This window comes from Prinia subflava, chromosome 1 (genome assembly GCF_021018805.1).
Source record: "Prinia subflava isolate CZ2003 ecotype Zambia chromosome 1, Cam_Psub_1.2, whole genome shotgun sequence".
Lineage (NCBI taxonomy): Eukaryota > Metazoa > Chordata > Aves > Passeriformes > Cisticolidae > Prinia > Prinia subflava.
The window spans coordinates 86,577,043-86,687,726 of record NC_086247.1 but is presented as its reverse complement, the minus strand read 5'-3'; the positions used below and the strand labels follow the sequence as shown (position 1 = coordinate 86,687,726).

Genomic DNA, 110,684 nt, shown 5'->3' with positions numbered 1-110,684 from the left:
GCTGGGACCAGCTGCAGGGGCTGTGGAGGATGGAGTGTGGTTGCAGGAGGCTACAAGAACAGCTCGGGTGTCTTTTCCAGGAAGTTGGGTGCACACTCCCTGCTTCTTCTTTCTCTGTCTTTTGGAGTTCAGCTTAAATCTGATCTGAAAATCAGCATCCTGCTGCAGAAGAGCCAATGGTCCTAGAAACAGACTCCTACTACACAAACTCTTACGGGAGCCAGATGCCCCCGGCCCTGACAGAGATTGATCGAGTGGCTGGTGGTATCACCTTTCACTTTGCTTTGGCAAGGGGGGAAGCACGGGATGATGGAAAGTTTTCAGGTGGTACATTCAGAAAGTTTTTAAGGGTTGTTGTTTTGTTGTTGTTTTTTGTTTAAGTGCTGCAAACAGGAAAGGGTCATGCTGCATCACACAGTGCAAGCACAGGGGCAGAAAGAGAGGAGGACGGCGGGCGGCAGGGAGCAGTCAGTCCTGAGGAGCAGCCCTTCCTGGCTGCAGCGCGCTGCAGATGTGTGCTTTGTCAGAGGCCGGGTAAGTTCATCGCCATGACAAGGAAATCTATTAAACGTGCCTCCTGGGGGTATGGGAGGCTCTTCGACAAGCCTCCCGCCACAGGGGGAATTTTTGGCCAGAGAACCCCTTTGGAGAAAGGAGAGAGAGATGCTCGGGTGTGCCACCCCCAGCCTTTGCAGAGGCGGTGCCGAAGCCTTCCCGCGGGGTGTTTCTGCGGCGGCGGAGGCGTCCCGCCCGTCGGTAAGCGAGGGACTGTCCCCGGGAGCGAGGCGCGGGCGCGGATCCGCGGCCGGGCCTGGCCGGGCGCTCCCGGCAGGTGCCGCCCGTGCCGCCCCCGCGCGCCGCCAGAGGGCGCTGCGCCGTGCGCGCCCCCGCGCGGGCGGGGCCGCGCCCGGGCCGCCCCCGCGCCGCGGGCTGCGAGCGGCGGGAGGGGCCGGGGACACGGCGGGGACACCGAGCATCACCGCGGGCACCCGCGGCTGCGCGCCCTGGGCGTGCCCGCTGTGCCGTCCTGCGCCGAGCATCCCTTTTAAAGACATCGCCGGGCACCAAGGCGGTCCCCGAGAGCAGGATCCTAGGTTGAAACGAAACTTTCTTAGAATAAGGAAACAGCAAGGGTTTTTAGCCTGCTATGCTAGCAGAGCGTTTGCTCATTTTGCTGCAGTTTGCAGTCTGTGACCAGATACGGGGTGGATGCTTCTTGTCTTCCTTCCTCTTTATATTTCCAGTCTGGGAAAGAGCAAAAACTTAGAAAAGAGTAACAGCATCAGAGAGACAGTGAGAGGAAAAAAAACCGATGAGGCGGGCCGGCCCAGCAGCCAGCCTCAGGAGAGGGTGAGACAGAAGAGCTATTCATTCTGAGAGCCAGTTGCTCTTCGCCCTGCTAGATTATAAATTGGACACCTTATTAAGAGCTGATCCTCCAGCAGCCCCACCCAGGGCTGTGCTCATGCGCTTAACCAGTGGAACATAATCCCATTTCACTGGTGATGCCTGTTACTGGATAAGCACATGTGCAAGTGTGGCAGAGGATACAAGGCAGAAAGAAGCAGCACTCTGGCTGCTTTCTGAATTGTCAGTTTAAGAAAAGATAGGAGTTTTGGGAGACAATGGGGAGGAGGATGGTTTGCACCAAAATTTGGATACTCGCATGATAATGCTACCTGTGTTACCAAATGATTAAACTGGCATAAGTTTTGTTTTTATTTTTTTGCTTTTTTTCTCAGTTGTAACTCAAAAATGCTGTCTCTCTGGCATGATGAGCCAGCCCAAATGTTACTGCTGGAATCAGGCACTGGAACAGCCTGACAAGATACAACCCCAGCAAGGCAGAGGCTTGGCATGGGCCTTTTTGGTGATTCCAAGTTTCAGTTCTGATGGTTTGCTTGGCCACTTACTTCTTGTCAGATTAGCCCAAAGATCTGAACAAATTTGGGCAGATTTCAAGTTGAGTGGTCATTGCAGTGAAAATTCCGTGGAAACTTTTGTTTAACATTTCAGAGAAGCTTTATCAGCTTTGGCAAGACTTCCAAGCTGTTCAACCTTTTCAACACACCTTTTAACCATTTGTCTGCCCTGGCATTTGAAATGCACAAAGTTACTGCCAGTTGTTGTCAGGAAAAAATGCCTGATATGGGCTTATTTTTGTACTGAAGAAAACAGGATGACATATTATGAACCTGTTCTAGTGTCTCTGAATGGTATCCCTGCTCACACATGCACATTTTTTCCTCCCAGGCGAGACCAGCTGGAGGATTCATGGAATGCTAGATGCATCGCGAAAATTCTGCATTGTCAGGGCATTTATTCTGAACAGTGTATAGATACATGTGTGGTTGGCTCCCCTATTGGGACACCTCCACTTTGCTCTCCTTGGCAGGCAATTTGAACGTAGTTAGATGCATTGCAACTGAGCAGTGGTCAGGAAATGAAAAAGTAACATGGAAGTGCAACCTTAAAACAATGTCTCCTCTCTGTGCAGTGGTGAGTCGTGGACATAGATTCAGGTGTATTTCAGTGATATATCAATTTTTTTGCCTTGTTTTGCATCTCATATAATTGAAAAGCAGTCTTTGGATTTGTTCTAGGAGGAAATAAATTTCTGTCAGATCTAATTATCATTAATGACTCATTTGTCATTTAGAAATGTTTGTGTGATTCTCTCCAGGTCCTGAGTTTCTGGCTGTTACTGATGTGTTGGAAAGCAATGACTCCTCAGATGTTCCTGTATACCTTTATCTATCTGCCTCCAGTCATTTTGTGAGCTCATGAGAATGAACACAAGACATCTTTGACATTCCTCTTTTTCATTTCCTCTCCTGTTTTTTACATAGGGTGCTTTTGCCAATAACTTTTTCCTGGTAAAACAAGCATCTGAATTCATGCTGTGTGTGCAAGTCTGTCTGTATATGTGATTCCATGTGCCTCCCCTTCTCATCTCCCCAAAAGTTTGAGCCTGTTGACAAAAGAATACAAGATCTGAAAGTGAAGTTCCTGTGAGTTTGAAAGAGAGGGGCGGATGGGTACATGAAAGAGCCTGTTTGTGCTGAAGCATCAACATGCTACCAGCTCAGGTCACCTTTCATCAGACACCAGGGAACTCCCAGTGGAGTCGCCTGGAAGTCAGACTTCCTCCAGTCTCTCAGTAATGGACTCCTTGTTCATGCTGATGGTTTTGGTACAAACCTTGTTCATGCTGATGGTTGGAACAAAGAAAGGAAGGCTGGGTTGAAAACCTGGAGTTTCTGCCTTGTTCTGCACTTCCGAGATTTATGGGTGTCTCTTGCAGGTTGTGCCCTAGGCAGCAGGGAATCTCTGTCCCTGGTGCACACACCCTCCAGAGTGGGTATTCATTTTGTTACAGAGCAATATAACTCAGGTTTCAACAGTGTCATGTTTTGCAGGTGTGGATACCCTCAAATCAATTTTTGTTGAAGTCATGAAGGCTTTGAAAATAAGAGCAAAGCCTTGAGTTTAAGCTGGGACTGAGAAGCCAGCAGAGCAAAGAACAGAGTTTAAGCTTGTTTAGTGGCCTTGTGCTGCTGAGTAAATTGTCAGAAGCATTCTTGCATAGGTTGTCGTTTCTAAATCCATTAGATTGTGGAAATCAGGCATAAGGGCCGAGTCCAATCTTTTCAGTTATCTGATTGGAAATTGTGCTGAAGGATTGAGGCGTTTGCCACAACAGTTACGGGGTTTTCAGGATTAGGGAATTCAGGCTAACACTAAATCTTCAGTTAGTCTCAATGCCAGCAGTGGACATTATCAAAGTGTAAAATACTTTCTGATACCATCGTCAGCCCAGGCTCTTGCAACAATTCAGCTTCTGCTAACTTCATTCATTTGCTGATCTTAGTCAAGCCCTTGAAGAGTTGAGTAATGGTGCTATTTGCATGGGAGGTGAAGATAATGTAGAGATGGGTGTCATATGTGTACTGCTGACAAGTCAGTCTGTGGTGCCACCGAATCTTCTCCAGAGGCTTTATATAGATATTGAACAGGCTGGGTGAGAGGAAAGACTCTTGAGTTATTCAGCAGGTGGAAAAGGTTTTGGAGGTTAAGGAAAGAGCAAGTGTTTATCATAAATCTCTTGAGTGTACAAGAGATTTATGCAAGGGATGTCTGAAGATGTACCAGCTCAGTTCATAAGGCTGTGGACAGCATTTATTTTCGAACAGCTGAGCTGGTTGGAAATTTTACAGCCATTGCAGATGCTTGCTACCAGTCCTCTGCTGATAGCACCTATATCCCTTGCTCTGCTCTTAGAAAAGGTTGTCCAAGGTCTTCCTAATCTGTCAGGTGAAGACTTTCAGATAGTTCTAAGTGCAGCCAAAGGTGGTGCTTGTTAACCCAGCTGACATTCCTTATGTTTAAGACAGAGCATTTTTACCAGCACTGCTTTACCCTGAATTTTAGAAAAGAGGGAGAGAAGGCGGCTCAATTCTTTCCCACAAAACACATACAGTTCCTGCATTGCCTCCTTTGTGTGGGATTGGATGCATCTCTGGAACAGACTATATCACTCCAGTTTCATGTGCATGTGCACTTCTACATTTTGTGTCAAGCATGTGTGTTAAATACATGTGAAGTACTTATTTGTTACATGAGCAACTAAATGGTGTATTTGGAACTGTGTCAGCCTCCTGTGTAAGCAAAGGCTCTAGGATGTGTACACAGAGGGGTAAAAGCCCAGGCAACCAAGAGATCATTATTTTCCAGATTTACTAACAGAGCATTTACAAGAAATTGATATTAATTATTACATTACTACCACTGGGGTTAAAGCTGAACTAGCAAGTTATAATAAAATCTTTAAGAATATGCAGTTGAGGCAGTGAAGAAAACTCAAGGGATCATTGATAAATGGGAGGAAGAAAATAGGCAGGTGGTTTTTAAGAGATCCTGTCGTTCCTACAAGGTTTCCACATCCCAAAATATAGAAAACTGTCAAAGAATCCTTGGTGTATGCACAGACAAAACAGAGCAAGCTAAATGCTGTGCGCGGCCTAATGTTAAATGTGTGTGTGTGCTGATAGTGCTTTAACACAAAGAGAGCTGTTAGTACTCACCACTACAATTTTCAGCTAGTGAAACCTGCTCCCCTTTATCAAATGGTAACCTCTGAGGACTGGTGAGACTCAGAAGTCTTCCCAGCACCCACCAAACAACCTGCAGCCTTCTGAAATGTGGCAATAGGGACACAGTTTCTAAATTCGTTGCTCCTTAAGGAAAATCCCCCTATTTTTCATGTAAAACTGCTCATTTATTGTATCACACAAACCTGTAAAAATGGACCACGCCTAATGTCTGAGCCTGATCCTAACGAGATCCCTGACTTACTGGTCATCCGGTTTCAGAACTGGGCCAGAATGGAGCATCCTACCTTAACAACAGCCTGAAACTCTAGCGGAATTTGGACTCTGATCCAAACTCAAGGCACAGGCTCTTCTATGAATAAAAATAACTAGATCACAAGCTATTCTGGGGTGGTGACTTTTAGACAAGAAACGTAGGGCTTACATAGGTTTTTACTCCTGTCAAATACATCTGGATGCTGCCCTCCTTTCAGCCGATACTCCCAAAGTGCTTTCATTAGCTCAGAGCCAAATAACCCTAACTGAAAGCTGGAAACTCTAGAACAACTGACATTATTCATGGTAAACACTGGTGGTTTTTTTGGTTGTTTTTTTTTTCTTGCAGAATATTCTGCTACTCCGGTTGCTGCTGATGCTGATATCATTTCTGTCATGGCCTGTGATGAATAGCACGTACAATGCTGGGCTGAGGAGAGCCAACAGTGTGTTGGAAAGCCTCCTCTAAATATGAATCTCTGTGGTTCTGACTTTCTCAACAGAGAGGTGGTTAAATTGCCGTGCTTGGTACCATTTACACGGCTGCCAAAGCTGCTGATCACCATCGCCTGCTCCCCTCCCATAGCACCTGCTGGCAAATCTTCTGGGTTTTTTCCTGTTTACTTGGCTATTTCTAGTATAGTGATATGAATAGTTTCCATTCATGAAGAATGTGGTGGGATAGAGATGGTTATGAGGGATAGGAAGCAGTGTACTGGGACTAAGTAGCAAGCACTAAAATATGTTTTACATCAATGGAAGCTGGCTGTGTGTGGTACCCCACCGAGAGCATTCCCACTGTGCACAGCAGATGGACGATGGGAGGGTTTTGTTGCTGTGTTTTAAGGTAAGAGCACTTCTCTCCTTGGGAGCTGCAAGCAGTCTGTGCACTTCAGTTAGTGGAAAGCTCTGAACTGTGTAAATTATTATCCTGTTGGGCTGAGAAGCAAACTAGTTTGCTTAAGATGTCACAGGAAGATTTCAGCTTTGTCAAGAGTATAAACTAAATCTTCTGACTTGTAGATCTGGACTATAATTGAAGCACTTTTCTTCCTCTTAACATAACTGGCCTACCTTCTCTTTGATATTATCCCAACTTCCCCTGATCACTAGATGACATCTGATCTCAGTGACTTTTGTACAGAATCCAAGATCTATTGTATTTGGTCCAAGATCTCACCTTTCATTTCTGGTTCGTCTAATTTTGTTTCGGGCCCTGGCAAATCTGAGAGGCTCATCCCAAGTCCAGCTGCTGAGCCCTTGGAAAGCAGGGATGCATCTTGGCAGTGTATCTCACCACAGCATGGATATTTTCCTGGACCAGCCACAGGAATGGTCAGTGTCCTCCACTAAACTCTGGTGTGGAGGATGGCTATTGTCACCCACACACTTCCTGCAATTTCTGCTTAAACACAGTGATCTTTACTTGCTGCCTGCAGTTGGTATGTAAAGCTGCTCTCTGTAGGCTTGAAGCTGCTGCCCCCTCCAAACTGGATTTTATTTAAGTGTTCAGTCCAGTGATTTCAACAGAGAACTTACTAGCCAGTATCTAAGGTTTTATTTAGGGTCAAGCTAACATATAGCATTGCTTTTGTCAACAAAATTATTTTTCTTTTGTCTCTAATCTCACTAACTGGTTTAAGGCTGTTGTCTCTTTTTTCCTCCCTGCTCCTTTAAGGATTTGCAGTCTTTCTTTTGGGCTGTGGATATCATGGGCCAAGTCCTGCCCTAATTTACACCTATGAGACCAATGGGACTGCACTCATGCACATGAGAACACAGTGAACAGGATGCTGAAGGTTTTTGCCTGCTTTGAAAAGTCATGTGGAGGACGAATGCTGAGAAATGTCACTTAGGATTATATAATTCCTAAACCTGTAAATAATAATGTACAGATAGCTACTCTCTTAGCTTCATGCTTTTATTGGTGGTAGAATACATGTATGTTTTCAAAAATTTAGTTGCTGTACTTCCTGTAGAACCCCTACTGGAGTTACAATAATTTTATAGCAGCTTTTCACTCTGTACAGCAGTTTGTAAAACTACTTTAGGTAGTTTTACATCCTACCTAGTACTAAAGGCTTCTCTACACCAGGTGATTTCACAGATTGAGAAGGCTATTCAGATAATGTTTAGTATTTATACGTAGGATGAAATTTGATATTTAGGTTTGGTTTTATAGAGGATTTTTACTGTTCAGTTTTTGATTTGGCAAATTTTAAAATCTTCAGTTTTCTTACTTGCAATTCCTTTTATTCTTTTAAGAACTTCAAGCTTTAGTTTGAGTTTTGCAGCTTACCTAATGCAATACAAAGGGGCCAAAATTAAAACTAAAGTACCTTTGAAATACGAGTAAAAAAGCAGCTGTGCTGGATTTAAACATGCTGTAAAATGTTTCAATGCACTCTATCAGGAACTCCTTGTTTTCCTGATTTTCTTCTTAAGGAACATCCTGTCAAAGTCAGCTTTATCTTGTGTTGTGTTTTGATTCCAGCAGAACAGTATTCCAGCAGAGGTTTCTTTTCCTGGTGGATCGAGAGGATCAGGACCAGCAGAGCTGCCCATGCAGAGAGTTTTATTTCAGAAGAAGAGCACTCCCTTACTCACAAAGAGGAGTGATCCAATATGCCTTCCGTCTGGGGGCAGGAGTGGGAAGGAGGGAGGAGAAGGGGGAAGAGGATGCTTCCTTCCCAGAGCTCAGGGCTGCTGGCCAAGAATGTATGTCTAAATTCAAGCCCAGTGAGTGCTGTGCCAGATCCAGAGAGTTTGGAGTCCCTTTGTCCAGAAGCTTGCAACACGTGAGGGAGTTGCCAAATGGGATGTGTGGCATCCATGTAATATATCTGATGCATGAAAACTGGTTCCTGCTGAGCTTACTGTATTGCCTGGGGCAAAAGTACTTCTGATTCCCTACATGATGCAGCGCTCAGCAGGCGCTGCTGCTCTCTGTAACCCCGGCTGCAGTGGCAGCTCAGGACAGCTCCCGCCTCCCGCGGCTCAGGCTGAGGCAGGTGCCGTGCGCAGGGAGAGGAAAGGCGGTGCTGCGTGTGACCCTGCTCTCCCTCCCTGGGAAGGGAGGACCTGGTGCCGTTTGCATTTCTCCCCAGGCTGAACCATTAAGTCTGATGACAGAAATGAACCTTTCCCCCTGGACTTGGGCCAAAAGGCTTTTTTCCCTTTCCCTTCCCCTCTTGTCTCTTTCATAACCGTCATTTTCCCGTATCTCTGGAACATATCACGTACTACTGTCAGGTGCTGTAGGTGCGCTCCCCATTTTTTCTTCAGCTATGTCCTGCCTCCCATCTGTTTGATAAGAGCCTCTCCTTGTCTGGCTGATGCCTTTTTGCCACAGATGACAGGGTGGACCAAAGCCATTGCTGCTGCCCCGAGGGAAAGCCTCCACATCGAGGAGAGAGGGGAATCTGCTCTGGAAACACCACCTACAAGCCTCCATGTCAACAGGGCTGCTGCAATTCCTGTGGTATGAGAGTGCCTGTGTTGCCATGTCTCACTGGAAAGTTCAGCCAGTTGTGCTTGTGCAAACCTCTGGAGGGTTTCTGAGGTTGAGCAGGTGCCAGCGAGGACACAGCCTGGGTTGCAGAACTCCTGCGACGGGCTGTGCTGGACAGAGGGAACTCGCCTTAGTAACAATTGTTTTTGTGTTCTATATGGCTGCCAGTGGAGGACAGTTGGCAGGGAGAACCCTGTTTGATGAGATTTCCCAAGCCAGTAGTGCCTAGTTTGGATTTCACATTTTTATACTAATGGGTTCACATCAAATGCCGAGGTTGCTGTGGGCTGCCCATGGAGCAACTCTGATACAGAGCCCTGTAGAGCCCCGTGCAAGGGCATTGGTTCAGCCTGTGCCCAGACAGAGGTGCAGCAGAAGTAATGTGATTTGATACAGCGTGATTCTCTTAGGCTTGAATTCCCACTAATGCAGCTGGGAAAGGGCCCACCAGGATGTGTGGCAATATGTTTGTAGCCCAAATCCATGCCTAGATCCAGGCTATTGCTAGAGGGACAAAAGGAGATGTGATCCCTTCATCCCTCATCCTCCTAATATCAGTCATGGTCCCAGCACAAGTTTCAAGAAGCTTTCTGAGGCTCCTTGTCAAAGACGTGCTCCTGCACTGACAGCAAGAGCTCTGGACCAGAAAACAAAAGCTAAAGCCTTTTCCTGGGGCTGCCTCCGAGCAGCTGTGCTGTCTCCTGGGCTGCAGCTCAGCTGCTCTGGCTCCACAGACGGCAGCCCAGCTTGTGCCTGCAGCGTGTGCCAGGAGGCGGGTTTCAGCTGAGAAACAGAGCATGGTCTATCCTGTCCTTCCTGGGTTGGGGTCCAGAGAGCATGCCCTTTCCCTGCACCTCACCAGCATGGGAGATAACCTTTGCCCTGCACCTCACCGGCATCTTCATCTTCTCTGTTCACATCGGGGCTGCTTTTTCCCCGAGCACAGCAAACAATCCCCTGCCTTTCTGTCCCGTGCTGGCCTGGAGCAAAGCTTTCTGTGTGAGCCTCCCAGGCAGTGTGACTTGTTTCTAGCACGCTACAAGCAGGCCTCTATTCAGATGAATGTCCCTGTTAAATATGTATGAATCTGATTGACTACAACTTCCTAGTTGTCTAGGTTTTATTCTTTCTTATTAATTTGTGGATGCCTTCTGGTAAACAGGGAGTTGTAACCATGTCTCAGTGAGTTTTGACTCATTTGAGGCTGCCCTTGATCTGCCTTTCTTTAAAGCTTCTTCTGCTCCTTCACTCCATCCCCCTCTGGTTCATTTTCCCCCCTCCTCTCTCTCTGCAGCTGCTGGACAGCTTTGTGACCACCAGTTCGGATGGCTGTTTGCCACTCTCCCGTGATTGCTGCCATGTGCTCTTTCCCTTATGCCTGTTGTGCAGTCAAGGAGGAATTGTCGTCCGCAGAGAGAGAAGCAGGCGCAGTTGTCTCTGGGCTGAAGCGGGAGCTCGTGCTTAGCTCTTACTCCATGAGAAGCCTGGCAATAGTTTTTTTGTGGCGACCAAGCAGACTTGGCAAGCAGCAGCAGCAGCAGCAGCAGCTTTCTCAGCCCAGCTGTTGGGCGCCTCTGCCGCAGGTTCCAGCCGTCAGGCAAGCAGAACGTATTCGCACCTCGGCCATGGCCATGTGGAGCCTGGCGGCTTCCCCAGAGCCACCAATGCCACCAATGCTGTGGGAGGATGGTCGGTGGAGAGCAGGATTTAGGGTGGGGCAGCTTTGGGGTGGGCAGGATTTTGTCCTGCTGGCTGCTGTCAGATGGGATGAGTGGCAAGGGGCAGCCTTGCAGCTGCGGGGGCTTGTTGTCACTGCAGCAAGTGGTGAAGTGGAACAGGAAGCCAGTGCTTTATAAACAGACTTATTGTTGTGAGTGGGGCAAAAGTCCCAGGGACAGCAGTGTCTGTGTGTGGGCAGGTTTAACTTGTATAACCTGCCTTTGCTGGGACTTTGGATGGGATTTTCAGTGGCTCCGAAGAAACTTCAGTGCCTGACTCCTGCTGTGATTTTGCCTTTTAAGCTTAATGTTGTTGTTTCCCTTCCTCCTCAGCCTTCGGGGAACCCTCCCAGGCAGGCCACGCTTGCAGTGATGTGAAGAAAGGGCAAGTTTTGGTGGAGAGACCTCCAAGGGCACATGCTGGCACAGGCTAGGATGCCACCTGCTGAAGCAGTGGCTGGTCAGAAACAACACCAAAGCTTGGATGAAATCAAGGACTTGGAGATTTTGCATCCTGCCCTTGCTGCATGTGTCTTACCAGTATGTTTTGGGGAAGCTGGTGAGCCAGGCAATGCTGTGGAAATAGGAAAGAGGACATCTCCAGTGCCCTATTATGTTCCCTGAAGATTTTGTACTGGGTGGCAATCCCTCCACAGGGATGTGCACAGGCCACCTGGATGGGCAGGTGATATCAAATGTCCTTGTCCTGCCTAATTCAGCAGGGCATGAACTGAAAAAGGAAGTGTCTTCCCCTCCTGAGTTTTTCTGGGAGCAGTAGTGGTACTAGCTCTGCCAGGGAGCTTGCTGTGGCCTCCAAAGTGCTCCAGCCTTTGACAGGGATGTTGATTTCCTGTTAACTCCCAGCCAGAGCCACCTCTCAAATGGTGGGTCAGGCTGAGATGGGTCCAAGGACCCCAGGGAGAGTGGAGGCCCCTTTGTTACCCACCTGGTCATGGGGCAGCCTCCTTGGCACTGTGAGTGGAGGTCAGCTCCTCTGCTGTCCACAGAAGGCTTCTGCTGTGGGATCTGTTCACTGGGTGATGTTCCTCCAGGGAAAAAGCCCTGTGAGACCCACTCTTGTCCTTCCATGAGCTAGGAGAGAACTGTGCTGCTAAGGCAGGAGCCAGTAAGAAAGTGGTTACTTCTCCTTCCCCTTTATTTTTTATGTATTTATTTTTTACTTTGCTCTATTTATTTTCACTTTCTTCTTTTTTTTTATTTACTTGGCTTAGCTCCATCATTTTTACTTCCCTCCCCTGTGTGCTCTTCAGACTGACAGTCCCTTTCACCCTGCTCTCTGCACCTCCCTCCCTGCTTGATGGGAAGGTTGTTCTTTGGGTGCTGGAGTTTGTTCCTGTGTGTAGAACACCGGTCAGCAGAGGAAGCTGTGGGAGGGCCACCCCGCTGCCCCAGCTGAGTGAGTGCCTGCGCCAGGCTGCTCTTACCACGTGTGACCCAGGTGTCCCTCACTGCTGCTCCCACACACTCGCTGACTTTTTCCTGCCAGTTCTGAGATGGGGCCACAGGCCACCTCTCATGCAGCCTGTCCCTCTTTAAAGATGTGATAGAATTCCTTTATCTCCCGACGCCAGGCAAGCCTGGGATGCTCAGAGGAGCAGATAACATTGCTGCTTTGTGTACCAGGGGCCGGGCAAGTGAGCAGGAAACCTCTCCCTTAGCATTCAGCTGGAGAGCCTGGTCATATCCCTGCCCTTGCTTTTATTTCGGGGGGAACCAGCTTCTCTTTCCAACCCACTAGCAAATAGCAGTGCAGCCCTTCCAGGTCTTGGCTGTGCAAAGTCCTTGAGGAAGGGGCAGCAGCTGAAGCCAGTGGGCAGGGGTGGCTGGCTGCTGCTTCACCAGGAGCCGCAGGGCTCTGGAGCAGGCGTGGCTTGGAAGGATGGCTGGGTTCAGGTTGTGGTGCAAAAGCTGGTGGAGAAGCCAGGATGTGCATGAAAAAGTAGTTCATGGCCTGGCAAGGGAGATAAGGAGAAACTTGATCTCTGCCTAAACATCCAGGGTTCAGGTTCCTTCAGAACTTCTGGTTCATCCAGGGGCATAGTGGGACAAATGTAAATGTCCAGGTATTTATGTGCTCTGGCAGAAATTCAAAATGACTTTTGGTACAATCACAGAAAAAAGAGCAAAATCATAGTCACCATTAGCACAGAATGCCTGTGATGCTCCCACCTAACACCTCAGTGCATTTTCCTGTGATATTTTACATGAGAACATAAAGCCTGGCATCTTTCAATTTTATGACTGAAAGATGTTTACAACAACGAAAATATGTGGGAATTCAGTATTTTCCATATCATCGGATTAAAAGCCTGTCTCTCAGCTTTTTTTACTGCTCCACCTAAGGCTTTTACTGCACCTGTCTTCACAAGCATTGGAACATTCATGTTTCGTCTGTCTTTTTGTGGCCAGATGAAGTCATCTTGGAGCATGGGTGCGGTGGTGAAAGACACACACACAGTGAATTTACATCTCTTGGATAAAGGGAGAAACCGAAGAAAGATTTCCCCTGTGAGCTGGCTTTTATCGTCAGTGTGAACATCTTAGTCAGCACAAGCTCAGACTTCTAAAATTGTGCAGCCATGTGCTGTGAGAGGTACAGCCTCTGCAGCTTCCAGCTTCCCTGGAGCAGCCAAGGATCTAGGCTGCAGGATCTGGTGCTTCTCTGGCAGGAATTGCTGAGCCCAGGTCAGGTGAGTGGCAGGCTCTGAATATTTGTGTGTGACCCTGCTCCTCTGGAATATGGGAAAACAGCCTCCCATTTGATTTTCACAAATCACCTCAAGCCAGATCTTGTAGCATGTTGAGCATCAGTGGATGTTGACTAGAGAACAGAATTAGCTGGGAGAATCCTAATGTTTCGTGGAATCATTTCCATGACACAGACATGATACCAGAGAGGGATGTTGCACATTTAAGTACTCAAGTCTCAGGAAGCAAGAATGTGCAAATACCCTGACTCACTAGAAGAAAAATTACTTGTAGTGACTCAAACACTTGGATACTGTGTTTTCCTAATTAATCACTGTGCTCCACCATGAGTTCAAAATCCTCTTTTCAGGACCAGAGACTGCTTGTGGCCTTGAGGATTCCTGCTCTGGTGCAGCTGTCTGGGTGGACAGATTAACCTCTTGCTGCCTGTCAGTACGGTCTGCAGACCTAATTAATTTCTGGGCTGTTAGCACAAATGACCTGGTAGGCTCTGAAAGCTTGATGATGGTAGTTTTGTCTAAAAGAGGGACTTAGCAGGGAACACTTCGTTGGGGTGACCATGTGGTTTGAGGAATCCCCAGGAAGGTCTGCTGCAGGTTTGGCAGCAATCTCACGGTCAAGGGGGGTGCAGACTCAGACTTTCCTGGGAGAAGACAGATCCAGAGGTGTGTTCGAGCTGGGAAACCCCGGGGAACCCTGCAACCCTGCCCTTCTTTTGCAAGAGAACTGTACGAGATGCCTCCCTTTGCCTTGACGTGCCTAGTTGGCTGGGAAGTTGTTCCCATTGGGCAAAAGGTGAAATGTACGTCTTTCATAACTTTGTGTTTGGATTTTGTGCTGTGCTTATTTTGCACAATGGGGTACAGAACATGAGTATTATGCACTGAGATAGCTCATCTCCTCTGCCCTAAGCCCAAAGTGCATGTTGCTGTCACCACAGGAAACTAGTGTAACCATGGATGGAAGAGAAGAATGTTTCTTTTCAAAGTTTGTGCTAATTTTGCACTTAATTGGTATGTTACAAACCTAGAAAATCATAAATAAAACCTGAGTTTTCCTTTTTCTAAAACTAGGTCTTAAAATGTAACTTGCCTTAGATGTGAGTTGAAAAGGCAGGCATTTGAAAGAGATGAAGCATGCCCTCATGTGGCAGTATCTTTTCCTTATAATACCTGTTTGTTTTGGTTTTAATCCCCAAATAATCTATTACAATGAGTTATGTCATGACATCAGAACTGGCATACAGCATGGGTGTTGTGATACAAAGCCAGCATACACACAAAATGTTCAGAAATAATTATGTGGGTTCTAACTCTCTTGTTACTGGAGTCCCTGCATGAGTGCTTTTATTCTATAATAAGACTAGCTCCACACAGGAGTTCACAAATAAACAGAGGTGTGAATTAAAACGTGTCCTGTCCTCTGCTCTGTGGGAAAGTTGCTTTCCATAGCTGAGAGCAAAGTTTAAAGTTGTTACGAAGTGGACAACTTGGTTTGAAACCAGAATAATTGATTTTGAAGTCAATTTTAAACGAAACCAAAATAAACCCCAAATTAAATACACATTCACAGAGCTGGCCTGGATAAGTCACTCTAAAAATCATGTTATTTGTTGAGTTGATAGGACTTCCTCATGTGTATACAAAGCTTGCCACTGTATACTGTATACTTGCCACTTTCGGAAGCCTGGCTCTGCTGTGAATTTTACATTTTTGACACATAAAGGTTGGGTTCAAAACCCCAGCTGACATTTCCCAGCTTGATAAATAGGGAAGTTCTGCTCTTTCCTGACACAGCATTGTTTGCTTTTACTGTAGATCTATTTCCTGTTTTTTCTTTCCTGAACTTAAACAGTAAATGTAATTCATAGAAATTACTGGGTCCCAACATCTTTTTGGGACTTTTTATAGCATCCTTCTTCTGTGATTACAGATGGATTGGTATCTTTCACCCAGAGCACCATAGAGAGTAAAAAAAAAAAAAGTATGGTGATCATGGGAAGTCTGATTGGGAAGTGTGTGATGGAGGTCATCAGGTTTTAAACTTCAAGGAAGCATTTGAAATCCCAGGGTTTCCAGTGTGCTGCCTGGTCACTGTTTCCATCAGCTGGCCCTTCACCAGATTCCTGGGAAGATGTCACCTGGCAATCACATTCACCACAGGTTCCCTGAGGTTCATGCTCTTCCTTGCAGAGCCTTGCAAAGCTTGCAGGATGGTTGAGTTGGCCGAAGAGCAGTACGAGTTGCTTTCTCCTCATTTTCCTTTCCAGGCTACATTCCCTGCTAATACAGGCAGCTCCCTCCTGCGCTGAGGGTAGTTTCCATGGGGTCAGGAAATATGAGAAGCAGAGAAGTGGGAAACTCTGGATCTACTAGGCAGGCCTCGACTCTCCTGAGGGGCCTGAATGTGTGTGAAAGCTGTGGGTGGTCTGAATTTTGGGTGCTTGAGCAGGAGGCTTTGGATATCGGTGGGGATGTCCAAGTTGCTTTGAGAAGACTTCAGGCTGAATGAGAAGTGAATTCCCTAAATCTCTCCCCTAGGGTCTTATTGACTTCCAGCAAAATCATCCCTCAGAGGCAACACAGCAATCTTCATTCATGGAGTTCTCAGCGACGCTCTGCTATCGAGTTCCCTTTGAAAAGGTTTTTGTGCTGTAATCTGCTGACTGGTTACTGAACTGGTGCAGCTTACAGACCTCTGCTGGTTGTTGCTTGTCTTTTAATTTTAAGGTTTTATTTCGGCCCCTTTGTGAAGCGTAAGGAAACGGATGATTAGCAAAATTCTTCCCAGTATTTTAGAAGCATTAGTAAATGTTGAATAAAGGGCAATCACACTGTTGTTTTCATGGGAACTGTGAAAGAAAGACTGCTAGATTAGGTGCAATCCTGATCTTAAAGTTACAATTCTTACACAAAGTTTTTTGCACTCTGGTGCCAAAAACTTGTATGTGAGAATGTGTGCTTGCAATGAGCCAAGTAATTCAGCACTGCAGGAATCCCACCAGCTTCATCTCCAAGCTGGTAATGAACACTGGCGTGGACACGTCCAACTGATGTCTTTGCCTGCAGAAGATACCTAGGTACAGTCAACGACAGCAGTGTCCTTCAGACGTTGTGTTTGATGCAGTGAGCATATGTGACACTTCTGCTTTGCTTTCTCTTCTTGCTGTGCCCTGGACTGGGCATAGCTGTGCTCTGCTCTCTGTAATCTAGCCTGAGACACCCTGTGCCTGGGAAAAGGCACCGTGTGCCTGGAAAAAGGTGAGCTGGGCAGCTGTGTTGGAGAACTGGTGTCAGCCTCCAGCAGTTAGTTGATCCCCTGTGCCTCTTTTGTATGGCTTTAGCACCTGAGCCAGTGTGTTTCTAGCTGGCAGTGGTGTGCCTGAGCAGCGCTGAACAGCAGCTGCTTGGAGGACCAGAACGGTGTGGTTGGAGCAGAGGTGCTTGCTGACGTCGCTGACTAGATGAACTGGTTGACTGGTTAAATATTGGTGGCAAAAGAACTTGCAAAGCTGCTTTGCAGAAGTGGGTGGGTCCCTGCCACATCCTCACTGGCTTTGGTATTTGTCCTCAAGCCTGATTTCCATTTTCTGTACACCCTTTGCTTTCTGCTCTCCTTTTTTGGCAGATGTCAGCCAGTAGGTTGTGGCACCCCATCAGAAGTGACTGGAGACCTTTGTTGGATGAACAACACCTATCCACTCTCTGTGCAGCCTGAAAATGCCACAGAAGGCATGCGGCACCAGTCACAGTCCTGTTGCTGATCTTTCAAACTGCAGGAGATGAACGTCAATGTCACTCCAGGACACACCACCCTGGAGGCATTGCCATGAGAGTCATGGCAACATCTCAGCAGGTGGTTTTCAGGTGAAGAGCACTTAAGGCCATGGATGTGAATGCTCTCTCATTTCCCAGGCCCTTCAGCAATTTATAATGCTTTCTGTTCAGATGCATCTGGAACAGGTATTACAAGGTACACAGCTCCTGCCGCTCCCTCCTGCGAGGCTGAGGTGCAGGGCAGGGAGTCCCCTCCTCCCTGAGGGGCTTCACCCATCTGTGCTTCCTGCACTGTGTGACTCCAGGCTGTTTGCAGAGATGGCACCTTGACCATTTTTGCTTCTTGCTGTACACCAGTGATCCCTGGCTGCTTTCTCACTGATGTAGCTCACCACACCCATGGGATGTCGAGGTGGCAGGGGACAGCAGCTGCTGGGAATGTGGGGGAGAACAGCCAGCTGCTGCCTCAGCCCTGCTGCCTGGGGGGATGTTGGCTGGAGATGTGGGGGGCAGGAGGGAAAAGATGCCTCCAAGAAGGAGCTGGGCCCCCATGCTCACCTTCCTCCAAGCCCATCTGCCCCTGCTCGTCTGCATGGCTGCCCAAGGCTTTGATGCACATAGACAAACACCAAGGGAGGCTTAATCCAGCTGGCTTGGGTGCTGTTAGGCAAGGAATTGCTACCCCAACCTTTAATCACCTGAGCAAATGCCAGGTGAGACTGAAAAGCTCAGGCTGAAAGTGATGGCTTTGCAGAGAAAGGCAGAGGTTTTGTCCAGCACTGATCCTGGCTAGCAGCTCCCTTGTGAAGAATGGGCTGTGCAGCAGGTGGTCCTTCAGTCTGCTCAGGCCACTTCTGAGGTGCTGGTCTCAGAGGAGATCCCTCCCTGGCTTGCAGGAAGAGGAGGACTTGTCTGGGCCAGGGGAAGTCCCAAGGGTTTAAGCATATGGCCAGGTCTGCTTGTCTTCCACAATGTCCTACAACAGCAGGAATATTGTACAAGGAGATGACTGCGGCAGTACTGTGGGTTTTCAGCATACGGCACACCCTCAACTGAAAATTTGCATAAATACCTTTCCAAGTAACAAGTATTTTCTAAATAGAACCAAAATCACATGAGAGGCAGGGAGGGGCATTTACGGGAAAGGCAGGTTTGCTACATTTGGATCTCATGCAAGAAATGGGATTAGTACTGTCCACAAAAGTTAGAGTGTGAATTTGTAAGGGTCTGGTTGAGGAAGCTCCTTAGCACAGATGGAATGACCTTGATGCTTTTGACCTGACAAAGCCAGTTAATGCCAAGAAGCAGCTTTTGTGTCCATGGCAGGGAGAAGAGACCGTTAGTCCCCATGACAGCTCTTCAGGACACCTCCATGTGAGCCCAATGGACCAGAGAGATCTCCACACAGTATAGAGATGTGAAGATGTAAAGAGCTGTTGAAGACTGCAACTCCAAAACCCAAGAGCCACCCTTTCTTTGAGAAATTGTTTGAGAGGCAGAGAGGAGGCAGGGGAGAAGTGAGTTTATTTAGAATTATCCACTTAAGGTCTTCTTCCCTAGTTGCTCTCAGACCATTTTCCAGAGGACACTGCTATTCTTACCCTGGCTTATCCCATGGGAAAAATGAGGCACACAGGAGTAAGGTGGCTGAGCTGTGGTCAGTGTAAAGCCTGGAGAAGGCCCTCGCTCTCTAGGATTTCAGCTAGGTGGTTACTATCAGTTAAGCGATATAAAAATATCTGTTCTGCTCTCTTTATTTAGAAATCAACATTTCCAGCAAGGAAGCAGGTAGAGGGAGAGTCAGTAATGCTTCCACTTCTTTTCCTTAGTAGTCTGCCTGTCAATTCCCTTTTACCATTTTACATGTGGTCATTTGATACCAGCAGCTGTTCTGGGACATCTCTATCTGTCACATCCTTCTTTTTATTTCAATGTCCAAAAGTTTGAGTGCACCACAAAAAACAAACAAACAAACAAACCCCCAAAAAAACCCCACAAAAAACCACAAAACAAAAGAAAACAAAACAAAGCCCACATTAACAAAATGTGAGTTTCCTCCCAGTTTCAGTTCTAAACACGTTACTTTAATGATGTCTAAACTACACAGCACTTGATGAGCAAAACAGTACTATCTTCTAGCCACATTTGTTTTCCCTGTCTCCCAGAGCATTATAGTCGCCCAGGGAGAACTGCGTGTTCTACTTCACTGCTGTAAAGCTATTATGGGTATGAAAAGTTCCCATTAATCTGCTCCACACATGGATGTTTCTGGATAAAGTTCAGTAGCCAGATCCCTCTTTCTTTGTGCGCATCAAACGAAGCAGAAAAACGCCTCCAATTTAAAGACACCAAATGAATAACCAAATAGATGAGATTAATTTTTGTTTAATCCACGTGGGCAACGAAGCCAATGGCCAATGTTTGTGTGCGGACTTCTCCCAGGAGTTCATTACCAGCCAAGTCTGTAATAAGTTAATGCAGAGATTCCATGGAAATAGGGGGTTAATTATATGCAGAGGATGTTGGCCAATGTACAGCTTTGAACTACAAAAATAGCCCAAGTCTTCTGTTTTGGATGTGGAATCAATTAACGAGGTCTATGGCATGTACCAGAATTTGTTAAGATAGTTGTACTATAAGGATACTTATTTTCTTTTTTTTTTCCTTTTCTTTTTTTTTTCTTTTAATAGAAAGCTAAAGAAAATAAGTGGGTAATGGAAGGCAAGGGAGAGAAAGACATGAGACTGGTAATAAAGCACTGGACTTTGGCCTGGGGCCAAGGCAGGCTTTTCAATGGGTCTGAAGTTTGGACAGCAGCACAGTTTGAACCAGTTTTCACTAACTGTCCAAAAGGTTATACTGTAATAGATGGAGAGGAGAGGTTGATTTTAGTTTACCAACTCCCCTCTCTGTGCTGGCAGGAGTGTTATGCTGCTAAGATGCCGTAGTCATTACACTGACGGATATCAGCATGTGGCACGGCGTGCTGCAGATTCAGCTCCAGAGCTGAAACATAAAAAATTCTCCTCAATGCTGATTGGCACAAACCTAATTTTTTTCCCTCTTTCCACATCTGGTTTTACTATAAAATGTGTCTTTCTGTGCTTTTTTTCCCCCTTGCCACATCTTTAGAAATGGCTTCTTAAAAAAAAAAAGAGTGCACAGTGTCACTCCCCTTTCCCTGTATTCCTAGGTTTTAGAATTAATTTTATGTATGTGTGGTAGTTCAGAAGTGCAGCTTGAGAGCTGTATAGAGCACAGTATATACCTTTGTAAAAGGATGCTTCACCAGAAAAAGGTAGAGGAAGAACAGATTACTTTTACTTCAGAGCAGTGAAACACACTTTTGGATGTTACAAGTTTTCAAGGAGCCACTTTAAAAGGTAGAATACCAATTTGAAAGAAAAAGATCTGACCCATTTTCACCCTGTTTCACTTTAGGACAAGCTCTGGGCATGTTCCAGGCATTTCTAAAGTCCCTCACTGGGTTTTGTTTTTTTTTTCCCCTCACTCCCTTCTTCCAACTTAGTCCCTAAACACATTAATTTGTTCCTAGAAATTATCTACTTCTTTGTTGTGTTTTGATTGGTTTTGGTTTCTTGTTGGTTTTTTTTTTTTTTTGTGCGCGTGTGTGTGTGTTTGTTTTGCACACAGAAATCCTCCAACCAAAGCAAACTGCCACAGAAAAATGTTGCAATTCAACCCAGTTTTGAGGGAAATGCCCCTGATTACTTCCCAACTCCAAAGAGAAGGTGGAAGCTGGGGCCACCGAGTCTCCATGGAAATCACAGAGGGTCAGGTTTGTTTAACTAATTAGTGGTAACCCTGAATAACTCTGTGGGCTTTAATTTATGGGGTTTCCACCAGGTTCTATGTTCAGGTCCTTGTAGAGTGCCTGGATCCCTGGGTTTTGTCACACATGGACTCCTGGGGACTGGCGTGGCTTGGAGATCTGAGGGGCCACCTAGGACGCAGGGACATGGCTTGAGGTCTTGTCCTCCAGTCCTCTGCATCTGGTGGTGGGCAAACATCATGCCTGGCTGTTGTCCCAAAGGTATCCTTGGGGATCCAGAATGCAGGCTAGGGCATGGGCAGGATGGACCCCCTTGTTCATCCTCTCTGAGGAGGCTTGACTGTATGTGGGACCTTAGTGTGCCACCAGGGAAATGGACTCTGCCAGCAGGGGCAATGCAGGGACCACCCTGACCTTTCACCTGCCTGCCTGGCTGCTCAGAGTTAAAGTGTTACCAGGGAAGGTGGCTGCAGCCTCCACACAGAAGATCCGGTGTGACGGTCACCTCCCAGGGCACCTGGGGACAAGGTCGGAGCAGTGGGAAGGGAAGGTTGTTTCTGTGGCAGCTCGTCAGACAGGAAAGCAGAGGCAGGGGAGGCCAGGCAGCAGGAGGATGTGATAGCAGGGCTGAGGTGAGCAACCTCGGGCCATCAGGGCGATGAGGAGACACAAAGGCTGTGGGGCTTGTTAGTCAGGGCCCCAGCCTGCCAAGGGAGCCCACAGTAAGGAGGAGGTTTTTAGCCAGTGTGTGGGAATGGGCAGTGCCTTTATTTTGCCTGTAATGCCAGGGGCAGCTTCAGGCACTGTTACAGGTGCAGTAAGACTGAATGCCAGCATTCAACTCCCCCATGAGCCCCCAGAACCTGCCAGGTGTTAGAGCAGGAGTAGGCTACATCTGCTCTCTGGCCAGCCACAATTCTAAATGGAAAAGGTAATTTCCCAAGTACCAGAGCACCACTCCCTCATTTATATCCTGGAACTGGCCCAGTTAGGGTCACAACCAAGTGAGATGGGAACATCCAGCCCTATCCACGCTGTAAGAAAACAACACCTTTCTTTTGTTTTCTGAACTATCTGGGGAGTGGCGTAAAAGACAGGGTCTCTGCTGTCTGGATCTTTTTAGTTTTTAGTTCTTCCTTGTTTGGGAGTGCTTTAGGATGGGATGACCTGCTGCTGATGCAGTTGAGCAGTGCCAAGTCCCATGCATTTAACACAGCTGAAACTCTTCACAGAGCGAGAATGGGTGATGGCTGCCTAATTCCCCTGTAACCAACCTGAGCAAGGAAGTATAATTATGATACTTATCACTGGGGGATGTTTCAAAGGGAAAGCATGCTAGATATTTTGACTAAGCACTTAAGTTTTTTTCTGCCAAATTACTTCCAGCCCAGCAGCTAGCTCTATGTACACAATAGCTCTGCTGGCTTCAATGAGGTCCTTCGGTTAAGGTCAGCTAAACACCTGCCCCATGATAGCAGGCCACAGACCAGATGTGAGATGCCATGGTGTCACCTCATCCACTCCTTTCCTCTTCTGCTGCAGAGCCCCCACCCCACTACCTAATTCTCAGCATTTGGCTTTGTATAGTTTCAAATTAATCAAGCTCCAACGGACTTTACAATTAAACTACTTGTTCATTTCCCTTTTAAAATCCAGAGTTTTGTTCACACTCAAATAAGAACACATACCAGTATTTTATCTTTTCTGCAGTGTATCCCCAGGCAGAAATTAATGAATTGGCTAGCTTGTCTTAACAGTTCCTGGCTTTTGGCTTTATGCAACACTGCAGGTGTGATTCTAGTAGCAATACTGTAGGTGTGAATTATTATGTTACTGTAATAGGCTGTACTTTATTGTGCTTTATTGCTTAATTGGCTTCTTCCATAAGGATTCTGCAGTTGCTTCTGGGAACTAATAGAAAAGCCAAGCTTTTCTATGAAAAGAGTGGTACTCTTTTTTTTTTTTTTGTGTGTTTACTAAGGTCAGTAATTTCAGTGAGTGACTGACTTTGGGAAATGAAGGAAAGATGTCACTAAATGAATTAAGAAAGTGCTTACTAAGTCCTTAATAAAAAGCAGAGCAGGCTAAAAGATGCTCCTTGTTATTCGTAGATATTTGCAACCCCAACGAGCCCTTTGGGAAAACAGCTGGCTGAGCTTTCTGGCAAAGGAAACTCTCTCCCATGTTCAGGGGATTCCCAGGTGGTGGGCAATATCTCTGGGTGGTTATGCTCTCTCTCCCCTCTCTATCCTTCCCACCACATTGCTTTTTTCAGACGATGGAAAATCAAAGTTTTGTCTTTATAGCAACACAAAGTCTGATCCCCTTGCCAGTGTACTCCTACAGGAGTGCACCCTGGGCAGGGGGCTGCCTTATTCTGCCACATGGATTGCCTGAAACATCAGGAATGTGGGCAGCCCTCCAGAGCATGTGCAGATCCTGCCACTCTGCCTGAGAATCAAGGGGCAGGAGGAGGGAGGAGTCCCAGGGGTAGCAGATGCCCCACGGATGCCTCCATCACTTGAAACCTGAGACAACTTCAATAAGTGCAGCCACACCCTGGTGTGGGGACCAAGGGTGTTTTTCAGTGGTTTGAAATAATGAAAGCTGCTGCTCCTGTGAGTCACTCAAATTCCCACCATGTACTGTTGCTAAATGATTTCACCTCTGCTTCCCTGTGCTCCCCAGCACTGTGCCTACTCATGTTGCTGGAGTTCATTTTTGGTCTCGCACCTTCATTTAAGCCTTTTTCTGTTTGCCTAGAGCTGCAGGTTTAGCAGAAGGATCTGTATTTATTTTCAGTGTGGTGAAATATTTATGCCTGGCATCTTGTTTGCAAGAGTAGTGGGGTAGGTGATTTCCCAAGTGGGGTCTTCATCATACAGAGTAGGAAACTTTTGATTTTCCCTTCTTCTTGTAATGGTGTTTTCCAAAATTGTTAATGCAAAGCAGAGTTGGGCAGTAGCTACAAAATACGGATGCAGATTTAGATTCTGAAGTCACAGGGTTTTGCCTGGTTCCCCCAAAACACTGAGGCCATATATGTGGTGAACGCTACCTTTCCTTACCAGGGATCAAACTGAAAACACGCAGAGCTGAAAGCCCAGTCTATGGAGCATTAATAGTTGGGTTAATAGGTGTAAACCATGCAGGTTGTTCTTTTCTATGGCCGAGGCACAAAAACTTGTAGTGCTTGTTTCTTCCTTTTTCCAAGTCTCACCAGGTCCAAGCCAAAGGGGATGAGCGTGTTTGAGCTGTGTTTGCACTGCCTGGCCAGGAAGAGAGGACCCATATCTGCCACAAAGGTCTTGGTGTGGTTTGTGCTGGAGTGGGATCCCACATCTGGGATCTACCCAGGAGCTACATCATACTGTCTTAGAGATAGGAAAGCTTCATAAAGGGAAGACTTTGAATCAGGAGTCTGCTGTGCATTGCAACATTTATCGCCGTGATTCACGTACCTCTAGTGTTACTGCAAATCCGGGCAAAGTGTGAAATGATTCTCACTCTTATCTTGGAGGAAATGCAACGTGCTCCAACCAGGCTGACTCTGAAAGTCAGCTCTATCCTGCTTTGGGCCACAGAAATTGTCAGGATTTTTGAAAAAGCTCAACAAAGCTCAACACCACAATCTAGCCAATTAATTCTGAAGTGCCTTGGGAACAATTCAGGGTTTTTTCTTTTCACCTTATGTAGCTCCATAGAAACCCTTGGAGTTCTGCAGGTACATACCAAGTTATGAAGGAGCTGGAGGCACTAAGAGGGCTGGAACATGATTAACAACCATCAAATTACAGAGAACACTTTTAAACCCCTTAAACCTCTCCCCTCCCCTACTTCATCCTGGCAACTAGGACGTGAGCCTTTAGCTAGACTGTCTTTCCCTGAGGCAGTCCCTTCTCTTGAGGCAGGAGATGATGTGAAGCTACAGGCAAGGGGTTCAGAAACTTTATGACAAAATCGTGACATGGAAAAAAAAGAGAGACTGGGTGAGCTGCAGGACAAGGGATCACAGGAGGGAGTATCTGGCATGTGTATGCCAGTGCCAGATTCCTCAGACTTTCATCATGGGACACAGCTTGACTGCCAGATAAACCACCTCCTTTTGTATTCACAGTTGCAAAATGTCTCTGCAGCAGCTTGAACAATTGTTCAGAGAGGAAAGAAATAGAAAAACTTTTCTTGCATCCTTAGCATAGCAGGTGTTTTCACAAATTAAAGAAAAAAGAGATTAATCCTGCATTTTATTTTGTCCCTTTGCTATATCTCTGCTCTGTATCTGAAATGTTTTCTTCACCAAAGAGACAAGCAGAGGCAGTCAACTCTTTACAGACAATGTTTTTAGGTTTATCAATGTCAAGGTTGTTTTCTTGTACACATTTCAGTGCTGTTTTTTGGTTTAGATAGCATGGGGTAACTGCATTTACTTTGTTGCCCTGCTGTCTTTAGCAGAAAAACTTAGGAAGTTTGTTTCTCACTCCTGTTTGCCATGGAGGCCTTGATCTCAGAGAAAATTGTAGAAGAAACTCAGTTAATTGAAGGTAAAACAAAATGAATGAAGTTTGTATGGTATGAAGGTTATTAGACTGAAGGTCTGAGCAGCTGCCAAGGGGAGTGAGTTCCAGGGCAGGAGCATTCATCTGAGAAATCCCAGTTGCTGGACGTGGAGGGGTTGAACCTGGGAGCTGCAGGCGCCTCCCAGCTGAGCTCAGCTGCCGTGGCTGCATGTGGGGTAGGACCTCTGTCCCTTCCCACACTCCTGGTCCAGAGAGGAAATGGATGGGAGGGCACACCCCACTCCACGGGAGGGCAATAGGTACTTGCCAACTGTTCCAGATGCCTGGCTGCTGCCATTAGGAGCTGTGGAGCTAGCAGGGAGCTCACAAAGACAAAGACACAAAGACACAAAGACAAGCAATTGCTGGGAGTTAGTCCTGATAAAAGGAGCCTGCTACAAGGCAAGTCTGGAAGTGGCACAGAGTCAAGGGGTGCACGAAGCAATGCAGCGTGACCAGTGGTCAGCCTTGTGTCCTCTGAGCTGCTCTTCATCCACACATGTCTTTGTCTCCCTATCAGAGTGATGCTCTGGAGTGGTGCCTGGTTGATCTTCCACTTCAGTCCAGTTTGGAGGTGGAATTGAAATCACAGCATATGGATGTAAGATAGAAACAGACAGGCAAAGTGTTTGTGGTGTCCTTCCAACTTCCAAGTATCTTCCAAGTGCCCCTTCCTATGAAATAGAAGAATTTTGACTAAATAAAGTAATTAAGTGAAAACCATAAGAGCAAAGATAGAGATGTATCTGGGTACACCTGCACTCCTATTTGTGACTGTTAAGCAGCATGTCAAACCTTCCTATACATTAGTTTGTGTATCTGTGCAGCAATCTTGATATTTTATTCCTCATTTGTGCCATAATTGCAGGAGTCCTTTATGCCAATGTAGACACTGATCTCACTGCATGTCAGAATTACAAAATATATGAGAGAGCTGGAATAACAAGAATGTGTGTTTTCTGAAAAAGTAGAAGGTTTCTGGTGGAGGAGTTTTCCCAAAGGGAGCTAAATTTACAGATCCAACTCATTCCGGCCTTTTTCCTTCTGAAGTTGATGCACACATGCACAAACACACAGGCTCCAGTATCTATTTCATGGACACATTCTTCCCATCTCACTGTGTAAAGGTCTTGAAAGCAATAGCTACTGGCAGTACCCCAATTCAACATATCTAATAGGTCCTTCCCAGTTTCAAAATCACTAAGGACACACATGGCCAAATGAAAGCAGAGCTTAAACTACCTTGCTGTCAGGAGCAATGAAACTAGCTGCCTGTCCCTGTGGGCTTGATTTGTGGGTTCTTTGTTTTTGTAGTCTTGGTTTGCTGACTGCATCTCAAGAACTGTGTTGCTAGAGCAACTTTGTTAATCTAACTCCTGCAAGTAACTCCAGCTCCAACTGTTGAATGCAGGACTTTTCAAATATCTAATAATACACTGCAGTGGGTTTTCATTTTTTCCCAAATTCTATGGATTAATAGGCTCCAGGTGGAAGGAAAAGAAGAGTAAATTTGATTATTTGGAAACTACCTCTGACTCAGTGGATCTGATCACATTTAGGAATGCATCACCTGGCTACATACTTAGAGATTTTGGATCAGCATCAAATGGCGTAACTCTACTGACTCAAATGCTGCATTTCCAATTTCTATCACCTCAGTGTTTGAACCTGATGTTATGTGTGCAGGTATTTAACCAGAGAAGAGACACTGCCTCTCTTCAGCTCAACATCTGATCTTCTCTGTGTTTGCATGTGATTGTGTGTGCACAGAGATATGGAAGTACATGTATGATCACAAAATATCTATACTTTGCCATGTTTTTCTGTATGCTTAGGTGGGAAATCCTAGCTCCAGTAACTATCAGAGAAAAATTTTTGATGCACGCAACCACTGGAGGGAACAGATTTCCCCAAAGTGCTCCCTGTGGTTTGCACCTGGTCAAGACACTGTGAATCTCCAGGCTAATGGGAACAGAGTTCCTTACTGGCTGGCATGCATTTCCCAGGCCTACATTTCTCTTAGGAGATTTTGTTTTGTTTTGTTGGTATTTTTGTTTTTTACACTGCTATCCCTCCTTGCAAATGTCACGCTGCTGTTCATACTTCCCAGCCTACAGGGACTCTGTCTGGGCTTTATCTTAGTGGATTATATTCCTATGGTCACAACAGTTCAGGCTTATTCTTTTCAACAAAATTAATTATTGTTAGGTTATCTGGGAGTTTGACTCAGAGACTGTATTCCACTAATAAGCATAATTTTGAAGAGCTTGTGTTTAAAAAGAATTGTTATCTACTGCTTACTGGCAGGTTTTGAATCTTACATCCCTGTTGAGATTGATTTCCTTTACATGCCTAATTACTGATGACACAGATATAAGCTAAAGAGATATCTTGCAACTGGAAAAAAATAATAAAAAAAAAGCTTTAAGCCAAGTTCCCTTTGACTTAAACAGAAGGATTTCATTTTATTTCCTTCAGTAAAGTCACCATAGAAGGATCCTCCTCCAAGAACTTGCAGCAATATAAGGAGTGTGTACGAAACAAGTCCAGACATCAAACAGGGCAACTCCCAAAATGTCTCTGCATTTGTAAACATGCATCACATCTGCTCAGCTTGGCTGTAAGCATGAAACATAAAACTTGGGATATCTGTCTTATTAATTTAAATGGATGCTAATTCAGGTTGTGGCTTGAGGAGATGGAGGATGCAGCTGCAGCTGGCTTGAAAAAATGTTTCAAGAAAAAAAAGACGCACTGAAAAATTAAATATGTTTTTATTAAAAAAAAAAAAAAAGATCAGTTGCCTGATCTGATTTGTAGTGCACTCCTAGGTAGGCCATTTGGAGCAACTGCCTAAGCACTGCTGACACTGTTAACCTTTTCCTGGGATCAAACAACAATCTTTGATCCAAAGAATGCTCATTGATGATGAAAACATGGAGTGAGGGAAAAAAGCTTCTGTGGCATTGAGATATGTTTATTTTATTCCACAATATGTGTGCAAATGGCTAGGGAGCCTTTGTTGGGAGGTATATTGAAGCTTTATAACCACCACAGCCATGGTCTGGGCTGCTTCAGCAGGTGCACTTTTCCAAACACCAGTAGAAAATCTTGCAGTGAGAATGGGCACATAGTAGTTTGTATGGATGTAGAGTGGCACAGCTTATCCCTAAGTTAGAAATATTTATGTAAGTATAAATAAATAAACAAAATTTTAAAAAACCCCATAAATAAATATATTATAGGAATATATTTTACTTAGTCAGTAAAGAGAAGTTTTATACCAACATAAGTGCTTGAGCAACAGGGATAGTACTCTCAGAGACTACAGAAATAAACCAATATATATTTGATGCATACTTATATATGGGTAACTATATTTGATACGTAATTATAACATGGAGAGCATATGGAGATCAGGTCTGAGATGTGGTGTAAAGTGAGTGGCCCAAGATGACCTTTATTCGTGGCCAGGCACTACATGAGGCTCATGGTTTAAATGTTAATATAATATTATAGTCACTACACTCCTGGTTGATATACCTTTTGGACACAGTTTCTGGAAGAATGTTTTGCCGTGTTTCTCCTTTGCAAGTTACAGCTCTAAGTTTTTATTGGCAGAGCTGCTGATCTGACTTGTCTCATGCAGTTCTGTCAAAATACCTTCCTGCACATCTGACTGTGGAGAAGGTCTGTCCACAGCCAGGGGCTTTTGACTTGAGGCAAAGCACAAGGATGGCCTGATCAAGACTGATCTGGACTTTCAAGAGTTTGTGGATCTGAAATTAAAAAAACAGGGTCTTAGAGTTTTACATCTAGTTGAATCCATAAATACAGGCACAGTTATCATGCCATCACTGGACTACTTTCACGCACTGGTTAGTATAAGTATTGTCTCTCTCCCCTCATGTCAACATCTAGTCAGATGCACCAGCCAGGCACACACTTTACAGGCAAAGTGGTCTTCTTTGTGGAAAGAATTTACACAATTTTTGATGGAGAGACAGCAAATCTGTCACTAGTTAAACATGGAAACCAGAGTTTTGGGAGTGCTGCAACCTTCTGGAAAGTGTTTGGCTTCACACTGCAGATATTAAACACCATATAGTGAGAACTCTGTGTGGATTTTGGTGGGGCAGGAAGGGGAAAGTGAGGCATGTCCTAACACAGAAAGTGAGGTCTGCTTCTGAAGGGTGCAAAAATGCCTTGACCTTTTGCCTTTGGCAAAACCTCACTTTATACGTGTTCTGTGGCTTGTGTCACTTGGCTGCACCCCAAGCTCACCTCTAACATGGCTACATTTCAGCAATGTGGTGTGTGCAAGTGTCATGAATGATTATCTATGTGACAGCAGTACCAAGAGGCTTAAGCCAGGGCTGTAGCCCTTTGTGTTAGGCACAGAGGACACTGGCAGTCTCACCCTGAACATCTCCTGGTCTAAAAAGACTGCAAAAGAGGAGGAAAGGAAAGAGAAGCAACAGAAAAAAAAATCTTCCAGGGTTGCACAGCATGGAAACAAGGCAGAAGAGTTTCCTGCTAATGGGTGGTGGCTGTTTTCTTGCCTTCCCAGCAGCCAGTGTTGTGTCACTTCATGCTGCAGAAGGTAACTTTTGGGGCATGGCTAGGCACAGGGCTTTTGCGGGACAGCTCTGCTGGCTTTTCATGCTGTGACAACCTAAGAGCATTTCTCATCCTGTATGACTGCTGTGCCCTGCTGCCAGAGTGACAAACAGGTACATGTGCCCATGTAGAGGTTTTTCTAGGGCAAAGTTCAGCCTCCGAGTTTCAAACTGCTTGTATACTGCAGATCATTGCTACTACTGGAACGGGGCCTCAAATACCTGGACCTCTGATGCTACACCTCTATCTTATGCTTTGGGCTGAAAAGTGCTCTGCAAAGGATACATCATGTTGTTAACACAGCTGATTTCCCAAGGGAGCTGTGTGCAAGAGGTTTTTTTGTTCTTCATTTGTCCCCTAATTCACAGAAATGTCTGATGTTCTCCAGAGTACAATAGACTTTATCCAGGTTGCTAATGGTTGTTATTTCTATTCTATCTCCTTAATAAGACTGAGAGAGCAGTAACTGCTGCAGTGCCTCCTGGAGCCACTGGCTCTTGCCCCGAGCTAGCCCAGGCACTGGGACAAGGCGCAGCCTAGGGTCAGTCTGCAGGCAGGGCGAGCAGGACTGACTCCTGTGGGCTCTGTGTCCCTGAAGGGGCTTAGGAGGGATGTGCTGAAGCAGCAAGGCAGAGGAAAAAGGAGGACCCAGAGATGGTGCAGCAGAGAAGGTTTATTAGCCTCACTCTGAGCCCAAATCTGGACCCGGATACTGGTCGTGCACAGAGTTTTAAGGGGGACAAAAGGGGAGGAGAAAGGGGTGGGGTTGGCCGCCTCCGGCCAATGGGATACAGTCTCTAGGGTAGACAGGGGAGGGGAAAGGCACTTCGGACTAATCACAGAGAACTGGGATGGGAAAACCAAAGGCAGGAAGGTCTAAAAATATCCCCTTGTGAGGGAGAAGGAGAGAACAAAGGAATATTAATTAGGGGGGGTAGGGGTACATAGAACTGAATTGTACAAAGAACCAAGCTTTACAAACAACATTAAAGATAAAAAGAACATGCACCACCACATCTCCCCCTTTTCTTTTCCTTAAGAGGAAAAAAATCGCGGTGGGTCGGGAAGATACTCAGATTCCGGGTAGCATTCAGCAAAGTATGACTGCTGGGTAGGCCATTGGTCATGGGGCAGACGACATGGGCCCTCCGGTTCCTCATACCCCTCCAGCTCCTCCTCGGAATCTTCAAATTCCGCTTCCTCGACGTCAGCCGACACTGCTGTATGATTGATCTCCGGAGATGGGGAAGTTGTGGTGCTGGAAATCAACTTAAAAATCATTCTCCTAATTATTCCGAAGGCCACAAGGACAATGAAAATAATGAACACAAATAGTAAAATGGTCCTTAGAATGGATCCCGCCCATCCAGACAGCCCCCAGCCCTTGAAGATATTGTTCAACCAGTCTGAGGTTTCAGTCTTCATCTGCCCGACCATGTCTTGCATTTGTTTCAAGATCTGTTTGGTGTCCTCGGCCCGACTTGATAAGTTGAAACAACATAGACCCTCAAACTCCTCACAGGTATGCCCGTGGAGGAGCAAGAGGTAGTCTATGGCCGCCCGATTTTGTAGGGTGGCCTGCCTCGTTACTTCCCCATCTTGCAGGAGATTGTATAGGGCATTGGAAGTTATCTTTGACTGTTTGGCTACCCAACATTCTAAATGAGCCAATTCCCCCATATTTTTTGCAATGGAAACCCAGGGGGCAAAAATAGTGACTGCGATTCCTTTAGATTTGCTCCAATGTACAATTTCCGAATCGCAGTTCGGGTCCAAATTCCTCAGGTCTCTTTTAGCGATTGCCGATTTTTGTGCACCATTTTCCTTTTGTTTCCAATTCATAATTTGGGTTTTGTTGGGCGAGAACAGTCCCAATTTCCCTAAGGTGCACGGACCTCCTGAAAGATGGGAGGGGATGCCTGCCCAAGCATGGGTCCCGCAAATAAAAAAAACTCCTTTTGGTAGTCTTTTAGGGTGGTCATAAATTTGGGGGGGAAGTATTCCTTTAGTGATTCCCCGGCACCATGATCTGGCATGGTACAACGAATTGGCCTGGACAAGGTGCTTAGTTCTAGGATTAAGAGCATTTGCCGAATTGAGGAAATGAACACAATACGGGGCTTTGGCCGAACCAAGGAGCTCCAGCTCCTGGGGTTCTTCTTTTAAATTTTCTAAATGAAAGAAAAAATTTCTCCAGGTAATAAAGGCATGACCCCGAGGAGCTACCTGACTTATGCGGCGGGCGTAATACAATAACTTCTCGGGCAATTCGTGTTTTTGAAAAGGGATCCCCACGAGGCAGGAAGAAATCGGGTCCGAGGCACTGGCCTGGTTCAGGCAGATATGGTCTTGACCCAGAGATCGCGCCAGCATAGTCCACACGTTTGTAGCGGGCTGCGGCACAATCCAGGCTTGGCTGGCTATCAGAAGGCTGGCAATCACGGTGAGGAACCGCACAGTCTGCATGCTTGGTCAAGATGGGCAGGACCTAAAAACAAGCTTAAAAACAGAGATCATGAGGTCTCATAAAAATGAGCTGAGGGGGAGTCATTGTCCCATTCCCAAAGGGTGTCCAATGGGGGTGTCCTGGAACACTTTTTTCGACGGCGCAGGGCCGCCAAGGCCACCTGTGGGATCTTTCCTTCTCTCTCTCTTTTTTTCTGTAGAAACGGCTTGACCCACTTAGCTGGGATCCACTTCAACCCCCCATCAGTGAGGACGCAGGCGTACCCACGCCCCCACGTCACTAGGGAGAAGGGACCCTCAACCTTGCCCGAATCAGGGGACCTTACCAGGACGGGCGGGTGGCGCTCAACCTTCCAGTCGCTGTTACATTGAAAATGCCTAACTATAGGCGGGTTGGGGTTGTCGAAGGAGCAGTTTAAAAAGTTAATAACATACAAAGCCCTGGCCAATCTGACGGAGGGAGTCTCTATTTTCAGCACCTGTTGTTGTTGCTGGAGGACCCGTTTGATGTTTTGATGGGTCCTCTCGACGATCGCCTGGCCTGTGGGGGAGTGGGGGATGCCTGTCTTATGTTCCACTCCCCATTGCTGCAGGAAGTCTGCAAGCTCCTTAGATGTGTACGCTGGGCCGTTGTCCGTTTTGATCCCCTTGGGGATGCCCATGAAAGAGAAAGCCTGGATCAAGTGCTGGATGACGTGGTGGGCTCTCTCCCCTGCGTGCGCAGAGGCATACACAGCGCCAGAGAAAGTATCCACTGATACATGGACGTATTTGAGCTTCCCAAACGATGTAACATGGGTGACGTCCATCTGCCAAAGCTCACAGCTCTCCAACCCTCTGGGGTTGACTCCGGCATGCAATGTCGGCACAGCGTGGGACTGACAGGATGGACACGAGCCGACAACCGCCTTAGCCTGCTGACGTGTAAGGTGAAAACGTCGAGCGAGGCTAGGCGCATTCTGATGAAACAACTGATGGCTGAGCTTTGCCTGCTCGAAAACATCAGGCAAAGGGGCCATCGCCACTGGGGCAGCGAGGGCATCCGCCCTCCTGTTTCCCTCGGCAATGAACCCGGGCAAATCAGTATGTGACCTCGTATGCATCACATAAAAAGGGTGCTCTCGGTGGGATACAAGCTTGACTAGTTTCGAGAGCTGCTCATATAGAGCTGGGTTAGACACCTGCTGCAACACGGCCTGATCAGCTCTAGACACCACCCCCGCAACATATGCGGAGTCGGTTACTAAATTGAAGGGTCCGGGGAATCTCTCGAACGCCCTGACGACAGCGGCCAACTCGGCAATCTGAGGAGAGCCCTCAACAATTTTAATATCTGCATCCCACTGCCGAGTTTTGGGATCCTCCCAAGTCATGACTGACTTGTGAGAAGCCCCGGACGCGTCAGTAAAAACGGTCAGAGCATCAAGGGGTCTCTTGCTCCGGACACTCTTTAATGCCAATCGAAAGGTTACTTCCGAATTGAACAATTTGTGGGCCGGCCGATGAATTGAAATTTGTCCCGTAAAGGAATCTAGAGCGAATTGCAATGCTTCATTTTCTTGAAGCAGGTGTTCTAACATAGGTTTGGTTATTTGGCCCGTTGATAGACTAATTGGTATGTGAATGTATTCAAAGTCACAACCGGCCAGATCCCGCATCCGCGTTCTAGCTTTGCGGATCAGCTCAGCCATGAGCTCCTGCGGCTGTGTCATCCTCTTGGGCCGGTGGTGGCTGAGAAAGACCCACTCTATAATAAGAAGAGGATCTCCTCTGCCTTGGCCCTTGGTGTTATGTGATGTAATAGTGTCCCACTGAAAAATGATCCCGTAGAGATGTGGCAGCTTACCCATTATGATGAACCTGAAGGGTAGCTGGGGATCACACCTGTGCGCCTGTCTCGACGACATTGCCTCTTGGACTTTCTCCAACGCTGCTTTTGCCTCTGCAGTAAGTACCCTGGGAGAACTAAGCTCCTCTCCCCCTTTCAATAAATTGAAAAGGGGTGCTAGATCCTCGGTGGTCAGACCTAGCCAGGGCCTTACCCAGTTCAAAGCACCGCAGAGTTGATGGGCATCGGCAAGGGTACGGACGGTAGTCCGAATGTCCAATTTTTGAGGAACAATGGTCCTCTTTCCGATTTCCAGGCCCAGGTACTTCCAAGGCGGCATCTTCTGAATCTTATCTTCTTGCAGCTCGAACCCTGCAGCAACTAACGAACTCGTTAACAGGTCAAGCGCTCGTGACAGTTCATCGTCCGTCGGCGCGCAAACGAGGATGTCATCCATATAATGATGGATGACAACCCCCTCCGCGGCTGCGCGCACAGGGTGCAGCAAGGAAGAGACAAATTGCTGACACATCACTGGAGAGTTCTTCATCCCCTGGGGGAGGACTCTCCAGTGATATCTCTTCCTTGGGGCCGCTCGGTTGATGGAGGGAACCGAGAAGGCAAAACGTGGTGCGTCGTCCGGGTGAAGTGGAATTTGGAAAAAACAATCCTTAATATCAATTACGGCCAAATTCCAATTTTGGGGTAGCATGGTGGGGGACGGCATTCCTGGTTGCAGGGACCCCATGTCTTCGATCACATTGTTAATTTGCCGGAGGTCATGGAGGAGGCGCCATCGTTTTTTGTCACTCTTGCGAATGACAAAAACTGGCGAATTCCACGGGGAGTTGGTCTCCACTATGTGCCCCCTCTGTAATTGCTCCTCCACGAGCTCCTCAAGCGCCTTCAATTTCTCTTTGGACAGCGGCCACTGTTCGACCCAGACTGGTTCATCTGTTTTCCAATTCAGTTTCAGGGCCGGGCGCTTCTCAGTGACCGCTATTGAAAAATCCTGTGGAGGGTCTGGAATGCAAATTGTGACCCCCCACTGAGACATGAGGTCTCTCCCAAACAGGGGCCGTTCGTAATCTAAAACAAAAGGACGAGTAGAAGCCAATTGTCCTTTTGGTCCCTCGAATTTTACCACGCTTTTTGATTGTTTTGCCGATTGAAACCCACCTACACCACGGATGTTTGCAGGCACGTCTTCCAAGGCCCAATGTGACGGCCAATCCTTGGTAGGGACGATCGTCACATCTGCCCCTGTGTCGAAAAGCAGTGGTGTCTCTACTGATTCATCCCCTAGTATCATTTTACACATGATGATGGGCTTCTGTGTCGTAACGCGATGCACAGTATTCACTGAGAGGGTGTAATGCTCGGGATCCCCGTAGGGAAGAGCCTGTGCAACAATTTGTCCTTTTGGGACAAATGTTGGGGGATGAGTAGTTCGCAGCCAGATCATGAGGGCCCTGGGATTATTATAGAGTGTCCCAGGGAGCACCTCAATCTCTTGCGGAGTATGTTTGCAATCGCCGATGACGATGAACTTACCTCCTCTCGCCAGCGGCCAGTCCCCTAGCTCCTTCGGGTTGAGGGTGACTTGATGCCAATCCCGATCCCGTAGATGTAGGCTCCTGGTAAGGTGTAACCTGAAGGGTTCAAAGAGAGAGGAAGTGGTCAATATCGGCATAGCTAAGTCCCAAGCAGGATTTAAAAATGTCCAGTCCGGTGGTTTTATGTCGTTCCAGCGACCCCCAAAGACATCTCCCCCTTTTTGGTCCACCCTGTTGGGGTCATCACGCCGGGTGGACCCGCGCTCCCCCTTTAGTTTTTTGGATCACTGCGGGAAGGTTGCGGCGTTCCCGGCGGTGTCGTGGGATTCCTTCTCCCCCTCGGTTTTTTCGGGCACTCGTGCGCGAAGTGACCTTCTTCTTTACAGAAGAAGCAGCATCCACGCCGAGCGGGATTATCTTGCATTTGAGAGCGTTGACTGGGACGCTCTGCCACACGCACTGTCCTTGCGGGGATTGCAGGTGGAGCTGGAGCAGGTTGGTTTTGTCGAGCAAGGAACGGGACCTTCATCTGGCAGACTTGTAACATTGCCTGGAGGGTACGTGGAGGGTCTAGGGGAAGACTTAGAATGGCCTGTTTACAAAGGTTATTTGCATTAACAAAGACAAGATTGTCCCTGATCTTTCCCCTAGCACTCTCGTCTGGAACTTGCACTTCCAGAGCCCTGGAGAGTTTCTCCACAAAGTCTACAAAGGGCTCTGATGGTCCCTGTTTGATCGTGGTAAAGGGTGGTAAAGGTGCGTGTGGCTGCAGTGTAAAGAATGCCTTACAGGCAATGTCCTTGATGATTGGGAGAACTGAGGGAGGAATCAAGAGAACTTGCGCATCAGGGGAACTAAAGGAGCCCTCTCCGCTGAGCAATTCAACAGAGAGGGGGTTCCCCTGTTCATCTATAGCTGGAAGTGGCAGTGCTGGAATGGCTTCCCTCAGTGCTTGTTTGAAGGCGGCTTCCCAGAGGGTGAACTCTGTGCCGTTCATCAAACAAGCAAAGAGTTGCCTAAGATCCGCAGGTATTACTGTGACCCCAGCTAAGTCCGCAGTTAGGAGGCCACGGAAGTATTGGCTCTCTCTGCCAAACTCTTTATGTGCCTTGCATAATTCTCTAATTATATTTTGAGAAAACGGATGCCAATTTGCTTTTTGGATGTCACCACCTCGGGTTTTTCTGTAGGTGACCGGCGCTGCAGAGAGGCTTACTTCCTCATTCCCATCGCTACTATCTTCCGGTTCCGAAGCGTGGGAACCGGAAGAGAGAGCGTGGGAATTTTGTTGCAAAGATGGCCTCCTTCCGGGGCGGGGAGATGTGGCTGACTCCGCCCAGGAGGTGGACGAATGGGCGGGGCAGGAATGGGGTGGAGCACCGTGGGAAATGGGAGGGGTCATGGGAGGGGTAGGGGTGGAGCGAGTGGGAGGGGCTTTCCGGGAGGTGGGAGGAGTGGTAGGAGGAGTTGTGGGAGGAGTTGGGGCGGGACGAGAGGGTGAGAATTTTCGGGATGAGGGAGGGGTTGTGGGAGGAGTCGGGGAAAGGAAGGGGTTGGATGAATAAGGAGAGGCGGGGAATAGGAAGGGGTTGGATTGAGGGGGAGGTGGGGGGAGGGACAGGGGGTTCTGGGAAGAAGAAGGTGTCGACCACGAGGGCCACCTGCCGCCATTTTGTGGGGCACAGGCGCCATCTTGTGGCTCCTGTGACTCCCTTAAATTAAATTTAACCTTGGGCTTAACTGTAGGGGAAGAGGGGGGAAGGAAAGATCCCCGAGTTGCCTGGCCAGGGCGTCTCAGGGAGTCCCCAGCAGTCCGGCCAAGACTGCTGAGGCTGGGGGATCGAGAATTTTGAAGAAAGCCTGGGCTAGCAGCCCTCTGGGTTGCTGCTTTCTTCAAAATTCCCTTCTTTGGGACCGAAGGGCTGGTACTGGGGTGAGGGGGAACTGGGGTAACTCGTCTATTAGGTGGATTTTCTTGCACCTTTTGCCTCTTGGTGATAGCTTTTAACTGCGAAATTAAAAACATAAATTTTTGTGCCTCTTTTTCTGTTGAATTGCCCAATTGAACCAATTTCTTCTCTGCAGCCTCCCAAAACCGGGAGCTGCGAACTGTCACCTCTGTAGTATTAGGAAAGTGCAAGAAAAGCCACCTGATCAGCCTTTTCAAACAACTACTCGAAAACTGAATTTTCTCCAACTCCAACATAGAAACACAAACATAATAGGCTCCTTTTTGTGCGGAACTCAGAGAGGCACCCATTCTCTCGGAGATGTTAAAATCCGCACACTCCCAGGACCGAACCAAACCAAGGAACACAAAAGGAAATTAAACTGCCACGCACTTAAAACCGGCAAACAAAAACACACTCCCTACAACCGCAAAACCACCGGGGCGTGACACAACCTCCGAAAATACAACCTCCCCCCAAACAAAATAAAACCGACACGAACTAAAAGAACTCAAAGCACCAGGGATCTCCCGACCGGGAAGATGAGCCCCAAAACCCACCTCCCGGGGCCGCGCGACCACAGTCCGGGGGCTTCGCCCACACAGAACTGCACGAAAAACCCCTTGCGGTCAAAAGGGGGTTTATACTTACCACCCTGGCGTGGGTGCTGAAAGCCGGTCCTTGGGGGTTCCTCTGCCGGGGGAAGACGCTCTGTGGAGTGCAGCACAGCGCGCTACCTTCCCCTCCTCGGGGAGCACCTCCTCCGAAGAGGCAGCTCACACCCGAGGCGGCGCGACGTCCAGGAGCTTTCTTCGTGAGGCCGGCCCTATTCCGGACCTCACTAACTCCGTCCGTGGGGTCTTCCTCGAAGACAAAAACCCCTTTCAGGGGCCCCACGTTGGGCGCCAGGCGCTTGCTGCAGTGCCTCCTGGAGCCACTGGCTCTTGCCCCGAGCTAGCCCAGGCACTGGGACAAGGCGCAGCCTAGGGTCAGTCTGCAGGCAGGGCGAGCAGGACTGACTCCTGTGGGCTCTGTGTCCCTGAAGGGGCTTAGGAGGGATGTGCTGAAGCAGCAAGGCAGAGGAAAAAGGAGGACCCAGAGATGGTGCAGCAGAGAAGGTTTATTAGCCTCACTCTGAGCCCAAATCTGGACCCGGATACTGGTCGTGCACAGAGTTTTAAGGGGGACAAAAGGGGAGGAGAAAGGGGTGGGGTTGGCCGCCTCCGGCCAATGGGATACAGTCTCTAGGGTAGACAGGGGAGGGGAAAGGCACTTCGGACTAATCACAGAGAACTGGGATGGGAAAACCAAAGGCAGGAAGGTCTAAAAATATCCCCTTGTGAGGGAGAAGGAGAGAACAAAGGAATATTAATTAGGGGGGGTAGGGGTACATAGAACTGAATTGTACAAAGAACCAAGCTTTACAAACAACATTAAAGATAAAAAGAACATGCACCACCACAAGTAACTGCAACAGTCACCCTTCTGCAATGTCACTCATGATCACTTCTTGCTCTTCATAGTTTAAAAAACCCCAGGACTAACTCATTCTTCCAGCTCATCAGTGACTAACAGTTGTTTTATCATCCTTTCAATTAGAAAGCACTTATCAGCAATCTTTGCTAGCTCACTGCATGAATTGACCTGTCATTCACTGTCTCAGCCCTTGGAACTGGTAGTTAAGTTTAGCAATCTGCCTCAGCAGCTCCAACCGAGATACGTGGTATGTGAGTTGGCAGACACTTTGGGATTTCCTTCCCAATAGAAAAGGGCTTTAAGAAAAGGGAAGAAGGGTCCCAGGAGATGCCCTGTGTCAGGTACCTGCAACCCTGAAAGCCTCACAAGCAGAGCACAGTGAGTGGCAGGGAGCAGCTCCACCATGGCTGGGGGTGGGCTGCAGGAGGGTGTCAGTGGGACCAACCTAACTACCTATGGCCCAGGCAGAGTAGCAGATTTGTTTTGAGTTGGCTACCACAAGCTAGGACCAGCACACGCCTAGCCAAGCACCTGTTTCATCCCTAAACTTTCCAAACTGCATGCTTTTGGAACCGGAAAAGGAGATTTTGCACTTCATTCTCGATGTTCAGGTATGTCAGCCTTGAAGTTTGGGCACAGATACAAAGCTCTGAAGTCTGGGTACCTCTTTGTTGTTGAGCAAGGGGTAAAGCAGAGCAGTTGCAGTGAAGCATGCTATGTATGATGAAATCTGGAGATCAAGTACACTGACACAGGTCCTACATCTTCTCCGGCACAGTTCTCCTTAGTGCCGGCAGACGACATGTCCTATTGACAGTGTAAACAACAACAACAAATAATGTAAGCCAGCCTCCTGCTGAAGGAAGTTTACTAAAGGGGTTGACCCTATGGAAAAGTGACTGAGCTGCAATGGCATGGTGTGATTTGCCATGCTGACCCAAGGGTAATGCTAGCAATGTCATAGGTATTGCTGACATTGAGGCTGCATGCCTGTTGTTATCTCCTGGCCTGTCCAGGTATCATTTTCTTTTTCAGATAAGAGGAAATTTGCAGATTGCTTACACTAAAGTCATACTGCTGGTAAAGGAGCTTTGCCCCTCATCTGGATCTGTAGATGATGATAGTTGATAGGGGCTGATTTTCAGTAGCTAGCTCAGTGTTTCTTTGAACAAACTTTACTCTGAAAAAACAGGCATCTTAAAAAAACCCACAAAATCCTCTTCACAACTGCCAAGGGGTACAGAAATGCCAGGATTCCCATTACTCAATCCAAAGTCAGGTTCAAGTTGCCTGACCTCAGTACCAGGTAAGATAATGGAGCAGTTCATACTGAGTGCTATCGCACAGCACTTACAAGATGGCCAGGGTATCAGACCCAGTCAACATGGGTTTACAAAGGGTAGGTCATGTCTGACCAACCTGGTCTCCTTCTATGACCAGGTAACTCGTCTGCTGGATGCAGGAAAGGCTGTGGATGTTGTCTATTTAGACTTCAGCAAGGCCTTTGATACTGTCTCCCATAGCATACTCCTAGATAAGCTGGCAGCCCACGGCTTGGACAGGAACACTCTTCGCTGGGTCAGGAACTGGCTGCATGGCCGGGCCCAGAGAGTGATGGTGAATGGGGCAGCATCCAGCTGGCAACCAGTCACCAGTGGTGTCCCTCAGGGGTCTGTACTGGGACCAGTTCTATTTAATATTTTTATAGATGACATGGATGAGGGCATTGCGTCCTTCATTAGTAAATTTGCAGACGACACTAAGCTGGGAGCTTGTGTTGATCTATTGGAAGGGAGGAGGGCTCTGCAGAGAGACTTAGATCGGTTGGATGGTTGGGCAGAGTCCAACAGCATGAAGTTTAATAAGTCTAAGTGTCGAGTTCTACATTTTGGCCACAAAAATCCCCTACAGCATTACAGGGTGGGGACAGTGTGGCTGGACAGTGTTCAGGCGGAAAGGGACCTGGGGATCCAACCGGTCGACAGCCGGTTGGATATGAGCCAGCAATGTGCCTTGGTGGCCAAGAAGGCCAGTGGCATCCTGGCCTGCATTAGGAATTGTGTGACCAGCAGGAGCAGGGAGGTCATTCTTCCCCTGTACTCGGTGCTGGTGAGACCACATCTTGAGTGCTGTGTCCAGTTCTGGCCCCTCAGTTTAGGAAGGACGTTGAGATGCTTGAGCGTGTCCAGAGGAGGGCAACAAAGCTGGTGAGGGGCTTGGAACACAAGCCCTGTGAGAAACGCTTGAAGGAGCTGGGGTTGTTGTTGGGGGTTAGATTTGGTTTTTTTTCTTCTCACAGAATTTCTTCCCATAAGTTTCCAAGAAGCCTTAATGACTACTTAGTCAGAACAAAAAGGGGTACTTGAGGGATATGGCAGCACGAGGCTACACCTATTGTTTCTGAGTCCCTGGGAGTGTCCCTCAGAGGGGAGAGAGGATGAGCTTTGGGAAAGGCAAAAAGACAGATCTGGGGAAGGGGGAGGCACTCTTGCTCTCAGCGCCGAGGAGGACGGTCAGGCTGCCCTCTGCCTCTGCCTCGTCCTGGGAAATCTATCGTCATCTGCTGTGTACCCGGGAATCCTGAACTCGCTTTCTCCAGCCTCTCCCCCCACCGCCGCTGCTTCTTCAGACCTTTGAGGCTCTCCTGCTACTCTGTAGCCCTGCACTGCCCAGCCCTGCCGGGACACCCCTGCTGTTCCAGCTGCCAGCGCAGAGCTCCTCATCTCATCCACCAGCCCGGGACTTTTCCTTCCTTCCAGTTCGGCCTCTCGGAGTCCTGCAGGGGCACCCAGATCAAACTGCTCTGGGCTTTTGTAAAAGAAAGCCCTCAAGGTTCTTGATTCTGTTTATTATTGATGCTGTAGTTGTTGTTTGTTTGTCGTTTTGTCCTATATACTAGTAAAGAACTGTTATTCCTACCCCCATACCTCTGCCTGAAAGCTCCTTTAATTTTCCTTTTAATTGGAATAATTTGGAGGGAGGGGATTTGAATTCTCCATCTCTAGGGAAGTCCTGCCCCTTCCTAGCAGATATCTGTCTTTCAAACCAAGACAGTTGTTTAGCCTGGAGAAGAGGAGGCTTAGAGGTGACCCTATTGCTCTCTACAACTTCCTGAAGGGAGGTTGTAGACAGGTGGGGGTCGGTCTCTTCCACCGGGCAGCAACTGACAGAACAAGGGGATACAGTCTCAAGCTACGTCAGGGAGGGTACGGGTTAGATATTAGGAAAAAAATTTTCACTGAAAGAGTAATAAAGCACTGGAATTGTCTTCCCAGGGAGGTGGTGGAGTCACCACCTCTGGATGTGTTTAAAAAAAGACTGGACATGGCACTTAGTGCTATAGTCTAGTTGAGGTGTTAAGGCATAGGTTGGACTTGATGATCTTAGAGGTCTCTTCCAACCTCATTATTCTGTGATTCTGTGATTCTGTTTTGGAGGAAATGCACAATTTGCAGGGTTCACTGAACCCCACAGAAGATTTGGATTTGAATTTTTTTGGAGCGGCCCTAAAATATTTCTTACTGTTTATGAACAGTTCCTTACTTATTCCTTACATTGTTTTGCCACAGGAAACATCCTAAGGAGATTTTTCTGCTTCTTCTTTTCCCCCTCCTTCCACTACACCAGGTTCGTCTCCCTGCTGCCTTAAGGAGACCACCTACAACTTAAGGAAATAAAGACCTCTGTGAAAAAATACAGGCAAACCTGATATTTAAGGGTCAGCTCCCCACAATATTTACCTAGTTGTCTGAGCTGGTCCAACCACAAAATGGGGAAGGAAAAAAAATCACTATCATGTGGTAGCTGGGAAGGTAACCTCTGTTAAAAAACAACAACAAAAACAAAACAGTGTAAAATTGATGGGAAAAGTGCCAAGGAGAGGAAAGGAAAAGGACTCTGATATTTATGAGGTATAGTAAATAATAGCACTAGGAGGTAGTGCTTGGTGAGGATAAAGCAGCAGACATCTTTAATTTTGGAGCAGAGACACTGGGTTTTGTCTAGTATAATTTATTTATGAGGTTTCTCTGTGTTTATAGGGGAAAAAAGTGCTACTGAATATGAATTAAAAAAAAGAAGAAAAAACAGATGGGCAAAAAAATTACACTTTCCTCCCTGAAACCACCCAGAGATTCCTTACAGCATTCTGGACCCTAAGGATCATGTGCCTTAACTTCAGACCTGAAAAGTAGAGTAGGAAAGAAACAGTTTGGAGCAAAGGCTGCCTTTCCTCACCAAGGCACTAAGCAGGGATGTAAATTACAGGGTATATGTTTCAGGCCCCTTTCAGTACACGGCTCCCGTAAGAGCTCCAGAGTAAGATAATCCTCTGGAGATCAGAGGCAGCGTGCTATTAGCAGGAGCTCATAGGTTACATTTAGTGGTGCCTGGGGTACCTTTATGCTGAAGTGTTAGTGTCAGCTCGAAAGCACATTATCTTTCTCTTGAGTCTAATTATACATTCATTGCACATGCAACAGAATAATCAAATGTGTTTAATTAGTCGAAAGATTGTGCTTTAAACCCACAAAAGCAAGGCAGGAAGGAATAAGGATGAAAAGTCAAATAGCCTCTTTTATCTAATCGCATCTCTGACTACCTGGGAGTCCCCAAGCACCAATGTGAAAGATACTGTAAAAATATTTAAATCTAAAGCCATAGCTGAATATGCTATAGACACAGCAAACCCCTGTGTTTCTCTTATGCTTAATGACCAGTTGAACTGTTCCTAATTTACACCAGTTCCTATAGAAAAGGAAAAGTGTAATGTTTGTGTCCACTCAGCCCCTCAGTAGGATCACCTATAACATTTGTGGTGTGGGCAAAATACTTTCTGTTGTTTGCAAAAGAAGTTTGTTACCTGCTTTAAAAATGCCTTATTTATATTTTACCATTAAAGAGCATTAAGCAAAGTTCTCAAGGATTTCCATTAAAGTTTGGTTAATAGCGCAAATAGAGGGTTGTATTTAATTATAAACCATAAAGGCTACACTCTTGAAAACAATGTCATCATTTTATCTTTTCATCTGAAGTACCTTGGTTTTTCTTGTTTTTTGGTGTGGTAAGTTAACTGGATTCTGCAGGTGCTTTCTGAAATCTAACGGTGACATAATTGTTATATAAAGTTGCAGCAGATAAGATTTTACCATGGAGCCTGTGGCTGAAGAAGAGATCCAGCAAGAAGAAGAATGAAGGCTTGTGCTTCTGCCAGTTCACTCACTACTTAGCCCAGGGTGAGTACTTTTGGCTCAGATTTTCAGGAGTGGTCACTCTGTCCCCAAGCCCATTCATGTGCCATTATTTTATACTCATTTGCTGAGTATCAACAGCCCCAAGGGAGACAGTCTCTGGACAGGCATTGGCCCCCAGCCAGGCATCTCCAGGCTCTTCCCAGGGGAGCTGAGTGCCCTGGCCATGCTCTGGGTCAGCCCAGCTTCACGCAGCTTTGACTCTGCTTATCCCCACTCAAGTAGTGTAATGCCTTTATCTCAGAGACATTTTGGGTGGAAGGGACACCTTCAAAGTGGAGTCATCTTCCATACAAAATCAGCTCTTTCCTGGGCCAGGACAGAGGCCTGAAGATATGGGTTTTCCCAAGGTGTGGTCTGTGGTATGTGATTTAGTGCAAAGACAGTGCAAGAGTGAAAGAAGAAAACAAACCATGAAGTGAGCTGAAAATCCAGCTCCTAGAATTAGAGGAGTTAAAGGCACTCGCTCCTGCCTTAACAGAGTTTAGACAATTAAAATTAGGCATTACTATTGAGGATTAATTAGCTCAGTTGGGATGGGTGATAATGAATACCCTTCAGTGGGTTGTGACCATGAAGATGCTGTATCCATGGCCCGTCTTTGAGAACCTGCAGACTTTCCCCAGAGAATGGGTGTCAGAATAAATCTGCTCAGTATTCCCAAATATGATGGTTTCATCCTAGAAAGACAGGACCTTAGTGAAAGCAGAGTATAAAAAAGCCACTTCATTCTAACCAATATCATACAAAGTAGTGATAGTTTTATTTCCTTCTAGGCTGGGAGCATGGTGCCATGCGCTGAGCATGAAGAAGGATACAGTAAATTTATTCCTTTAGCACTTTTGAAAATCACTGTGTCTGTGTATGCAGCGTGTGGAATTTGTCATGCAAACACCTATGTTGTTTTAGATACCCTTAAATATGCTTTGAAAGGGATCTCAAAGAATACAAGATATTGAGGGACTGATTGACACTTTCTATGTACAGCACAGGACCATGAGACACAGCTCCTGAACTGCGAGCACTTGCTCTTGCTACAGGCACTAACTGAGGGAAGCCTAGGTGGCCGTATCTCCCTGCTCTCCTCCCAGCTTTGCAAATAAATGCCAGGTAGGTTGAGGCAGTCTTTGGCACTTTGGTGCAAGTGAATCTCCTCCTGTGCTGACTCTTTCATAGAGGAGATCAGTTCGAGCCACATTTTCTTCCTTCTTCCCCCTTTGCAGCTCCTGTCATTTGGAGATGCAGCTGGGGAGCAGAGTTCACTCCAGTGTGTCTTCTGAGGAGCAGGTTGGCCTGTTTGGGTTTCTTTTCATGAAGCTGCAATGACCAGGCTGTGGAAAAGGTGTTCAGAGGGCTGGAGCCATTGTGGCACAGCTGGTAGGAATATTGAGGAGGAGGTAGTGAGGTTGCAGTTGTAACTGTAAGCACAACCTCTGGCCATAAATTTGATATTTTCTCCTCCTAAAATACCATCTGCTTGCTACTGTTTACATTCCATGCCAACCCTCACACATTCAGGCAAGTCTGTGCTACAGGGACACCTGTGGTCACAGCTCCTCCCTGAAGTCATCTTTGCAGCTTGGGAGGAAGGTGACCTCCCTTTTCAGAGTACTTCAGCCTGAATTAACAGAAAACTGCCTGTGGTTGTGGGCACACTACTTTGAGTGTTTATGCCACTTATCTATTACTTAAAGATGGAGGTTTTGAAGACACTTTTAAGTGATTGTTTTTTCTTTCTGCTGCTAATCTTACAGTGTCAGGAGTCTGCACTCATGGGAAAGTTGCGCCAAATTACCTCAAGGGGCTTTAAGTTTAGTTACAGTGACATGGGATGAATTATGCATGTGGAGGGTAGGGAGGCTCTGTAGAAGGATCTGGACAACACTGGAAGCAAAGTGTGACCTTCCAGCTTCCCACTGTGCTCTTTCACTTCACTTTTCTGGTCAGTCACGAGAGCTCAAGCAGAAGGCAGCCGACTCTCCCCATCTCCCATCACCCTTGCAGGGCTGCTGCTGTGTACTCCACTGCAGGGCAGCCGTCCCTGGCACGAGGTTTGCTCCCCGACAGGCTCGTGTGAGCACTGGGGGGACTCCAGCCTGTGGATCCTGTACCGCATGGGGTAGGTGGATGATTCACAAAAGCTGGGATTGTGCCCTGCTAGCAAGCAGCAAAGTGAGCAGTGATGCTGCCAGCCCTCTGCAGGGTGAAGTGAGCCTCCCCAAGGCAGCCCTTTGTCCCTTGGAGGGAGGATGAGGAGGAAGTATAAATCACAGCCGGGTTTCCATATGGTGACCTGAAGGCCTTTACCTCTGCACGGTGTTTCACAAACAGCACAGCGGCCCAAGAGATTACTTTTGAGCTTGTTCTGGTTTTCCCACCCAGCGTGGCTCGGTCCCTAATAAAAATCAGCAGGCAGCAGGTTTCTTGGGTAACCACCGCTCCATGAGAAAAAGTGAGAGAAAAACAAACCAGGAAATACGGACTGTTGGGTTTCGCCTTGCTCATCCGTAAGGCCTGTGTGCAGATGAGAATCGCCAAAGGTCAAAAGGCCATCAGCTTCATCTTCTTCCCCTTAATTTGTATGTCCACTGTTACTGGATGGGTCCAGCCTGTGGATGCCTGTATCTCACTGCTCTTTTCAGGATGCTTCCCAGTGTTTTTGGACAGAGGTGAGGACAGGGGCTTCCTATGGGAAATCAGCCCATGGGGCCTCTGGCACCATTAGTGTGCTGAGGGATGAGTGAGGAGGCTCTTGAAAGGAGGAGCCCTCAAAGCTTGCAACTGCAAAAATCCAAAAGCAAAACAGTGGAAAACTGGCTGGATAAATGTGGAAAGCTCTTGGAAATAAACAGCCCACAGAGGCACAGCCAACCTTTTTGAAACCGGTTTAAAGCGATCGGTTACTGAGTCCTCCTCCACGTGGGTTGAGCCTGAGGGGAAGGCTGGCACGCCCTGCGAGGTGTGCAGGGGGCACAGCGGGTCCCTCTCCCAGCCTCCTGGGACTAGAACGTGCAGAAGAGAAGCCAGCTGGCAGTGTTGGAGGCCAAGAGCCCCCCTTCCCAGGGGCTGGAGCAAAGTTGAGGGCATTGAGCAAGATACAGGGCTGAGTCTGGTGTGCCCCGATGGTGGCAGGGGAGGGCGGGGGCATGGCAGGGCTGTGGGAGTTGTTGTCACCCTGCATCCATCTTGCCTCACAACACTTTTAAAGTGCTAACATGCTTTATGACGCCAAGCAAGTGAAATGAAATAGTGGCTCCTGGCTCCTCGTAACTTGTGTAAATTCCAGTTGTGACAATCCTTTTTCTGGCAAATGGAGATGTTTATCCCTATGCTCTCCTCGAGTTGAATTAGCTCCCACTAGGAAGAGCTCGCTAAAAATGTGCCTGCCTGGCTACTAAACGGCTGCATAATTGTCCCTCTGCCCCTTCCTGGAGCTGCACATAAAAAGTGCAATCCAAATTCCTGGGCAAACCAGGCAGGGCCCTGGAGAGCACTTCCCGCCCCCCTTCAGGAATTGAACGTCATGCCTAAAGGATAACGCAGGATTAGGGCAAGGGGAAAATGAGTGGCTTACACAGATCCCAACTGCAGCGAGGCTCAGCAAAACGGGTCCTTATTCCCAGCCACAGCCCGCTCTCTTTTCTCTTTTTTTAAAATAAAATTTGTTATGATTGCAAGGGGAAGGAGGAAAGGGCCTCCAGATTATGAAACAGGCGGAAGAGGAACAGTGAGAGCTCCCTGAAAGCCCCCAGCCCCGGCCGCAAGGCGCCCTGCCCTCTGCCACACGGCAGCCTACACGGGAAACCCTTCCCGGCCCTTCCCTGCCTGTCCTCCCCCAGCCCCTCCTCCTCTCCCGGAACACACAGGCACTAGTTATTAGGGATTAGGTAGAACAGATGCATGTAAGATGCTTACTGCCTTTTCCAGACACAAGGCCACTTTCCAATCAGCTCAGAGGAAACAGGGTAATTAGATGGAGTCGCGGTCGGGGAGTGGGGGGGGGAATTAGCCTCTTACTCAACCAGAGCCTGCAAGGCCACCTCTTCCCCCCACACTGCCTCCTTTCCCCTCCTCCCCATTCCTCTGCCCACTCTGTCGTTTCAAAGCTTTTTATATTTTCTTTCCCTTTTCCAGGAGGCAGCTGACGCCGGCCGGCCGGCTGCCAAGCAGGTCAGGCCTCTGCAGCTGAAACTGCCCGAGATTCCTAAGCGGGATGATGAATCAGCTGTGTCCTCTAGGACACATCCTCTCTTGGACACGCTGCTGGGCTGTCGTGTCTCTTCCCCGTGAGAGTGTGCTCAGAGCTGCTGGCTGATGACACTGGGTGGGTTGATGAGTTTGGTTTAACTCTTCCTCCTCCCTCTCATAAACCAGCTTCGCCTCCTGGTGAAGTTATTGCCCCTGAAGCTGACGACAGCAGCTCTAGATGTCTCAGTGGAGGAGGAGCGCCGGGCTTTGAAGGAAATGATGCCTTGCTTGTCATTTGCCTGCTTTTAAAAGCATATTAAGACAGCTTTGGCTTGAGTGCCCTGCAGGCAGGAATTCTGGTTTTCATTGTGTCCATCCCTGCTCCCAAAAAAAGTCCTTGACTGTTGAGGTTGCTGAGTGCAACTGCTGTAGACTGGAGGCTGCTTTACCCAGGCTGCCTCATGCCTGATGACTCTCACAGCACAAGAGATTTTCCTTTTCCAACCTTTAAAAGTTCTTGGGCGTGTTTACATTTCAGTGCTTGTTCATCCCTGAGTAGATTTTGCAGGGTAAAGTCCTCCAAATGTGGAGGGCTGTCCTGTCACTGTTATGCACAGGGCAGCTGAAACAAGGTAATGGTTATCAGGCACTGGGGATGGTGATTAAGAAGCTGACTATTGTACTTATTACCATCTCCTCCCACAAGCTCCTGCCTTGCTTGTTTGCCTTCTGAGGCCTGACTGTACTGCTGTTTATTGGGAGAGCACTGCTCTTTTCCAAGATGTTTGCTTTTAAAACCATCAGAATGTCCCCAGGGTATTTAAAAGGGGCTGTGCTGTGTCACGAAAAACAGTGTTCCCCATGGAAGGATTTTTTTCCAAGTGACAGGTCAGTTGGGCAGCAAACATGCAAAGGAGGATCACCATCACAAATATAAGAGAGTAGAGAAGAGCTGACCCCAACTCTGAGGCAAAGAAACGAGAGTCTGGGCTTCCCCAAATGCAGGTGCTGCTCCTCACTGTCAGTATCCTTTTGAACATCATGTAGATAGTTTTCTGGGATTGACATTAACCTCTTTTCATAAGCGTGCACAAGCACCAAATGCTGAAATCCACTTCAGGGCTGGATGGAAAATTTTTGACTATGGTTTGCTGTCAGGAAATGCTGGTTCAGCAAGAGGAAAAAGATGTCAACTTCAACAGTAAAAAAAGGATCAGAAAGAAACAGAAAAAATATGATACCATTGAAGATACTCTCCTGGGGGCCTTTTGAAGCAGTGAGGTTTATTTTTCAGTGCCCTGTTTTTATTGTTCATTGACATGTAGGATAAACACAGCCAGAGCAGAGGCTGCACCATCTTTTTCCCTGTGGTTTTGCTCAGTATATGGCAGGTAACAGCTTCTGCATACCCAGCATGTCCTTCCCAGTGCCTACCTGCAATAACACCGGTGCTAACAGTGCAGGTAAAGTGGAAGGAACTTTTTCTGATGTACCATCTTTCTTAAGGGAGAGCAAAGTGCCCCTGTGAAGCACAAAACTCCCATGGAGACATGCTGGGATCTGTCTTGGAGGTGGATTATCTCCTTCACTGACACCCTGCACTCCTGCCCATGTGGGTTAACTGATGAGCTAGTAAAACTATTGGCTTCCCTCAGGTCTTGACATACTCCGCATTTATGTAGCTGCAGCTACTTAAGTCTGGTAATTCTAAAAATGGCATTCTTCCTGAGCACCCAAGTCCTCACCAGTGTACAAAGTTAAATATGCAGGGCAGAAACAAGACACGAAGAATAACCCTGTGTTGCATGGTAAGTGTGTGTAATTTTGGTTACTGCTCTGCATTTTTTTATGTCTGCCAGATACCTGAGATTGACAAGTAAATAGACAAAAATATATGTGTTGAAGCAAAAAAAGCTAAGAAAAACTGTATTCTAGTGAAGTTCTGAAAACAGCTAACCAAATAAATCTCCCCAAATACACAGCTTTGCTATTCAGGGTGGCTGTTTGGTTCAGGACCTTCCCAATTAGCATTATAAACATACCAAAGGGCTATGCATGTTTTAGAGTAAACCACCTAAATAGATTATTACTGTTGGATAGCAATTAAAATGATTGAGTAGTCTAATCTATGTCCTGGTGTAGTGCCAAGTATCAGAGCTCTGATTTATGCGTTTCCCCCTCCTCCCTGTGCTGCCTCTGAAATGGGACAGCGTGGGAAGCCTGGCAGCACATGGGACAGAACTCCCCTCAGCACTATCAGGCCACTTGTTCCTTGAATTCCCCTCCAGGAAGTGGGATGGAGAGACGAGAAGAGACTTGGCGCTTCCCAACCCTGCTGATGAATGGGGACAGGCTTTCTTTGGACTGCAAGTGAATTCACCAGGCCAGATGCTCAGGCCAAACCCCAGGGCTGCTTGTTCCTAGGAGGGAAAGGTAGAAGATTCCTGAGGTAGTTGTTTTAAAATTTCTTTACTGTGTGTCTCGGTGAGGTTCCTGTCTCAGAAGTGATGCCTATATTTTAGTCTCCTTTTTCAGTGCTGCCCCCTAAGGCAGAGGATACAAGAAAGGACCATCATTTTTAAGACAGCAAGGATACATCCTTTGCAATTGTGACTCCCTTTGGCTGGGATGTGGGATGTTTGGCTGGCCTGCTGTGTTTTCTGTCTTTCTCTGGGACAGCTGAAGTGAGTACCACAGTAACAGATAGATTCATGATGGATGGACTGGCAGAACTACCATATTTTACAGAGGTTAATAAGAGTTTTGTAGCTGTTATTTATTACCGGGACAGGGAACGCCTACATGTGTCCCTATCTCTTATTGCAGTAGTAACGCTCGTCTTGAAAACCAGTTCATCAGCTTTCCCCCAGGCACTCGTCTGCTTTTCCCCTCCTCACAGTTTCGCCAGGCCATGCTGCCCATTTAGCATTTCCCTGAACTACAGGGGACAGACGGAGTGTCTGGGAATGTACGCACAAATCAGATGACCCGAGACAGGCTGCATTTTTTCCCCTTGTTACTGGATCACTCAGGTGTTCTTGCTTTGAATCTCCCTCTTTGTTACCTACCAGGGCATTTGTGGCTGGAAGGAGGGTTGTGGGACAGGGGCAGTTTGACACAGCACGCACATCACAGAGGAGCAGTCTGACTTGCTCGCAGCTCCACGCGCTGCTGCTCTAATGACAGCGGTGATTTTTCATGCCTGCTCTTGGAAGAAGAAAGTAACTGTTTGCAGTAAGCCACGTACTAATCAGGAGCTTTTGGGGGCCTTTACCTGTCTGTTTTCCTCTCTGAGTGACTCGCCTCTGAGCGGGACACTTTGCAGCCCTGAGCCCATGTCAGCCCTGCCGGGGTCTGGCATTTGTCAGTCACTCGGAGCATGCGAGCTCAACTGAGAGGTTTTCCCAGCTGCCGCACATTGTTCCTACTATGGGAGGCTTCTGGTCCCAACCTTAGAGAAGCTGCCAGTGTTCTGGCTGCTGGGCAATGCTTCTGCCAGCCCGGGGGTGAAAAAGGAAAGACAGGCAGGGCTGTCCAAGTCTCTGCCCAGATAACGCCTGGATTTCACCGCCACGTGATGCAGCTGTTTAGCAGCTTGTGCATGCAAACGCTGTTGAAAGCCGAGGGGGCATGGGAGAAAAGGAAGAAACGTTTTGTTTCTCCTCTCCCCTCCTCTGCCTGTTTTTGTCATGCTGCTGCTCTCCTGCCCCGCTCCTCAGCTATTTGGCAGAATCGCTGCCATTGCAAATGTACGTGACTAATCTGTTACTTGAGGAAACGACTCACAGGCATGAATGACCCAGACTATCAGGGAGCTGATGGGATCCTGTGCTGGGAAGAGTGGTTTGGGGGTTTGGGGGGCTTGGTGTGCTTTTATGCTTCTTTCCCCACACCCCAGCACCCCACCCCTTTGGGTTTTTTTTGTTTTGTTTTTTGTTTTTTTTTTTTTTCTTTTTTTTTCTTTTTTTTTTCTTTTTTCCTCCAGAGCATTGCTCCCTTTGTTAACTGATGGGAGAGAGATACCCATCGGCGTGCTAGATGCAGGGATAGGGGCTGTATTAAAGAGGTGGCCACCCTCTTCCCAGCCCCGCGGGCAGATGTACTGCTCCAGGACTGCACGTCCCTCTTCCTCCCCAGCCACACGGATGCCGTTCCCTTGCGGTGGCACGGTGCCATCGGCCGCAGCGCGCTCGCCGGAGTGCAGAGGCTCTGGAAGGTCTGGGTGTGAGATTAGGGCAGATCCTTACTCGTTCGTCTCCCAACCAGCTCAGGCAGACACCCGAGGCCGTGGGACCGGAATGCTCTGACCTGAATACAGCCAGGCACTGTCCCTCCGAGCCCGGTCCTCGCCTCCCTCCACCACTTTGCTTTGCTCCGTTTCAGCTGTGCATCCTTAAGTGATTCAGGGGCTCCGGGCCAAAGGGCTCTTTGCCCCGCTGGGCCGATCCTGAAGAGAAGGGGTGATGTGCCAGGAGGTCTGGGAGGCGAATGTCATTTCATCACTGTTCTCTCGGGAGAGGTAGAGGGATCCAGCATGGGAACAACGGGGGTGGGGGGGCAGGGGTTAATGAGGAGAAATGGGATAAATTAAAGAAGGGAAAATGTAGGCCAAGTATTTGGAGAAAACATATGTTTAAATGCTGTCAAGCCAAGAATTATTTTCTTAAAAAAAAAAAACCCAGAGAATGACTAAATTGTTGGACACAGCTCCTAACTAGGTACCTTGAAAATGTGTTGAATCAGGCTCTTGGTGTGAGTTACTGGCTCGGCTCTGGAAAATATACCCTAGGGAGCACCAGCTTTCCTGGTTTTCCACTGATCTTAATGCCAAAGTGAAATCTCCTGAGGCGAAGGGAAGGGACATTAACTAACTTACAGTGCCATCTAGCCCCATCTAAGACATAAGACGTCTGTGAGTGGTTGCTAATTTTGTTCCTGTAACCGGGAGGCTGAGTCACTTCAGCTCTAACCCACCTCCCGGGTCATGTGCTTGTGGATATAAGTGTATCTTGGAGTACATCCGTGCATGCACTGGGATGTATTTTTAAAAACCTGTCCGTGAGCCATAAACCTAAATGCCTGACTGGGAGCCATCCCAACTGGACAAATCCCCTGTGTTTTCATGGCCACTCGAGGTGGGGAGGGCAGCTCAGGGTTGCTTAGGCCCGGCTGGCACTTCCCGTTGATAAGACCTTACTTTGGATGGCTCAGGGATTTGCCAGCCTGCAGGTGCTTGAGCTGGGAGCGTTGGGTGCTGGGTGCTTGCTACAGGCTATTAGTAGGGACTTCTCCCCAGTGCAGTGTTTGTAACAGCTCCCAGTGCTCAGAGCATGGGGTTCCACTTTCTGAGGGAAAAAAAAAAGAGGCAAATATGCAAGCAACAGTGCTGCTGCTACTGCTCATCTTGTGAAACACGGTGGGGGCAGAGAGTGGTGGCTCCAGCTCCTCTGCCCACACTGTGCTGTGACTGCATCCCTGCGCCTTTCACTGCACCCACCACAGACACATCATCCCCTGAGACATGGGGACACGGGGTGGACTTTGTAGGGGGTGAACCCATCAAAGGCCACAGAGTGGAAAAAGATGTCTTGGGCTCCCTGGTGCAAGGGTTCATCGCTCTCTGAAGTCTGTGAGAGTCCTAATATTGCCATTTTAGCTCTTTGAGCCTCTGCTTTTTACCCTTGTGGGCTCCAGAGGGATTCAGGGGTTGTTGGTCGGCCCATGGGTTTGGAGCAATATTTTGGTTTTGAGACTGCAAAGCTGGTGCCAGCCTTTCTCTTCTCCCTGCAAAAGACGAATGCAGGGAAGCTGGCCAGACTGCCAGAGGTAGCGAAGTAACCTTTTTCTATGGAGGAAAACACCCATTATCCTGACGGGGCTTGGATTACCAGTGTTTTTTCACACTTTCTGCTTTGTTTCTTTTTTTTTTCTCTCCTTCTGTGCTTGCAGTAATGTCCGTAGCCAGACATATGCTCATGGCCTGGAATGAAGTCGACTGCAATTACATCCTAAGGGAGTCACTCAACGGGGGTTTTGTGGAGTCAGGACGGAGGCTCTGGTGAAGCTGCACATGTGCTGTTAGACCTCCAACTGCACTCGCTCTGCCTTCAGCTTTGTGGGAACGAGGAGCAGCAGGTTCAGAAATACAGCCAGTCTGGTGCACATCTGGAGGCAGTAATTGGAGGTAAAGTGTGCACCTTCTGTTGTCAATCGAATGAGGTCTTTTCTTGCATTAGCGATTTCAGCGCATCAGCACCAAAATTCGTCCTTTTAAACACACTTGCTCCCCATCTCCCGTGCTCTGTGCTGGTCTGAACCTTCTCCAAGCATAAAGGTGTTGGGAGCTGGGTTGCAGGCTCAGGCCTCTTTCCTGTAAGGCTCCTTGTGCCTTACTTTCTTTATCTCCAAGAGCAGCCAGAAGCACATGCTGTGGCAACATAATCATTTAATCCAGGCTGGTGAAACCTGTTCTCCAGATGAACAACTGACAGATCGTTTGCTCTGTAGCTCTGCATATGAATGCAATGTTTGTTGGCGTGGATGGATGCCGGTGCCAGTTTTCCACTCCAGTTTCCAGCAAAACCGAGCAGCAGTCTGACCAGGAATCTGCTCCCAGCTCCTTCCTCTGCTCCCTGCAACATCCTTGTTGCAGCCACATTAGTGCTGGGGCTCTCTGTCCCTGGCTGCGGGCTGCTGATGTGGATGCAGTAGGTGCACAGATTCCTGGCAGGCGGATGCAGCCCTTGGAGGAGCACAGCAGGCCTGTGGCGCCTGGGATAGGAACATGTTTGCCTGGGGAAGGAGGTGATACCTGAAAGGGTGCAGCCAAAACTAACAAAGGTGTGTTCAGAGATAGATACAGTTTGATCTTTAGCCCCTGATACAAACCTTGCCTTGGCTGGGGAAGCTGCTCTGCCAAGCCCTCTTGTAAGGGTGTAACAGCCTGCTGGATTGCTGGTGATTCCAGCAGTGGGTTGGAGTGAGGACGTGTGCTGCTGCCTCCCATGCAACTGCTGTGAGTTAGGAGGGGCAAGGAAGAGGTGCACCCTTGTTTTAGGCCTCTGAAGTCCTCAGGTCTGAATGTCAGATGTGAGAAGATGGTGCTCTCATAGTCTCATGTGCTGTCATAGAATTACAGAATTGTTTGGGTTGGAAGAGACCTTAAAGATCATCAAGTTCCAAGCCCACTGCCACAGGCAGGGACAACCAGACCAGGTTACTCAAAGCCCTGTCCAACCCAGCCTTGAACACTTCCAGGAATGGAGCATCTACGACTTGTCTGAACAACCAGTTCCAGTGTCTCACCACACTCACAGTAAAAATTTCTTCCTAGTATCTAATCTAAATCTACTTTCAGTTTAAAGGTGTTACCTCTTGTCCCATCACTACATGCCCTTCTCAAAAGACCAGAGCCAGTGGTTCATTGCACATTGTGCAAAGACATGTGCTTATGCAGGTTTCCTTAGTGGCCAGAAAATCTGTCATCTCCTGTGTGCTGGAGATACTTCTGGTGAGCAGCCCGTCCTGCTCTGCTGCTGTCCTTGTTTGCTGCTTCTCTGGTTTCAGGGTCCATCCCTTCCAGATTTTGTAATGCAAGCAGCAGCTGACACTCTCATGGCCCAGCTGACAGCTTGGTGGTGGCACGAAACCAGGGAGAGGGTTGTGGTGTGCACTGGTGGCAGCCACTGCTCGACAAACAGCATTAGAAACTTACCAGGTGAATATGCAGTGGTTTTGCTGACATTCTCTATTTTTGGCTTAAGGAGCAAGCTGAGGGCTGAAGCTTTACCAGGGCCAGCTTATGCCTCTTTAATTGTCTGATCGCTTGCACTGCCTCTGAGGACGGAGGGCTGAAAGAAGCTGCAATCCAGACTCCTTTAAAACGCCTTTTTTGAGAAGAGCATGCATTTGGAGCCAGCACTGTGAGGTTGGCTCAACCTCCAGAAACACTTTCCAAAACTTGTTGTCCAGAATAGTGTGCTCTAAAAATGCACTGCATCTCCCTGCACTAGCTGGTATGACCTGCTGTGACCGTACAACAAGGTTTTTCTTTCAGCTCAGATGAGATTCATATTAAGATCTGTATTAGTTGCACAGCGAAACAGCTTCTTTTTCTTCCTTGTTCCCTGTTACGCACTTCCAGTGCCTGTCTCTGTTAGATGAGGGCCTGTGGGGAGTTCAGGGAGAGCTGGCCTGGGCCGTGTATCACCCTGTCACCAGGACCAAGCTGGGAGAGGTCAGTGCATATGCACAGCTCGGAGCAGTGTGTGCTGTGCTGGGATGGGTGGTTTGAAATTGTCACTGGTATTTTATCTTCAGTTTAGCATGGCTCAGGTTTGTCAGCAAAACACCATGGTCCTGAAATTTCAAGCCTGAGGCAGAGCTGGGAAGAACATCCTAGAGCTCCTGGGTTTCTGTCTAGGGCTTTGGACACAGCTTCAGTCAAAGATTCCCCCTTCCTGAAAGGAGAGAGATGTCAAAGTGTAATGTTTACATCAGTTATGTGAAGTCCACTCAGACCTATTCAACCCCCTGCCTCTGCATAACTTTTTTTGGCAAGCATTAACTAATAGGGAAGGGAGTAAATCTTGCTTGAAGTTATTTTTCTTTCTGCTCCCGTGTCCCACCCCAGGTGCCCCATGGCAGGTGCTACAGAGGCGAAAACCAGTGCTCCTGTAGAGACAGATGAGCAGCACACAAAATGATCTCTCTCCTCCTTGTGCACCCCAGAGCCCAGAAACTCCCCCATCTCTCCAGCCTTGCAGCCCAGCTGTCCCAAACCCCAGACAGCCCAGGGGTGGATAACAGCAGGCTGCTCTCTGCACGGCAGCCCAGGCGATGAAGGAGATAATGAGAATGATTTCTTGGTACAAGTGCAAGCATGAATCCTCTGAAGAAATACTAAGTCTAGTTGCAGTGGAAGGAAAAAGAAAAGTAAAGCAAATGCACACATGTGCATACACACAACCTCGACCTCATGTAGCGTTGGAGGGTTTGGTTGTGTCTGCTTTTTTCTCAGCTGCTGGTCCTTGAACTCCTCCCAGCGTGGTTCCACCACTGGAGCAACAGCTGGCATGCTGAGGTGCACTGCAGGGCTGCCAGCTCTCCTCACTGCAGATCAAGCCTTGCACTCTGTTACTGGGGGATTTCCTTGAAGCCCTTCTGCCTCTCTGCCAGAGTGCTCGGATTGTGTGAGAGCTGTGCCTTCTGATGGAAGAAAAAGCAGGGGGGGCTAATTAACAAAAAATGTTTCCAGCACTCAGGATTGTGGAGGAAAATTAACAAAGAGGAAATGAGTGTGACCTACAGTGAGTAAAATAATAATCTTTTTGTCCCGAGCAGGGCTGTATGAGCTGTTTGGATGACACGTGGAGGAGCAGGGGTGTGGAAGAAAATGAAGCCCTGCTCAGCGCTGCAGGCCTTTTGCCACTGCAACTGAAAGAGTAAAAACTTATTTTGCTACTCTGGATGCTAACTCATGACAGGCAATTGCTTTAGCTATGGTGAATGAAGCCCAAGGAAGGGTCCATCACAGATTAATTCCTAAGCCTTAGGGTGTTTTGCTTAGTGAGGTGCCAGATCAGTCTGTGGAAATCTTGTTCTTGAATTATTATTCCTTTTAAATATTAGACCCTACCTGCAAAGATGAAGTGTTTCCTGGCCTCACTTTTCAGTATTGCTGTTCTTTCCATCCTCTATTGCTTCCACAGAGGGTAGAAAGACAAGAGTTTTCAATACCTGCAAATTTCCATCTGGTTTGTTAGCAGCACTTCTCATGAAGGGGATTATGAAAAGTTGGAGACGCTACAGGTAAGCATCCAAACAGTTATTCTGGCTTCCACAATGAGGCAGTGTGTTTTGTGTGGCTAGAGCAGCAGGAACAGGACTCATGAGTGACAGAGCAAAAAAGTCAGTGATGGCTATTTGGCAGGAGAGACTTAAACTGTCAGGCTAGGCATGTATCTCCATTGTGGTCTCTGACTCACAATTCAAGTATGCTGGGAACATTTGAGGGGGCTGGGTCAGTTCTTTAAGCAGTGGGAAAACAAGGCTTTAATGCATCACGGCATGACTTTGGGTCTGTGCTCCACTGTTCTGCTTTTCTTTGAGGGAACTGGTGTGGCTGGTGGTGGGGAGAGGGAGGTGTTGTGAAACCACACACACACACACACTCACATGTGATTTTAATCCCTCCTAACAGTGTTTCAGACTCATTTGACTGTGGTGGCTGAGCTGAACCACTTCTGACTTGCCCTCCTGAGGGTGAACGGAGGACAGGGCTGTGCGGGGGGCTGGTGACAATTCGGTTTCAACCTCTGCTGCAGCAGCCCGGCTGAGGTGTGCAACGCAGAGGAGCTCGGGGAGGGCTCACCAGCCCCTTCCAGCTATTCAGTACCACTCCGTGGGCACAAGAGAGTCACAAACTGGCCGGTGAAACCAGGCTTGCAGCTCTAGTGTGTGGTCATCACGGTGGCAAAAAGCAGCCGGGCTGTCCTGGTGAATCCGGCTGTGAGGGTAGGAAGGCGTGCCAGCAGCCGCGCTCTCCTGCTCCCTCCCACTGCTGCAGATAACGCCGTGCAGCCTCCCGGGGTGGGAGGTGTGCCTATGCCCTTACCAAAGGTGTTTTCTGTTGATACGGTGTGTTCCTGCACATGGAGGGGAAGGCAGATAGGGCCAGACATCCTCTCCCGGATCATGTTGCGTGGCTGAGAGCGGCTGCTGGCCGTGGGGTTGCTCCTCTGTGCTCCTCCGGCTGGAGGCAAGCACCCATTTGGGGATGCTTCCCGGAAAATACAATTGTACAGTGAGCAGATGCTTTCTGTCCATTGCGCTTCCTGCTCCTGGGAGGGGCTGGAAGGAGAATCAGGAAATGTTGTTGGAAAAGTATAGCCAAAAATGGTCAAGACCAGGTAAGGAGCAGCTATATGGCACATGAGCCGCTGGCTCCATAATTAAGCCAAGTGCTTGGGATGCAAGAGGCTTGGCTGTGCTCAGTTGAGAGCTGGCTTCCTGTGTGTTCCTCCCTGCTATGATTCTGACCAGAAATTCCATTTTTGACTTGAAAAATCTTCCAGATGAAAATTTAATTATAGAAGTGATGTATTCCCACAAGAAACTTCAGTGTCAGCAAATAAGCATTTTCTTCTGAAAAACTATTTTATTCACACACACAAAAACCTGGTTCCCACTGGTTCCAGGCTAAGGCATTACCCTGGTAAAAACTCAGTTGATTTGTTTAATAAAAATGATTACAGTTTGCAATTAGCATCCATTAGGCATACAAGTTGCAAAGAATTGACACCGGTCCTGAAGTCCTCTTGCATGGGATGAATTTTCTTGGCATGTTATTAAATCATGACCTATGCCATATCTGTGATTTATAAAAGGTTTCTGGCAATGGAGCAGTGGGATGAATCAATCATGGGAGTGTTAAACCAGATAACAAGATTTTCTTTCCTTCGGTGCAACAAATTACTTGCTTTCTGCAGAGCAAAGGTGCAAGCATTTTCCTCCAGACGATGTGACTTGTAACACGGACTTTGTAAATATTTTCCTTATGTAAAGGTCTTTGCTCCTGGTTGTTATTGGTTCCATATTCACTTGGGATCTTTGCATGCAGAGGATGGCTTTTGGCTTTTGAAGAGGAACTTCTCGGAGGCTGGACTGTTTCCCCTCACACTCCTGAGTCTCTCCAAGGTGGCGTGTAATGCTCAGAAAGGCTGCTAGGGGAAAGGTGCTTTTCTGTGTCTAACAGAGAATTCTGCAAGCTCATTAATAAAGGCCAGATAAAATAAAGCTTGGAAAGTCAACATGTTCAAGAAGATATGCTGTTCTGGGAAACAAGTGGAGAGGAGGTGTGTATTTATGTGAACAAAAGAAATCCAAACTGTAAACCATAATACATCTGTTAGCTCATTAATGCATCTGATGCTGACTGATTCCAGGGGTGTTCCTGCTGCCCAGCAGCAAAAGTGCAAATAAGTGGACAGCTGTGATTTAGTGCCAAATATTTGAACACATCGTGACAATTCAGGCCACCCACTCTCTTAAGTAAATACAACTTCTGGAGAATCATTTCAAACTGGGCTGAAGTGCAGACCAGCCACTTCATGTGCATCTCAGCCAAATGGCCCTTAAGTATTTGGGGGCCAGACTGCCTTCTGTAACACCTTGGGAGCCCCCATTCATCCAGAATTTGCGCTATGTAGCTGAGGGGCAGAGCTGACTCTTGATGTTAATCTGACTTTTTCTAGCTCAGTAAGTACAATTTCACATGTAAATGTGAACGTGGAACAGATCTGGACTCGATTAGCTCCTGAATCCTTGACAAAAAGCCATAATTGTTTATCCAGATGATGTTTCTTTCTCTCTCTTTTATTTTCTCTGCACTTTAAAACCCAGGTTTTAATGAGCTTGTGAAATAAATACGTGAGTGTAGATTACAGTGGTATCAAAGGTGTCAGGAAAGCCCTTCCCTTCCCCTCAGCAGGGCTAAATGATCACTTGGTGCACATTTCAGTTGTGCTCTCTAGAGCCTTGGGCAGGGGTGGCTGCGGATCTGACGATGGGAGGGAGGGTATTTCCAAGACAACACTTAGCCCGGGGCTCCCATTACAGATGTGAAGGCCCTGTGATATATATCTTTTTTTTCCTGGTAGGCAGTGAAATCTGTGCTAGTGGCTATATCTGGGGCACAGGGTTGTTGTGGGAGGAAAAAAATTGTATTTATCGGGGTAATCTAGTTTAGGAGCACAAGTACTAAAACATTTTAATCACAGTCATACGGCTGTGTGTCACTGCAGGGCAGAATTAAGGCTATTTGTATGCCTTGGTAGCACACTGCCACACTTCAACAAGTTTGAATTTATTTTAAGCATAACTTTAACTCTGAATTCCCTGGGTTTGTAATGTCTGGTCTGGAAATAAATGCAACCTCTTTATATTGTACTTTACTCTTAAAATAGGCTTTCCACTTTAGCTCCGTTTCTGTTGGCTCGGCAAGAGCATAGGCTGTCATTTCCTGCCCTGCTGGGTTTGCTGTTTAAATGGAGAGGGCGGTGTATCTGAGTAAAGGAACACAGCAGTAAAAGCTGAGATGGGAGAGGGATGGCACTCCCAGGGCAGCTGTGCCACAGCTCAGTTATTGCTTTAACTGCCCATGCCTATCTCCTGCATCAGTGTGTGGCTACCTTTGGCACAGAGATGCTTTCCTTGGGGATAGAAGGCGCTCACAAGGGGTCAGAATTTCAAATTGGGTTTCATGCTATGGAAGTGACATTGTGATCTGAGCTCCCAGTAAGGCCACTGGAATTGGTGGGGTGATGTTCAGCTCACACCAGGCTGCTTGTGAGCTTGGCTCACAGCTCTGGAGCAGCATGCTGTAGGTCTTCATGTGCCATGATGGAGAGGCTCCTCCTGGCCAGGCTGGGCACAACTGGCCCAGTGGTGTGCCCAGGGATGGGGCACAGGGATAGTCCCTGCAGGAGAAGTTACTCTGTTTGCCTCCTCACTGGGGAAAACACCTCCTTCTCCTGTGATGGTGGCTCAGGGAGCTCTGGGGACAGAGTCCATGCCCTGGCTGTTTTTAACACAGATTTTGTCTTCGAGGCTTCTTCTTAATAGGAGAGAAACAGCATCATTCCTGGAGTTTCTCTGCCTTGGCTTCTGCCTGCAGCCATTACCTCCTTCCCCCACTGCCAAGCCATCCTGCTGGGCTTCTTGCCTTGCCACACATCCAGAGACATAGTGAGTGCATATGTCCCTCATCTCTCCCTTGCTCTCCTGTGCAAGTTCCCTCACTCTCTCCCTAATTTCCCTCCCAATACACCCATGCCCTACCCCCTGACTAAAGCAAAATTTCCCTCTTTTTTTGGCAGCTGGCCTTCCCAGGGGCCCAGACTAACAGAAGCCTGAGCCCTGACTGACTGTGCCTTGGCCAGAGCAGAACAACTCTTTGCTGAGAGATAATGTTGCCTTAAAGGAGAAGGGATTTTTTTATTTCCCTATCTGTTTCCCTATCCTGCTCACCCATTTGTTTCTAGGCTGCCATGGGGAGAGTGATGCTTGTGCCTGGGACCTGCTGCCTCCCAGTCACCTACTGGGAGTTCCCCTCTTCCTGGACAATCTTCCTGTCTGTAGAGTTCATCTCTGAGCCAGGCCTCCCGTAATTAAAGCAAGCCTTGCTCTTGACTTTCTGCAAGCTCTGGATTTCTGCAAGGCCTTTCCAGGACTTGCAGCTTTCCTCCAGCTCAGCCCTTGCAAGCCAAGTGATGAGGCTTCCAGGGCTTCTCCCGCGGGATGGCTCCAGTGCATGCATCTCACTGTCAGGAAGCTTTTCCTGACACTCAGCCTAAATTTTCCCCTTTTCAAATGTCATCCTGGCACTCCTACTTAGCATGCACTTTCTGTGTGTCTCACTCCCTCTGAGCAGGCTGTGCTTTTCCCTCTCCACTGCCTGGGCTCTTTCTGGTGCTTGCTGGCTGTCACCCACTTTTCTCACACCCGCCTCAGCTTGGCCAGTCCAAGCACATTATCTTACAGCTCATTTCCCTTTATAAATCAAAACTCCCAGGCATTTTCCTCTTTTAGGTTTTTTTTTACTGGTTCTTTTTTTTTTAATTTTTAAAAAATTATTATTATTTTTATCCTTTTCCCTTCTCTCCACCACACCGGAGGGATTTTTTGGTGTGTGCCCCATGGTTCAGAATGTTTTTCTCTCCACTTTCACTGGCAAGGGTTTTAATATAAAGTGCTGACATTTCTTTGTTGCTGTGGGCAGCTCCCTCCTGGAGTAATGAATGGCTGGGAATGGGTAAATGCACAACCAGAGGTCCTGGGAGCAGCCCAGGCAGGTGCCCCTCCACCTGTGCAGTGCTCATGCAAACTCTCCAGTACAGACTGAGCTCCCACTGTGGCTTTCCTCTGTGTGGAGTCATGATCACTCTCCCTTGTTTGGACTCCTCCCATGGATTTTGTGGATCTGAGGATATTAAACCTCTGCTGAGTTAGGTTGGTGTGGGCAATGACCTTGAGTTCATGGAGGAGCAGACATGAATTGCCTCCATGTGCCTCATTTCTTTATCAAGCCAGCCTGAATGTGCTTCCTGACAAGGAACAGAGTAGCACCAGAATGGAAAAGAGTAAGAGACAGGTTGCTTTTCCTTCTGTGTCCAACTTCTTTGCTACCACATGACATGGGTTCTGTTCAGCATCAGGACCTGGGCTGAAGGGCTGAGCTGCTCTCCCACTTTGCACTGCCACTGGCATTGAGTTCTGGCTTTGCCATAGCCGGAAAATGAAGGTTTCTCCATGCAAAGCGACAAACACAACTGTGGAGGTTGCCATGACAGCTCTGAGGAGAAACTGGGTCAGCCCTGCAGCCAGTGGAGGGGGCCAGTCATGGCTGCCTGGTGGTCACCTGCAAGCCCACATGGGCAGATGTGTTCCAGAACTCATTATTGGGCTGACTGCACTGGTTCTGTGTTTTCTGGGAGAAAACCAAAGAGTTTCAAACTTGGTTACCATTTTAAAGTTAGTGTAGCTGAAATGGTTGGTTGGAACCCACACCACTGCCATGGCAACAGATACATGGCACATTTTTTTTGGAACATGAAATGAGAGCAACTTTTCTGGTGCATAAGTAACTCTTCAGAGGAGAAGATGCTAAGGAACTAGAATTAGGAATAACATACTGAGGGAAGTGGAGAGATCAAGCCAGTAGAACTGAATACAGGATCATTTCAAAATTAAAAAGAAAGTCAAGGATGAATGGTGAGACCAAAGCAAAAGTGCTTTGGCCAGTACAATTACTTAAATTATAGCGTCCTCCATGGACTTAAGACCAGTTATGAAACACATCATTAGTTTCACATCAAAATAGTTTTTTCAACAGATAAAAGTGCATGTTCATTGATTATTGATCCCTTTGGAGAATGTGGTCACAAATGTTTCAGGGGCACATTGCTGAGAACTGTGGAAGATCTATCTTTTTTCCCAGCCTTTTACCCTCCTCACCTTCTCTATATCCTCCTCAAGGGTATTTTATTGATCTGATTCTCCTTTTCTCTTCCTACTTGCCACTTTTGAGACAGAAGACACCAGGGATCTGGGTACCCTCCTTGAAGAAGAGAAGGGATGAGAAAGGCACATCAAACAGTCCATGCAGTGGAAGCCAAAGTCACCATTGTTCCTTTCCTTTGTCATCACCATAATGCTGTGCAGAAGGACAGACACTGATGACCCACCTCCCATGGGTCATGTATTATCAGCAGTTTCATAACAGAAAGTTTTAGGCTTAACTCCAGCTCTGCGTTTATGTAGATAGCACTGACAGGTGTGACCTGTTTAATAGTGTGACTATACATTCTGTGGTTATTTCCATGTAAAAGACAATACATACTTTTGTAGAGATCGGGAGATTTTTGGGGAATTGCACGTGAGAAATATAAATTAATGCAATGAACTGCCTTTCGTACACACACACTCATGCACACACACAAAAGCATGGCTCAAGTTGCAAGGTTTGCTCCATAAAAGTAGTGTAGATTTTGAAGGTTTTGCTGCTGCCTTTTGCAGCCTTTTTCCTGTCCAAGAGGCAAGGAGCACCAGAGGTTTGCCCCATGGGGCACCGACAGCTTGGCACTTTGCACTGCATGGCTGGAGGGTCACTGAGCCCAGCATTACCCGGCCAGGAGCGGAGTTGTGGCTGTGACAGAGCCTTAGGAAGAGGTGCCTCTGTGTCTGTGCAGGTAGCCAATATTGCACTGAGGGGACAGTGGTTTAGCCATGACAACAGAAAGATGACCTGTGCTTGCTGAGCACCACCTCTGCACAAGCAGTGCTTTCTGAGATCACACTGAGCCCTGGCTCAGCCTGCTGGCATCAAGGCTGGGCTGGGCGCAGGGTCTCTCAGGGAGTCCCTCTGAGGCATCAAAGCAGGCAAATCCTTCCTGCTGGCCTCCTCCCTGCCTGGTTTTCCTGTCTTTGACCCTGCCTGGATGCAAGGTCCCCATCCAATCTGCTCTATCACTCCCCTCCTCAGGTAGACAGGAGAGAGAAAAGGCTCCTCAGCTGAGATAAAGTGAGGTAGAGATCACTCAACAATGAGAGTCATGGGCAAAACAGACTTGACTCGAGGGAATTAGTTTAATTTATTATCAATCAAATCAGAGTATGAGAATTAGAATCTTGAAAAATCTTGAAAACACCTTCCCCCCACTCCTCCATTCTTCCTGGACTCAACTTCACTCCCAAACTCTCTACCTGCTCCCCATAGGGCAGGGGGATGGGGAACTGACACTACAGTGCAGGGAGACAGGGAGCTGGGGCTGCAGTCAGTTCATCACATGTTGTCTCTGCTGCTCCTTCCTCCTCAGGGAAGAGACTCCTCACATTCTTTTCCTGCTCTAGCCAGGGGTCCCTTCCATGGAAGACAGTCTTCCATGAATTTCTGCAAGATGAGTCCTTCCCACGGATTGCAGCTCTTTATGAACTTCCCCACCGTGGGTCCCTTCCACAGGGTGCAGTCCTTCAGGAGCAGCCTGCTCCAGTGTGGGTCTCCCACAAGGTCACAAGTCCTGCCAGCAAACCTGCTCCAGGGTGGGCTCCTCTCTCCGCAGGCCACAGATCCTGCCAGGAGCCTGCTGCAGCACGTGCTTCCCATGGGGTCACAGCCTCCTTTGTGCACATCCACCAGGTCCTCCCTGGGCTGCAGGTGCATCTCTGCTCCACTGTGAACCTCCCGGGCCAGCAGCAGGGGAATCTCTGCTCTGGCTCCTGGAGCACCTCCTCCCCCACCTCCTTCACTGACCTTGGTGTCTGCAGGGCTTTTCTCTCACATATTCTCACTCCTCTCTCCAGCTGCAATTGCTCTTGTGTGGCAACTTTTTCTCCTTAAACACGTTATCTCAGAGGCACTTCCACCATCAGTGATGGGCTCAGCTTTGGCCAGCTTCAGGCCCATCTTAGGTCTGGCTGGCAATGGCTTCATTGGACATAGGGGAAACTTCTGGCAGCTTCTGACAGAGGCCACCCTTAGAGCACCCCACTACAAAAACCTTGCCATACCAGCCAAATACACTGTCTTAGACATCATCTCCTCTCCAAATTAATCTGAAAGCATTTGTTTCCAATGTTTCTCGAATCTCAGAAGGGACCTTAATCCCTTCATCATCCTCCTCATGCAAAGTGTACCTGGGGTGCCGGATGGCTGAATAACCTCTCATGCACTGAGAGCCATTAGCATTTGAATTAGTGACATGAGGATTATCCCATTTAGCAGCTGTTGAGTGCTGTTGAAGGGACACCCTCAAGAAGAATGAACAAAATGTAGTGAATTCTTCTCTTGTAGTAAGGGTTTTCCACAGGGATATCTTATGATTGTTAAACCTCTTTCCTGGAGAGAGCTGGACACCTCAGTACACTTACAGCATGCCAGCAGATGAGAATGAGAAAGTGGCACTGTCCCCAAACAGGAAGGGAAGTGGTCCTGCCTGTTTGGGAAACAGGCTAAGCCAAACATAAAGAGAACAGTCATAAGAAAGCTGTAAAAAGAACCAAAAGTTAAAGCATCTCCTCTGCTCTAGAGCACTTCAGTCATAAGAGATGTGCCTGGGATGGGCCTCACTGCTATTTTTCTAGTTGGAAATGTAACTGCTTCAGAGGGCAGGAGGAGCCAGGCAGCAGTTAGAGCCCCCAATGTGATATAAAAGAAGAAAATGAACAAAAAAATGAACAAAAAATGCTCTCTCTGAGGATTTGACTAGATGCAGAGAAGTGCATTTTGAAATTGTAGGATCTCTCAGACATATTGCGTAAGGAAGCCTTTCTGTGTGCAGGGCATTTTTGCAAAAGGTGATAAAAGTGAGCAGGAATTATTGCAGTTATTAGTGTAGAAAAATCTCTCCCTCCTGGTATATGACTCCATTTCTCTTGACTGTGTGTTAAGAAAAAAGACAGGTGCCAGTCCTCATCATCACAAGAATGTGCTGTCTGGGCTTCTGCATCAAAGACATTAAAACATGACTGTCTCCATCTCCCACTTGGAGTTTTGAGCATGACTCATTTGGGAGCTCTGCCTTTTAGATTAAGCTGAAGGGGCTGAGGATGCTGCACTTTCCCAAGGATTCACCTATGTCACCTCCCACTGGGATGCTGGTGACCTGCCTCCCCGCCTTTCAGAAGGTCATGTCCCTCATTCAGGTGTGTTGTTGATGCCTGATCCCCTTTCTAAAAGCTGTCTTGGCCTTGAGATGTTTGTGGAAAGTTGGCTTCATTGTCCCCCCAGGATCAGCATCTCAGAAAAAACAGAAATACCACCCCCCCCGGCTTTTGTCTTCAGTGAAGAGTGAGGGGGACAGCAATGTGGGAGAAGTGAAGTGGCTTTTTTGTCCCACTATGATTCGAAGCTGATCGGAAGACGTGTACTTTGGGGGAGGTTGCCATGCAGGGTTAGAAAATTAGTTTAAAATGGTGAGGCTGTCCCTGGGGCAGAGGTGATGAGAATGGGCAAATAGGAATATTTTTCCAGTCTTTTTGTGGAACTGGAAGTTTTAATTTCTTTTAGACTTAAGGGGGGATAAACTTTTTTCTAACAAGAGGATTTTATGGGGTACAAGATTTTTCCGCTTGACTTTTCAACCTCTTTCAATGCAATTTTTGTCTTCTCGCTCACTAATTTTTTCTTTCTCTTTGAATAAACTCCCTTTGAGGTGCATGCAGTGGCAATATCCAGGTACAGGTGAGGATATAGAAACATTTACAGTGTTAAATAACATCCTTCCTATTATTTCCTCTCTAATTATTTTTGCCCTCTGTGATGACCACTTACAGTCTAATGAATGTAAGCATTATTTCCATACAAAGTAGTGGTAGCAACAAAGATGAAGATGCCTCTTTTTAACCGTACTTCTTTCCAAGCAGGCCTTTTTCATACCACCCTTACCATTTATCTGACTAGTAAATCTGCAAATACATGCAAATGGTATTTACTGTGTTTTTACATGTACCTTGAAGCAGATGGTGAGCCAGTACCAAAGCTCACATTTTTACACCTTTATGCAGCATCTGGGGAGCTGGATTAAATTCCTGCCCTGCTTGGGGCTTCACACAGACCTCTGCCTCTGTGGCAAGTGACTCACAACTGCTGCCAATCCCAACTGCATTGTTTCAGGGTATTTTTCTTCATACAGCATGAATAAAAGAATGCTGACAACACTTCCTCCACCTCCCTGTCCCCCCTGCCCACAAGTAATATTTCCAAAGAGCCGTGCCAAGGTTTTGAGCCCTTATTGTGCGTGCTGCTGGTGTCTCAGTCACCTGGATGCCCTCCTGCTTTTTCCATGCTCTGTGGCCCACTTCAGCTGCTATTGCAGCATCCCCGGGCGCTGTGCGTGGGCTGCTCAGTGAGGCAGATGCAGGGAGCTGGGTGTGCTGCAGGATGGAACCCAGGGCACGGGCTGAGCCCTCTTTGCTCACTGATGTGGAAAAAGGAGTGGGAAGCACTGTTCTAGGACGTGAGCTGAGCTTGTGGAAAGACTCCTGGTGACATTAAACCTTCTGAAGGGCTGTTGTTAATTACTGTAAGGAGATCAGGCAGGTCTGTCCTGTAACCAGGGCTAGCAGCAGGCTGTGTGGTGACCCTGAGATATCAGGGGTTGCTTTGACTCATCCACACGCTGGGCAGGAAGGGGAGGACAATGGAGAAAGGGCTTCCCAAGCTAGGGCCTGAACTGCAGCCTGTTTGAAGGGTGTCAAAGCCTGCTTGCTGTGGACACACAGAGGCCTAATCCTGTGGGCATCCTTGCTGTGCCATACCACTGGCAGGGTGAGGGGCAATGCCAGTGCACAAGCTGCTCCTTCATCTCCTGCAGTTTGTCCTGCAGGCTGGCTCATTGCTCCTGGACACACTGTTGTTTGCTGGCCCTCTATGCATCCCCCGCTCAAAGCCTGTGGGGTTAAATGTGTGAGATGGGTGTTGCCAGCAAAAGGGAAATCCACCTGTGGAGTTCCTTGGGAAAGTCCTCTCTGCTGAGGAGTTCAGCAGTGAAGCAGCACTGAAACCTACTCATATTTCCTTAGGTAACACCCAGCCCTGGGGAAAATCTCCCAGGAGATCACCCTCAAACACACACACACATGCAGCCCTCATCCCAAAGCTCTGCCCTTCCGCTTGCCACCCAAGAGCAGATGATTATTAGGCATGAAGGTTTCTTTCATTGAAATCTGACCTGCTTGGGGTAGATGGATTCTTCTGGAATCATTACTGTAGCTCCCTCTTTTCAGAGAGAAGTAGATATATGATGTATTTGACGTCTGCTTTGGAATGAGTTGTATCTTCAATATATCTGTTTCTCAAGTGGATCTGACATTTTTGTATAACCAGATGAATTCCTTCCCCTCACTCAGCCACCTTTCTCATTATGTAGCCTTCATTGCCACTCCACCCCTGCAGCACCCACACTCATTTTCATCATCTTTCCTCTCTTTTTATCATTTTGGTTTTGAAGGCTTCAGCTATGGGTCATTCCTTCCCATCCATGTGTTCCTTCCTTCTCCTGTACAGTGCCTCATGTATAACTTTCTCCTCTCATCCCCTTGGAACCTGTGTTTCTCCGTGATGCTGTGTCTTTCTGCATATTTTCTCTGGCATAATGTATCACAATTCCCAATCTTCCTACACACAGAATTGTGCAGTCTCTCCTTCCCATATCCTCTCTTTACCCGTGTCTTCCCCTGGGCAATGGCTTGCTGCCTCTTTGTTGTACTCCATTCTTTGGGAAGCACCTATGTGAGCTGCCCCAAGCTCTGCCTGCACAGCAGGCTCCAGCACAGCCATTATTAACATTGTCATTACCTTGTTTACCTCCCAGCCAGCCAGCAGTCAAGTACTGGTGGACAGATCTTTGTGGACAGAAGGAGCTTTATTGGAATGATACTTCACTGATGTAAATTGTCATGTTAGAAGGGAAAACAGGCCTTGGAATGCTCGCTCTGCCACTCTGCAGTCAGCTCACCTCCCTGGGATTTACCAGGCTTTCTTCTCTCTGTGTTCCACACATCAGCCCAGACCAGGCACAGGAGTACCCACTGCATGCTCCAGTTGTTGACGAAGCACAAGGCTGCTCAGGGCTCTTTTTCCAGCAGCTGCTGAGTGCAGGGGTCCCTTTATAACCTTTATATCCACCACAGAGGGGTAGCATGCAGAGTAGGTAAACTGAAACCCTGCTCTGAAACCCTGGAGTGTGATGCACAGTGGGGAGCTCAGCTGGGAGCTCAGCAAGTCTGTGGCCTGTTCTCCCATCTAGTGTTGGACTTGTTCAGCTAGAGGTGGACCTTTCTTAAAGTAGCCCCCTGCCCCCCATGCCGCAATGAACTTTTTGTCTTCTGCTGCTTCAGATCCAGAGATGGGAACTGCTGGGAGAGAGAAGGACTCATCAGGCTGCAGGCTGTTTTCCCTTGTGGCTGAGGGGATGCTGTGTTTATTACCTCTCTTCCTGAGAAAACACAATTCCCAGGGTGACTGCACTCTGACACTGTCCCACTGTTTTAACAGTGGCTGACAGATGCTCTTTTAGCTTTTGGTCAGTATTCAGGCCATTTTGGTAATGAAGTATAACGGAGCAAGGAGCTGTACAGGTCAAGAAAACTTTCTGGGGTAGATGGCAGTGTTTGGAAAGAGGGTGTTTCCCTAGGCATCACCTCAGAGATGACTGTCATTTCTTTCAGATTTAATCACAGTACCACCGACAGCACTTGCACAGACTGAGTCTCAGCATGATAAGTTCAAGGAACCCCAAGTCTGCACCCACAGACATTTTCTGGTTTACATCCAGGCCAGAAAGGACAGTGTCTGTTACTTCTTCCTGCCATGGGAGACATTGTGAAGGTCTACAAGCAGCCTCTGCAGAGCCAGAGCCGGCAGCGAGTACACGTGGGACATCGGCCCTGCGCGCTCGGCTTGGGGCTGCCAGCACAGGGGTGTTTCTGAAACATGGGGCACCACACGGCACTCTCCACAGCTGCCCTGCTCTCAGACACACACAGGCATCTGCGGGAGAGGGGAGGCACCCCTCCGGCTCAGGCAGCAGTCGCATGGCAGCGTGCCTTTGACCAAGAGGAAAGGAATGCAGCATCTCCCCGTGACTGAGAAAGCTTGGGTGGTTTTGCACATAGGAAGCTCCTTTAAATGTGTTTCCTCTCACTGCCTGGCCTTTTGTTTTTCAGCCATGCTTGATGCTGGTGTTGGAAAGCTGAACTCCCCAAAAGTGAACTTCCTCTCCGACTATAAACTGACCCTTGGGGTTGCTATAGCGACTGCAGAGCGGCCAGCGGGCTGTGTAAACACTCCCTCCCGCTTCCCATCACACTGGGCCTGAAAGGCGCAGCCACGGGATGTGCACAGCAACCTGGATTATGCAGGCGGTTTTGAAATGCAAACCCGACAATTTCTCTGCTTCCTCCCTGCTTCCCCCGCGGGGAGGCAAACCCAGCAGGCTGGTAGCAGGCATAAACACGCCCGTCCTGACGAATTTGGGCACATGGTGTGGTACCGCAGAAACCAAATCCAGACACTTACCTGGGGAACTTGAGCAAGATGTGGAAATACATGGTGCAACTGGATCCTGTGCAACATCTGATTCCCTTGGCCTCACTAACTGTGGAGTTTCCAGCTGTGTGGGGGGAGCAGTTTGGTACACACTGTCGCAGCTCCTTCTATGTAATTAATTGCAACAATCGACCGAGTGTGAAATCCATCAATTTCTGTGTCCTCTGTTGCTCACTTTGATGTCAGCTCTCCATCTTCTATTTTCTTCCTTTGTTTTTTTTTAATTTTTATTTACTTCATTAAAGTCCCTGACTCTCTGAGTCACTCTCCAAATGTTGATGTTCATGTCTGTATCCATCCCTGAAGAACCAGGTCAGGTATTTCAGCAGCAGTAGCGTGAGTGACACACTGAAGCAAATGGGAAGGTGTTTCCCAAGCCTAGTGGGATATGCATCCCCTCCAGCCACTGCAAATGTTCCTCCAAAATGGCAGGTACTGCCTAGACAGGGATTTTGTGAGAGGCAAGCTAAACTACCCTACCAAGAGGAGATTATCAGCTCTGCTCCCATGGCATTTTGATGCATCTTGCTTGGTTGTCTTCAAAAATAAAGTTGCTGTCCCACCACAACAGACCTGTGACTGCTTGAAAAAGCACAAAGCACATAATCTCAGAGGTAAAATGAAGCCACTGCTCCAATGCTGTCTGGAGGGGCCATTCAGAAGTGCCAGGTGTCCTGCAAAACACCCATCTCTGCCAGTTGCCAATAAACTCTTTTGTTTCACTGCTAAGAGACTTCCTGGCGCAAGGATGGATGGACTTACGTGATCCCATCTTTATGTGTGCTGGGTGTCACTGACCAAGCTGATCGATATGTACCTTTGATCAGATACCTGGCTATACAGTCACAAGCTGTCCGGGAATTCCCTGAATTTCCATCCTTTCTGCCACATCAGAGAGCACACACAGCCTCTGTTAAGCAAAGTACTGGCAAAGGCAGAAGAGAAGGAGATTTCTGGGAGAGTGCTTGTCTGTAATCCTAAAATGTCACTCTAATCCCAGCCTGTGACTCAGAGCTGGGGGGATGCAGAGGGTCGGTGTGGTCTGCTCACCCACTGCGGTGAATCATTACACCCCAAAGAGAAAAGGAGCCTTAAAGCCTCGCTCTGATTGCTCTGAATGAGAGCAACGGGACATGTTGCACAAAGTGTGCCAAATCAAGGGCAATTCTGATATTCATTTTGTTACAATACTCAGTCCCTACAGTGTCTCACTTAACAGATGGCAGGAACTGAATCTGATTAAACAGGGTTTTCTGAATCACTTGCAGAGACAACTGAGAGGCAGGCAGAGGTATAAAGCAACACACAGCTCTGAGAGCCTTCTAGATCTCAGTGGGTTTGCACTTCTCCATTCACTCAGTGCCTGCCTTATTACAGCATTTAAAAATAAATCAGCTGAATTAGTTGGTGTAAGTACATGGTCTTTCCTGCTCCTGTCAAAGGAGTGCCCCAGTGTCTAGCAGTGCTGCCAGCCTGCCTGCATTCAATGCAGAAAATGTGGTGAGCTTGGTAATGTGATGACACTGATGCTCCCATTTTCCCTGAAATGAATGTCACAAAAATAAACAGCCTGCAAATCCCATATTCAGGGAGGGGTTTAAAAAGTGTGAAGTGGGCCGCATGCATCTGTGAAGTAGCTGGGGGGAAGGGAGGCAGGAGTAAGGAGGAAAGGCAAAGCGAAACTACTTTGGCAATTCTGAGAGCTCAAAGATCGCTGGTCAGGTGAGTTTACAGAAAGCAGATTGCCCCGATGAGAGATGGGACAGCCTCAAACAATGCAGCATCTGAATCATGCCCATAGAAGCAGCTTAAAACCTGGTTGCTATAGAAGTTATCAAAACCTCTGCAAAATGGGGCTTTTTTGTGCAAATTTTGATGATTCTTCTTGGGAGGGAGGCCAGCTTTGTGGGCCCCACAGGTCACTCAGTTCTCCAAGCCGGGCTGCCAAGTGCCACGGCGGCATCTCAGCCGAATGCCTGGCAGGGCAGGGAGCACAGGTAGGCACCGCTTGAAGTCACCAGCGGTCATGGTGTAATTGCAGCATTAAGCAAATCTGAAGCAAGATAGTGCAAGGGACCCTTCAAATCTTTCCTGCATCTGGCTCCAAGCCAACTGCAAATGGCCCAGCGATGCCCTTTCCCCATGTGGATAGACACCGTGGCTGTCCAGGAAAGCTAAAAATTGCTGGGGGTGGGAGAGGGTTATTAACCTTGTTCAGCTGAAAAATGAGGGGAGGTTTGTGAGGCTTCTTCAAGGTCTCCCTGCTGCAGGGAGCATGTTTTCAGAGGTGCCTCTGGCTGTGGATTGCAAGTGGCCAGCCAGCACTGTGGTCGGCTGCTGTTGCCTCCCAAAGCCACAGCAGCATTGTCGAGCTGCAGACGTGCAGAACAGCTCACGCCAAGACTGCGCGCTCGCAGGTGATCTTTTGGTCTGTACATTTTCCAGCAGAGCTGGCAGCTGCTCCTGCAGTGTGCATGCTTCGTTGGCTGTCCAAAGAAGGAACTGGGCGGGCCGGGCATTGATCCAGTTGAGGCGGTTTCGAGGAGTGAAGGCAGGAAGGAAAATTACCAACTTTGACATATGTTGCTCCCTGCAGGTCTCTCTTATTATAGCCTGGCGGGTTGTCAAGGTGCACAGACACGACCCAGAGCTGTGACACACGATGGCTACTTCGCCTCCTGTCCCACCCCTTTCACACAGGCAGGAGTGGCAAAACCATTTCTGGCATACCAGGAAATCCTGGTTCTCGCTATTATCAAGGAGGGAGCATGCAGTTATACAACCTCGAGCTGCCATCAGCAGGACCTGTGGGAGGGAGGGGGGGAATAGTTCACTTGGAAAGGAATGCTGCAGTGTAGGGCAGTGGTTTTGACATGCTGGAGTGAAACTTGGCATAAGGGAATAGAGGGAATTCGTTTGCCAGGTAGACGTGGCACTTGAGCAAGAGAATAAATGAAATGGCAGTAGAAATCTTGAGAGATCTTAAGAGGTGGCTGGTTAGCATGGGGCATGTATCTGCAACCCTTAGTGCGGTTTTCACTGTGTTGGGTGTCCACATCTTTCTAACAATTAGTACTTACCTGACCCTCTGGCTCTTTCATCTTGCCAGCACACAAGAGAAGCCAGCTGTGTGCATAGGCCTCCAACTTGACAAGAAATGAAGACTCAGGGTGCAATGGCCTGAAGTGTTTGTCAGCCCTTTCTGATAGCAGAAATCTACATACTTTTCCGAGCATATTTGTCCACTCTAGTGTGTCAGGAGGAATGTGGTGTGGCATAGCAGCCATCCAGAACGATGGCAAATATTTGTTCCTGGTAAAAATTTGCCTGCCACATGTCTTCATTTGCAGCATATCTCATGTCTTGGAGCAGATGTGTGGTGGTCTGCGTGTCCTCCTTAAATGTCATTCTGAAAGGGCTGAGTCTTAAGAAGTGCACTTAGGTGGAAAGGCTGGGAGAAATACACATGTGCATCAAGAAGCGCTACGTGTGCATTGCATGAACACCTTTCATTGCCTCTCCTGACAAGCCTCTGCCGAGGGCTTGACATCTAAACAAACATGTTAAACCTTCCTCTTCACAGACTCTTTCTGCTGGTGCAAGTTCCCCATCGCTCGCTTTCATGCTGTGCTTTCAGCCGTTGTTTTTGTAGTCTGTCAGCACAACCTTGAGAGAAAGGACTTTGGCTGTGAGCTGAACACACAGTACCAGCTGTACTGATTTCCATCTCCTGGTATGTAGCTGTGGACTTTCACACTGCGCCTTCTTTGCCTCCTCCAGTTTTCTCCTCACAGTTTTTCCTCTTTTTGGTGGAACTAAGTTGGCCATGAGAAGCAGAGGATTTAGCCCCCTGCAGCCCTGCTGTCAGGAGGGGAGCCCCTTACCAGGATGCAACCAGCCATGTGGGATGAGGGACTGAAGGCATTGGAGGACTGTTGATTTTACAACAAACTTTGGGAGGAGTGAGGGAAGCTGGAATGCATGAGTGGATCAGAGAAGAGGAGGAAATGAGCGGAAAAGGGAGATACCATGTGATAGATGGGAAGGAGAGCAGAAGGGCAGCATAAAATCACACAGGGGATGGGCAGGATTTGAGGAATAGGGCAATAAAAGATGAGGGAGTGGTATAAGTACCTAACTCTTGGGGAGCTTGTAAAAGACTGGATGTCCCTCTCATCCCCATCTCTGAGTTGAATTGTATCTTGAAAGGAAAAGAAACCCAAAAGATATTTTAGTGATTTTTTTTTTGTAGTGAAATTGTTGGGTTCTTGCACTATGATTTTTTTTTTTTTTTTGGCATTCCTCTGGTTATAAGAGTGAAGAAGACTAAACCAAAACTAAAAGTACCAATTTTTGCACTTTGTCACATGCTTTGCTGTCCTGTCCTTTTCTCCTTTCTGTGACTCTGGCAAGGGGAGGTCTGGCAAAGCACAGACTTCTCTTCCTTAGCAGGGGTTTTACTCTGACCTTGTCACCCGTATAACACAATGCTGTTACCTGGCAGTTATGATGCTCTTTAACCTTAAACAAAGGTTCACATGAAACACAGGCCTTTTGTGTGAACAGAGGGAAAGAAGATGAAGAAACTGGGTAATGCCAGAATAATAGGATGCCTGGAACAAAGGCTTGGAAGAGTAAGTGGGAAGGGGATGCTCCAGCTTCCTTCTCAAACATCCTCTGGGTGCTGGGACATGATCCAGAAAGTCCTCATTGTCCTAGTTTCACACAGATGTAAGGCCTCTTCATCCTGTCACATGGCCTGCAAATACTGGTCACCACCAACTCCTGTCACCTGCTTCCCCTTTGCATATCTTGGAAAAGGGTGTAAAATGGTGTTTCTACACTGTCTCCTCTTTTGCTGCTGTTTGTCCTTCCAAAGTGTACCTAGCACACCTATTTTCTCTGGCAGTGCTTTTATTTGCATCCCAGGGGACTTGTAAGAATTAGGGTCAGCTTGACATGAGAGGAGTACTGTATAGAGATATTTACAGCTGTTTGCAAGGCTTGTGTTGAGTATGAAACCAGCAGCAATTAGGATCCAGGCCAATGCCTTCAGTGAATAATGGTCTTGGTTACTTGGAAATATCAGATGGCTTCAGCTTTATGCAGTTGCTATGAGGAAAAGAAGTTAAGTAAACAAAGAAAAAGAATAAGACGAGGGAGTGTTTGGGTTTTTTTTAATTGGCATAGTCAAGAAGGACAGTCAAAAAGAGAGGAAGAAACTAGAAAACAATACTGTGGGTCTTCTCTTGCAGCCCACAGCACAGAACATTTTCTTTGTGTGCCTTCACATTCAATATCCTTTGCAACAAGCTCTTTTGGTTCCTGTCCCTTAGAGACCTTTCTTGGAGGCCAGTGTTGTTTATTTGAGTGCTTTGCTCTTAGGATGCCTAACATAAGGCCCTGTTTGCCACAGAGTCCTGCGACTTCATCCCTGTGAAGCACCTTCACATCTCGTGGCCTCCATGGCAGTAGTACTCAGCAGCATGTCCCTGGGGCCAGCACTTAGCAGTGGTCCCTCTTTTGTAAGATGTGCAAACAGTCCATTTGGTTTCCTCTGGGGGTTTGAAGATAGGGGATCCTGAGAAGAGATTATTTCTGGAGCTTCTCCAGAGCCACAACACTGTGTGTTGCAGAGATGCTTTCCTTCCCTACAGATAAAGGAGAAATGCTTTCAGATTCCTGGAAATAGTTTAATTTTGTCTTTCCTTGGATAAATAAGATAAGGTGAGGGAACTGATTATATTTCTTAGTGTCCAGCTGTGGAAACAGGCTATTGGCCACTTTTGCCAGACTGGCCTCGGAGTTTGTAGCATTTTATTCTTCTCCTCCTGACTGACAATGTGGGTCTCACCTGTACCTAGGAGCTTCTGGAATTTCTGGGCTCATCTTTCTTTTCTGGTGTGGACTAGCCCTGAGCAGAGAGCCAGGCACAAGTCTTTCTCAGCATACCACTGTTCAGAAATAGAGCAGGACTGGTTTTCTACCCCAGAATATTCTCTCTGAAGACTCTGAGGTGAGGCAGAACCTCTCCTTGCATCTCGTTTTCCCTGCCCTTAGCAGGGGTTGGCTCCTCTCACAGTGTTCTCTATAGCGGCCCACATTTCCCCCGGAGATGCTGCCTGTAATGAGATCAAGATGGAGGGACAGTCTTTAAGCAACCCTTCAGCCTGCTCTAGCAAAGGAGGAGGGCTACCAGTGCATCTGTCAGTAGGACAAGATCTGGGTAGTCTTGCCTTCTAGCAATGATGGAGCCAGTACTTCCAGACCAGTGTACTCTCGCTTGTGATGACACCAAAAAATCCTTGGCTCCTTGCAGGCTGCTGGCACACACAGCTTGCTAGAACACTGGCAAGTTTTTAAGGTTTTGTCAGATGGGAACAGTGGTGGAGAAAAGAAAAGTGAAACCAGATGTTTTTCCTTACAGTTGCTTCATATTCATATGAGGGAGGAGAAGAAAAGCCATAAAAATGTCATAACCCTTGATCCCTGAGGCTCAGCGTTATACTATGCAAAAGCCAATGCTATAAATCCACACCTCTGCTTCAGCAGCCGAGGGTCCCGACTGCACAAGACCATTGCAATGGCTGAGGGGGAAGAATCTTCAGATTTGTCAGCAAATGGAGGAAAGTGGAGGAAAAAGCCTTTCAGAAGTTAACACTGATAGGCTACTTTTATGGAATCAGTTATTTTTTCAGAGTTCTCTGGGGATGCATCTGTGCCGAGTCCTGAGGCTGACCAGCAGGCTTAGAAATTTGGGCTGTGTTTGCACTGCAATTAATCTGTGTGGCAGGCTGTGCCGAGGGAGTGGAGCTAACTTCATCCTCCCTAGAACACTCTCACCTGCCAGCACAGCCAGGGCTGCACAGCACTGGGGGAAGGACTTGCTGCCAGGGCATTCACCTGGCTTTCCAGACAGGGTTTTGCAGCTCCTGCTGCCCTGTGCCACTGCGGCTACACGTCCTGGACGCCTCTCGCACCCAGCCCAGGTACCGCTGCACCGCAGTGCAGTGTCAGCAGCCATGAGAAGCTGCTCTGATCAGAGGGTCCAGCTGGCACCAGAGGAGAGCTGCTAGGAAAAGTCTGACTCCAGTCCTATCCTTTTTGTATAGGAGAGGCTGCTTGTGGTAATCATGAAACAACTACAGGGAGTGCCAGGCAGCCCTGTTCTAGGGAAATGTGAGCTTGGGTGAACACAAAGATGAAGGAGAGGAAATGAAAGTTGTGTACACACAGGCCTTGAGCCAAACAAGGATTTTAACAGAAAGCAGCCACTCCTTCTCTGCCCTGTACAACAAGAACTGTGATAACTGGTATTTTTTCTTGATATTTCTTGGTATTTCCATGCTCAGTTTCTGCCTATCCTGTTAACAGAGGGAGAAGGCTTTCCATGATCTGATGCAGACTGTATGGAGTGGGAGGTGACGTCAACCTTACAGGGCCTAGGCTGGGAGGTGATTTTAGCCATGCACCTGGATTCTGAATCTGAGTTTCCCTGCAAGATCAAAAATGACTAGGTTTAGCCCTATTTTGGGTGAATAAGCTGTGTTACTTCCCATAGGATTCAGCTAGTTGGCTGTGCTAGGTAATATATAGTTACAGCTCTACTTGTACTAATGGGTGACCAAGAGCAAAACCAGCATGAAAAATGGGGAATGCACAGACAGTCCTATGGACTTGGACTTATAAGATCTTGTTTTGGATCCTGATTCAGCCAAAGACTCCTGTGGTTTCTGTGGTCAAATAATGTAAACCATTTTTGGAGCCTTCTGCTCTTTTTCAAAAGAAATGAGCAGCCCTTCGTAATCTGTGTAGGGGCCTGAGACTGCACGCTGTTCAGGTATTATGACAGTGTGGCCCAATTGGTTAGAATGATTTTAAAAAATATTTTCATATGTGAGTTACTCATCCTGCAAAATAATTTCATGGAATGACTGCAGGTTTTTTAATTTTGCAACATGTTTTATTCACAAGATGACTAAAAGTTTAGTCTTTTTGGAATAGGAAGTGCAGACATTTTACCTCACTGCCTTACTTCTCTTCTCCATCAACATGCCAAGTGATGGAAAGTTGGAGTCATTTGCAAGCTGCCTGGCACTGCTGTTGCACTGCTTTGCTAAAATTGGCATCCTGAGCACCCTGGTGCACTACAGCTATCACAGCTATCAGAAATAAGTTAGTCTGTGGGCAGCTGTGCTTGCATGAACTTTGTATTGACTGGGATGCTCTCAGACAGACACAGTTCTTCTGGTCCTTTGTCACTGATCATGTTTTCTAGGCCTTTTGTCTATCTCACATGCCTCTTCTGGACTTTTTCTGGTTGGTTGGTGTTGAAGAATTGTCTCCAAAACCAGAGAGCAGTCCAGCTCCAGCCTGGATAGTCCTGGATGGAAGGATTACTTCACTCGTCCTGAGGGTTTTTCTCCTGTTTATACATCCAGCATGTTGTTTGCCTTTTTCCTAATGGTGTTCACTGTTGACCGACTTTCTGCCTGATCTTCCTCTGCAGAATGTGTACTGAGACAGTGGTGTCACAATTCTGGATCTGGGAACTGATGTATTTCCCACAGCATATAGTGTTGTGCCACTTGAAATTCTGAGACCATTTCTTTATTTTTCCTTTGGTTAATGGAAAGAAACTTTTATTAGTGAACTCAGATAGTTGATCAATATTCATTAGAAGGAGGCTGCCTTGGGTGATGGAGTTGTGGTGGTCCAGAGCCCTGCAAGTCAGAGGCAGATGTTACTGTCAAGACTGAAATATAATGGCTGATGTTACAACGCTCAGTTGTGAAAATACTAGTTAGCTTTGTCAGGGGATGGGTGTTGCTGACTGGCTTTAAAAGTAATTACAATAGATTGCCTGGTTGTAGAAACGAACATAAGAATTGTTTTGCATCTCTCTTTGAGTTAGGGAGTTACTAATAGCCAGAGGGTGAGGATTTCATGTGCATACCTATCATCTCCTGGCATTTTGCAAAATGACTGAAAACTTCAGCCAGTTTGCGAAATGACAGGTTTCACAACAGAAAACACAACGTATGTGCCTTAGAAGGCTCCTGCAACTGAAACAGAGCATAACTCAACAGCACCTTTGAGTGTGCAGTGAGAGATGGAATTAGTCTGAAGAGAGAGGAATCTCCTCCCTCCACCAGATATTCTCCCTCTCCCTGTAGCAGTTAAGCACTTTGGAGCTATTAGGAAAGACAGGGTGGCCTTTAGACTTCTGTTAACCTGGAAACTCCCCTAGTATTGCATTCTTTTTGCTCTTGTCAAAGAAAAACTCCTCCCCCTGCACCCAGCTGCTTCTCCCTGCTCCTTTTTCTTTAGTTCAGCACAGCAGAACTTCTCCAGGATTAAAAGCCACAGTCTGCTATGCAAGTGTTGGGAGAGGAGAGTGATTGCTGGGCAACTGATGAGCTGGGGTGAAAGAGTGTTGGGAAAGAGAGCACAATGTTCTTTTCTTTTTATGGAAAGTGATATATTACTGTAGACCACAGTAATCCAAGGTCTGCTCTTAGCTACTTCACGATTAGCGAACAGGCCCCACTTGTGCTGTACCAACCATTTGTGCAGCTGTGGAAGGCACGAGGATGTCAATTAATCTTCATTTGTGCTGTAGGATTGCTTCATAGGGGAGGAAATTTATCATTGGGTTTGGTTTCAGGGATGGACATCATGCTATCTTTGCAGGGAAAGCACAGGCCTCTACTGTGCCAGGCAAGTCACTGGTCCTTGCAGGATCTTCCCTGGCAAATTCCCTCTCTAGTCAGAAGCCTCAGCTTGGTCTAAAAGAGGGAGCAATCAGCATACAGTACAAAATGTTTTGCAAACTTTGCCCAGTCTGTCCCTGTGCCACACCCATTTCAGGGAAAAGAAAAAATAAGGCTTTTGCTCAGCCATATAAATGATTGCAATTATTATTTGCATGGCAGCCCAAACTTTGTGAAAAATTGAATCAGGTGAAACCCTGGTTCTGCATCAGAGACCACAAAGCCTGTGTAGATAAAAACCACAAAAAGATGAAAAAAGACATAGGCAAGCACATCCTTTGAGAACAAATGTGTTCTCTCTTAAAATTCCTTCTACCACCATCCTGAACCAGCGAAAAACGAATTTACCTTCCAAACTGCAAGGCTCAGAGAGGCAAATAAGAGAGAGTACAAAAGTGGTATTCTTACTGGCTTCTTATGCAAGGTCAGGTTTGTGTTGAAGAATGAAGCTCTTGTCTCTGAGGTGTGATGAAAAAATATGGAATAATGTGACTTGTGACAAAATCATGAGACCTGCCAAACTGTTTCTCAGACCAGTGCCCAGTTGTACCTATTCTCCTTCTTTACTCAGCATACCAGCCCCTGCTGCATGGAGCTGCGCTCCCCAGGGACCAGGCTGCTCCGAAATTGTTGCAAGGCGGCACACGCTGGCTGATCTAGTCAGTACAGGTCAAAGCAGGGGAGAGGGAGCAGCATGGCCTTCAGCAAAAACCAGTTCAGGGACCCAGAGAACTGGCTGCCTTTGTGAGACCAGGCTGAAGGGCTGGCTGCTGTGTCCCTGCTGCAATCGCTCCTTGCCTGACCCCGCTGGGCTGCAGCTAGCTCAAGTATGCCAGACACACTGATTGCAATGTGGAGCTCCCAGTGAGCGAGCCAGAGGAGAAAATAGCTGGGCAGATGGTGCTATATTAAGGGGAGAGCATCTCAGAACTGTCTGCTGGGATTCTCCAGGCACAAGGGTCCATCTTGGCCTCACTTGCTCTCTGTCTTCCCCAGAGCACCTCCTCTTCTTCTGTGCTTATCTCCCTCAGAGGTCTCCCTCACCAAGGAAACTGTGAGGTGATGCAAGGCCCAAGAGGTGCTACCTCCAGCTGGAACCGGAATCCTGGGTGTAGGAAGCTTGTGCCCCCTCTGTTTCAAGCAAGCTGGAGGTCCCTCTATTCCCACGCTCTGGTCCAGCTCTGTGCTCTGACACCAAGTCCCAGGGCAAGACCCAAGTGGCAGCTTTTCATAGGGATGGGCTGGCATGAGCAAGGGAGGGCTTCCTAATCTTTTCTGTCAGCAATCAGCTTTCTTCTCTTCAGACTCTACAGGGGAAGGACTTGCAGCAGCATGTTTTTCTTTTTCCTCTCCCAGGCTCAGCTCATCTCCTTTCCCCCCTCCCACCGCTCCCAGCCAGTACCAGCCCAGCTCCTCATTCCTGCCAGTTGTCTCTGCCTCCCTCCTGGCTCTCCCCTCCGGTTCCCAGCTAAGCTCCAGTGAGCAGGGCAGCAGGCAGGGGCGGGAGGGGAGGACAGTGACGAGACACAGCTGCTGGCCGCGCTCAGCAGCTCTGAGAGTGGCCCCTAGTGCCCAGCAGCAGAGCGCATTGGGCACGGATGGCCACAGGGCAGGACACCGGCTTTCCTCGGGAGGTCAGCGCCCTCTCCCTGGGGTCACTTTCTGTAAACGGAGGAGGCCCATCCAGCACAGAAAACAAATAAGAGAAGTGAAACACAAGGGTTGATTATTCAATTGAAGAGCCCGAAGATTTGTGGCTTTTCACTTTACCTTTAAATGCTTTTAGTGGCACTAAGACCATTTCCTGGTACAGGGAGGTCTCCAGGAGGCTGGGCAGCAATTCCCTTGCCCCATTTCCTCCCCTGCACTGCTGGAGAACAGAGTCCATGTGTTGCATGACTTTGAAAACATCCTGATGGATGGCATAAAGACAGCAGCCGAAAGCACATGGAACGGTCATCCTCCTTTATCAGCACAGGCATCTGGTGTTTGGGAGGCTCAGAACGGAACAGAGCTGTGTGGTCAGATGTGATATGGCTCCAGTGTAGTGTATCTGGCCTGTCACTGGGATCCCTAGCTGGTCACCACAGGAGACTGGAGTACAGAAAAGCCCTGGCGTTGCTCTAATTAATGGATTTTCAGAATCCTGCACATACAGAGATCAAAATGTCTCCTTTCAGCAGTCAGAGTGGGAAGGATTAAAGACAGAAATACTGGGATTGGTTGTCATGAGTGTCAAAAGGGATGCTGGAAGATAAAGGAGCACAGCAGCCACACAGGAACAGTAATACAGGCACTCAGAGATGCTGCAAAAGACATGTGGGACAGTGGCCATCATTTGCTCTATATAGGACACATTTTACTTGGTTAGTTCTTCTGCTGTAAGGATAATTTTACCACCTGTGAATGGTTTTTATGACATTATGAGTCCTGTTCCATGCCGCCCTTTCGCAATGTTTTGTTCCATACTAAACTTGGTAGGTTTTTAAAGTGTGAGATTGTCACAGAAAGAGTTTTGGATTTTTCCTTCTCCTGAACTTATAAAAAATTCTTGTCCACAGCATTGCTCCAAAGTAGTTTTTTCTACTTGTTAAAATATGATGCTGCTGGGTTTATATCCTGTGCTTCTCCATGTCATTGTTACCCAGTGGTATTTTGCCCCAGCATATTGTGGTCTTCTCAGAACTTTGTTATACAGGATGACTCTTCATCCATGAGGAAGGCAGGCAGGCAAGGTTCCCAGCTGCCTGATGCACAGCTCCGGTGCTCAAGAGAGGGAAATACTAATTCTGTTGTAGAAAGCAATGTGACATGCCATGTGCACAATGAGGGGTAGTTATGGTCATTCGTGTTCAAAAAGATTGATTCATGCTGGAACAGGTGGAAAGAAAGGCAGCAGGAGGATTAGGGTGTTGGAGAGCTGAGGTTATAAAAGTAGACTAAAAGAGCTTGGCTTATTTAGTCCAGCACCACAAAGGCTGAGAGAGGGATATGATCGCTCTCTATAAATACATCCTGGAGGTTAATGCTAAGGAGGAAGAGGAGCTATTTCAGTTAAAGGACAATGCTGACACGAAAGCAAATGGCCATCATAAACCTGGCATGCAGAAACCGAGTTGGGAAGTGAGGTTGATGTCAGGCATTGCTGCTGAGGGCAGGGGGCTCGGGCATGTCGTGGGAAGGGTGCATGGCTGTCACTGCCTGTGCAAGCAGACTGGGCACAGCAGCCACGGGCTTGCCAGGTCCCGCAGGAGACCTCTGCCCAAGCCTGTTCCGTGCCGTGCTGGGCAGGAGGCCCAGCAGATCCAAAGCGCCGCTCGGACCCTGCGGGCAGCGCCAGCCCTGAGGTCCTGCCTGGCTGACCAGGGCTCCCTCACAGCCAGACCCCCATGTCAGCCCTCAGAGCCGTCAGCTGTGGCCCAAACAAGGCGGCAGCAGCGTCTCCATGTCCCCACAGCCCTGCCCTGCCCCGACCTGCGATGCCTGGGGCTGGCACAGCTGTAGCGGGCAGACCCCCAGGGGCCCCGTTACCCTGCGGGCAGGGCTGGCCCATCTCCGCGCAGGGCTCTCACCGGCCCGCAGGCTACGGCAGCCACAGCACTCTCAGTCTGCCCTCCTGGAGAGCAAGGAAGCACCATGGAGACAGGGCACCCATTTTGTATCGTGGCCAGGGGAGAAGTTTCCCCCGTTAAAAGCGGGGTAATCCCGGGCTGTGGAAGGAGGCGGTTCCCGGGCTGGCTGCCGGCTGTGGGGCTGGGGCCCGGAGTGCGGCCGGCTCGCCAGGGCGGTGCTGCAGCAGCCCGGGGCCTGCCCGGGGGCCTGCAGACATTTTGTGCCTGTGCCTGGCTGGCTGCTGGAGTTAGTCCACGGCCGAGGAGCTCTCTGAGTGTGTCTGTCACTTGAAATCACTGGCATCATGTTGTGCTTCAAGTCTCTGACTTGGGCTTAAGCCCTTGGTGCCTCAGAGTTGGCAACGCGAGCTGATGAGTGAGTTGTTCTCAGTGATGGGAGTTGTGTGGCTGCTGGCTTGCCAGGCCAGTTTTATTTCCACTCTACACCATATGCTTGCTGAGAGGCTTCACCTTTGGATCAGTGGGATGGAGAGGAGCTGCCAGTGAAACTGTGCCTCTTGTTGAAGAGTGCTCAGCAAGGGGCAGAGCCTGCCTCTCCTGCCCAGCCAGACGCTGATGTTCTCGGGGTGCTCGGAAGACTCGGGTACCTCGAAGATTTGGGGTAGAGTCTTCTGAGCACACCCCTCCTTCAGTGGCCAGGCCACTAACCTGAGGACCAGGTGACATAAAGCAATGGGGATTCTAGCTATGTGTCAGGGTCAGCTTTTATTGCTCCTTGCAAAACAGGTAATGTCCAAGTCACAAGTATCTCAGCTCAACTCACAAGTATCCCAGCTCAAGTATTTCGGGACTTTCGTTTCCCCCCATTCTATTTTTGTTGCTGGAAGCCCATGGGATGAATATTTCACTCCAGACTTGCATTCAGCTGTTAAGTCAGGATGGTTGCCAGAAATGCAGTTTTTCTTGTATCTCCAGGATAATAGTGGGTAGGATGGTGGATGGCTTATTCAGGACGAGACATTACAACACTTTTATTCCTGGCATAGGATGGCATGTGGCTGCACTGCCTGTGGCAAGGTGCTTGGCTGACAGTACTTCTTTAGGGAGACTTTTTTTTTCTAAGTAAATACCTTTTGTCTTGTTTTGCCCAGTGAGTTCTGCAGGCTGGGACATCCTGTATCAGAAAGGGATCCATCAATGCATGTGTTAGATACCTGCTGCCCTCTAATGGCTGTCGGTCCCTGAGAACCTCGGGACAGCACGGATTTCGTCCGTTCAGTGGAAGAAATCTGCTTAGCTCAGAACTTTACCAAATGTTTTTATAGCATGGGACAAGTCTCTGGAAGGAAAGTGTGGTGAGATTTCTTCACTACTCTTCATAATTTAATGTGCCTCTTCCCTGCACTCTGTGCAAACCCCATCATTTGCTCCTTGCTTCTGTCACATCCCATCCTACTTGGATTCCTGTTAGGGAAGTATGTGCCTTTCCTAACAGCTTTAGATGTGATTTAGAGGGTGAACAAAGAATAGCAACAGCGTAGCCCTTGAACTCCATCACCTTTCTGCAGACCACAGAAGACCTGGTCAGAAAAACAGTGCTCTGGACTTGCCTGAACAGTTGGAGAGAGTTCAGACAGCTCTGTTTGTGAAAAGTTTTTCTGTAGTAATGAAGACACGTAGTGTCAACTTCTGCTCACTCACTACCAGACCTGTAATAATGCCTGCTCTGTTTGGAGAAAATTATCAGTGCCCTGCCTGCCTTGTTGACTTAGAGGGATTACATTTCTTGGGAAGTGGGTCCATGCAGTTCCCTGCTGAATGGCTTGCTGCTGCTTATCAGCGGGCAAGGTACAGCATGTTGCTCCCTTGGGAGCATTCCCTGAATCAACACAGTCTCCCTGAAAAGCCTGGTGCTCACTGAGTGTTGTGGAGATCTGTTTTTTCCCCCAGAATCAAAATCTTTAAGACTGCCTGGAGGTACGCTGATTGGAGCAGCGCTGGGGAAGCAGTAAGATATCTGGAAGGAATTTTGCAGATGAGTTAATGATCAGTGAAGTCTGAAGAATTGTACCGGCACAGCCTCCATCTCTTTGCCAAAGAATCTAGCATCCTACTGAGGACTGGAGTCCATAAGCTACAGGGGAGAATGAAAGATGAATTGCAGTTAAGCACACAAACAGGATCTCTGAGAACACTTGGAAGAAAGTTCCAGGAGCTGGGGCCTGACTTTGTTCACAGCATTCTCCCTCTTTTGACTTAACTACTTTTGTTAATTTTGATAACAATCTCAGTGAGAACACAGGATCACAACAGTTGTTCCACCACTTTTAATCAGCCTCAGTGAAAGTTTAACAAAACCAGCAAGGCTACATCTTTGATATTCCCTTTTCTATTCAGCCTGGAAAGTACAGTTTTAGTTCTCTATTTATAAAATATATTTAAAATCTGGGTTTGTACATCTTGGAGGGTGGAGGGGATTGGTGGGGAGAAAGCCTGGCTTCATTCAAATCAGTGGGAGTTTTGCCATGATTTACATGGGCCAGAATTTCATCCCTGTTTATATAGTTTTGCAGCCAGGCTGAAGAACTCTTAGGATGCCTGGGCCAGAAAAAGAAATCTTGAATCTTAACACTGCTGCAAACAGTTGGGGTAAGAATGCTGGGAAAGTCCCAAGGAAATTGAACTGGCATAGAAGTCATGTTTAGCTGGCTGTGTTTTGGATGCTTTTGTTGTGCTCTCCATCTCCTCTCTCGCTGCCTGAACTGCGAATGATGAGCTGCAGACCAACCTGATCTGCAGATGGCTGCAGTTCTGACACGTAGCCATCTGCAAAGCCTTCCCCAGCAGGGGAATGCCGGGTAGCTTTTTAAAATCAGATAATAGGCTGGTGCAAGACAACCAGAAGTCTGAACATACTTAGTAAGCAATGTTCCTGACTAATGTAGGCAGCAGTCTGTTTAATAGCAATCTGCATTCAGTAGCCAAAGTGCTATGGGATGTGCTTGGATCAGGTTTGGGCACGCACCAAGTTAAAAAACTGCTCTGTTACATGGGTTGCTTTTCCTGCCATTATAGGTCAGTGCAACACACTAAACTAGGAGCCATGTGTGAAAAGGATTTCTAGGTCACATCTCTGTTGCTGAGCATTTGCATCCGTGGGGTTTTCAGGTGGTCTTTCTATATCTAGTAGCACTCATCAGCTTCTAAATTCCTCAGTCTGTGTCTGTACAGCAAAGAGCATGTGCAGCTGTTCATTTCATTTGACAAATCCTACACCTCATGTTCCAGAATCACAGTGAACATACTTAAAATTTCTATTTTGGGTAGAACAGCGCAACCACTAAGTTGCAGTGTAGTTTTAACTTCAGAAACTGCACTGATTTTAAAATGGCAACATCTGTGCAGCTTCCTTTGTTAAAATACTGGGATGCAAGACGCCTTGGAAACTAACATGAACATCCACAAGCATCTGCAACACTCTAAAGTGGTTGTATGATTTTAAACTCATTTATTTTCTCAGGTACCAGCAAGGCCTATTCTGGACTGTTAAAACAGACAACCTTTAAGGTAGAGCTTTGAGCTAAAAATAAGTTGCTCTGTCCAAGCATCCACATAAGGCTGTGCTATGCTCCATAGCTTATCTGGTCACAGTGACTTCAGAGAGACTACATTGAAGAATGCAAGGAAAAAATTTGGTCCCAGACTCTGATCTCAGATCCTCCTGTAGGCCATAGAAAAGTGTAAAGTAATACTGTCCCCTCTTCCCACAGGATTTCCCTCAGAAGTAAAAAGATCTGGTCAAGTTAGGACTAATCCTGGAACCGAACACAATGGCTGAAGAGTTGCTGGACTGGGTCCTACAGGCCTTGAACAAAACAAAACAAAACAAAACAAAACAAAACAAAACAAAACAAAACAAAACAAAACAAAACAAAACAAAACAAAACAAAACAAAACAAAACAAAACAAAACAAAACCAGTCCTGCTGACACATGTTGGATTTTTGTCTGAGGGAGACCTACTAGCTTTGACACTTGGTGAGTGAAAAGTGAAATTGCTGGGGTGACTTTCCCATTTTCTTCAAATAAAGGTGATAAAACTCTCACCAAAAGCAACTCTCCACACAGAACCACTTTGGGTTTTTCTTCTAGGCAGAACTCACCAGAGAGAATTATGCTGAATCTCACTGATATGCTGGTGGCTGTAATGAGCTGGACATAAACAGACTAAAGGGACGGGCAACAGGCCTTCCCTTTCCCCTACCAGTGGAAAAGGGATGGGTGAGATTTCCCTGCTGTTGTTCAGCTGCTGGTGAACAGAAGAAGCTGTTCTCTCTTCGGGCTTGTGCTGGTTGAGCAGCCCCGTCTGCAGCTGTATCGTGTTACACACTGTTATGCAACCCCATCCTCCTCGCAAACAATGACAGGAGCAACCTAAATCATGAAACATGAAGACTATAATTAAAGACGGGAAAGTTTTTATTTGGCATTCGGGTACCCACAGCCAATTCAGATTAGCTGAACTAGCAAATCACTTGGCACAAACTTAATGAGAATAACATTTGCACTGGACTAAATGATGGTTGTTTTACCCCACTGCTGGCCAAGACAGTAGTGTACCCTGAGTGATGCTGCCGTGGCTTGGGCACGGCAAGAAGTTCTCTCTCTTCTTAACAGACAGTGACATTTACACCACGAACAGGAAGAGCCTTTGCAGTCACAGGCCCTGCCTCAGGTTCTGAAGCTGTTAGCACCCAGAGGTGCTCTGGCCCAGTATGCTGCTTCAGGTCTGTTTCTTACGATTAGAAGTTTGCAGGTGCAAAAATCTGACAGCATTTTGCTCAGACTGTGCCCTGCATTTCCCTGCTGGGCTTGTCCTCCTCATGCTGGCTGGGGGTTTATGCACCTGCACAACTTGTAGCTGCAGTTGGCTGTGTAAAGTGGAAGCTGCCAGCCAGGAACTCTGAAACTGAAGAGAGTGTGCAACCGTGCAAAGCCTCTGAAAACTTTGGAAAGTGCTTCTGAACCCTCTGTTCCATCCCTCCCTCCCACCTCTTACAGTAAAAAGACCCACAGTTTTTAAGATCTGATATTTCTTTCAGAGTTTTCTTGCTGGAAGTCTTCCTTGGGGAACCCAGATTAGTAGTTTATGGAGGCATTAATAGAACAGCAGCTGTTGAATGTTAAACAAAGAGAGATTTTCATCCAGCTGATTGCTAGATATAAGAATTGAATAAGAATTATTTAAGAGTAAAAGCCTGCCTTCCCTTTTAGCTTGCAGCTTTTATGCTGGTGAACATCTCCAAGGAATTCTGTTGAGTTTTCTGATTTGTACCGCAGTCATCAGGACTCCAAAAGTTCTAAGCAAGCTGAAAAAAGAAGGTGAATGTTTTTATGTTTCTGCCTTGGGGACTGTGAAACTGTTCTCCAGTTGACCCTAGAGATATTTAGTGGAGGGAGGAAAAGAGCTTAAATTTAAAATCTAAAATATGGGGAAGAGGAATCAGCATAATTTTGATGCTGTTGGCTCCCCCCACCAGTTTTAATCATGCATCTTCCTCTTTTTCCTGCTGTAATCATTCTCTGCACATAGTTAGGATTATTTTACTGATCACTGAATGCCAGAAAGGATGCAAGTTACACTGTCTCAGTATCAGTGACACCCACATCTTACAAATTTATATTGGATATGAAGATAATCACCTGTGACTTTGGGCAAGCAGGTCAACAGTTTATGGAGAGTTCTGCAAAATACTGATGGCAAAACACTGCAGCATCTCTACCACTGGTTGCATAGTGAGCACTTTCTTGTCCCACAGCTGTCTGGAACCCTGCATTATCCCTTCCCACAACCATCCCATCACAGCCAGAAGCTTATCTATCTGAAGAGTTGGGCAGCTCTTCAAATGGGAAAATATTGCATGATATTGAATAACAGCTCTATTTCTCCATATGCATACATTTTTCACAGTTAATCTCTCATTCCTTTGCCTCAGACTTTGGGAGGATAAGTTCAGGCATACTCATCTTGAAAATAGCTCTGTGTCACCCAGACAGTAAGCTAAATTTGAGATACAACAGGTTATTCCCCAAAGACATCTTAAAGGCTAGGGTCTCTGTGGGCCAGGAGAGTGCAATATCACATTTTACTGGCTGACATATGAGACATCGCTTCTGCTAACACAAGACAGTTCTTGAGCCTGGGTGTACCCATACCCCAGCCTCATCTTAGAGCCCCACATTCAGATATGTTTCCTAACCTCCTCCAGGTTTTAGGCCCTCATTTGTTTGTATATCCTGGGATGGGAACCTCAGCAGCCCTGGGCCAGCTGAGCTCTGCTTTTACTTAGCTCTTCTGTATACTTTGGATATACCATGATGATTTTGCATGCTAAGAAGTCCTTAATTGCACCCATGTTTAGATTTCTCCTGAGGTGAGCTGCAGCAAGTGGTTCATGTTTCTGAATGTGTAGCAGATGACCAGAGTTATATGCTGATAGAGAGGGGCTTATTTACAGCTGGGGTAGTTTCTAGGCTGTAAGACCTAATAGGTTAGCTAGGGTTGTCTGGGGATGTAGGGGGAAATTTGCAAATGGAGGTGTGGGAGTTTGTTCAGAACTTACTTGCCTTAAGGTCTGACCCCTGACTGACTTGGCCTCACAAGCAGTTCTTACTTTCTCTCTAGAAGGATGGAACTGGGAGAAGAAGAGGCAAGAAGCATTATTCCTCGTTCAGGTTCCTGCCTTTTCTTTCATGGCGAGGTAAACTGATCTGATACTCCATCTACAGAAGCTTCTCTGGTTTTAATTGTGCTGTTGCCAGATAATTTTTAAAGAAGTATATTGTTTCTTTTTAATTCTTTAAACATGGGTTTAAATTCATAGATAACTGTCCTTATATATATGTATATATATAAACTGCCTTGGGAATACTTACAGTTAGGCTGATGCTGAGTGTCAGAACTTTGCTCTTTGAGATGATGCAAGGAGCACAGGGAGAAAAACTGCCTAGGGACTGCAAAAGAAAGGCTCTTTAGCAGCCTGTGGTGTCACCCCTGCTAAGTTTTCCATGTTTCTGGTAAAACTGTTTTTATGGATCACAGTGCCTTGTTGAATGAAGGACCAGTTGGGTATTTGACTTTTTTTGAGATGTCATGTATTTATAAAGTTAGAGGTTGACATCAAGCACTTAATAACTTAAGAAGGTGGAATTGTGTATTATGTTGGTGTATTCTTTTCCTTTGAAATCCTCCCTTCCTTTAGACTATCAGTGTGCTTTCTACTATAATTCTATAATGCCAAAAGCCAGTTGAGATGGGTTGTTCTCTTTTTCAGCTTTTAGTGATTCTAGTCAAATACAAAGAGTTAATCTCTTCTACGTATGTTAAAACAAAGGTTTTCTTCTGCTCAAGTGCTGCTTTGTTAAAGTCTGTCTTTTCTTTACTCTCTCTACTTTTTGGAATGAAATTTATGGTTGCATCTCCACAGGAGTATGAAAGTTTCTTTTTGTTATTATTTTAAGTAAAAAATATAACTGCCGTGGTCTCCCACTTCCTGGATGACATTGGCAACTTTACTTGTGGCTACTGACATTTCAAGAGACCCATCTTATACAGGCAGTCTGTGTTTGGCTAAATTTAGCAAGCCATGGATCAAGTGGCAAGTATGTTCCACCCTGAAACCTATTTTTGGGACGAACTCAGCATAGGCACCAAGAGGTTAAAAAACTGTGTGGGGGAGAAGAAAAAAAAAAAAAAAGACAAGAAGCAAAATATTTTGTAAGAATCGTTGCTATGTTCTGAGCTTCAGCTCTTGAACACTGTGGCTCTGAATCACGTTCACTGGGGAAACAGCTGCAGCTGTTTAAGATGCTACTGCTCCTCAGCTGTTTGTTACCTTCCTTTTGCAGGCTGGGGGCTCAACACAAACCTTCCTCAGCAGTTTAGACTTAATGTTACCCTTTCTAACAGAAGGTAAATAAGACCTAAGCATGTACCCCTTTCCCCCAGCATCACTGGGGAGTGCAGCAGCCCCTGCAAGAGGGTTGGGGTGGGCACAGTTACTGTAAGCAGCCTCAGCGAGTTTCTGTACTGCATTTGGAAGGGTTTATGTGCACAGTGTGCCTGAGTCCTGACTGTACTCTGCTGTCCCTGATCATGAAATATGTTTCTACATACTCGGTTGTGACTGGGTTAGTTAAAAGTGCTTTGGAAAATTGACTTGACTAAATCACAGAAAAACCATCATGTGGACATGCTGGCCTCGAATTAATTGAAAAGTGCAGTGCTCACCAGATGAAAACCGCTTGTCAGTTCATAGCAGTGCGTTCATAGGGGTCGGTGCGTGTTTATCCCAGCAGTTTACCCTGTTTTGATTCAATGGCTTCTAGACACTGTTTATTCCCTCCTATAGAAATGTACACCAGCCAAAAGGGTTTGTAACGCTGTCCTAGAACAGAGGTGTAGCACTGTGTGCTCATCCTCTCCCACTGCCAGGGCTGCCCCGGGGATGAAGATGCAAAGCAGGCTGCCTCTCCCGGGAGCCCTGCCAGCGGCTGACTCAAGGTGAAGGATCCTGGAGACTGAATGTAATGGGTGAGAGCCGCGCCCGGTCTGCTTCAGCAGCACACCTGGTGCTGCCCGCTTCGGCAGGGGTTGGGAAAGGCACTGGCGTGTGCTGGCACAGCCCCTCCACGCCGCGCCTGGGGCTGACCCCGGCTGCAGCCGAACCACCCTGTGCACTCGCAAAGCTTGGAGGTGTCGCAGTGCCCATGCCTGTGCGGGTAGGGAGCTGGCACAGCCCCTCTCCCTCCCTCCCTGCTGGAGGAGAGGGATGGCTGAAACTAGGCTGGGAGCAGGTGAGTCATGGGCTGGCTCCTTGCTTCCTCTTGGGGCAGCCTCTTGCTTGAGGATCCAGAGGCATGTCGGAGACAGGAAAGGGACAGTTTCTAGTGAGGATGCTGGGCTGGCAGTCAGGAACTGTAGGAGATTCCCAGCTGTGCTACTGGCCTCGGCTTCCCTGGGAAACAAAACAGAGATAATAATTACTCTGTCATGGATTTCAGGCTCTGGAATTATGAACATTACTTAAGGGAGTATTCACGGGCCTATCACTTGTGTGTTTTTATTAGCAACACTGGCAAAAATGAGAGTAATCTGGGTATCTAACAAACTCTTCATAACGTAGCTGTTTTCCTTGACTGAGCCAAATCAACAAGCAAAATAGTTCAGGGTCTTCTGAGTCAGCTGTTAGTGCAGTGTGAAAACAAGCATGATCAAGATTTTTTAAAAGCACTGTAACATAGGGGGGAAAAAAGAGAGGGAGTTCCCTTTTGTGTTAGAATGCACTAAACAAGTCTTTATTATTATATCTTAACACAGAGGTTTTGACCAGCCTAAAAGGTTTCAGGATAATGAAGAAACTAATGCAGTAAGTACTTTGAGTGCCCAAATGTTTAGGAGCATTGCTTTTCTAAGCATTCAGTGCTCTTCTTTTTCACAAATGTCATGACAGCACGTGGTACTCAGCCTTGAAAACATCTTGATCTCTGTGAAACCAGATAAAACCATGTTTAGTTTGTATTAACTAAACAGAGGGGGGAATCCTATCCCATACCTGAAGGAAGCACACCTTATTTCTCCCCTTCATGGGAAAAGATCAAGTATTTCTCAAGCCACAACCATCTACCCTGTAAAAAACCAGAAACCTGATTTAATAATGATACTTTTGTGAGCTGCCTGAAAAGCCCAACAAAAGAAGACAGAATTAAACCTCTTGAAAACATCTCTTGGCCTTATTTGGGACAAGACAGATTGGAGTACAATTTTCAGATCGGGCTCGTCCTCCCCTATTTTCACTTTGGTGAAAGTGAATAGAAGGGGCCATTTCAGTCCTCTCCTTGCATGAAGGATGCAGCAGTGTTAAGGAACAGAAATAAGTATTTCAAGGCTGCTTGGAAAAGGAAGGAATTTTAATTCCCACCTTAATTGAGGATTTTTTTCTATTGATTTCAGCAAAGGCTGCTGCAGACATGAATAGACCGAGGTCAAGCTGCAAACAGACTAAACATCACTGAAACTGGTGGTGGAGGGAGAATCTGCACACACTGCTCCCCTTAAGTGACATAAGTAGGAAAGAGTTAAGACCCCTAATGCTACTGAAGGTAGAAATATTGGAACCTCTCCCTCAGAAACGATGGGCAGCAGCTGGCTATTGACTTTTCAAGTGTGAAAGGATTGAGGAAGGAACAATGATGGTGTTCTTGTAATGATCAAGTCTGTCTGTCTTATGGCTAGCTGCTACTGAACATACTTTCCAGCTCTACCCTTTTCTCTGTTCCTCCTTCCTGACTATGAAGTGAGCTGCCTAAGAAGACACAAACCCAGTATCCTTTATCTCCCCTGACAGTGATACAGTGATCTTTTCCCCCCCTCTTTTTCCTTATTTTTCCTCCCTTACCCCCCCTTTTTTCCCCTTTTTGTCTGTTTCTCTTTTTTTGTCTTTCTCTCTCTCTCCCTTTTTTTTTTTTTTTTTTTTTTTTTTTTTTTTTAACCCTCAGTAGCATCAGCTTGCAGTGGGATGGCAGGGATGGTTGTGCTGGGCTGAGGGAGAAGGTCAGCTGCAGATAGGGGTTGAGAAGGATGTAAGAGCCAGTGATCTGAGGGTGATTCTCAGGAAAACAAAATCTGCTGACTCTTGTGTTGGTGTTGGCAGCTTAAGCTGTTAATGAAGGGGCTGTGTATCTGCTGCAGGAACTGAGCAGATCTATTAATGCCTGGTATTGTCAGGCTTGCTAGCACACCAGGCTGTTACTGGAGGTGGCATGGGAGCAATATATGTTGTGCTCAGCTGTCCGCTCTGCAGGGCAGTAATTTCTGGCACAGAAAGAGTCAGTGGCCCATGAACTGGCCGTGTCCTTGAGTCCTGCAGCAGGAATAACCAGGGCCACTGTCAAAGTTTGAAGAGGCTTTTAAACAGAGTTTAAATGAATTTCAAATGGTGACATGAGAATGTGAGCAAATACATCGCTTGTTTGATCTCTCCTGTATTCATCGTTAGGGGGGTTAGAAAAAAGGAATTTGTGCATTCTTTGCAAGGAATGGAGGGAACACCCCATTCAGCTATCAAATCTGCTTGTAATGGAAGCTTACCACTCCCTACATTTTTGGCTGGCTGCAGAGGTCAGAAGGGGTAACAGTAGTGCTGTGCTGGGGTTACTGTTGCTTTAGTTCTGAGGAGGAAACTATCTTGTCAATGTAGACTGAAATAATCTCCTACTATGGACACAAATGATACTTAAGCCATTAACACTTCAGTGATAAATATCTCCTCATGTAGTAAAGTCCTAGAAAAGTGCCTTTGATAAAATCAAGATGATTGTCTTACTGGAAACTTTCTATTTTCAAGGCACTTAGACTGTGTTGGTGTATGACACTAGATTTGCTCTGACAAGTAAGGTCCCAGTGGGGCAGTTTCTAAGGCTTCTGGCTTGGTCCTTGTCGCCTGTTTAAAGAACCCTTCAAAGCAGGCAGTGGGCTACTCTTCAATGCTGGTCCTGTCAGTGCTCTTGCAGCTGAGGCACTGCAGCCCCATCTGTCTCTTGATGGTCTTTTCTGTACCAGGAGGCCAGGTGTGAGCTCTCTCAGTGCGAGAGGAGAGGCTGCCAGGCCCTCCGGAAAGCTGGCAATTGGCTTGGTTTCCAGAAAAATCAGGCCTTGTGGGTGTTGGGGGTTAGATTTGGTTTTGTTTTTTTTTTTTCCTCTTCTCACAGAATTTTTTCCCATAAGTTTCCAAGAAGCTTTAATGACTACTTAGTCAGGACAAAAAGAGTGCTTAAGGGATATGGCAGCACGAAGCTACACCTATTGTTTTTGAGTCCCTGGGAGTGCCCCTCAGACGGGAGAGATGATTAGCTTTGGGGAAAGGCAAAAAAGACAGATCTGGGGGAGGGGGAGGCACTCTTGCTCTCAGCGCCGAGGAGGACGGTCAGGCTGCCCTCTGCCTCTGCCTCGTCCTGGGAAATCTATCGTCATCTGCTGTGTACCCGGGAATCCTGAACTCGTTTTCTCCAGCCTCTCCCACCACCGCCGCTGCTTCTTCGGAGCTTTGAGGCTCTCCTGCTACTCTGTAGCCCTGCACTGCCCAGCCCTGCCGGGACACCCCTGCTGTTCCAGCTGCCAGCGCAGACCTCATCTCATCCACCAGCCCGGGACTTTTTTCCTTCCTTCCAGTTCGGCCTCTCGGAGTCCTGCAGGGGCACCCAGATCAAACTGCTCTGGGCTTTTGTAAAAGAAAGCCCTCAAGGTTCTTGGTTCTGTTTATTATTGATGCTGTAGTTGTTGTTTGTTTGTCGTTTTGTCCTATATACTAGTAAAGAACTGTTATTCCTACCCCCATACCTCTGCCTGAAAGCTCCTTTAATTTTCCTTTTAATTGGAATAATTTGGAGGGAGGGGATTTGAATTCTCCATCTCTAGGGAGGTCCTGCCCCTTCCTAGCAGATATCTGTCTTTCAAACCAAGACAGTGGGTAATTTCTATAATGAATCCCAGGAGCTCTTGGAAAATTGTTTTCTCTGGTACCACCAGCTCAGCATCATCCTTCTGAGGGCCTCAGTGGAAAGCAGGGTAGGCACAGGCTTGTCTGAGTGCCTACAACAGAGGCAGTGTTTCTGAGAAGTGTTGAGCTGTCCGCACGTACACAGGTTGGCTCTTCCATCTGTGTGACGTGTGATGCTCAGGAAAGGTGAGGTGTGTGGCAAGAAGAGCCTGTGGCCTGTCTAGCCAGCTATTGGGGCACCGCTGTCCTGGAATACCTGGCTCACAAAGCCCTGCTTGCTGGTAGTTTCTGCAGTTGTGGTAGAGGAGGGCCAAGTTTCAGGGAGGAAAAAAGTGGCCATGAAAACTTATAAGTCACTAAAAAAAGACACAGACACTGCAATCTTTGCTATGACTCATCTGGGCTGTTACTTGAAAAAGGCAGGCTGAGCAGGTGAGGACCTCCTTACTCAAGGGAGCAGCACTCATTTGTGAACTCTCTGAAGCCCTGAAAGTAGAAATGGTGTAGGTGAGCAGTTCCCATGCTGAGCCTCCGACCACTGATTTCCCTCCAGCCACGGCCAGATGCAGCTTAGGGAGAGGTAGCAGGTCACAGCTGGCTGGTTACTTCCCACCTGCTGCTTCCACTGCTGCTAAACAAGTTTGTGAAGTAAAAATCCAGCATATATGTTCTTATTCTCATCTTTCTCTTAATAACAGATGATGAAATAGTTGCAGGAATATCAGTAATTCCTGGATGATGGGGCTTTGCTCTGTAATGAGTGTGGCTGATGGGGAGGGGGTGTCTACGAGGAGAGCTGGTGTCTGCCTTATCAAAGTGTGAGTGGAAATAATTTCAGGATGTTTTGACAGCGTTTTTCCCACTTGGAACGTTATTACAGATTCACAGAGAGTCAAAGCACTGCTGTGAACTGCAGCAGCTTGTTCAGTCACCTCCCTCTCAGTGAACAAGCCGTGCTCCCGCGGGGCCTTGCTGGGACATGAAAGTGCCGACACGCATGCTGGAAAGCCTTGCGGCATCGCTGCCTCCTCCCTGGGGATTAGGGGCTTGTTGAGCCCTATGAGGAAAGACTGTCCCCCCAGCTCAGCAAATCGTGGTGCAAACTGCTGAGGGGCGCAGGTCAGTGCTGTTCAGTGTCCAGCAGCCCGGGCCCTGGGCAGAGGAGCCTGGCTGTCCCCGGCCACCGCCACTGTTTGCTCAGGGAGCGGGAGTTGGGCGATAAGGCGTCCCTCGAGATAAGGCGCTTTTGTTGTTTGCCTGCTGGGTCAGGGCTCGGTAGGTGTTCTGCATTGCTGGGCGTTAAGGGTGTAGGCCGCTTAAAAGAAATTAAAAAGGGGACTTTGAATGGGCTGGGTCAAGGTGTCAGAGGGTTAAACCAGAACAGTTCCGGCACTTGCTAGAGCGAGAAAGTTGTATAACATCACCTTATACCGAGTATACCTCTTCCTCTCAGCCGGCCTGCCCTGTATGTGAGAGGAAGCCGGTCGTGAAATCATAAAGCCATCTCCTGTTCAACGAGCTCTTTTTGTTTGGTTGGTTGGTTTTTTCCAGACGAGTTTTTGCTATGGTGTATCGCCATCCTCAAGGCAGAAAAACAGATTTCTGGGGGGGAGGGAGAGGGGGGGGGGTAGGAGCGGAAAAAACCCCAACCCGACAAAAATCCGGTGTGGTGGGAAGGCTCAGCAGTTTAACAGTGCCACCTCCTGGCTGGTCCTGGCAGGGAGGGGTGTCCCAGCTCCCCACTGACGTGTCCCACTCGCTCCCAGCGGCAGCCGAGGAGTCCCGCACACGGATTTCTCGCCAAGCGATGGACGCTGCGGGGCTGCAAGGGGGAGAGTCAGCTGCAGCTTTTGGCCTGGTCAGTGCAGCAGCCAGGAACGGGCTTTGCTTGTGCAAAGGCTGGCCCAAACAGGATTTTTTCCACTTCATGCAAGCACCTAAAAAAAGTATTCTTGGGGGATTTGTTTTCTTTTGAATTTGTTTGCTTGTTTTGGTTTGGGAGTTTTTGTTGCATTGCATATAAACAAGCTCTGATCTCACCTCGTCCCCCAGGGATGGGGTGGTCAGAATATAAAATGTTTTGATGCACAATGGGGTGGGGATGATAGGACAGATCCTCTTTGGTAAGGTCAGATCAATTGTCCAAATGCTGATACTTAAATTTAATGTTTATTAAAGGCAGAAAGAAGGTACTTTGAAATGAAATCACCTTTTCTATGGCACTCTTGTAAAGATTTGTCCTTAGAACAGGCTGGATTTTCCTGGTTTAAGGGAGTGGTCATTGTCCCATCCTCTTGGCATCTGATCTATTAGCACAGGGCCTGGGCAGCCGCACAAGGCAGCATGGGTGTAGGCAGGCAGCCCTGCTGGGACTGCACTGGGTACTGCTGCAAATACCTCCTCAGCCAGGATGAGGGGAGGATGGCATAACTCAGCTCCTCCTTGAGATGGGGAGGGGATCAGCTGCAGAGCTAAGACTTGGGAGAGCTGGGACTGAGGAGCTGTGGCCTGGGGTACTGTGGAAAAAGGTGCCCTTAGAGATGCCAGTAGAACTCGGTCTCAGCTTTGGAGGGTGCCTTGGTTTCCCTAGACGACTGGGTTCACTAAGTTATTTTTGCTGTTGCACTTGAGTTTCCATGAAGCTGAGCAGGATTCAGGACTGCCCTGCATGTGAACAGCAGTCCCACAGCAGTTTAGGCATCTCTTAACTTCCCACCTTGTTTCCCCACTCATCGCTACACAACTTCTGTGACCCTTGCAGAGCCAGTCCAGGAAAAAAGCCCAAGGCAGAGGTGAGCAGCTTTCTGCTGGTGTGGTTTGTGCAACAGAGCAGAATCAACCTCGTGTGGGTGCAAGGGAGGGAAGGGGAGTGCACAGCTGAGATGGCACAGGCATGAGCACAGCTCCAGGGGCCTCAGTGCTGTGCTGTGAAACAAGAGGAGCTGGAGGCCATGGTACAACGACAAAGCTATGGTGTTGTTGCCATCATGGAAATGTGGTGGGACTACTCACATAGCTGGAGTGCTGTGCTGGATGGCTACAAGCTCTTCAGGAGAGACAGGAAAGGGAGAAAAGGTGGAGGTGTGGCCCTTTATATTAGGGAGGCTTTGATGCCATGGGTAGTGAAACTGATGATGATGATGAGGTTGAATGCCTATGGGTAAGAATTCAGGGGAAGGCAAACAAGGCTGACATCCTACTGGGAGTCTGTTATCATCCACCCAGCCAGGAGGAAGATATGGACAACTTATTCTATAAGCAGCTAGAAACTGTTTCAGGATTACCAGCCCTTGTTCTTGTAGGTGACTTTAACTATCAGACATCTGCTGTGAACTTATTACAGGAGAAAAGAGGCAGTCCAGGAAATTCTTAGAGTGTGTGAAAGACAACTTTTGTCACAGTTGGTGAGTGAGCCCACCAGGGGAGGGACTGTGTTAGACCTGTTGTTTGTAAATATAGGTGGGCTGGTGGGAAATGTGGTGGTTGGAGGCCTCTTGGGGCACAGTGATCATGAAATTGTAGAGTTCTCAATATTTGCTGAAATGGGGAGGAACATCAATAAGACTTTTACATTGGACTTCTGGAGGGCAGACTTTGGCCTGTTTAGGAGACTTATTCAGAGAGTTCCTTGGGAAGCAGCCCTTAAAAACAAAGGAGTCCAAGAAAGGTGGGCATGCTTCAAAACAGAGATTTTGAGGGCACAGGAACAGACTGTCCTTGTGTGCCAAAAGACAAGTCGACAAAGCAAACATCCAGCCTGGATGGGAATGGAGGTTTTGGAGGAACTTCGAAACAAGGAGAGGATGTAACAACTTTGGAGGGAGGGTCAGGATTCGCAGGCAGTATATAAAGGGGTTGCTAGACATGTAGGAAAAAATAAGGGAGGCCAAAGCTCAGTTCAAACTTAATTTAGCAACTTTTGTAAAGAATAATAAGATATGTTTTTAAGAATATATTAATGGTAAAAGGAGGGGTAAGACCAACCTTTGTTTTCTACTGGATGCAGGAGGGAACTTAATAACTACAGATAAGGAGAAGGCGGAGGTGCTTAATGATTTCTTTGCCTCAGTCTTTAGTGAGAAGACTGCTTGTCCTCAGGACAACAGTCCTCCTGGGTTGGTAGGTGTCAGGGAGCAGAATGGTCCCCTGTTATCCAGGAGGAGGCAGTCAGAGAACTGCTGAGCTGTTTGGATGTTCATAAATCTATGGACCCAGATGGGATCCATCCCAGGGTGATGAGGGAGCTAGCAGACAAGCTTGCCAAGCCTCTCTCCATCATTTACCAACAGTCCTGGCTCACTGGGGAGGTTCCAGATGACTGGAAGCTGGCCAGTGTGACGCCCATTCACAAAAAGGGTGGGAAGGAGAATCCTGGTAATTATAGGCCAGTGAGCCTGACCTCAGTACCTGGTAAGGTAATGGAACAGTTTATACTGAGTGCCATCACACAGCACGTACAGGATGGCCACAGGATCAGACCCAGCCAGCATGGGTTTAGGAGGGGTAGGTTGTGTTTGACCAAGCTGGCCTCCTTTTATGACCAGGTGACCCGCCTGGTGGATGCAGGACAGGCTGTGGATGTTGTCTGTTTGGATTTGAGCAAGGCCTTTGACACTGTCTCCCACAGCACACTCCTGGAAAAGCTGGCAGCCCACGGCTTGGACAGGAGCACTCTTTGCTGTGTTAGGAACTGGCTGGATGGCAGAACTGGAGAGTGATGGTGAACAGTGCTGTATCCAGCTGGCGCCCAGACACCAGTGGTGTCCCCCAGGGGTCTGTACTGGGACCAGCTCTGTTCAGTATTTTTATTGATGACATGGATGAGGGTAGTGAGTCCTTCATTAGTAAATTTGCAGATGACACTAAGCTGGGAGCGTGTGTCGATCTGTTGGAAGGTAGGAGGGCTCTGTAGAGAGACCTGGAAAAGTTGGATGGAGGGGCAGAGTCCAATAGGATGAAGTTTAGTAAGTCCAAGTGCTGAGTCCTGCATTTTGGCCACAATAACCCCCTGCAATGTTACAGGCTGGGGATGGTGTGGCTGGACAGTGCCCAGGCAGAAAGGGACCTGGGGGTGCTGGTCAATAACCAACTGAACATGAGCCAGGATGTGCCCTGATGGCTGAGAAGGCCAAGGGCATCCTGGCCTGGATCAGGAATAGTGTGGCCAGCAGGAGCAGGGAGGTCATTCTTCCCCTGTACTCAGCACTGGTGAGGCCACACCTCAAGTGCTGTGTCCAGCTCTGGCCCCTCAGTTCAGGAAGGACCTTGAGACACTTGAGAGCATCCACAGGAGGCCACGAGGCTGGTCAGGGGCTGGGAACACAAACCCTGTGAGGAACAGCTGAGGGAACTGGGGGTGTTTAGCCTGGAGAAGAGGAGGCTTAGAGGTGACCTTATTGCTCTCTACAACTTCCTGAAAGGTGGCTGTAGTCAGGTGGGAATCAGTCTCTTTCTCCAGGCAGCAACTGACTGAACAAGAGGACACGGTTTTAAGCTGCACCAAGGGAAATGTAAGTTGGATATTAGGAAAAACTTTTTTACAGAAAGGGTGATAAAGAAGTTGAATGGTCTGCCCAGAGAGGTGGTGGAGTCACCATCCCTAGATGTGTTTAAAAGAAGTCTGAATGTGGCACTCAGTGCCATGGTTTAGTTGACAAGGTGTTAGGGCTGGGTTGGACTCAATGATCTTGAAGGTCTCTTCCAACCTAGTGATTCTGTGTGAGGATGATGTGTTTGTGATGGCTCCCAGTGCAGCTGGGCAAGCCTTCATAAGCAGGGTGCACTTCCTGAGGCACATCAGCTGCTTCAACATGGTCTCAAAAGCACTTAGAGATGTGCAGGACCTTATAGATAGCATTTCCCTCTCTAAGGAAATAAGTTGTCTTTGCAGACATTCCAGTAATAGCATGGGTGTTGGATTTTATTTTCACTAGATGGTACAAAATGTAATCACTTATGCAATACAGCAGACTGGCTTTCTAATCTTCCCTCTGATGTACCACTTTGGCAAATTCTTTGGATTTATATCTGTGTTTCACGGTGTTCCCCATCCTCCTCTCTTTCATCTCATTCCACGGTGTTTCCTGTGGGTGTAGTTACTATTGAAGAAGGAGAGGAGACAGGAACATCTTGAAATTGCTGTGGTGGAAAAATCTGGTAGTGTGGTAGTGCCTGCTGAGCAGCACTGAGGTGGGCCAATGCAGAAACCTTAGCAGTGATTTTGATGTGAGCAATGCTGCACCCTGGGACCTCGATCCTTCAGCCCAGCTGAAGGTTTTGTGGTAGGAGCCAGGTGAGAGAATTTTCTGAGCCTAAAATAAGTAAAGAAAACTAGAGCTGAAGTCCAGTGTCTTGACACAACCAGGAATTCCTTCAGCCAGTTTGGCTGCTAAAGTCCCTGTATTGTCAAGGTACAACTTTATAGTTTGGACTTTCTTTCAAATAGCTCATGATGAGTCTTTGTCTCAGCAGTCCTCTCTCCTGTGCGGTCCCAGTCTGTGTTTGGAAGGTTCCTCCATTTAATCCATTCTTTAGCCAGTGCTCTTTCCAAAGAAGTGCTTTGCTTGATCTGGCTGCATCCCCTGACTTCAAGCAGAAAGCCTTCCAAATTTAATATTTGTCTGTTAGCTCAGTTTCACCTGTCTTTGGGGTTTCATCCTGAGGAGAAGATAAACTCCAGAAAATTAGCAGAGAAAGTACCCCTCAATACTGAGGCTGATATCAATTATATGAAGGTCTGCACAGAGAGTTTCAGTCCAGCTGAAATAGAAAAATTTCCCTGAATCATTACCATAGTTGGACTAAGAGTGACCTTTTAAACATTTCTTTTTCCCCCTACAGAATACTCTGATGTGGTTAAATCCAGAGATACCCAAAAGTCTACTTGAGTCTTTTTCTTAGCTCTGCTGTACTTGGGGTTTTTGTTCATATTGCCTTTTTTTTTGTTGGCCACTGGGAGCAGTTTGCTATTGTAGACAACACTATAGAAGAGCAAGCAGCAGTGAGCTGGATGTGAAAGAATCCTGTAGTGTTATTTGCTTCCCACCTTCTGCAATTGCAGTACCAATGCTCATTGTAGTGGTGGCTCTAAGCCTGTTTGTTTGTACTTATCATCCACAAGGTGCCATTGTTTTTCTGAACTCTTATTCTTCTTGTTATGTGTTTACCCTTGGAGATGCTGACAAAAGTGTTAGGAATGGAAAAATATTGTGTGTTCCTGATCTGGGTCTGTAGTTCCCTAGGAATCCAGGGAGGCCTTGAATTTGATGTTGCTTTCCTGTTTTTAGGGTGCAGACCAAGCTATGAATAATAAATGTGAGCTCTAGGGCAAAAATGTTTTTCATTCATAAAATTCAACATTAAAGACTGAACAGTAATTTCTTAGCCTGCTGCCAAGCAATAGGAATTCCATGTTGGGACTAGGGAGCTATTGACAGCTTCTTCAGCTTTTGCTGTGCCACAGTTAATAAATTGGTTCCTGTTTGATTTTTCTGTAGATAGAACAAAGGTGTCTCCAGCTAAGTGATGCAGATTAGTGTAGTTTTCAATCTGAGGAGTTTGAACTTGGAAAAATAAAGGCAAAGCAAGTCTTTTTCTTCTGCTGGCTTCTCTCTTGGCTTTCAGAATAAGAAATAGCTGGGGCATAACTTGAATAAATCAAGAAGAAAGAGGAGATAAAAATTATGGTATTGTGTTTGGGGCTGAATCAAAACTTACTGCATAGACACTGAAGTTTCTTCTTCAGTGATGACGGTGGGAGAAATCAAATAACAGGATGCCAATATGCTTCTGTAGTTTGGATCCCGTGTTTATTTGTATTTCAACATCCGAGGGGTCCTGTTGGAGCCCAGAACCATTGGAGTTGCAGAACATTGCAGGGAGGGAGGGGTAAATTGCTGTCAGTGGTGCAGTGATTGAGGAGGATCTCTGATTTAAGTGCTCCTGTGAAGAGCATCTCAAGCATTCAGTAGAGAAATCTGATTGTGACTTGCTCTCCTCCCACCCTGGAGCAGGCTGTTCTCTGAACTGATGGCTGTCAGGTAGCAGGAGGAGGTGAAGGTTTGCAAGGGGCAAGAGAGCATCCTGGATCAAAGTGGGGTTTTTTTTCGAGGTAAAGCTGCATTAAATTGGAGAGAAGCAGACCAGAAACAGTAAAGAATATAATCTGTGCATTTTATCACTCTGCTAACCCCAGCTGTAAAATTTACCATAGGAAGGCTAATAAAATGGGAGCCACACAAGCAGAGGGCACAGGATTATCAGCAAACATTTATTTTGGCTCTGGTGGAGCCACTCCCCTGATCAAAGCAGTTGGAGTTTGAACCTCTTTTAAGTTGTTCCTTGCTTGGACTGGGAGTGCCCTGATCTTGCATTGATGGCATCAGTATCGTCTGTGCAGCTGTGTGGAGGAATGAAAGTATCAGGAGGGAGAGGGAAATTGTGTGAGGCTGCTTTACTGCGGTGTGAGACAACAGTAGCTTATTTTAGCTCTGCCAGCAACTGCCTGGTTTAGGAAAACAACCTTAGGCTTATTGTATAACTAGATGGCGTAGGTATTATCACAGGGCCAATAGGGAATGCTTTACCATTTGCAGGCTCATGTCTGGCAGACTGAGTAGCTGTGTAATCCTTATCAACAAAATAGCCCTCTGGCAGAAATCACCTTGAGCCCCAGGCTCTTCCCTTCCAGAGCCTCTTCTCTGACTGATTTCTTTGTTCAGGGTTCCCCCTTTTTCCTCCAACAAGAACTACTTGAGTCCCTCTTGGCAATGAGTCTCTTGGCTGAAACAAACATCTCCCCTCTGATCCTTTCAGGCTCCGTAGTTGATGTCTAGTGGCAGGGGCTCACTTGGTGAATGTGGTGCTCTTGTTCAGTCTTGCTGGCTGGGGAGATACATAAAGAGCTTCTGGGAGGAGGTACATGGGTGAGAAACAGAGTAGTCTCATAAGAGAAACAGAGGAGAAGGTTTTTAAGTCCTCAGGAATGAGATATTTCTATGCAAATATCTTGCATCTCACTTTGTGTTAAGGGCAGAACAAAGGCAGCTTTACTTCTAACTTTCTTTCCATTTTTTTTTTAATTTCTTCATGCCTGTTTTGTCCATTCTGTATTTCTTTTATTTATTTTGTACTCTGTTGGGGAGATTGTTGCAGATACCTGCATGCTTGAGTTCAGATTCGTTTTAAGGCCAACTCATAATGTGTTTGCACTAGAGAGGCAAAAGGGAAGCTGGGCCTGAATGTAGCTCTCATGATCTGAACAGCTCTCCCTCCTGGGTCAGGGCAGTGCTGAAGCACCGGAGTCAGTCCCTGCCTCCAAGGGGAGGCTGGGCTGGGCAGCAAGGAAGAGAGCAGGCAGCAGGAAGTTAACCCTGTGGGTGTTAGACTGCAAAGGATTGCTTCGTAATACATTTTTTAACAGTCCTTATTTTTAAATATCTCCATATTATCCAGCCAATGCTAGGCCAGAGTACTTTACACAGTGTTTTTGAGGCTGCCTGGAGGTGTGGGTGTTGAGGGTAAATGGAAGCAATCTGTAAGGCTGACAGACCAATTCAAGCAAGGCTTCTCCTTGCTCTCCCAGGGTAAAATGTGTGACTTTCTGCCCTTATATCTGCCACAGTCAGCATTCTTGCACTGCATGAGGAAGGTCCTGCATGTGAGGTCTGGGAAGGCTTTCCTGCTCTCACTGGTTGATCCCTGTAGCACATGCCCCATCCTGCTGCTGCACAGAAATGAGTTACAGCCCTGTAAGGAGGCTGGGTGAGAGCTGCCTTTGTGGGTGGACCTTCACACCGAACCAGGGATGTGCTGGTAGGAAGGAGTGGTGAGAGATCTGTTCATGTCTGGCAGTCTGGGACTTTGCCGGCTGGGACACACAAGTCCCTGTGACTGGGGTGTGCATGATTTGGTAGAAACATTGTAGTAGCTGTTTTATCTCAGCTTTAGCTGATCAGTGAGTGTATTTATAGCACACTGATCATTGTGTTTGCCTGAGCCCTGTGGGAGCTCCTGGGGAGCAGATTCCCATCCCATCTGTCTCACTGAAGCATTTGTCAGTCCTCGGAAGGTTACTTCAGAATGATCCATGAAAGAGATGGGAGTTTGTGCCCTAGGTGGATTCTTCATCATGGTCCATTACATGAGAGCTGAGGGTAAAGACAAGTTCATACTTTACCTTCCCTGTGTCTTTTGGGACAAAAGCTTGATTTCAGTTGGAATAACACCATTTAGATGTTCCCGCTTCCCCTATTCTCTTTTCTCATGCTGCGGAACATCATCAAAATAACAATATGCAGCCACACTGGGATTATTTCAGGGCTGCACTGGAGAGCATAGGAGATGGTAGATGAGAAGTTTAAGCAATGGATCTTTATGGAAAGAGAAACCTCTTTCAACATAGCAGAAGTAACAGCATAAAGACACTTCTAATTGAGGCAATCTTGCCGGAAAGGGCTGCGAATCTGGCCCAGAATCTGACCATGGGGTTCACTTGTGCCTCAAACCCCTCACTTCAAGGAGATCTGTGTGGAAATGTGCAGATCCTTCTGTTAGCAGAACCCCACCACCTTCTTGCTTAGGCTGCAATCCCTGGAGGATATTGCTCTCTGTGCACAGCAGAGCTGTGTTCAGAGCCTGGCTGTTGCTACAGAGCCCTTACAAAGCTTTTTGAGGCTCTTCCAGAAAGATAACTACAGTAGCTGCCAGGTGTACTAGAATTCAGGTGTGATAGCGTGAATATACCACAGATCTTCTGGGACAGCAAGGGATTCTTTTGCTCTGCTGGGATCAGTGAAGATGAACTCTGGTTTTGTTGCTTGATCATGCCAGAAAGGTGTCTGATTAGAAACAGGAATTCAAGGAAGAAACCAAGACAATTCCCTTTTTAATTTAGAGGACAGCAGAGATCTTGGGCTGCCAACCCCTGAATGATCTTTAGACAACCAATCTTCTTGTTGCTGTGGTATGACTAACATACCTTTCTCCAGCTATGGAGAAAGCTCCAGGTTAATGGTGGAAAGTGGGTTTAAGATGTAGTCTTGGTTTTTCAGTTTAATTCCCATAGAAAAATTACAAGCAGTTTTTGTGATAGGAAGCCAAATGCTGTTCAGCTGCTGCTGGGAGTGAGGCCCTGCAGGGTTCGTGTAAGGTGGACAGTGAAGGGTCAGAAGATCTTAAGGGTCAGAAGTGTGATGCTTTAGAGATTGAATTCCTGTTTTTTGGTCAGCTGAGACATCTTACAGCAGATTCTGCTACAGATGCTTTAGGGGAGCCTCTGTACTATGTGGAGGTGAAGGCTGGCTTGTTTGCTGTGGGCCACTTCAGATGTGACCAAGGCTGTAAGGAGCCTGGTGAATTTAGCCTGGCTAAGAGGATCTTGGCTATTATGGGATCAGTTTCAAATACAAGTGCTTGAACTAGCACTGTGTCTGTTTTTAATCTGCTGAGTTTTAATCTGCTGAGTCTTTCATCAGATAACAGACCAAGAAGCTTGGTGGCAGGAATTTGGGTTTTAGTCATGCTTTTGTTGTGTGATTGCAGTGAAGCAGAGCTGAACAAGTGGATTCTTTTGTGAATGATGCTGCTGAATGGAGTTTTGTTAGCTTCTCCTCAAGGTATGGCTCTTCTGGTATCTCATGGGAATCATGGGGGTCAGATGAATTTGAAGAGCTGCTGGTGTGAGGAGAAAAAAAAGTTCCTGTGTCTGTATAGGAATACTATTTTATTGTTTATGTGGACCTAAAATGCAGCGATGATGGTGTCTTGGATGAATCATTTCCAAAACAGCATAATTTGAAACTTCATTTGGGGAGGCGGTCAAACCTGTGATAAATACCTTGGCCTTTTCTCTTCTTTTTTCCCCCCCTCTCCAAACCAGGGTGTAATAGAAATGGGCTGAAATTGCAGTGTATTTAATGGGCTCTATCCCATCCTGTGTGCTTGCTGGTTCCTGTTCAGCTGTGGTAAGCCTCCCTGTGTGAGCAGGTCTCAGAATTGCTCTCCACTGCTGGGATAGCAGATGAGAGTTTTGCTGCACAAGAAGAAAACAAGAGATCCTCTCTTGGTGCTAGCTCTTGGCCGCTCCGAGGTGTTGGTCATCTGTGCACCAGGGATTTTTTGGCTGCTCAGGAATTTGTTTGAGCCACAGAATGTGGGTGTGTAGGATGCAGGCCATATGTCAGGGCTCCTGGGTGGCCAGATGTGAGCCACAGCTGCCCGAGCTGCACATGCTGAATCTTTCCAACGTGAGGCATGCAGCCCAATGCTTCTGACCAGCCTTTGTAAACTCCTGCTCAGCTCCAGGAGCCTCCTGTGTCTCTGATTCCTGCCCATACCTTTTCAAACCATAACTCAGCCCTACTCCATGGCAGGATCCCAGACAAGTCCTTAACACTC

At 47.4% G+C, this 110,684-nt stretch overlaps 1 long non-coding RNA gene across 2 annotated transcripts; it reads left to right on the top strand.

Moving 5' to 3' along the window:
- The first annotated feature begins 390 nt into the window (after positions 1-390).
- LOC134552851 (uncharacterized) lies at positions 391-73,055 on the top strand. Of its 2 annotated transcripts, XR_010080960.1 has the most exons (10): positions 391-534; positions 44,472-44,579; positions 45,582-45,704; positions 45,818-45,881; positions 48,729-48,918; positions 51,071-51,215; positions 51,305-51,466; positions 54,732-54,966; positions 58,125-60,637; positions 71,508-73,055. It is a non-coding gene; the product is annotated as an uncharacterized LOC134552851 (long non-coding RNA). The 2 variants fall into 2 exon arrangements; XR_010080959.1 differs by lacking the exons at positions 51,071-51,215; positions 51,305-51,466 and having other exon boundaries at positions 54,732-60,637.
- Positions 73,056-110,684: the final 37,629 nt, after the last annotated feature.